This window comes from Dromiciops gliroides, chromosome 1 (assembly GCF_019393635.1).
Source record: "Dromiciops gliroides isolate mDroGli1 chromosome 1, mDroGli1.pri, whole genome shotgun sequence".
NCBI classification, from domain to species: Eukaryota; Metazoa; Chordata; class Mammalia; order Microbiotheria; family Microbiotheriidae; genus Dromiciops; species Dromiciops gliroides.
In genome coordinates, this window is record NC_057861.1 from 614087739 (window position 1) to 614231917 (window position 144179).

The 144179-nt window shown below is 37.4% G+C and overlaps 1 protein-coding gene across 1 annotated transcript; it reads left to right on the top strand.

Annotated features, from left to right (window-relative positions):
- Positions 1-229: 229 nt before the first annotated feature.
- TGFBR1 (transforming growth factor beta receptor 1) lies at positions 230-60411 on the top strand. Its single transcript, XM_043974095.1, has 9 exons — positions 230-488; positions 27691-27933; positions 28840-29079; positions 35419-35649; positions 38400-38567; positions 46668-46824; positions 52768-52892; positions 54983-55113; positions 56058-60411. Exons 1-9 carry the CDS (start codon positions 239-241, stop codon positions 56181-56183), a joined length of 1671 nt encoding a protein of 556 aa, XP_043830030.1. The 5' UTR covers positions 230-238; the 3' UTR covers positions 56184-60411.
- Positions 60412-144179: the final 83768 nt, after the last annotated feature.

The window sequence follows — 144179 nt, forward strand, 5'->3', positions numbered from 1 at the left end:
GGTGTGTGTGGGGGGGGTGGGGCTGAGGAGGGGGCGGTGAGTTCTGGGAGCCAGGGAAGGAGGCGGGGTGGGCGGGGTGAGCCTGTGGAGGGACTAGAAAGGAGGCGGGGGCCAGCCGTTGCTTGCGCCCTACGGCCTCGGATTGGCTGCGGCCCTGCGGGCCGGGCTCTCGCCTCTCTTGTTGTTCTCCAGTCTCAGCAGCTGCCGGGAGGCGGGGCCGGGACGGCCCTCGTAGCCAATGGGAGGGCCACCCCCGAGCAGTTACAAAGGGGCCGAACGAGGCCGCGGCGCGAGGCGAGGCTCTGTGGTTCCTCGGGGCGGGGGCACCGAGACGCGGCCCCGGCCCCTCGAACGGACCGGAGGCGTACAACTACGCGGGACCATGGAGGCGGCCGCGGTGGCGGCCGTCGCGGGGAAGGTGACCGTTCCCTCCCGCTACCAGATGTTTCTCCTCCTGGCGGCCACGGGGCTGGTCCCAGGGGCGGCGGGTGAGCCGGGGGAGGGGGGGAGGGGCCGGGGTGGCGGCGGAGGCGGACGGGGGCGCTGGGGCCGCGGCCCCTTTCTCCAACATGGCGCGGGCCCCGGGGGCGCTGGTGGTGGTCGGGCGGTTTGGGCTAGGCAGGGGAGCGCTCCTCCCGGGGCTCCGCCGCCGCCTCTTCCAGACAGACCGCAGACAGAGATTGCGAGGAGGCGGGGGTGGTGGCGCTGAGGGGAGCGGAGCGGAGGAGAGGGGAGGGGGGTGCCCAAGATCCCCGGGCCGGCCTCTCTGCCCCGGGCCGGGAGGGTACATGGGGGGCAGCGGACGAGAGGAGGGGCTCCGGACTCCCCCTTGCACCGCCTTCCCAGTCTGGCCTGAGCCTCCTGCCCCGCGGGCCGGGCAGGGGGAGGCAGACCATCCCTTCGCTTCTCTTTTTGTTCACTCTCGGAGGCAGGGGGCCAACTAGGTGTGAAGAGGAGCGGCTGCTTTCCTGAGTGCCCCGGGGGGGTGGGGGGGGAGAAGAAGGTGTGTGTGCAAGTGAATTCCATCACCCCATGACTAAGAATTATTTTCTTCTTAGAAACTTGTCTGAATATTTGCTCAGCGTTTTGAAATGTTTGAATGGGAATTACTTTTTTTTTTTTACACATTCATCAAACACGTGTTTGGGGAAGATTTGTTTTTCCTTTTCTTGCTGCTAAATCAGATCTCTAGTGGGGAGAAAGAAGACTATCGCGAACAGTAGCAGGTTGCTGCCTTTCAAGGAGGACTTGTGTAGACTTAAGACCTCTATTTTCTGGTAGCTCAGTGAGATCATTTTAGGAGGTGGAGAGGAGTACAGACTTGGCTGGGCTTCGTGCGCACACACACACACACACACACACACACACACACACACACACACACACACACAACAGCAACAACAACGCACCCCAAAATAAATAAATAAAACCACAAAAAACCCAGCCAACCTAAAACCTCCCATTTCTGGAGCTAGGTAACGAATTAAAACGGGATGGTGGAAAGAGCTCTGGGTTCAGAATCAGTCACTCAGCAAGCATTTGTTATGTACTCCTATGTGCTATAATGCTAAGCCCTGAAGATACAAAGAAAGGCAAAAATATGCCATGTCTTTGAGGAGCTCCCCTTCTAGTGGAGAGATGATGTGAATGACTATTTATCCGGCATAGTCTCTGTAGGAAGTACTAATTGTGGGAGGGACCAGGAAAGGCCTGTTGTAGAAAGTGGGATTTGAGGTGGGTGTTGAGAGTCTAGGGGAAATCAAGAATTAGAGGTGGTGGAGGGAGAGCATTCCCCGTGTTAGAGACTGCCAGTAAAAAGTCTTAGAGAGAAAAAAGGAGTGTCATGTGAGAGGCACCAATAAGTAGGTTAGTGTAGGTAGATAGTGTAGAGTAGGTAGAGGATCTGAAGGTGTAAGAAGACTGCAAAGGTAGAAAGGGAGCAGGTTGTGAAGGGTTTTCAAATGCCAAGCAGAATGTTTTATATCAGATCCTGGACCTGTGCCCTGGCTAAGATACTTCCAAATTGTGTTATCCTGGGTAAGGAGGTGAAGTCTCTCTGTGCCTTAGTTTTCTTATCTCTCTACTGGAGGGATTGGGACAGATTATCTCCAGGGTACCTTTCAACTATCAAGCTCTGATCCTATGAAATTGTATATGTGTGTGTGTGTGTGTGTGTGCGCGCGTGCGTGCACATGATGCACATATATGTGTGTACATATGTATGCATATGTGTATATATACACATATATGGAATTCTCTGTTATTAATTTTCTTTATATCTTTTAGTCACCTTGGAAGCAGTTGACTCAACAGTATTTGATTATTTACTTTGTAAATGTACCCCACAAATTTTAGAGTCTCAGAGCACTTTCTTCTGTTTTCCAGTTTTCATTTTATTGTTATCAGTATATGTTAAGGGATTACCAACTAATTTTAAGATTAACCTGCAAAAATGATACTTTGTTTTTCTTGATGTGGATACCCTTCCTCCCCCCCAACTCATCATTCCTTTTGTCAGATTCTTGTTCAAATGTTTCCACAAACTTTTCTATGGAGCATTTCCCCAGCAGAACCCTTTCTAAAGTATTTTTACCATTGCAACACTTGGGCTGCCCATCTCTTAATCCTTGCTCTTGCCACATGGCCAGTAGTACACCTCTCCTGGTCCTACACATTGTGGATGATATTTTTTATGCCAGAATTCTGCAGCTGACTTATTTTATATTTCCATTGACCAAAGAAAAACACTTAGAAGACAAATCTGATAGGAAAATAATAAATACATTCTAAAGATAAATATAAGTGGCTTATGAATATCATACCATTTAACATGGATAATAATGGAAAGTTGATGTAACTGCTTTTAAAAATTAGCAATCTATCCTGCATTATATTTGGGCAGCAGCTTTTTGGAGTATCTTTTCAAGTGTTGAGAACATTGCACAGACATTCAGAAGTTACAAGTTCTATGTGCTGGACTATATATATATTGAGAGAAACAGCTTGAAGCCATGAAAGGACATTGATTGCAGTCAGATGATACCTACTCTTTCACTTTAGGCCAATTATTTAACTGTTTTATAAAATGGAGATCAGAATTATATTCCCACCCTTACCAGATTGTTGTGAGGAAAGAAGCCTTTTAGCATTTTATGAATAACTGTTATTGTACCTTGGAGGTCATTTGCAGGGAAGGCACAAACCCAGAAATCAGTCATTTACCAAATATTTATTAAGCAGCTGCTATAGGCCAGGCATTATGCTGAGTGCTAGGAATATACCTACAAAGAAGAAACAATCCTTACAAGGATTGTCCAATGGGAAAGACATGTATGTAACTATATGCAGTATAAATACAAGTATATACAAAATAGTTAAATATAAGGCAGTTTAATGGGCTCATTAGAAGTTGGAGAGAATAACAAAAGCTTTGATGCAAAAGATGATCCTTGAGCAGTGTCTTGAAGTAAGAAAGGGGAAGTATGTAGAAGTAAGGAGGAGTGGCATGCCAGGCTGAATGAGGAAGTTACATATCAATGTTTGCAAGGGTGTATGCATAGGATGTTTAGAAATGAATGAATGTTTAAGTACTCACTAATACACTTCAACTCCTTTGTACTAGTAGTGATTCACCATGTTCAGAGCTGCTGAAAAGCAGTCTTGATATAAGCACAAGCATAAGCATATAGTAATATAATACAATATAAACTAATGTAGTTCATAAATAAGTTACGTAGTTCTGTGAAATGTGACTGGATGAAACAATGTTATAGGGTAGTTTGTTTCATAGCAACAGTATTATAAATGGAAAGCAGGTTACAGGGTGGCCATAATTTTGACCCTGTAAGTTTAAATTGCTCTTTACAGAGAACTGAGAGTGAGCTGCTTGGAAATAGTAACATTGGAAATACACCATCAGAACATTTAGCATTTAGAACAATCTAGTATGCATCATATTCAGGTAACAGACTTTTTGAGTACCTTGTCTATGATGAGCATTGCATAGACACTGGAAAGACCAACACATCTGAGGTGTACCCAGGGTCAGCCAAGGGGATGGGGAAATGAAAGGCAGAGGAGAAGGGATCTAGCTTGAGGATAGAAACAAAGAATTTAACAGTTTCCTAGAATAATATTGAGGTTGGGAGCTTTCAGGGAAGACTGGCTAAATGCTTGTACTCTGGAAGTTAATCAGTGGCGTAAGTTTGAATAGCTAGTGTTTTGGGTTTTTTTTGTAAAAATCTTTTCATAGTTAGGAACTTGTCTAGTCATACCTGAGTTGGATATAATCAATCTCCTTAGAACAGTCCGGTGGAAGAATGCTGAACTCAAGAGCAAGAGAAAGGAATCAGGCACTAGAGTCTTAGAAAAGGAGCCTTACCAGGACCCAAATTTCTCTGCCTCCTTTCTTTCAGTAATTGGATAATCAGAGGGACAGTGAATTTGATTTGCAGAACTTGAGTTAAAATTAGTTTTTTTTTAAATCAAGATGCTTTTGTGTTTCAGAAATAGATAGTTGGAGCATTTATCTTACAATCATAGGATTTAGAGTCAGAAAGGATCTTAAACATGAAACTGAGCTCTGAAGAAATGATCACTTGATGCATTTTTATGAATGATGAGCAAATCAAACTAGACATTTATCAAGTACTTTTTATGTACCAGGCACTGTGCTAGGTTGACAAATACCAAAGAAAGATAGCCCCTGCGCTTAAGGTGCTTACATGATCCTGGGGGTGAGTAGGGTGCAGAATACAAAACATGTAATGAAGAAGTCTTGAACTCCCAGTATATGGAAACTGCCTCTGTCAATGCAGATTGACAAACTTGTAATTTGTAGTCTTTAGAGGTTGTCCAATTGCCTCAGTTCCTGGAACACTAAGACGTTAAATGACTTTTGCCCAGGGTCATTTAGCCAGGCCTTATCAGAGGCAGAACTTGAACACAGGCCTTCCAGACTTCTTGGCTGGCTTTTTATCAACTGCCCCATCATGCTGCCGGTTTGTACATACAGTACAGAATAAATAGACAGTAAATGGGGTTGTAAAACACAATGAGGGAAGTCAGGTAGCATTTGAGTTGACTTTAAAGATTCCAAGGGGCAGGGGAGAGGGAGGATAGTATTCTAGGCAGGGGACAGACAGAGAGGCAGGAGATGGGATGTGGATAACAGCAAGTAGAATAGTTTGGCAGGCAATTAGAATGAATCTTGGAAGGGGGTTAATACGTAATCAGTCCAGAAACATAGGCTGGAGCTAGACTGTGAAAAGCTTTAAATGCCAAAGAGTAGTTTTTGGGTTTTTTTTGGTAAGGCAATTGGGGTTAAGTGACTTGCCCAGGGTCACACAGCTGGTAAGTGTTAAGTGTCTGAGGCTGGATTTGAACTCAGGTCCTCCTGACTCTAGGGCCTGTGTTCTATCCACTGTGCCACCTAGCTGCCCCAAAAGAGTAGTTTTTATTTGATCACAAAGGCAGTGCTGAAACAGTGAAATTTCTTGAGCAGAAAAGTAACATGTTTAGATTAACTGTGCTTTAGTGATATCACCTTGATACCTGTGTGGAAAGATAGACTGGAGAAGGGCCAAGCAGAGTACAGGTAGATTAGTTAATTAGGCTGTTGTGGTAGTCTCGGAGAAAAGTGGTAAGGGCCTGGTCTAGTGTGATTGTGGTTTCAATAAAGATGAATGGATAGGAGTAGATAGTTAAGAAGGTGGTATTTATAAGATTTGGCAACTGATTGAATATTGTTAGGGGGAAGGTAAGACTGAAGAGGTGAGTGAGGGTGACAGGTTTTAAACATGAGTGATTAGAAGTATTTCATCAGAAATGGGGAAAGTTAGGAGGAACTGAGTTTAGGGATAAAGATAATGTGTTCCATTTTGCATTTGTTGAGTTGAGATACCTATGGAACTTCCAAGTTGAGATGTCTTGTCATATAATAGATGAAGGGCTAGAGCTTAGTAGAGAAATTGGGACTTGTTATGTAGATTTGGGGGTTGTCTGCATAAATAGATGATGGTTGAATCTTTGGGAATTGATGAAGATTACCAAGAGTATGTAGAGAGGAGAGAAAGGTCCAGGACAGACAGACCCTTGGGATATGCCAGTGCACAGAGGGCAAGACAGAAGAGATTATCCTGCAATGGAGATTGAGAAAGATGGGTCAAAAGAGTAGAAAGACAGAACATGAGTAGTGTCAGAAAAACTCAGGGAGTAGAGTGTTTCCAGAAGGATAGAGTGCTCCATAGAGTCAAGCTTCAGATATTTTAGCAGGATAAGGACTGAGAAAAGGATTATTAGTTTTTAGCAATAATTGGTGACCTGAGACCATAGAATAATGGTGATGGAAGCCAGATTATGAAGAGTTGAGAAGTGAATGGGAGGTAAGGACGTGAAAGCAATCAATCTGGACGGCTTTTTCTGGGGTTCTGGAAGTGGAAAAGGAAGTTGAGAGGCCAAATAAAGGATTTTCAAGATAGAGAAGATCTAGACCTGTTGACAGGGTGGAAAGAGGCAGTGGATAAGGAGAGGTTGAAAATTAGAGAAGAGACAATGGAAGACACTGATTTCTGGGGTGATAGAATGGAATGGGATCAAGGGCATAAATAGAGGAGTTGGTGTTTACAAGGAAAGGGATCATCTCACATGAGGCTGAAGCAAGACTGGAAAGGATAGGGGATTGTCCTGAAGAGATTGAACAATTGAGAGGGAACTTTGCTGGAATGGCTTCAGGTTTTTTGTTTTTATTGTCTTCTCCAGTGAAGGGAAGGTCTTCTGCTGAGAGAGGGTGGGGATGTGGTGATGTAGATAGTTTGAGAAGACAAGGTTTAGGACACTCAGTGTGGGAAGAGATACAGAGAATGGATCAAGGAAAACTAAAACGATTACCTGTGTGGAGCTAATTGAGGGAAGAATATATAAAATGTAGCAAATCTCAAGTTATGAGGTTTGTGTAACTCCAGCCAGTTGTGTTTAGCAGCACTTGATGGAGCAGGTAGATTATGGGAGTATTTCAGAACTGGAGTTTGGAAAGGGATGAGTTTCCACAGGACAGTAGGCAAAGTGGGTTCAAGGGTAGTTGAATTGGTTAACTAAACAATTGAAACTTTGAGACCTAGAGAAACAGGGTTGAATTTCATCTTAGATACTTATTAGTTATATGGTCATGGGAAGATTCACTTAAACCACTCTGGGTACTAGTTTCCTTATCGATAAAGTAAGGGGATTGGATTTGATGATCTCTAAGGTCTTCCTCCAGTATATCCGTTAATGAGGGTTGTGATATAATCCTTCCTGACTTGTTTATATAAAGTTTGAAGAGCAAAATTTGAACATCTCTTCCCCTATACCCCAAAGTTAGTTTGTTTCATCTTAGACACTGAAGAACTTATATTGGGAACCCTACTTTAGAGTAGGGCTTAAACTGTAGTTTAAAGAAAAGAACACTAGACTTAACAGGAGATCCTCAGTTCAAATACTAGCCTTATCACTTGTCATTTAATCTGTTTGGCCATAGTTTTGTCATCTACAAAATTTGCTCATGTAACACGTGAGCACCTATGTACTGGGCTTAGCTGCTGGGATACCAAGACAGAAGCAAATCTTATATTATGTTGGGGGAAAATTAACACAGATCAGAACTGTGGCAAGAACACCGGGTTTGGGGTTGGAAAACCTCAATTTTTTCTGGACCTCAGTTCCCTCGTGTAAAATAACTTAGAGGTTGGATTAGATGGTGTGTAAGGTCCCTGTCAGTTTTAACTTATGATAAGTAAATATAAAGCAACAAGCAGCATGACATAATGGATAGCTAGCATGGGAGTCAGGAAGATGGATTTAGGTGCTTTGTGACCCTGGGAAAATCACTTAAGCTATCAGTGCCTTAGACAACTCTCAAGATTTTATGATTCTGAACAATTGCAACTCTGTTGGAGTTTCCTCATCAGGAATTCTCTTTATTGTTCAGCCATTTTCAGTTGTGTCTGACTCTTTGTGACCCCATTTGGGGTTTTCTTGGCAAGGATTCTAGAGTGGTTTGTCATTTCCTTCTCCAGTTCAGTTTACAGATGAAGAACTGAAGCAGACAGGGTTAATGACTTGCCCAGGGTTACACAGCTAACAATTTTTTGAGGCCAGATTTGAACTCAGGAAGATGAGCCTGATGCTCTATCTACAGTGACACCTGGTTGCCCTACCTGCATCAATGAAGTTTTCTGCATCTGAATTCTTTTCCTCAATGAAATTACAGGTCTACCTCCTCCCCAGCCCAAAACTCCCCAAGAAAGAGCAATTTGAAAGGAATGGGGAAGATAGTAGCAACTTTGGGGAAAAGATCAGGAGATCAGGATAGGCTTTCTTTAGGTGGAATTTGAGCTAAGCCTTGAAGGAAGATAGGGATTTTGTGAAAGACAGTGAGGAGGGAGTACAATCGAGGCCTACGTGACAAGACAGGTTTTTCAAAGTCACGGAGATGGGAGAAGGAATGATAATGGGGTTTGATCTAGGATATCCCTAAAATTCCTTCTTTTAGAGTTGTACATAGGCTGACTGCCAAGTCTGAGTGAATTATTTTCTGGGTTTTTTGGGGGGGAGGGGGGAATAGGGCAATGAGTTAAATGACTTGTCCAGGGTCACACAGCATATTTTCTGGGTTTCTAAAGTTTTTTGGTGTTGTCTAAGGCTTCTAGAGAACTCCCCCCAAATTCCTGTTTAATTTCTTATGCCGACCTGCGTTATAGCAAAACCTCAGTGGGGAGGGGAAAGTCGAGATGTAGAAGGAGTAACCGTAGTCTCTTCATAAATAGAGGTGGGAGTTGAAATTATGAGAGTGAATGTGATACCACAAGAGAGATGATATATAGAGGAGAGAATATTACTGTGTAGCACCCACAACAAGAGGCTTGAGAGAGGACAATGAATGATAACAGAGAAGGTACCATTTAAGAAGCAAGAGAACAAGGAGAATGTAGTGTTTTTGAAGTCATCAGAGGCAAGAGTACCCAGGAGGGGAGAGAATGGTTAGTCATATTAAAGTAGAGGAGAAGTCAAGAATGACTGACTAAAGGAATGTGATTTGATTAATCGGAGCTCGTTAGTAACCCTTGAGAGCAATTACAGTAGAGTGGTGGGGACACAAGCCAAATTGCAAGAAGTTGAGACAGTGGGGAGTGAGAAAGCAGAAGCATTAGGCATAGACAATTTTTAAAAGATATTTTCAGTGAAGGGTACAAGAAGAGAGATGGGCTAGGTAACTGGATGGGCATAGGTGAGAGATAAGAAAGTAAGCTAAGGAAGGAGAGAAAACTCAAGAATGAGATTCTGAAGATAAAGGAACAATTTGAATGGCAAGGAAAAGGAGTTGTTTAAAGTGGAGGTACAAAAAAATTAATCATTGACAGACTGAACAAGTTTGTATATATGTTGTATACTTGTGCATGTTGTTTCAGCTTGTAGAATATAAGCTTCTTGAGGTCAGGGGTTGTTATTTTTGTCTTGGTGTTTCTCTGCCTACTGTGATGCTTGGCACATAGAAGGGATTTAATAAAGTTTTTTTTGATTGAACAGAGACTCATGGAGAGTTAATGGAAAATGAACACCAAAGCATAGCATGGTTCTAAGATGAGTATTGAGTGCTAAAGCTCGGAATTGAGTGAGGAAAACTAAGATTGTTTTTAAAGCTATATTGAGAAGAGGAGAAAGCTGAAAAAAGGCAATAGAACTGCTGTTTGGGGTTGATGTGATGAGACAATGTTTTCTTTACCAAGATAAAAATAGCTAGTAGGGAGATAAGAGAACACATAACTGCCCAGATGAACATCTCATGGTACTGAAATAACAGGCAGAGGTGATTGCTGAGTTCACAGTCAAGAGATCTTTGAAGAATTGTGGAGAAAAAAAGAAAGGTGATGCAGCATTAGAAAGAGGCAAATATTCCTGATTTTTTAAAGGGAAGAGAGTGAAGTCTAAATGAAGGACCATTGAGCTAGAATTAAATTCCTGGCAAAATTCTGGAACATGCTATTAAAGGGTTGCTTAGTGAATGTCAAAAAAGAAGCAGGAACACAAAGACCAGATATAGCTTCCTCAAGCACATGCCAGACAAACCTGAGAGGTTTTTTAGTTATACTTTACCTATATTTTCACATAGCATTTGACCATTTCTCTCCTGCTATTCTTGTGAACAAGATGGAGAGAAATGGACTACACAATAATACATTTAGGTGAATTTGGACCTGGCTGATTGATTGGACAGAACTGAAAGTGGTCTTTACTTGAGTTCCCAGCGATGCACAGTTGGCTCTTTGCTGTTTTAACATTTCAGTGACTTGGAAAAAGGCATAAATGTTTCCCTTGTATTTGCAGGTAATAACAAGCTGGGAGAGATAGTTAACCTGTTGGATAACAGGCTCCAAAAGAATCTTGACAGACTAGAACATTGGACTGAATCTAAGATGAAAGTTATTAGGGATAAATACAAAATGTTACACTTGGGGTCAAATTCATTTCACAAGAAGAAGATGGGGGTACATGGCTAGACAACAGTTGGTTTGAAAAAGATCTGGAGATCTTAGTCGACTTAAAGTCCAATGTAAATCAGTAGTGTAATATGGCAACCAAAACATCTAATTCAGATTGAGTCTTCGTTAAGAGAAAAATAATGTCTAGGGACTAGGGAGGTGATCAACATCCTCAAATCTGCTCTGGTTAGACATATAAGTATAGTGTTTAGTTTCAGCATTATATTTTAAGAGGAATCCAGAGGACTGTGGTCAAATTGTGAAGTATCTTGAGATCATGCCATAAGGGAATCTGTTGAAAGAATTGTGGCTTTTTAGGCTGGGAATACATAGGAATTTGATGGTAGCTGTCTTCAAATATTTCAATGACTGTCATGTGAAAGAGGGAATAGATTTGTCTGACTTGGTTCCAGAGGGCAAACAAAAACTAGGAGCAGGGCCTAGAAATTACAGAGAGGCAGATTTAGGCTTGATTAACTTCATAACAGAACTCTATAAAAAATAAAATAGTCTTTCTGGAAAGGTAGCTGCTTCCCTGCCACTAGACTTCAAGGAAGTGATGGACTACATTTTTGTTAGGTAGGTTGTAGAAGGAATTTATACACTTATGTGTTCAATTTAATGGACTCAGAGGTCCTTTCTAACTTTGAGATTCTGCAAAACACATGGTTAGGATTAGAAACTTGGGTTTCACCTGAGAAATAATTATGGTCTACTTTAGGTACATATGCAGAAGGCTGACATGATCAAAATGACAGTTAAGGAAAGCAGTATTTGCTTCTGTGGGCTGGGAAATAAGAGATTGGAAGCAAGACATTTTTGCTAAAAAGCTTTTGGAATTGTCTTAGTTTATTAATATCCATATTATTTTTTAAATTGCACATCCTGAGCATTTACTAAATTTTTTTACTTTTTTTAAAAATAATTTGAACTGTGTATAGAAAAATTTCATAGCTTCTCTGATATTGAGAACCTTTCAACTTTGTGGCATGTTTTATGAGATTGCTATTGCATCACGTTTTTACTCTGAGGTATTAGCTTTGAAGGGCTATCTTTTCAATTTAATGGGACCATCTAATAATATTCTTAGATTGAATGGCCTGTAAATATTTTGTTGATTGAGCTATGAGTTTAGCTTAGCACAACTCTGTTAAATATTTTTATTTAAAAAAATCAATATTAGCAACAAAATGTTTTGTTTTGTTTTGTTTTTTGGTGGGGCAGTGAGGATTAAATGACTTGCTCAGGGTCACACAGATAGTAAGTGTCAAGTGTCTGAGGCTAAATTAGAACTCAGGCCCTCCTGAATCCATTGCCAGTGCTTTATCCACTGCACCACCTAGTGGGTCCCCAATAAAAAGTATGTTTAAACCACATTACACATAGCTCTAGACATATAGTTTTGATTATGATACATACTAAGTTTTCTGGTTTGTACTTGCAGATGTATCATTTGTAAATTTTGGATTTTTTATTTTCCTTTGATGATGTGTACTTTTTTTTAAAAGGTCAGGTAGTTTAAAGATATTATCTGTTTAAATATTCAATTTACATACATTTTATCAGATAACTTATAAAATCAGCCCCTCATTTTGACCATTACAGAGCAAGAAAAATAGTTGATAGCTACTCAAAATCATAGACTTTGGAGCTAAATGTAAATAAGGCTCAGAGAAGTGACTTTGTTGAAGAACACACAGTGAACCAATGGCAGTGTCTTGAATGCGCATGTAGAGGGAAGAAGGTGGACAGAAATTTATAGCAACTTTTGGGGTGTTTGATTACAAATTTCTTTGTAGATGTGATGGTCTTTGTGCCATTAAAAAAATATCAATAAATACATACTTAGGCACCACAGTTGAAGTTTTAATTTTTTTTCTTACTGTTAGATAAGAATAAATGTTTCCTTCAGCTCATGTTCCTTATTATCTTGTTAATACATTTAGGTTTCCCTGTCACTGAATTTAAGATAATTTGATCTTTAGTGATAATTAAATGATCATAATAACTTCCCATTTCCCAATTTTAAACAACTTTTATTATTCATAATAAATTCTATGGTAAAATCATTATTAAAATTCTTTGTAATTTTAAATAGCTTGCTTAAATTGTCACACTGTACATTTAAAGTTGACAGAATTTAGAGCCCCTCTAAAAGAAACAACTGATAATCATCTTGCATTTATCTTAAACTAATCAATTGAGAGCTACTTATTAAATACCTACTATATGATGTTCAGTGTTCTAAGAACTTTGTGGAATATAGAATAAGTATGAAGCATTAACCTTGCCCTCAGCTTTAACTTTTTTGGGGAAAGCAGAAGCAGCGAAGTGAAGTAAGCCCGCCATGCTTAATTAACATCAACTTTTATTTATTTATTTATTTATTTATTTATTTATTTATTCTTTTGTAGGGCAATGAGGGTTAAGTGACTTTCCCAGGGTCATACAGCTGGTAAGTGTCAAGTGACTGAGGGCAGATTTGAACTCAGGTCCTCCTGAATCCAAGGCCTGTGCTTTATCCATTGCACCACCTAGCTGCCCCCATTACCATCAACTTTTAACAGTTTTCACCAGACCTTTTCCCCATTGTTTTCTTGATCCCCCCCCCAAATCATTTTTCCCTTAATTTGCCCATTTCACCCAAAATATAATAGGGTTTTGCAAGCTTTAATGAAAGCAAAAAAACCAAAATAAATATCAGTGTTAAAAAGAACCCCTCATAGATGCTTTCACCCTTCATATTAGTTAATTGTTCTTCCCTTAATGAACCCTTTCTTAAATCAAAGAAAAAGTTAAGGGGAGGTCAGCTAGGTGGCATAGTGGATAGAGCACCAGCCCTGGATTCAGGAGGACCTGAGTTCAAATACGGCTTCAGACACTTGACACTAGCTGTGTGACCCTGCGCAAGTCACTTAACCCCAATTACCTCACCAAAACAAAACAAAAAAAAAAACAAAAGTTAAGGGGAAAGGACTGATACAGCAAACCATGTCTTACAGTACATATTTTGTTCCCATAGCCTCCCACCTTTTTACTCAAAGGAAGGATATTTGCTTTATCATCATCTTTCTGGAACACCAGGAGGAGAGCAATGTGTAATCAGTCTGGGAAGATGGGGTGGAGCCAGATTGTGAGTGGCTTTAATTTTCAGTTATAATAAAAGAAAGGTTGTTTCATCATAACATTTGCATATGCTTCAGAAAGATTTGTCTTGTGTTGGACTTTGAAGGATATATAGAATTTCTGTAGGAGAGGAGAAAGGAAGGCTTTCAAAGGAAAGGAGAAAAAAACAGTGAATGAAAGAACATTTTATGTATATAAAAAACCATTAGCAGCCAGTACTTAGTCATTGCCACTAGTGCCCATGTAGTTTAGAGGATTATCACTAGATTAGACCTCCTTTATTTTGGATTCTCTTATAGTAATCTTCTCTTATTGTCTACTTGGCAAAGAGAACTATGCTTCCTGTTCAGGAATTGGTGATTATGATCTTAGCCTATCTTAATACTTCCTTATTCTGCTACCTTTTTCTGTCAGCTGTTCAGTGTCATTCCTTCTTTGTTTTTGCCTCCAATCTCTGGGGCTGGTTATGTGAGTCATATACTGTTTGTTTGAGCTCCACTTGTTTTAGGTTAGCAGCTTTATCCATTTTCCTAGGTGCAAACCTTACTGATTTCATAATAGTTTCTATTTATAATGTGAGGACACCTTGTACAGGCATTCTGTTACATTTTTACAATGTAATATCTTTAAAAATTCATGAAACCTGAAATATAAAACTTCCACCAAGGTTAGGACCAGAGATATTGGGAGACGTCAGAATAGAGGTAATTATAAAAGTTGTAATAATAGATGAGTTCTCTGAGGAGAATTGAGAGGAAGAAGATGGCTTAGTCATCTGTGTATATGTCTAAGTTGTTTGGTAGATTTAGTCCCAACCATAATGGGGTGATGAGGAATCTTTTTGCTACACATATACCTGTTGATTTATTTGGCAGTACTTTGTCCTATTGAAAGCCTAATATTATGATTCTATGAGAATCATTACTTTGTTCAGCTAAAGATTTACATTGTAGATAATTTTTAGAGCCTTGAAATAAATAATTTTTATCAAAGTAAGCACTTTTGAATTATTTAATGATTTAGTTCTGATTTGTAATTTTTTATATGTGTACATTCATAGTCAGGCATGTACATATGTGTGATTATATATGTGTGTATGCATATATGCACACATATAATACACACAGAGTATATGCATAACACATTTTTAATAGGGGTATTTACTTGGAATCACCATAGAATGAGTCATACCAAAACTCATTGTATTTCCTTTTTTTGATATGGTCAGTAGTCAGATAGTAGTTTCAGGATTTCAACAAGGCATCTGATAGTCACATGCTATTGTTGTCAAGATGGATAAAAACATAGGTTAGATAAATAATATATTTTGGTATGTATATAGCTATTTGAATGACTAGCTAAAAATATTGATGGATTTGATCAGTTTGGAAGAAAGTCTTTCTCAAGACACTCAGATACTTGCTAAGTGTGACTCTAGTGTCTGAGGCAGGATCTGAACTGACGAAGATACATTTTCTTGACTCCAAGCACAATACTCTAGCCACTGCACTGTCTAGCTGCCCCTTTAGCATTTGGTTAAGTCATTAAATGATTTATTAAAATTGCTTATGTAAGCTTAGATTTATGTGACTACCCTCTTGGAACAGGAAAACCAATCAATTCTTTCAGTTGTGAGAAAATAATGGGATTTGGCAGATACTCAAAGGCCCACCTGGAGGTTAATCTAAACTGATTCAATTAAGTGAGAATGGTTGACTTTGCTGATTAGCCTACTTAAAGTTAATTAGATTGTAACCACACCTGACTGGCCCTTAAGAAGGTATTGTTCTCAGAAGCTAAGGACTTTGAACTCAACATGAGACCACCTTCAAGTCCAGTGAACCAGTGGATTTGGATGACGCTAACCAATCAGCTGGAACCAGTGTGTAAGGACTGCCTCTGCTCCAGACCTCTAAAAAGCTTCCACATTCAGTTTGCTGGAGCAATTGGTGGTTGAAGCAAGCTCCATGTGGAGGACTCAAGGAATAACCAGACCAGGCTGGAACTCTAGGGTAGCTAGGTCTTTTCTTAACTTTTTGAACTCCATGTGTTCTCTTTTTACTAATACCTGTTATGCTTTAATAAATGCTTAATGCCCAAGGACTGGTGCTAAAGCTTCTAATTCAAGGCGACCACACATTTAGATTTTAAACATCACACAATATTTTCAGAGATTTAACCTAATTAAAATAGATTTGTTTGCATCTAAATTTCTTTTTTGTGAACTTGAATATACACTTAAATTCCCCATCTTCATCTCCATAATATCCATTTATCTACCACTTGTGAATCTAGTACCCCCTATTTCCAACCATATTTTTTATTAGTTATACACACGTCAGCCACTAGAGCTGGTTGGGATTGAGGGAGTAAGTAGGAGGGAAGGTTCTTTTACCTCCACCATAAATCTTATCAAAAAAGTGTAAGAGGGGAGAGAACATGGAACTGTTCCAGCCATAGCATGAAGGCGTCTTTACCCTCCAACATGGCAGTTGGTCCTTAAGAGGGTTCTGGACTGGGGGCTCCTCTGATGCCTGGAATCTTCAAAGACTTTTTGCTTCATCTCAGGCATCCCTGGTTCCTGACCTAATTAGGGTCATCATTTGGCCCATTGTGTACTATATCTTTTCTGGGTCTTCTAGTTCTGGGTAAAATAATAGCTTTACTCAGCAGGAATTCTTCTGGTGATAGAAAATGCCTTTATCCTTTCCTGCTCCATTGGCCAGCAAAGCTTTGTTCTAGAGGTAAAGAATATCTTATGTTGTATCTCCCAATCTTTTTTTTTTTTTTGTGGCTGTATGCAGATTAGGTGTCAGCTTCTCTGCAAATGAGGTGTCAGCTGTCCTTTGTGCTTAGTTCCCTGACCATACTGTACTTTCTTTTCTCTCTTTTGTTTGCTTGTCCCTGGAGGAACTTTTTTTTGTACTCAATTTTATTTTCAATTCCAAAAATCTCTCCTCCCCCCTCCACTGAGAAGACAAGAAAAAATAAAATTTGTTATAAATATGTGTAGATAGTTAAAACAAATTAACTATTCTCCTTTCCCCAACACACACACAAAGGAAGAAAAAGAAAGAAATAGAAAAAATAAGCTTCATTCGGTATTTTGATTCCATCAGTTCTCTAGAGAGTGGATAGCAATGTTTCATCATGCATCCTTTGGAATTTTGGTGGCTCATTTTATTGATCAGTTACTAAGTATTTCAAATTTGATTGTTTCTACAAGATGTTGTTATTGTACATATAGTTCTCTTGGTTCTGCTCACTTTACTTTGTATCAGTTATACAAATTTTCCCATGTTTTTCAGAAACCATTCCCTTGATCATTTCTTTCAGCACAATACAGCAGTATTACATCACACTCATATACCATAACTTGTTTAGCCATTTCCCATGTGATGAGTTATTTGCTATCACAAGAAGAGCTGCTATAAATATTTTTTGTATTATGGGTCTTTTTCCTATTTCTTTGATCTCTTTGGAGTAAAATAGACCTAGTAGTGGTATTGAGGGGCAGTTAGGTGGTACAGTGGGTAGGGTTGTTCAGCTTGGAGTCAGGAAGACTGCTTCATAAGTTCAAATCTGGCCTCAGATACTTGCTAGCTGTGTGACCCTGGGCATGTCATTTAACCCTGTTTATCTCAGTTTCCTCATCTGTAAAATGAGCTTCAGAAGGGAATGGCAAACCTCTCCCAGTATTTTTGTCAAGAAAACTGTAAATGGGGTGACAAAGTTGGACACAATTGAAAAATGACTGAACAGCAACAAGTGGTATCACTGGGGGTATGCATAGTTTAATAGCTTTTTGGGCATAATTCCAAATTGCTCTCTAGAATGGTTGAATTAGTTCACAGCTCCACACCTTTTCCAATTTTGTCATTTTCCCTTTTTGTCATCTTAACCAGTCTCATGGGTGTGAAGAGGTACCTCAGATTATTAATGATTTAGAGCATTTTTTCATATGGCTGTTGATGGTTTTGATTTTTTTCTTTTTTTCTTTTTTTTTGTTAGTGAGGCAATTGGGGTTAAGTGACTTGCCTAAGGTCACACAGCTAGTGTGTTAAGTGTTAAGTGTCTGAGGCCAGATTTGAACTCAGGTATTCCTGATTCCAGGGCCGGTGCTCTATCTGCTGCGCCACCTAGCTGCCCTGATTTTTTTTTCTTCTACAAACTCTCTTCCTGTTCTTTGACCATTTATTAATTGGGCAGTGGCTCTCAATTCTTGTAAATTTGGGTAAGTCCTCGATATATTTTAGAAATTAGACCTTTATCAGAGAAACTTGCTGTATTTTTTCTCAGTTTTTTGCGTTTCTCCTAACTTTAGAAGCATTGATTTTCTTTATGCAAGACCTTTTTACTTTAATGTAATCAATCAGTTTACTCTCTGTCACTTGTTTGGTCATAAACTCTTCCCCCAATCATAGATTTGATTAGTAATTTTTTCCATGTTCCTAATTTGTTTATGATTTCATCTTTGATGTCTGAATCACGAGCCCTTTTTAAGTTTATCTTGGTGTATGGTGTGAGATGCTGGTCTATGTCTACTTTCTGTCAGACTATTTTCTTGGAGGAACTTTGTTTTCAGAGCCTGCAACCTTGGTCCTCTCCATTTCTTGCAGGGTTTTGTTGTTCTTCCTCATTTCCTTAACCCTCTCACAGTTCTTTTCAGTCTTTCTTCATGGGACTGAGAAACATAGTCCTCTACTTTACCTTTATTCAAATTGGCAGCTTCTGCACTGTGACTAGATGTTGATACACTGCTCACTTGATCTCCTTTCCATTAGGTAGTCCTGAGAGAAGAGCCTTTTGCATTTTAATGATAAGACAGACTTTTCCTAAAAGACCTAAAGTCCATCATTTTCAGGCGTTTGACCTTCAGATATGTGTATGTATTGCCTTATTAATGAGACTGTAGGGATCATCCCTATTTATTAAGCAGTGATAGAGTGAGGTGGTAGGAAGATAATTTTCCTGAGCACTCTCAGCTAAATCCAGTAAAATTCAGGCTTCCCTTAATCCTTCTGGATAATAGATTCTCTTTTTATGAAGACACAGCTGGGCCCAAACTAAACCCAATTAATTTCATAAAACCATTGCTATAAATGGAAAGTAAGTTCTTGGACAGTTAAAAGTATTACTTCATAAAAAGATGATACTACTAAGCACCCTTTAAGAAGAATACCATTATCACTGTGTTCCTTTCTTTCCAGATATAGTCTTACTATAACTTGACCATTGCTTTAGTGACCTTGGTTCTGCCTATTCCCTGATGGTTAGAAGAAAACTCATACTCATTTGGGCCAGGGATTAGTTTGCCAGGACACCCCCTTTTCCTGCTTCTTCCTCTGAGTAAGAAGTTGCCTAGCAGCCTACCTAACTCTCACTCACCCAGACAGATATGGTCTCTCATTTATCAGACTTCTCCTTGGGAAAGGTATCTTGGAGGAGTGACTAATATTGCTTAAAATTTTTTTAGGCTAGGTACACTTTGAGCCATTGTGAAGCCATGGACATTTAAGGGTATCACGCTCCCGTTATTGCTTAATTTCAGATTAAGCGTCACTTATCCTCCTAAGAAATTGGGACATTGATCATTTGGGGAGGGGAGTAGGTCATGTAACTGTTAGCATGTCAGTTTTGTTCTTTATCAGAATTTACAAGACAAAATAGATCCACCAACTAAGAACAGCCATATATCACTACATAGAACCTAGAAAAAGCCATCAATTTGTATCCAGACTAAGTGGCATTTGGGTATCATGGTTAGAGAAGTGGCCTTAAAGCCAGGAAGACATAGATTTCAAGTCCTCCATCACAGACATACTAACTGAGATAAGAAGGGACTGCTCTTTAAGCATAGGGGCAGAATGTATAAGGAGAGAAATGGAAGATGGAATGTCCTATATTGAAAATAACAAGTAAACCAGTTTGTCTAGAAGGTAGTATATTTGGAAAGGATAGTAGGATGAATTCGGGTAGCTAGGTGGTACAGTGCATAGAGTTTCTGGAATCGGGAAGGTTCATGTTCCTGATTTCAAATCTGGCCTCAGACACATATTAGCTGTGTGACTTTAGGCAAGTCACTTAGCACCCTGTTTGCCTCATTTCCTCATCTGTAAAATGAGGTGGACAAGGAAATGTCAAACCACTCCTGTATCTTTGCCAAGACAATCTTAAATTGGGTCATGAAAAGTCAGATATGATTGAAAACCAACTGAACAAAAAGTATAAAACCAACCTGGAAAGAGGCTGGTTGGAACCAGATTGTGAATGGCCTTACATGTCAAATATAGACAAGAGTTTGCATTTCCTCCTAGAGGCAATAGGAGCCACTTGAGCAGGAGAGGCAAGAGAAGTCACTTCAGACAAGATCAGATTTGGATTTAGGAATATATCAGTTTGGCACCTATGGAGGATAAATTAAAGGAAAAGATTGGAAGTAAGAAGACCAACTAGAAGGCTATTGCAATAGGTCAGAGCAGAGGCGATAAGGGATTGAACCAGGTTGAGGTTCCTGTGAATATGAGAGATGTTATAGAAGTAGAATTTGATTGGATATAATGTAGTGAGTTTGGTAGATTCCTAGGTTGTGAATGTGAATGACTAGAATAATGGTGATGCCTTCAACTAAAATATGCAAACTAGGAAGAGGGATAGGTATTGAGGGGAAGATAATAAATTCTGTTCTGGACATGACCAGTATGAGATTGGGCATCCAGTTGTGTGAATTAGGAGTGGAGCTCAGGAGAGAGAAATGTTTGTGGGGAGGGGGAGATGGTAAATTCAACTTGTATATGTATGTGATGATTGAAAACATGGAAAATATACCTAGAAGAAGCCCTCAGACAGGACCTTGGGAGAATACCCCCATTTAAGAGAGATGACGGGAAAAATAGGCCAGCAAAAGAGGAAGAAAAGGAACCTCATCAGGTGGCAAGAGAATTATTCTTTCTAGTTCTGGATCCAGTAGCCTAGCAACTTTACCTAATCACCCAGGATTAAATCCTATGACTGTTCCCTTTTTGACATAGCTTCTGATTGTAGAAGTGACAAGGTAGGGAATTCTGTGTACAATCCTTTAAAGAAACAAGTCTGTCGAAAGACTTAACTCCAGTAGTAGAAATGTTTCACAACTTGGTAGGGCTTGTGGAACATTAACCTTCCACCATTCCTTTTTGGAAGGGAAACTATTCAGTCTTCTCTCCCTTAATTTTAAATTTTAAACTAGTTAATTCCTTATCAGATTCCCAGCTCCCCTTTTAGCTTATATTATCAGATGCCTCCTTCAGAAAACCCTTTTCTTAGTAAAGATCTCTTTGACTAGGTGGTGAATGGACTCTGAGGTCTGGTGTATGGCATCTTCAGTTATTAGCTGAAATTTATACAGCGTTTTAAGATTTGCAAAGTACTTTATGTATATTATCTCATTTGATGCTTCAGTAGTCTCCTGAAGGGTTAATCTTGGTGATCAAGAGGCTGTGTTTTGGTATTGGTCCTGATATCTATCCTTAGACCATGACAAATTGTTTAAAAGTCTTCTCTCCTGTTTTTCTTGGGGGAGGGTGTGTGGGGAGGGGATCAGAAGAAGATGCTGGTTAGGAATGGAACTGGACTTCATAACCTTTAAAAAAATTTTTTTTCAAATCAACAAAAATCTGTCATCTCTACACACTATTGAAGAAGAAAGAAAAATAAAACTCTTGCTACAAACATGTATGGTCAAGCAAAACAAATTACTCACATAGGTCATATCCAAAAAATCCCTAAGCTAACAAAGTCTCAGTGAATACTCTTTTAAGTCTATTAATGCTATCAGGAGGTGGGTAACGTTTCATTATGAATCTTGGAATTGTGGTTAGTCATTTTGTTTATCAGAGTTCCTAAGTCTTTCAAAGGTGTTTGTTATTATAGTATGTTTAATGTAAATTGTTTTCCTGTTTCTGTGCAATTCACTCTGCATCAATTCATACAAGTCTTCCCAGTTTATCTGAAACCTATATAATTTGTTACAGCCCAGTAGTAGTCATTTCGTAATGGATGGGTAATCCCTGTTTCCATATCTTTGACACTACAAAAAGAGCTTCTCTAAATATTTGTGTACATGAGTCCTTTTTTTCTTTCTTTGATCTGTCTGGGGTATAGACCTAGTAGTGGCATTACTAGGTCAAACAGTCTGTACAATTTAATAGCTTTTTGGGCATAGTTCCAATTTACTTCCCGGAATGACTGTACCAGTTCACAGCTCCATCAACAATGCATTAATGTATGTGGGGTTTTTTTGTTTGTTTTTTGCATTAATGCATGTTACCAGTTTTCCTACAGTCCCTCTATAGCATTTTTTTGGGGGGGCAGGGCAATGGGGGTTAAGTGATTTGCCCTGGGTCACACAGCTAGTAAGTGTCAAGTGTCTGGGACCGGATTTGAACTTAGGTCCTCCTGAATCCAGGGCCGGTGCTTTATCCGTGCCACTTAGCTGCCCCTAGCATTCCTTTTTTCCCCCCAACTTTTTCAGTCAGGTCAGGTTGTGAGCTAGAACCTCAAAGTTGTTCTAATGTGCATTCCTTTCATTGTTAATAATGTTAGAGAACTTTTTTTGGCTTTTTGCTTTTACAAAAGGATATTTATATCAAACATATGGTGAGAATAAGTATACAACTTGACATCTTAGAGCATTCTCTCTCCCCTTCCCCTCTTATACCACCTCTATCTATGAGCAGAGGAATGAGGTTCACAGTTTAGTGCAGTTCCTCTACAGCACAGTTCCAAGTTCCACATCTAGTGCTCCCCTTACTTCCTTGGGCTTAAGTCCTGGGCACCCTGCCTTCTCAGGACTTCCCTGCTGGGTTGGCTGGCTATATATCTGACCTTTAATCTTGGCTCCAAACTCACCGTGGTTTGAGTCCAGGTCTAGTGGGGATTATACCACCTGCATCTAAAATTGAGAAGGACGAATGAAACAGAACAAATAAAAACAAAACCCCAAGCTCATTTCTTAGGGCCACGGGGTAAAAGGGGAGACAGCAGGCCCTCAACAAGAAGAGTATTTTTTACCTATACCTTTTTATAGCTTGGATTTCTTCCTTTGAAAACTTGTTTTGGATAGAGCACCGACCCTGGAGTCAGGAGTACCTGAGTTCAAATCTGGCCTCAGACACTTAACACTTACTAGCTGTGTGACCCTGGGCAAGTCACTTAACCCCAATTGCTTCACTAAAAAAACAAAAACAAAAAACTCCTTTGACCATTTATTGGTTAGGGAGTTCTTATTCTTATAAATTTGAATCAACCCTATATATCTAAGAAATAAGACTTTAATCAGAGGACTTTGCTATAGTATTTTTCCTCATTTATGTGTTTATCTTCTTATTTTAGTCACATTGATTTTGTTTGTGCAAAACCTTCTAGTTTTATATAATGAAAATTGTTCATTTTTACCCTCTGTGAACTCATACTCTGACAGGTAATTTCTTCCTTCTCTAATTTATTTATCTCTTGATTTCTTTCAATTCCTTTTCTCCTAACTTTCGATTCATGAGCCAAGATATTCAAAGTTCTGGGAGGGCAAGTATTGAAAGTAGATTTTGTTTGTAAATGTGTCTTTCAAAGATTGTTAGAAATTTACTCTGAGGCTCAAAATTGGGATTTTTATCTCTTAATTTCCAAGGCAAACATCACCTTAAGTTTTTTTTTTTTTGTGACTATAGATAGCTTTAATTTCTTCATTTGAAAACTGCCTATTCATATCCTTTTGTTTATACATGCTTTACACTTTCAGATTTTTCTCCCTCCCTCCCTCCCCTCCCTCCCCCCTCCCCTAGACAGCAGGTAATCTGATATAGGTTATATCTATATATATCTATACATATACATATAGATATATATATACACACACATATATATACACATAATAACATTAATCCTATTTCTGCATTAATCCTGTTACAAGAGAAAGAATCAGAGCAGTGATGCAAAACCTCAAAATAGAAAAAAAAAACAACAGCACCCAAAACAAAAGAAATAATATGGTTCAATCAGCATCTATACTCCACAGTTCCACCTTAAGTTTTTAACTATTTAACACTAACATTTATTTTTAAAACCTACCTGAGACCTTTTTTCCTTTTGCACTCTTTCCTTCCTTCCATCCATACCTGTTTCTATCCATTCTTTTTTTTTTTTTTATGCCTTCAGCATACAGTGAAATGGAAAAAGACTCCTGTTACCCACTATCTAGGTTTCTTTAGTTCTACTGACTTAAAAATACTTCTTTTCACAGACTCTGTGAAAGGCATTGTGATAGGTCTAAAATAGTTTGGACCTTTTAATATATTTTGTACCTCATAGATGAGATCAGTGGGGAAATGGATTAAACCGAGCCTTTCAACCATAACAATAAGATCAAAATCAGGATTCCCTCTAAGCTTTGCCCCAATATATGTATACTTTGGTGTAGTGGCAAGAACATAGGACTTACTCAAAGTCAGAGGATCTAGGTTTGAGTTGTGGCTGAAACTGTTTATGTGACTGGAGACACACTGCACCTCAGTTTTCATACCTCTAGAATGGATATAATACTATTGTACTATTACTTATAGGGTTGTTGTTAGGTGCTTAAAGATTTTTTTTTGTTCCCTTTCTAGGGTTGTTATCTATATTCTTCCCCTTGGGTGTGTCCTAGGGTTTTCTCTGGGCATTTTCTCTGGAGGTCCCCCATTCCTGGAATTCTCTCCCTCATCTCTGCCTCCTGGCTTCCCTGACTTACCTCAAGTACCAGCTAAAAGATTACTTTCTACAGGAAGCCTTTCCCAATCTCTGTTAATTCTAGTACCTTCCCTCTGTTGCTTATTTCATTTTTGTTTTGTATGTTGCTTGTTTGGATATAATTGTATGTAGGTTATCTCCTTCTGAGCTTCTTGAGGGCAGGAACTGTCTTTTGCCTTTTTTTGTATCCCCAGTTCTTAGCACTGAGTTTGGTATATAGGGGTTTAATAAATTCTTATTGACTGACTGTATATTCTCTCTCTTAATTCATCAGCTCCTATGCAGATGATTCCCAAATCTGCTTATCCAGCCTTCTCTCTCCTAGATGGACATCTCACATTTAAATGTTCCTTTAGTCATCTTAAACTCAACATGTCCACTAACCCACCATTCCTCCTAATTTCCACATTTCAATTGAGGGGACCACTATTCTCCCAGTAACCTATGTTCAAAACCCTTCTAAGAAATATTCATGGTCAAGTAAAACAAAATCCTACAATGCCATGTAAAAAATACATGACACATTCTGCATCTTGAATATCATTACCTCTCTGTCAGGGTAGCATTCCTTCATTATTGGTATTCTGGAGTCATGGTTGGTCATTACATTGATCAAAGTTTTTAATTCTTTCAAAGTTGTTTGTTCTTATGTTATTACTATAGTATAAATTGTTCCTCTGATTCTGTTAACCTCATTCTGCATCAGTTTGTATAAGTCTTCAAGGTTCTCTGACACCATGTTATGTTACACATTCATATAATACTTTGTTCAGCCATTTCTCAATTGATGGGTACTCCTTTAGGGAGTACTCCCCTTTCTAGTTCTTTGCCATTATAAAAAGAGCTGCTATAAATATTTTTGTGAGTCATTTTATTTTCTTTGATCTCTTTGGGTTGTAGGCAATAATGGGATTGCTATGTGAAAGGACATGTGCAGTTTGGTAACTTTTTAAGTATGTTCTAAATTGCTTTCCATAATGGCTAGACTAATTCCCAGTTGTACCAACAATGCATTGATATACCTGTTTTCCCACAACCCGTCCATTATTTGTCAGTTTTGCCAGTCTGAGACAAAATGACTGCCTTGGAACTCCCTTCACCCCTTTAAGGCTTAACTCCAGTGCCACCTCAAGTAATCCTGTTTTGATTTTCCCCAGTTATTAATGTTTATCCTCCTTCCTGTCTCCCCCCCACCCCCATTGTGTATTTATTTTGTATATGGTTTATCTTCAGGGTGAACATGTTGTATACCTTCAATAAGCTTCTTCTATACAAGAATAGTGATCCAGAGCCTAGCATAACCCATGTATGTTCTTCTTTTTTTTTTTTTTTAAGTGAGGCAATTGGGGTTAAGTGACTTGCCGAGGGTCACACAGCTGGTAAGTGTTAAGTGTCTGAGGTCGGATTTGAACTCAGGTACTCCTGACTCCAGGGCTGGTGCTGTATCCACTGCACCACCTAGCTGCCCCCATGTATGTTCTTAATAAATAAAGGTTTGTTGTTTGTTTGAATTGTAAAGTATAAATATAAAGTGTAAACTCAGTGATTTGCCTTAGTGATAAATTCATGCTTCAAAGGAATCAAGAAGGGGAAATTCTATTCTTGTTCTCACTAACAGGGAATTGGTTGGTAGGGTGGATATATTGAGGACCCTATAGGGAAGTGGCGATTTACTTACTTGGTGTTACGGAAAGAGAAAACCTGGGCATGGTCTAATAGGCACACTAGATTTAAGCAAAGCAGATTTCAAATGGTTTGGGGAAAGATAGTTGAGAGCCCACAAAGCACAATTCTAAGGGAAAGTCATCACAGAAAGGATGGGAGATTATGAAAAATTAAATCCTGAAGAGGCAAAGGGAAACAATTCCAATGAGGAAGAAAAATAGAATCCTGTAAAAACAGTGTCAGACAAACAGTCTGAAGATGAAACTGAGGTTAGTGAAGGAAGTGTTGTTTGTCCTTCATTTTTGAAATTAAAGACAACAAAAATTTTTTTGGTAGCTTTGTTGGGAGAAAATGGAAGATCAGAGAAGGGCTAGGACTTAGCTTGGGGTGTATAAGCTGTGACTGAAAACAAATAGAAGGTTGAACTGTTCAGTTCTTCTGCTTGTTATTTTCTGCCAGCTTCCCCCTAGAGCTCCCATTTAAAAAAAACAAAAACCATGAGATTAGGAGTAGGGAGACACCTTCAAAACAAGCATTGTTGAGCAAAAGGGATCCACACAGTGGCCATGTCCAGAACTGTGTCTCTTTCAGCACCTTGAGTCTATTACTTTCCCAGGATGTGGGTAATGTGCTTCGTTAGAGATAGATGCTGGTTATCAGCCTGATCAGCATTCTTTTTTCCTTCAAAGCTGTTTTTCTTTCCAGTGTTGTCTTTGTATAACTTGTTCTCCTGGAGTCTCACTTCACTCTACATTAGCTTATATCACTTTGGATTCTCTGAAGTTGTCTGTTTTGTAATAACCTTATATTGATATACTAGTTTGTTCAGTCATTCTCCAATTAATGAGTACTTCCTTAGATTTTAGTTCTTTGCTTTTGCTTTTTCTTCTTTCCCTTTTTGTTTGCATTTAATCCCCACTTGAGCATCAGGAAGTTTGTTTTGCTTGTCTATATTTGAGGCAGTGAGATGGTATGGTGAGAAAGAGCTCTGGATTTAGAGTCAGAAAGACCTGAATTCTAATCCTGATTCAAACATTTACTTGGGTAAGTTGTTTCATCTTTCTTTGCCTCAGTTTCCTCATCTGTAAAATCAGGATGGATATATAAATATATACACACACACATACATATATATATATCACCTACCTCATAGAGATGTTATGAGGATCAAATGAGATATTTAAAGCACTTAGCACGTAGTAGGTGCTACATAAATGGGGGGCAGGGAGAAGTGGAAGGAGCTCTTCTGTGCTCCTGTTAATTAGGCAGTGACCTGCAAAAAGGGCAGTAGGGAGTGAAGTGACCATTTCAGCTTCTTTCTTTAATGACCTTAATAGTAGTATACCTAGCTCCTTACTCCATACATGATCTCCTTATACATAAAAAAAAAGAATGCTGGTCTTAGATGTAGGCCTATTTCTCTGGTCTGCCAGAAGTAATTACCCAATGTTGTAGATCCCATATATGTCAAATTTCTTGATAAGTTGGGATGCTTGGTTTAATATAGATAGCATAATTGCTAATACAATTTTTTTTAAGTATTATGCAAGGAAGTATAAGACCACTTAAAGTTTTTCTCACTTCAAAGCTTTTATTTCTAATTCTGCATTTTTCTTTCCAGGTTTGCAGTGTTTCTGCCACCTCTGTATTAAAGAAAATTACACGTGTGTGACAGATGGACTTTGCTTTGTTGCTGCAACACAGAGTGCAGACAAAGTTATATACAATAGCATGTGTATACCAGAAGTTGATTTAGTTCCCCGAGATAGGCCATTTGTATGTGCCCCCTCTTTAAGAGATGGATTTTTGATGTCACCTTTCTGTTGTGCCAAAGACCACTGCAATAAAATAGAATTCCCAACAGGTGAGTTTATTTTTTTTTCGTAATTGGTTAGAATCATATAATTTAAAAATAGAAGTCTTCTAAATCAGCAGTTCTCAAGCTTTTTAGTCTCAGAACTCCTTTACCTCTGACTAAGGAGAATTAGGAGTCATTGTTGTGTGTGGTTCCTTGAAGGCATGGAGCCGAGCCTACCAGATAGGAAGGATCTTTAAGATCAAGAATTTTTATTGGGGGGTGGGGTTTTTCTCCTCCTCACAGGTATTATTGACTTATGGAAATAAAATCTGTGACTGATATGTTAAGTTTCTTACCTTCTCTGGACCTTAGTTTCCTCATCTGTAGTATGAACGTGTCAGACTAGATAATGTCTAAGATCTAGTAATACTGTCAGTGAATTGGATAAAAATTGTTATGACACGGTATTGGAGCAGAATAGAAGAATTTTGCCAAGGTCTTTGATCAATGGAATAAGAGTAGATACTTCTGTGTGACTACAGGTAGATAACAACTTCATTAATACCCCAAGGAAGCATAAGTAATGTATTTCTACAACTGCCTAAAATCTGGATCTGTATTGTATGTATACTTGAACAGGATTCTTAGACTTTTTTCCACTTCCTAGGACTCCTTTTCCATTGTTTAGCAATAAAGAAGTTAAGTAGAGCATCAGTCAACATGGTTTTTCTAATGTCTTTTTTTTTTTGTCTGTTTACCAGATCCCAGTGACTTATACATAGGCATACAGATAAATGTGAAGCTAAGCTAACTCTACCCTAAAACATCCATGGTTAGATGCATCATAGATCAATGTAATTTTACCCAGAAGTGTTTGATACAGGAAAAATGTAATAATGGCAGATAAACATACAACATGGAACTTAATTGAAGTTAATTTACTGGCTGCAATTTCTTTACACTCCCCTTTAGGTACTTCCCCAGTGAAACCGTCTAATCTTGGTCCTGTGGAATTGGCAGCTGTTATTGCTGGACCTGTCTGCCTTGTCTGTATTTCATTGATGTTGATGATCTATATTTGCCACAATCGTACTGTCATACATCATCGTGTTCCAAATGAAGAGGATCCCTCCTTAGATCGCCCTTTTATTTCAGAGGGCACAACATTAAAGGACCTAATTTATGACATGACCACGTCAGGATCTGGGTCAGGTAATGCATTTATTTTGGGGTTTTGATTAGGAGATTTAAGTAATTTTTAGTTTAAATTATCCTTAATTATTGTATCTGTCACCCAAACCTTTTAGCACAATTGATTAAAGCATGGAGCTAATGAAGAGCTGCATCAGATTTGATCCTCATGAGTGCATTAACTTGTTACAGTTAAAACCATAGCATTAATTTCTGATTCCCTGTCATTATAAGTTGTATCCCAGGGGATTTTGTGCAAAAAGACGCATCTTATTATAGAATAAAAATATTTTAGATCTGGAAAGTCCATTAGGAGGCCATTAAGTGTAGCTCATCCATTGTGTAGTAGAAGAAACACCACAGCGGGAGGCAGAAGGCTATGTTCTCATACTCTTTCTTCTACTAATACATGTGAACCTGAAGCAAGGCATTTAAGCTCTCTGGGTTTCAGGTTCCTTATCTTTCAAGTTTAGTAAATAATAGTTAGTATCTTTTTAAAAATGTTTCTGAAGGTAAAAAGGTAAAAAAACTACAAGGCACCACTCAAATATAAGATTGATTTCATAGAAAATTTTTTGAAAAGGATGTAAAGTGAATCAAAACAATGAAAAAATTAAGATTTGTGGTGTTTTTTTACTGGGAAAAACATGTGCCTCTAAGATGATAAAATAATTGTTTCTTGATCCATAAAATCTAGAGTGATCAATGTCATTCTGTTAGTCATTTTCTAAAGATCATAATTTTATTGGCATAGGTACTTCTTCCACTGAGATAATATAGCAATCTCTCCTAGGCAGTCTTAAGAATTGTTGTAGCCAAGTGAAATTGATTTTCTGATAAACCAGCATTGTGGAGGCAACTTACTCTGATCTTAGCTAGCCTGGTCCTTAGTACAGAAAGACCACTACACTAAGCCATTTCCTCTTGGTGGGCTTTGCAAGAGCTTATATTCCATTGTCATAGCCTTGTAAGAACCCAGGGTTGCTCTCATAACATAGTTAGGCTCCAGAGAAGATTTTATAGGAGAATTATGAGTTGTACTAGCAGAGATAATGAAGTTTGCCTTTATTTCATTAATGATGTAATATGTTACATAAAGCCTTGCTTTATAAAATCTTTCTTTTATAGAAACTGCTAATAATGTACCCATATTCTGATAGTTCATTTATATACCAATAAGTTTAATTGAGTTAGAACTACCCTCAAAAGTTTGTATGATGAAGTCTAGGTATATATTTATATCTACTAGAACATATAGCTCTTTCATGAAATTGGAGCTTATCCTTTTGATTTCTTGCTTTTTCTTCCTTCTTTCCTCTTCCCCATTTCTTCCCCCTGCCAAAAAAAAAAGCCTTGAATATAGTTTGGGAAAAGATAATGGGCATAATATTGAATAATTTCTCAGTTCTTTTCTGTTTTGCTTAATTTTTAAATTTTTTTTTATGGGGCAGTGGGGGTTAAGTGACTTGCCCAGGGTCACACAGCTAGTAAGTGTCAAGTGTCTGAGGCCGGATTTGAACTCAGGTACTCCTGAATCCAGGGCCTGTGCTTTATCCACTGCACCACCTAGCTGCCCCTTAATTTTTTAAAAAGACAATTTAAGGTCATCTTTCTTTGTCAAAACTCATTATATGCCCAATGCCTATTTAGATCTACCTGTGGAGTGGGAAGAACTGTTTTTTTGAATGATGTGATTCTTCACCTCAGATGGCTTATAAAAGCCTAATAACCATATTGTATGGACCTAAGACAGTCACCAGTTAGGGTGTGTTAGAAATAGACTTTTAAAGGTTTATTTTACTTGTGAAGGGAATACTAAAAAAATGCATTCATAATGTGAATGTGTGTACATTTCTTTATAACTAAGTATTGTAGTTCTGTAGAAGGGGTGGGTTTTAATGTTTTTTATTGTAAAAAACTCTCAAGTTTAGTAGTTCCTTTTACTTATTTACTAAAAATTATCCTTTTAAAAATAACAAGGCATAATTCAAGATAGTATTTTTTGATGGAAAAATTTGATCAAGTTATATTGTCTAGGACTTTATTTCTTCTTCCTGTATTCAAAATTAAGTTTATTCAGCAGCTGTCAGCAAAAATAGCCCCCTTTGTGAGCATGAGTCTTGCCTCTTTCTCTGCTTCCTCCAAATGGGCTAATTTTAAACATGAATATCTGTTGTCACCAGACTAAACATTACTAATCAGAACACTGGCCAATGTTTACAAAGAAGAACAATTAAGTTAGTGAATCATGTGGCTATTTATTACATTTATATTTTCAAAATGTTTCATATTTCATATACAGGGATCCAAGCTTATAAAAATGGTTTCATTTACTCCCTGATAGAGTTCTTCCAATAAAAATTGGATGACTATTTATCAGGATGCTGTACTAAGGGTTTGTTACTCAGCCAGAAGTTAGAGTAGTTGAACTCTGAGGCAAATAGCCTTGAATTAAATAAATAGGCAGTTAGTACTGAGAAGAGACGTAAATAGCAGCATGATTTACTAATTTTCCCTGGGGTGAATAGTAGGGTTTTAACATTTGTTTGAGTTATTGTACTGTGAGTGGAGGTTCTTAGAGGACAGGAAGTAAATAAAATAACTCAAATACAGTGTTACAATCTAATAGATATTTAGAATTTTAAGGTCAAACACATTTTTAACCTGAGACTAGTTTAGTTCAAACTAGCTCCATTAACAAAAGTAAGCAATTGGTTGTCTTTAATGTAGCAGACAGTAGTTAGATGCACACTAATTTCTTTTCAGGTTGTTTATGAGATATTTTTAAAGCTTTAAAAAATTTGGCTAAAATCCATTTTAACTATAGGGTTCTATGAAGTAAAGTGTTTGACACTTTGACTAAATTTTTACATAAACCTCTTTAATGGTCTGCTTTTCAGTGTCTCTACTTTCCATGCCACATAAATTAATTTTTTATCATGCCACAAAATCACAGTTATAACATAATCTCAACTGGGTCTTCACTGCATCAAGGCAGTCCTTTCGTATCTCACTAATCAGTTCATTATTCCATTCACCAGAATGACTTTTCCAAACTTTTTCATCCTCTCATGGTTCCCTCTCCCTTCACCTCTCTCAGTTGAGAATCTTGTCTCATTTCACTGAAAAAAAAAATAACCCAACAACTGAAACCATTTGCTGAGAGCTTTTGACTCCCCTCCCCACCCCCCATGTCCCTTGAAGTAGTGACCCTTCTTCTTGCCAAAATGAACTCCAAAATGCACATCTCTACTCCATCCCTAATTCTTAAGCACATTGTCCCCTCTGTTAGCCCCACTTTTTCACTAATCTTGAATCTTTCTCTGCTTCCCTCATTTTTTTCAGAGGGGCCCATGCTAGCTTTCATTCCCTTCGAGACTATTTTTGGCTTACAGACTTCAAAACCATGCCCCCTAAACTTTTACTTTTCAACTCCCCTTTTGTATGTTGTCTTCCCCTGTTAGAATGTAAGCTCTTTAAAGGCAAGGACTGTTTTTCTTTTGGGTTGTTATTTTGTAGCCCCAGTATTTACAGTGCCTGGCACATAGTAAGTGCTTAATAAAGGCTTCTTTGCTTACTTCTTTGCTCTCTGCTCACAGGCCCATATCTCCCCACCTTTAGAAGAAGCCACACTTGATCTTTCATTTTTTTCTAGCTCTCATCTTCTCTTTTGTGGCTAAACTCCCTGAGGAAGAGCTCAACAACCAATGCTTCTACTTTCTTTCCTTTCACCCTCTTTCTTAACTTTCTTAACTTTTTCTAGTCTGGCTTCTGACAGTGCTCTGTCCATGAGATCAGTAATCTCTTAATTGCCAAATTAATGACCTTTTCTCATTCTTCATCTTTCTTGACCTCTTGGCAGCCTTTGACACTGCATCTCACCCTCTTTTCTTTGATAATCTCTTTTCTGTTTTCACGATACCCCTCTCTCCTTAGTCTTCTTTGCTGGATCTTTATTCAGGCCATCACTGTTAATCATATGTGTCTCTTAAGGCTCTATCCTAGGGTTCTTTCTGTGTTGTTCAATTGTTTCACTCACGTCTGACTCTTTGTGCCATCTAGCTGCTCGCTCTCCTTCCCTTTTCCCTCATACACCTTTATTTTATAGTTTCATCAGTTCCCATAGATTCTATATCTCAGATGTGGTGTTTTTTAACCTAAACCTTTCTTTGGTCTCACATTTTCAACTTCTTATTGTTTGCCTCTACTTCAGCCTCTTAAAGTCAACATGGTCACAACTGAACTGAACTATCTTTCCCTTAAGCTCTCACCTCTTCATAACTTCATAACTTTTTTATTACTCTGAGGAATTCCCCCAGCCTCCTGATGACTGAGGCTCACAGCCTAGCTGTCATCTTCACTCTCCTCCACATAAGGAATCCGTTGGCAAAATCCTGTAGATTCTGTCTTTGCAACATTTCTCATATATCTCCTTTTCTCCTGACGCTGCCACCATACTGTTACAGGCCCATATCACCTTATACCTGATAAAGTGATAAGGGCCTGTAACAGTGTAGTGGCAGTGTTCTGGTTGGACTTCCTGCTTCAAATCTCATCCATCCCTTCCCCAGCTACCAAAGTAATTTTTAAAAAGTGCGGGCCTGACCATGGAATCCCCTCTCTCCCCCCCTCCCCCCAGTTAGTAAACTTCATTGGTTCCCAATTACCTCTAGGATCCAATATAAAATCATTGGATCAATCATAAAATCATATAAAATCATTGTTTTTCATTTTGTTTTCAAAGAGGACCAGTGACATCATGGGTGATTTTTGCCTTTGTGTGAATTGAATGTAAGTGAGACAAAGTTGCAAAGTCTCGCTGTCTCCTTCAGACAGTCCAGTGGAAAAACAGAAGTTAAGATGACCATATGTATTGGATAACCTTGGCATCTTTGATGTCTGACCAAGGTCTAAGTACTCCACAGCACCTGATTCAGCTGCCTTCATAGCCATTGGAACAAATTGTTTTCATCTGCCCATTCTGCCATGGGAAAATCTTTACATGTTTGGAGTATACGTCCCCCTACTTTACCACTTGGGTTTAAGGCTTCTCAGTTACCCTGAATCTGATTTAACCCATTGGCTGAGACGGTTTTACCTGAGTGTGGCTGCTGCACATGCTACAGCATTTTTGGAGCCACAGGTGAGAGCTGGGTGGCAGATGAATGCCAAAGGTGAATGAGCAGCCCTGAAAAGGGCTCAGTAAGTCCTTATTCCAGAGGTGCTAGTGCCCCTGTGGTAGCTAGGTGGTTCAGTGGATGGAGCACTGGGCCTGGAGTCAGGAAGACCTGAGTTCAAATCTAACTTCAGACACTCATGGCTTATGTGACCCTGGGCAAGTCACTTCACCTCTGTTTGCCTTAATCCACTGGAGAAGGAAATGGCAAAGCACTTCTGTATCCTTGCCAATAAAACCCCTAAGGATCATGAAGACTTGGACATGACTGAACAACAACAAAGCATAAAATCATCGTGGAACTTTTAAACCCTTCATAATGAGCCCCTTCCTTCTGACCTCTCCAGTCTAATTACACCTTACTCCTTTCCACTTTAATTTACAGTGATCGTACTTGCTTTTTCACCACCTGGAATGCTCTAACTCCTGGCTTGTCAGCTTCCTTCAGATCTCAGCTAAAACCCTACCTTCTTCAAGAAACCTTTTCCTGAACCCCCTGAATGGTACTGCTTTCCCTTTGAGATTACTTCCAGTTAACCTCGTATATATCTTTATTTGTACATAGTCGTTTGTTTCTTTCTCCTACCCTCCATTAGATTATGAGCTCTTAGAGGGCAGGAATTGTTTTTGCATTTCTTTGTATTCTGTGCTGCCAACAGTGCCTAGCCCTTGGCAGATGCTTCTGACTGACTTGTTCTGCGTTCAGACTCCACATCATGACATTTAAAGTCATTTGATTTGACTTGAGTTTGTCTTGCTAAAGCTAACCCCCTTCTCTGCTGAGGTTAGTTTACTCTTCATTATCCCCTCATTCAGTTATTTTTGTGGCTTTACTTATATTTCCTTCTGTCTGGAATTCCTTCTCTCTTTCTTTATACCTCTCTCCCTATCCTTCAAAGTACCATTCAGATGCTGGCTTCTTTGTGAAGCCTTCTCAACTAGGTGAAGATTTCCTTCATTTGAACTATTATAGTACTCAGAGTATCCTTATTTTGCTAATTAGTTATCTTATGTGTCTAACTTAGCTAACAGTTCAGTTGGGCAGCTCTGTGAGGATCGTGACCATGTTCTTATATAGATTTGTACTAACCTTCATACTCTTTTTGCAATGTTTCATATATATATTATATAATATAAGAAATACTGTTTTGTTATATTTAATAACAATAATACTTTTTTTAAAGGATTACCATTACTTGTTCAAAGAACTATTGCAAGAACTATTGTATTGCAAGAAAGCATAGGGAAAGGTCGATTTGGTGAAGTCTGGAGAGGAAAATGGAGAGGAGAAGAAGTTGCAGTAAAAATATTTTCTTCAAGAGAAGAACGTTCATGGTTCCGTGAGGCAGAAATTTATCAGACTGTAATGTTACGTCATGAAAACATTCTGGGGTTCATAGCAGCTGACAATAAAGGTTGGTAAACTTAAAATCTCTATATGATAATTAGAAGAAAATAAACAATATTAACAAAACCTTTTAAAGATATAAACTAATGCAATTTGGTCAGAAATAGAAAACTACATGTAAATATGGGAAGACAAAGCATCATATAAATGTGAGCAGTTATAATTGAAAACAAGATGAAGTATAACATTGATATTAAATTCCATCTTATTATATTTGTCCCATCTTTTCAGCCTACCAGGGTCTCTAGATCCCAAATCTGTTAGATTAATTTTTAAACCACCCCAAATCATAGTCCCTTCCTAGTTTCCTGTTTCTATTGGAATATCACCAATCTTCTTGTCTCCTAGTTGTCAATACTTAGAGGATTGTCAGGCTCAAATGAGGCAATGGTGAAAAAGTGCTTTTACAGTGGGCCATTAGTCATAATTGTAAAAGTTGGTAGATATCACAGAAGTCTAATTAATATGCTATCCTTGGCACAATTTTATTTTTTGTCTGATTTTTGTGTATTTTTCATATTCAAATGATATTTAGGAAAAATGTTACAATGGGATTGTAGACAAAAAGCAAGAAGAGACCTTCAAAATCTAATCAAAAGCTTTTTCCTTTTAAAAGAGAGGAAATTGATCCCAGGGAAGAAAATGATTTGCTAAATTCACATGAGGTCTAACATTTGGGGTCTTCTTGACTCCAGGTCCAGCACTCTATACATTGTAACACCTAGCTGCCTTTAAAAAAAGGTGGGGGGGAAGTAGCTAGCATTTTAAGGATTACAAAACACTTGATTGATAATGTCATTTTATCCTCATAACAACCCTTCAAGGTAGGTACTGTTATCCCAGTTTTACAGATGAGGAAACTGGGGCAGAGGGAGGCTAAGTTACTTGCTTACTGTCACACAGCTGTTAAGTGTCTGAGGCCAAATTTGAACTCTGGGCTTCCTGACTCCAGGACCACTTAGCTGCCTCTAGCTAGGTATTTTGAAACATGACAGATTAAGATTATTCCTATGACATTTAGATAATTTTTTATATCTCATTATTCATATCAGGATGTTTATTATAAGTTTCAAGGTAATCGAACCTGTTTTGGATTTTTCTGCCAAGCATCCTCAATTTTATTTTTGTTTTGTTTGGGGCAAGGAAAGAAAATGGTGTTTAAAAGACCTAAACTGGATTTCAGTTTTCTACTTCACCCTTCATTGGTTATAAAGGTTCCATCTTTACCACTCTTAAATTCTTATATTTGACACCATTTTTTTAATACCAAGTAGGACTTTTAGACATGTTTCTTGGATATTTTAAGATTATAGGACAACTCTAATTTTGGAACACCCAGTCTTATGAACTATCCATATAATTAATCTGGCTTCAGATATTCAATGTCTAGATTCGTTGACCTATCTCCTTCTTTACCTCTCATTCCCCCAAAGCAGCCCATTATTTTCCATTTAACGTCTAGAGAGCGATTGACTCAGAGAGGTGCTATTTTTTATTTATTTCTCTTTTGCAGATATTCAGGTGTAAAGAATTATTTGGAAATCAGAGACTAAGTAAATATATTGAATCCCTGTGTGGCAAAAACTATGCCTCTTCCCTAATTTCTCATCAATGATTTTCCTGGTGAAAAGTGATTTTGAAACTTAGGATACTTTATAGATACAGTGAAGATATGTATAGGTATAGGACAGCTAGGTTGGCACAGTGGATAGAGTGCTGGGGCTAGAGTCAGGAAGACTCATCTTCCTGAGTTCAAATCTGACCTCAGACATTTACTAGCTTTGTGGTCCTCACTTTCCTCATCTGTAAAATGAACTAGAAAAGGAAATGACAAACCACTCCAGCATCTCTGCCAAGAAAACTCCATAGCAGTTGCCTGCTGTGGTTATCCGGTCAGGGTTTGGTTATTATTGTCCTGAGAGGTCAGGGTGGAAGAATGTTGGGATAATGGGCGAAAGGTAAGTAAATATGGCTTCTTACTCTGCTTGATTGATTAGATAACCTATTCCTTCAGTTTTGTGCCATAGTCCCCTAGAGAATCCTGTTTGGGTGAGAGATCATTGCTACAGATGAGGAAAAAAGTCTAGCGGTGTTAAATGGCATGTATATAGTAAAAATGGTCATGTATATAGTAATAATACAACCGCAATTCAGATTTAGGATTAAACATCAAGGATTTGGTTGGCCCACTGGTAAGGATCACAAATGCCCTTTAAATTGGTAGATAATCTTTTAAAAATTTATCTCCATATAGACAACCTGGTGAAGAGCTTCTCCAAACATAGGCTAGTCATTGAAAAATAGACCTGCTGGCCCACATACACATATATTAAAAAAATAAAATAATGTATTGTTATTACTCAGTGGAGTGGAAAGAAGGCTGAATTAGGAGTCAGGAATATAGGACTCATCCTTGATGAGTCACTGAGTGTTTGTGGGGCTTAGTTTCCTTTTCTTTTTAAATCAGAGTTTTAATCTTTGACCTGAATTACACTAAGAAGTTATTTTAAGAGTCAAATAGATTATATGTGTGTGTGTGTGTGTATGTATGTGTATGTATATATATGTATGTGTGTGTATATATATATATAAGCTATTTGAAAAGTAAAATGCAGATGTAAGAAGACTTCTAAAGCAATATAGGATGGTGTTACACTGATGTATTTTAGTATTAAAGCTTAGATGAGACAATTTTTATCACAATTTTAAATGTTTCATAGAAATCTTAGAAAATTATGCTATTCCTTTATTTTGCAGACAATGGTACATGGACTCAGCTGTGGTTGGTTTCAGACTATCATGAGCATGGGTCCCTTTTTGATTACTTAAACAGGTACACAGTTACTGTGGAAGGAATGATAAAACTAGCTTTATCCACTGCTAGTGGACTTGCACATCTTCACATGGAGATTGTTGGCACTCAAGGTAGGGTTACAGGTGGTACTTCATTATTCATATCAGTACAGGATGGTTAGAACATAATTTGTATGCTACTCTCCTAAGAGATGATTATTAAGAATCCCATATTTCTAATTAATATGAGGTTGAATTTTATTGTGAATTTGGGAATGATTTTTGTTACTAATTCTCCTTAATCAACTTCATCTCATTGGTATATTACTGTGAATTTCAAAGTATTCTGTGTTATCCAGGCTTGGTTCTCATTTTGAAAGGACTTTTAGTACTCTTAAGAATTAGACTAAATTTATGTGTGTATTTATAGTAGAATGTTCTGAGATCTGAGAATGAAGACTTCTTATAAAATAGGATTATATGCATAATCTCTTAGCTGTGCAGCAATAATATAGTAAAATTTATGTTACTAAGAATTTGGAAACATTTTACTTATTTACTCCACATTCCAATCACATATAGCATAATGTCATTCACTCATGTGCTTGTTTTTTCACATTATCTGCTTCCATAGTTTTTATATATATTCAAGTAAGAAACCTTTTCAAGGGCAGATCCTTTTTAAAAATTTATTTTAAATTTTCTTTTAAAAATGATTTAATATTTTAGTTTTTCCCCAATCACAATGTAAAAATAATTTTTAACATTCATTTAAAAAAAATTTTGAGTTCCAAATTATTTCCTTCCCTGTCTCCCCCCCCCCCCCCAGAAGGCAAGCAGTTTGATATAGAGTGTACATGTGTGGTCATGCAAAACATTTTCATATTAGTCATGTTGTGAAAGAAAACGCAGATCAAAAAACCCTGAGAAAAATAAAGTTTAAAAAAGTATGCTTAGATCTGCTTCAGACTCCCATCAGTTCTTTGTCTAGAGATGGATAGCATTTTTCATCATAAGTCCTTTAGAATTGTCTTGGCCGTTGTATTGCTGAGAATAGTTAAGTCATTCACAGTTGATCATCCTACAATATTGCTGTTACTGTGTATAATGTTTCCCTGGTTCTGCTTACTTTACTTTGCTTCAGTTCATGTAATTCTTTCTAAATTGTTCTGAGAGCATCCCGTTCATTATTTCCCTTTTTTTCAGTCCTGAGTATTTTTACCAGTTACATGTAAAGACAGTTTTCAACATTTGTTTTTATAAGATTTTGAGTTTGAAGTTTTTCTCCTTCCTTGCCCCATCCCCAAGACAGAAAGCAATCTGATAGAGGTTATATATGTACAATCACATTAAACATATTTCCACATTAGTCATGTTATAAAAGAAGAATCAGAACAAACAGGCAAAACCTCAAAAAACAAAAACAAGTAAAAATAGTATGGTTCAATCTGCATTCAGATTCCACGGTTCTTTTTCTGGATATGGATAGCATTTTCCATCATGAGTCCTGTGGAATTGTTTTGGATCATTGTATTGCTGAGAAGAACTAAGTCTATCAGAGTTGATCATCAATTTCCCACTCTTTGCCACTACTAAAAGAGCTGCTATAAATATTTTTATACATAAATGTCCTTTTTTAAAAATCTTTTTTAGGATACAGACCTAGTAAGTGGTATCTCTGGGTCCTTAAGAGGGTGTGCACTGTTTTACATTCCTTTTGGGCATACAGAATTGTTGAATTAATCCACAATTCTACCAACATTACGTTGACGTCTCATTCTCCCAACATCCCTTCCAATACTTGTCTTTTTCCTTTTCTGTCATACTAGACAATCTGATAGGTGTGGAGTGGTAGCTCAAAAGTTGTTTTAATTTGTGTTTCTCTAATCACTTGTGATTTAGAACATTTTTTCATATGACTATAGACAGTTTTCAGTGCTTTGTCTGAAAACTAACCGTCACATCCTTTGACCATTTATCAATTGGGGAAGTGGCTCTTTTATATATATATAAAAATTTGAAAAATGAGGTTTTTATCAGAGAAACTTGCTATAACATTTTTGCACAGTTACAAATTAGTAACTTTTCCCTCTATCCTGTTTCCCCTTCTGTTTATCCTACTCCTTTCACCCTGTCCATCCTCAAAAATGTTTTGCTTCTGATTACCATCTCCCCAAATCTGCCCTCTCTTCTATAACTCTACCCCTCCCCCCATCCCCTTCCTATTTTACTGTATGGTAAGATAGATTTCTTTACCCAACTAAGTGTGTATTTTACTTCTTTGGAGCCAGTTTACTTCATGGAACCAATTCCAGTGAGAGTAAAGTTCACAGTCCCCTCCACTGTAAAGCTTTTTTGCACCTCTTTTATATCAGATAATTTATCCCATTCTGCCTCTCCCTGTCCCCTTCTCCCAGTGCATTCCTCTTTTTTTTTATACCTGTGCCTTCTGTTTATATTCCTTCTAACTGCTCTAATAACAAGGAATTTCTTAGGAATTACAAATATCATCTTCTCATGTAGGAATGTAAACTATTTAACCTTTTTGAATCCCTTGTGGGTTCTCTTTCCTGTTTACCTTTTTATGCTTCTCGAGTCTTGTATTTGAAAGTCAGATTTTCTATTCAGTTCTGATTTTTTCATTAAGAATTCTTGAAAATTCTTCATTTCATTGAATATTAATTTTTTCTCCTGAAAAATTATACTCGGTTTTATTGGGTAAATAATTCTTGGAGGTAATCCTAGCTCCTTTGCCCTCCAGAATATCATATTCCAAGCCCTCATCCTTTAATGTAGAAGCTGCTAAATCTTGTGTTTTTCTGACTGTGGCTCCACGATATTTGAATTGCTTCTTTCTGTCTGCTTGCAGTATTTTTTCCTTGACCTGGACCTCTGGAATTTGACTATACTATTCCTGGGAATTTTCATTTTAGGATCTCTTTTAGGAGGTGATTGGTGGATTTTTTCAATTTCTTTTTACCCTCTGGTTCTAGAATATCAGGGTATTTTTTCCTTGATAATTTCTTGAAAGATGATGTCTAAGCTTTTTTTTTTTTTTAACCATGATTTTCAGGTTGTCCAATAATTCTTCTTTTCCTTTTTTCTTTTTTTTTTTTTGGCAGAGCAATTGGGGTTAAATGACTTGCCCAAGATCACACAGCTAGTAAGTGTCAAGTATCTGAGGCCAGATTTAAACTCAGGTCCTCCTGAATCCAGGGCCAGTGCTCTATCCACTGCACCACCTAGCTGCCCCATGTCCAATAATTCTTAAAACTATCTCTCATCAATCAGTTGTTTTTCCAAAGAGATATTTCATATTTTCTTCTATTTTCCCATTCTTTTTATTTTGCTTTATTGCAATTTTGAAAGAATTATTTTCTTTCCTGAGCTTTTGTATCTATTGTATCCATTTGGCTAATTCTATTTATTAAGGAGTTCTTTTCCTCATTGAATTTCATTTGGGCAGCTCTGCTTTTTAAGGCATTCTTTACTTCATTGGATTTTTGTGCCCATTTTACTGTTTGGCCTGTTCTGTGGGTTTTTTTTGTTTGTTTTTGTTTGTTTGTTTTGGTGAGGCAATTGGGGTTAAGTGACTTGCCCAGGGTCACACAGCTAGTAAGTGTCAAATGTCTGAGGCCGGATTTGAACTCAGGTCCTTCTGAATCCAGGGTCGGTGCTCTATCCACTGCGCCACCTAGCTGCCCTGGCCTATTCTGTTTTTTAAAGTGATTTTCTTCCATATTTTTTGTCTCCTTTACCAAGCTATTGACTCTTTTCATGATTTTCTTGCATCACTGACTTTTCTCAATTTTTCCTCTACTTCTCTTATTTGAATTTTCATATCCTGTTTGGATTCTTCCAGGAATTTGGGGGGGGGGGGCTTGAGACCAATTCACATTTTTTCTCTGAGGCTTTGGATATAGCAATTTTGACTTTGTTTTTTCTTCCGAGTTTGTGTCTTGATCTTTACCTGTCACCATAGTAATTTCTTATGGTCAAGATCTTTTTTGTGGTTTGCTCATTTTTCTAGCCTCTTTCTACTGACTTTTAAATTTTATGTTAAAGTTGGGATCTGCTCCCAGTGGTAGACGCCATTGTCCCAAACTTCAGGTTTTTTGTGTAGCTGGTCTCAGAGCTATCCTTCTCTCTTTTTATCCTGTCCTTCCTCCACCCTCCCTTTTTTCAGTTTCCTCATATATCTTAACCTCTTCCCCTCTTATTTCTCTGTTGCGTAAGAGATATTTGTATATGCAACTGGTGTGTGTGTGTGTGTGTGTGTGTGTGTGTATTCCTTTTTTGAACCAATTCCAATGAGAGTGAGGTTCAAGCATTGCTCACTACCTCTTCCTATGTTTTCCCTTCAACTATAAAAGCTCTTCCTTGTGTGCCTCTTTTATATGAGATAATTTCTCCCCTTATTCCTTTCCTTTGTCCCAGTGCATCTCTCTCACTCCTTCATTTTTTGGGGGGGTTTGTGAGGCAATGAGGGTTAAGTGACTTGCCCAGGGTCACACAGCTAGTAAGTGTCAAGTGTCTGAGGCCGGATTTGAACTCAGGTTCTCCTGAATCCAGGGTCAGTGCTTTATCCACTGTGCCACCTAGCTGCCCCACTCCTTCATTTTTTAAAGATCATCTGCATATTATTGACTTATAACTTTATTACCTTCTTTACACTTTTTCCCCCTCAGTGGATGTAGATTCCTTCTAACTGCCCTACTAATGATAAAGTTCTTAGGAGTTACATGTATTATCTTACCATATAGGAATATAAACAGTTTAATCTTAAGTCTCTTATGATTTCTCTTTCATATTTACCTTTTTTATGCTTTTGTTTTAAATCTTGTGTTTGAATGTCAGTTTTTCTATTCAGCACTGGTATTTTCATCAAGAATACTTTAAAGTCCTCCATTTCATTAAATGTCAAATTTTTTCCCCCTGAAGGATTATACTCAGTTTTGTTGGGTAGCTTATTCTTGGTTGTAATCCTGTCTCTTTTGTCTTCTGTAATATATTCCAAGGCTTGTGGGCAGGTAGGTGGCACAGTGGATAAAGCACCAGCCCTGGATTCAGGAGTACCTGCGTTCAAATTGGCTTCAGACACTTGACACTTACTGGTTGTGTGACCTTGGGCAAGCCATTTAACCCTCATTGCCCCACAAAAATATGCTTGATCCACAATATTTGAATGGTTTCATTCTGGCTGGTCACAATACTATTTCTTTGACCTGGGAACTCTGGAATTTGGCTATATTTCCTAGGCGTTTTCATTGTGGGATCTCTTAGAGGGCAATTTCTGTTTTACCCTCTAGATTGAAGTTATCAGGTTAGTTTTTTTTAGATAACTTCTTGAAATATGTCTAGGCTCTTTTTTTTCATCATGGCCTTAGGTAGTCCAATAATAATAATAATAATAATTATTATTATTTTTTGCGGGGCAGTGAGGGTTAAGTGACTTGCCCAGGGTCACACAGCTAGTGTCAAGTGTCTGAGGCTGGATTTGAACTCAGGTACTCCTGAATCCAGGGTCGGTGCTTTATTCACTGCGCCACCTAGCTGCCCCAATTCTTAAATTATCTTTCCTAGATCTATTTTCTAGGTCAGCTATTTTTTTCTGATGAGGTTTTTCATTTTTTTTTTCTATTTTTTATTCTGTTGACTTTGTTTTATTTTTTTCTTGATTTCTGAAATGTCCTTAGCTTCCACTTATCTAATTCTAAATTTTAAGGAATTATTTCCTCTAATAAGTTTTGTACTGCTTTTTCCAATGGGCCAATTTTTTTTTTTTTTTGGTGAGGCAATTGGGGTTAAGTGACTTGCCCAGAGTCACACAGCTAGTAAGTGTCAAGTGTCTGAGGCTGCATTTGAACTCAGGTCCTCCTGAATCCAGGGCCGGTGCTCTATCCACAGTGCCACCTACTGACCTGCCAATTTTGTTTTTAAGGCATTTTCTTTAATGTTTTTGTGCCTTTTTTAAAAAACCCAAACTGTTAATTCTCTTTTCATAATTTCTTTGCATTACTCTCATTTCCTTTTCCAGTGTTTTCTTCTACCACTCTTTTATCTCTTTAGCTTTTTCCAGGAATTATTGTTTGACTTATATCCAATTTGCATTTTTCTTTGAGGCTTTCCTTGAGGTTGTTTCATGGAATCTTCTTCTGAGTTTGTGTCTTGGTCTTCCCTTCCATCTTAGTTGCTTTTTATGTTTAAGTTCTTTTTTTGTTTGCTCATTTTTCCAGCATATTTTTTACTTTGAATTTTATTGCTAAAGTTGGGCTCTGCTCACCTGAAGGTGGGAAGGTAGTGTCTCAAACTTTAGGCTTTTTTGAACTGCTGTATTCAGAGCTAGTTTTAGGAGTCTGCAGGTTTTTAGTGTTTCTAAGATGGTGTTATCCTGAGGCAAGTTTGGTCACTATTCTCCTGTTCTTTACCTAGGAAGGGTCTCTGCTCTCCTGCAGCAACAATTGTCAGCATTCCTCAGTGCCCTAGAACTATAACCCAGAACTGCATATGGGCTGTGGAGTTGCCAGATTAAACTTGATACTGGACCCATTTAAGCTCAGGGTCCCCTATAATACTCTTCCTGACCAGTTGTCCAGTCTTCTTACTGTCTCTGGGCTAAGATCTCCCAAAGTTGGTATTGCTACCATCACAGCCACCTCCGAGGCCCAAGTTTTTAGATAGCTGCCATGTGTATTTTGAGCCAGCTTCTGCTCTGGTGTCACAGACTTTCCTGTGTTGTGACCTTCTAAGCTGTCTTGGACTGGAAAAATGTCTCATTTTGACCTTTTGTTGGCTTTGCAGCTTCAGAATTTGATTTTATGCATTATTTTAAAGTTGTTTGGAGGGAAATGTTGGGAGAGTTCACCCGGGTTGCTGCCTTTACTCTGCCATCTTGGCTCTGCTTAGAATGATATAGTTAAGAGGCTTTGGAACAATGAATACCTGTATACAGAAAATTATGATTCAGAGAGCTAATTGATGTCAACTAGGAGAAAGATTTATACTTAGAAAGGTACAAATTTAAGTATAAGAACCATAGTACAGTAGGGAAAGTGCTGGATTTAGAGTCAGAGAACTTGAGTTCAATTCTTTTTCTGCTTATTTGATTTGGGACAAGTCACTTATCTTCTTGGGACTTCAGTTTCCTCATCTGTAAAATGAAGGGGTTTTACTAGTTGATCTCCATGGTCATTTCCAGTTCTAAAGCTGTCATCCTTGTTGTTGTTGTTTGTCCATCATTCTCAAAGAGGAACAAGACACTGGGGTGATGTCATGACTTTTAGTGATTTGGATTTAAATGAGGGAGGGCTGTGCATGGTCACCAACCTTACTCTCTCCTCCAGAGTCATCTGGGTCTAATGGCAAGATATATATCAGGACAACTGGAGATGGCCCATGATGTTTAAAACAACTGGAATTAAGTAACTTACTCAGGGTCACACAGCTAGTAAGTGTTTGTGGTGAGATTTTAACTCAGGTCCTTGACTCCAGGGCCAGCATCCTATCTACTGTGCCACCTAGCTGTGACAAGCTATCATCCATCAGATTTGTAGATGACTCGAGAATCCAGTTCTATTTAACATAAGCATTTATTAACTGCTTTTTGTGTACTAGGTTCTACCTTCAATGAGGTTACTTTCTATTGAAGAGAAACAAGATAGATACAATTAATCAATATAAATTACTTAAAAAATAAAAACAAAATTTCCTGTGCAGGATTAGGAAAATCTCTAATAAAGAAGATTTTAAATTTTGGGGGAAACATTCTTAAATATTAATGCTTAATATAGACAATTTCACAATTATCTATGAAGCTGTGATTAGTACTTTTGGATATTTCAAAATAGTGAATTATAAAAAGTTTATATTTAAATTATATTTAATTTTAAAAATCAAATATTTTTTACTGTATAAGATAATATTAAACTATTCTGTTTATCATCTTGGGCAGCATAGAGAAGTAGTTTGGTGTTTGATTGGGGGGAAAAAAGCAAACTGGGATCAGAATTTCTGTGACTAATCTCCAGGGTGAATGTTTAGTCCTTGAGTTAATAGAATTCTTTGAACTGGATTAGTAGAGAGTATATTAGACAGTCTCTGAAATATTTTTCTGCCTTCATTTCCAATATAGGCATTTACTTTTATATTTTAGTTTTGTCCTAAAAGGCTGATAACTTGTGGCTACTGACGTGTTATCTTTTTGACAGTCTTGTTTAACTTTTGTTTCTTTAGGCAAACCAGCAATTGCCCATAGAGATCTGAAATCCAAGAATATTTTAGTAAAGAAGAATGGAACATGCTGTATTGCAGACTTAGGACTTGCAGTAAGACATGATTCAGCCACAGATACAATTGATATAGCTCCAAACCACAGAGTGGGAACAAAAAGGTAACAATTATTAAATAGTTTTTAATATACTTAAAATCACTTTTTATTCCTTCCCTTCCTGTTTTGTACTTGATTTTTCTTAATCTCAAACCTATATTTTCTTTCTTTCACACATACCCCCAACAGTTAGAGGGACTTATGTTCCTTGTATGGTAAGTAGAAAACTCTGAGACCAAAGCATCTAAGGAAAAGATGTAAACTTTTTTCATCTTGCAGCTCTAGACTAGTCCTTTATCTTGGGTAGAAGTGGCCTGCTAGAAGTGTGTCTAGACTTTGTTGGGACCTGGAATACCTGGGATACCTCAAAAATCTCAAATGGACCACAGGACTACCTGGTCCTAAGAAGGGGGAAAACTCTTTGGTCTGTGATCTTGATTTTGATTCCTGGAAAAATTCTAGATTGGATCATTAAAGAGGTGATTAATGAAAATCTAGAAAACAAAGTAATGATTACAAAGAAACAGCATGGCTTCAAGAGTAAGTTATATAAGACTGGATTTTGTTATTCAGTATCAAAATCTATACACCACCTTTTTTGGGGGGGGGCAGGGCAACAGGGGTTAAGTGACTTGCCCAGGATCACACAGCTAGTAAGTGTCAAGTGTCTGAGGCTGGATTTGAACTCAGGTTCTCCTGAATCCAGGGCCAGTGCTCTATCCACTGTGCCACCTAGCTGCCCCCCTATACCACCTTTTAAAACTGAAAAAGAAGTCACTATTTGGTTAGAAATACATGAAACTAGGGCAGCTAGGTGGCACAGTGGATAGAGCACTGGCCCTGGATTCAGGAGGACCTGAGTTCAAATCCAGCCTCAGATACTTGACACTTACTAGCTGTGTGACCCTGGGCAAGTCACTTAACCCCAATTGCCTCACCAAAAAAAAAAAAAGAAAAGAAAAAAAGAAATACATGAAATGGGGGGTAGCTAGATGGCACAGTGGATATAACACTGGCCCTGAGTTCAAATTCGGCCTCAGACACTTGACACTTACTAGCTGTGTGACCCTGGCCTTAACTTAACCCTCATTGCCCAGCAAAAAAAAAAAAAAAGAATACATGAAACTCCCCAAATTTTTATATTTATACATCAATATACTTTATATGTGAAATACATAAATGTGTTATTCGTATGTATGGTTGTGATTAGATTCTTTTTTTTCTTTATACCTATTACCTAAGATATCCTTCTTAGGTGAAATATATATCCTTGGCTAATGTTTAAGGACATTTATATTGGCTTTTTTATGATTGTATCTGAAATCATGAAACCTTAGGGCTAAGTATAGAGGGAACCTTAGAGATCTTCTAATTAAGCTACTTTTAATTTGTAGATTAGAAACATAAGGCTTGGGTAGTAAGTAATAGAACTAGAACTATTAACTAAAAATCCAGATCTTTTGACTCCTCATCCTGTTCTCTTCATTTTTTTTTTTTTAGGGCAATGGGGTTTAAGTGACTTGCCCAGGGTCACACAGCTAGTAAGTGTCTGAGGCTGGGTTTGAACTCAGGTCCTCCTGAATCCAAGGCTAGTGCCTTATCCACTGCGCCACTTAGCTGCCCCTCTCTTCATTTTATAAAGAACTTTTCCACAAGCTGCTTTTTTTAGATGTGTTGTCCCAGAGTCATCTGATGAATTCTTTCACTTCTCTGTAAAATGGGTATTTTTCTACGTAATATTAGGTCATTATGGAAAAATACCCCCAAGATATTTTTTCTTGAGTCACTTTAAAACTCTTTGGAAAAGGTTTAAGTTCTGTTTAAGGTGTTTAAAAATATTTGTTCCTGTAGAGATACAAAGTCTTAAACATGAAGTCTAAAAATTCTTGTAGAAGTAGTTCTCATTTTATGTGTGTGAAAGAAATTAGGGTTAGGGGCAATTTCTCAAAAAAGATGCAGTATGCAAGTTTTGTGCAACAGTTGGCAGTCTTTCAAGAGTAACTGGAAAAAAGACAATCATAGGGGGTATTAACATAGTTATGAAGAGGCACTGTTGTGATTATAATCCCTAATGCATAGGGAGAAAGTATCTAGACAAATTTTATATATTTTACAGTATGGAATATTTATTCAACAGGTATTTATTGAGGTACTTCTACATGCAAAGCACTGTGGAAGACACTGAGGTAGACTAAAAAATGGGTTCTGGTTTTTTGTTTGTTTGTTTTGTTTTGTTTTGTTTTGTGGGGCAATGAGGGTTAAGTGACTTGCCCAGGGTCACACAGCTAGTAAGTGTCACGTGTCTGAGGTCTGAGGTCGGATTTGAACTCAGGTCCTCCTTAATCCAGGGCCAGTGCTTTATCCACTGCACCACCTAGCTGCCCCCTGGGTTCTGGTTTTTACAACCTTTCCGTCCATTAGAGGAGAAAAGACAAACATATAGGCAAGAATAATATATCTATATATATATCTATATATATATCTATATCTATATCTATATATATATTTGCATGCATAAATATGTATGTATGTATAAAAAAGAAACAAGAACCAGGAATCTCCTGTAATCCTATGAAGTACCTTCAAATATTAAGATGCTCCAGTTTCTGTTTCTGAAAAGGTAAGATCACTGGGATAATTTTTTAAAATGTCATAGCAAAGTTTTTCTAGAGAACAGTCCTTAGTTCAGATTTTTCCAGGCTCTTCATCCTTCTGAAATTCTGAGAATGATAACAAAATGGCCATTAATTAAACATTTCATTTATTTATAAATATCGTTATTTTTATGTAGGCCATGCTTTTGATACAATAGATTTATGTATATTTTAGGAGACCCCAATTTACTACAAAATAGAAATTATATTTATAACCATTTTATAGAAAAATTTTTTTAAGGGAGACTGCCTTGTTTTCTGGTAAAAGCAATGAATGTCAGGTTGAGAAACCTGTGACCTATCACTAACTAGCTATAAGACCTTGAGCAAATCTCTAGAACTCACTTATATTCCTATAGAAAAGTGGGTTGTGATTAAATTGTGGAGTGCCATGAATATTAATCAGATAAGTTTTTTATTCAGTACTTAGGAATATTGTTATTACAGCTATGCAATAAAAGATTAATATGACCACTGTGTATATAAGGTAAATTTGGGAAGGGATGGGTGGGTGGGCAAAGTAGGAGTCCAAGAAGATGACTTAGATGTGGTACTGATAATATAATATAATATACTGATAATCCCTGCTACTGGGAAGACTAATGCTGGCAGATCTCAAACTCAGGAGTACTCAGCTTTAGTGTGCTAAGTCAATCAGTATCCACTTTAAGTTCAGCATTGGTATGGTTAGACCCCAGGAAGCAGGTAGCTACCAGCTAACCTAATAGGGCGTAAACCAGCCCCACTTGGAGTTTAGAGAGTCAAAGCTCCCATGCCCGTTAGAATGGACCTGGACCTGGACCTGGACCTGGACATGGCCCTTGCACTTCCAGCCAGAGAGAAATATGGAGACCCAACTGTTTTTTAGTTTGTATTCTCTAAGAAGATAGTTCAAACAATAAAGTGGTTAGAAACAGGAAGTCAATTTAAGACTACTCTTTGTTGTCTTGGACAAAAAAGCAGTGAGAGCCTTGGAACAGAGGGGTAACACTGGGAATAGAAACAGGGAGAGATTTTGAAGGTAGAAAATATGGAACCTATCACCTTATTAAATGAAGGGAGTAAGAGATAGGAAAGAACTAAATTGACTCCCAAATTCCAAGCCTGAATTTTCCGAGAGGATATGATGGTTCACAGGTTTTGTCTTTTGGGGCCCTACAAGGTAAATCTAATCCCTCCTCCATATAATAGTCCTTCAGATATCATGTGTTCTTCCTCCCCTCCAGTCTTTTTGGCTACTTACTCAGCATCCCTGAGCTTCCTTCTACAGGCATTTTCTGTCCTAGTTACCTTCTTCTCAATGTTCTCTAGCTTATCACTGCTCTTTTTCAAAGTGAGGTACCCAGAACTGGATGCAGCAGTCAAGATGGGGTAGAACCCAGGGAGAGGATGGCTAAATCATCACCTCCATCATCCTGATTGCACTAATTTTTCTGGGGTGCTATATCATCCTTTTTGGCTCAGCTAATTTTCCATTACAATCCCTAGAGGTTTTTTTGTTTTTGGTTTTTTGGTGTGTTTTTTTTTTAACAAACTGTTAGCCATACCTACTGCAACTTATACTGAAACTTTTTTATTTAAGTATAATTTTAGAATAAAAAACTTATAATTTCTATAATAATTATTATTAAATATTATTAGTTCCTGTCCCATATTCTAGCTTGCCAAAATCTCTTTTGGATCCTGATTCTGGCATTCATTGTGATTGCTCTATCTCCTAGGTTTGTGTCATTTGCACTTTTGATGAGAATGATTTAGTTTGTATAAGAGTGATAGTCAAAGCCCTGAGAATGAATAAGATCATCAGGAGAAATTGGAAATACCAAAAGTTAGGGAGTAAGAGGATCCAATTCTTTGTTACACAAGACACTTTTTTTCCCCATTTAGTTGGTGGGGGAAACTCATGAGGAAATAACAGTGATTTTTTTTTTGCAGGGCAGTGAGGGTTAAGTCACTTGCCCAGGGTCCCACAGCTAGTAAGTGTCAAGTGTCTGAGGCTGGATTTGAACTCAGGTCCTCCTGAATCCAAGGCCAGTGCTTTATCCACTGCACCACCTAGCTACCCCCAAATGACAGTGATTAAAAAAAAATTCAGTAAAATTATTTAAAAAATAAAAAGAACCAGTGAAATAGAAGAAAGGGTTAGGGAAATTCAGTGAAAACCAGAGAGTTCATTCTTATAGAAACTGAGAAAAAAGTTCCAGGAAGGCAGATTATCTCCAGTAACAAATGTAGGAGAAGTATCATCAAGAAACTGAGAAAAGGACTTGAACCTTGAATCTTCTACTGTCTTTCTCCCTTCCACTTTCCACCCAGATCTTTCCTTGTTGCAGCTAGCTAACTCAGCAGTCTCTTTATCAAGAGATCCATGCTGTGTAATGTATGAAGCATTCTGTCACGGATAGAATGATGTAATTAATGGGGGGGGGGTCTGAATTTATTAGTGTTAAAAACTCTCTGTGAAGAAATTTTCTCTGCCAACACAGATGGTTGTACTCTGCAACTTTATACTCTTACAGAGCTACCTGGGTCACTGAGAGATTAAATGCTTACATGGCCAGTATGTGTCAGAGGCAGGACCATATTAAAAATAAATAAAAGCTAAAACTTCAATAATATTCATGACCAAGTAGTTAAGATAATATGGGTTAGCAATGGAGTTAAGGAACAAGAGATTTATGTTTTGTTCAGTCATTTTCAAGTATGTATTTATCTTTATTCCATGAGAAAATAATTCAGCACAGTCTGTGAACATGTCATTTTGCGGCTAGGCATTGAGTGCCTTTATAGTAATAAGAATAAATAATAAGATATTTTATTTAATAATCAGGTACCTTCATAATTTACTTATTGTATATTGACACAGATAACCCTTAATTGGTTTATCCACTTCATATGTTATTCAATGTAGAGATGGAGGAATTCTTAATGTTTTGTTTTATATGTTAGCTACATATTAGAGATAAAAGATTATAAAATAGTTTTTAAGGCAAAAAATTCATTCATGTGTTTTTGAATACTCTTCCCTTTGCTGCTACGACTACAGACTTCCTTGTCTTCCTTTAAGTCCCAACTAGAATCTCACCTTCCATAGGAAGCCTTCCCTAACCCATCTTAATTCTAGTCCCTTTCCTCTGTTAATTATTTCCCATTTTTTTCTGTACATAGCTTGCTTTATATATATGTTTGTTTTCATGTTGTTTCCTACATTTGATTGTAACTTCCATGAGGCCAGGGACTGTCTTTTGTCTCCTTTTTTATCTCCAGCTCTTAGCATGGTACCTGGTACAGAAAAAACTCTTGATGCTTATTGATATATGTGTGTGTGTGTGTGTGTGTGTGTTTTAAATAGGTACATGGCCCCTGAAGTTCTAGATGATTCCATAAATATGAAACACTTTGAATCATTCAAGCGTGCTGACATCTATGCAATGGGATTAGTTTTCTGGGAAATAGCTCGAAGATGTTCAATTGGTGGTAAGTTATAGTTTTATACAATTATGTGAATCTTTATTATTTTACTACCTCAAGGGATTGTGAGGAATGTGATTTCTAAAAACTGCAAATGACTACATAAAAAAAACCTTAAGTTTACATAAATTGCTAAAATAAAGCCTGTTTAGTAAATTTACTATGTAAGCCATTTCGCCAGAGTGATCTATTAATTCCAATTAAAAGTGGAAAGAAAAGGGAAGAAATTTTAATTAAGGGAAAGAAAATAACCTGCATCTCTGTCTTTGTGCCTCTGTGTCTCCATTTACCCTTTCCTACTCTAATGCCTTGAGACCATTCTAGTGGGGATGAGTTAAATTCATATCATACTAGAAATCATCCACAGAATAGTTATTGGCCTAAGAAAGAGGTTGTCACTTAGGAAACTATCTTGACGTATGTGGCTCATGCCTTGAACTGGCAAAAATTTCACCAGGTATTTGTTCCAACAAATAAGTCCATTCCAAAGAAATTTTCTCACTTAAAAAACCATTAATTCCTATAATGCTTTTATTCCATTCCTCTTGTTTCTTTTATGATAAATATATATATATATATATATATATATATATTTAACTTAGAATATGTTGTTATACTCTGTATCTTTTTGTTCTCATTTATAGTTTAACAAGTAGCATAGATTGAGATATGTATGTGTGTGTGTGTGTGTGTATATATATATATATATATATATATATATGACATATCCATTTAAAGTATAATAACACTTCAAAGAAATTATTTTTTAGAAATGTGATAATAGTGCGTTTGCTAATAGAATGGGTACAGAGAGAAGATAGATCAAATCAATTACCTCTATCTTAGAATTCAGTGCCAGGCAGGAGATGACACTGACACCCTCCTCTTTGCTCCCATGTCACTAGTATCATATACATTTATCCATTCTACTTATGCCCCTTACATACCATTGAAATCACTGGAACAGCTCTTAGCACCAAGTCATTGTTCTCATCTTCTGGGTTCTAGCAACCTCATAAACTAATAAAGTTCATCTTCATTAAATGTATTGTGACTTGGGTATTTTGGAACTGTTGGTTCCCAATCCGCCACCTGGATGCACGTACAAAGAGGGCAAATGTCTAAATTTTTAAAGTATCTTGTATTGGATCATTTTAATGTATTGGATGAAGGGGGATAGGGGTGTGGAAGAAGAACTAAGCCCTTTAAAAATATCATGGAATCAGACTGTAATATGTAAAAATAAAATAAACAGGAAGAAAGAGAATCCATAGAGTAGATTTCTCTATGTTGTGAAAGAGCAGATTGTTGAGACAAACAGAACAGAAACCAAAATAAAGAACTTTAAAACTTAGTCTTGTCCTCTGGGCAGAGAAGACAGACACTAATTAATAAAGGTCTGTTTTTGTATAAATATTGTACTGTACATAATTTTATATAGCAGAATGTATGTTAGATGTGCTCTTAAAGCAGTGTATCTGCATCTAATGTATATCTCACTGCCATAGATCCACTTAGAAATTAGGGCTAAATGTGCTGTCAAATTAATCAAGAACCTCATCTATTTGTATTTCTTTTATGTATGTGTCTACTATAGGCAATATTTATTATATTTGTATGTATATATTACATATACATCACACTGTTTTCATATGATAATATGTATGGGAGGCAACATGCCATCAGCAATAGAGGATTGGTCTTAGACTTAGAAGAAGCTGGGTTCAGGTCTTGCTTTTCATACATCCTGGTTCTGTGACCCTGGCAAAACACTTATGCCTCTCTGTTGCCCTAAAATCTTTGTTCTGATTGACAAAGGAAGTTTTCTATGCCAAGGAAAACAAAAACGAATAAATATTACAGTCTTTTTGCTCAGTCACTTGACTTAAGCTATTCTAAACAGATGCCAGAAGTACAGATACTCACCTTCATGGAGCTGACAGTGTCCTTTATTTTGAGAGAGAAAGTATGTTTCCTCGATCTGAAGTAATTGTAATAGTGAACAAAGAACAGTTATTCCTGAATTGAGTGCAACTTACACCACTTAAGTTATAGGGTGCACATCTCAAATTGTATATTTTTTTTTAACAACATAGGAATTCATGAAGACTACCAACTGCCTTATTATGATCTCGTACCTTCTGATCCATCAGTAGAAGAAATGCGGAAAGTTGTTTGTGAACAGAAGTTACGTCCAAATATTCCAAATCGATGGCAGAGTTGTGAAGTAAGTATTACTTATAATTATTGTATAATTTTTAGCTTCTAGTATTTAGGGAAAGTTTCATTTTTTGCATTGAAAACAAGCATTATATTAAAATGACTTGACTTTCATATGAACTAATTTTAAATGTATGGGGATAAATGGCCACTGGCGCTTTGTTTGTGCAGAACAGTATTTAAAATAAGCTTTACTGCTTAAAGACACAAATCTACTTAAGCCTTCCTACAGCCAGTATCTTAATCATTAACTTCCTTTTGCCTTCCTTGCCATTTTTCCTTGCCATTTTACCAAGACTGTTTTGTGGGAGGAAGTAGTAGAACCTAGCATTATAGCCCTTAATTCCAATGCAGTTCTGTAGTAAAGATGAGTTAGATTGAACATTTTGAACAGAATGTTTAGATAAAGACAGTAAGCCTGCATGTGTACTACTACTATCTTAATCTTTCTTTCTTTTCACAAGTACACCTGGAGTGGGATATGGAGCTGGTATGTCAAACAATATATTTCCCATTCCATATAGATGTTTTCATTAGTTCTGTTGGTTATCTAAATACTTTGATCACAGTCAGATAGTTCATGAACTTCTTTGAAGAGGTTATTTAGCATTTTAATGAGCAATGAAGACTGGAGCTTATATAGTAATTAGACCAAAATCTTCAAAATTAACAAAACTACAAGTTTTATAGTATCACTTAGAAGGTTTATTGATTCTATTTTTTAAAGTTTAAGAACTGAAATATTTAAATTGTGTGGGGTATAAAGTATGTGATTTTGGACTAGTCATTTTAGCTCTCAGTACCTCTGTCCTCTTTTATAAAATTGCCTTTATAATATTGTATATTTATACCTCTTACAGCACAATATGTAACTATGAATACCCATAAGCAAAAGTATTAAGGTTATTGTCTGGATCACCTATAAAAGTATTTTGTTTCCTATTCCTGCAGGCTTTGAGAGTGATGGCCAAAATTATGCGAGAATGTTGGTATGCCAATGGAGCAGCTAGGCTTACAGCTTTACGTATTAAGAAAACATTATCACAGCTCAGTCAACAGGAGGGCATAAAAATGTAATTCGACATTTCAGCCGAATAACACTTTAGATTCATATCTACTCCTGGGTTTTCGTTTGGAAGGTCAGTTGTTCTACCTCACTGAGAGGGAACAAAAGGATATTGCCTCCTTTTGAAACATGGAAGTAACAGTGGATTACTAACCCCCAGGATTACTGTGGACCCAAGAAGAAGCTGTGTGGGTTCTTTCTGTGCACTATGAACACCTCTTTCCCGGGACAGTTACAGAAAAAGTTGTGTAGTCTCTTTATTTTTATTAACATGAAAGTTGTTTTTTAAAAGTTGATTGCCAGTCTTAACTTTAGTTAACTCTGCTAAAGATTTATCTTTTTAAAATGGGGAGCTGAATTGTACAGGACATTATTATTAATGTAAGTGATTTAATCCTGGTTAGTACAATCTCAAAGTATTCTGAACCACTAAAATTATCCTTGATTCAGACTTTGAATGTACTGCAGTTTAATTTTCAGGATCTTTTAAAACTAAACTACCCTTATAAAATTCTTACTTTGACTTTAAAATGACCTCATCCAATTCAGAACTTAATTTATGCAGTTATATTTTGTATACTATTATTTTACATATTCAGAATCACAAGCCTTCAAAATGAAATTGTACTATACCAGTAAGTGCCACTTCTGTGTCTTTCTAATTCAAATTAGTAAAATTGTAGAAAGTCTATTTACATAATCAGATCTACAAAGGCTAAATTGAAAAGGTAAATTTAGCTGGTTGAAAGTACATAGTATTTTTGGGATATAGTTATACCATTCTTAAAAATTCTTACCAAAATATGCTTTTAAACCACTATGGGAATTAGGTAGTATTAAAGTTAGCTAATTTAGTTATGGTCACATTTTAACAATATGCTATTGAGTTTTAATTTGTGATATCTATGGAATTTTTAAAAAATCAAGTGGCACTCTTTAGATGCTTATAGTACTTTAGTAATTTAAAATGAGGATAAAGACTAATTTTTTAAAAAGGGAAAGTTTGCTATATTTAGCTGCTTGTAAGAAGTTGTTTGTGTGTGGCTCTATAAGCCTCTTTTCTTTATCTGATCAGAAACAGTGTTATTTTTTTTTAACAATAATTACCACACTGTTCAATAGATTCTTTTTTTCTTTAGGAAAGTGAAAGCAATTTATAGGTTGAAAGATAATGGTTGTACAAGATACAAGTGCATTGGTTAAGTAAAAGTAAACTTGTCCTGTGGCTTCTGTTGATATTTTTTAATTACATTGAAGCTAGAGTGTTTTTTGAGGTATCATTAGATCTTGGAAGGAGATAAAGCTTTTAATGCGACTTTTCCTCTTTGTAAGATGAGCAGAATATTACAACATGCTTGATATGTATTTGAATTTAATTTACCATTTGGTGTTTGAGACAAGAAAATCTGAAAGTATCAGGTGAATTTCATCATTCATGAATGTTTTTTAAATCAAGTACGTGGAATAAATTTGTCTTAGACTTCAAATTAATGAGCTGAATTTATAGCTGTTCTTTCTTCCACTGTTATAAAATCTTTTCAGCGTTTTACCAATTTTCAAAATTTTTATTTAATCACTATGATCCATTCAGTTCTAAAAAAACCTGACTCACGATAGCAGTAAGTTGAGTCTTTGATAAATAATTGGAATAATTTTATAGTATTTTTATTTTAAAAATTATAGCCATGCAACTGAATAGGAGTTGCATTATATCTTGTCTCTTAAAATCTGAAAGAACAAATTTGAGAGACAGTTAGTCCAAAACCAAAGTAATATTAGAATTGTGACATTTTATTTACACATTTAGCATTTATTTAAAAGACATCATGAGTGAAACCATGATTAGTGACTTATACAGCGTAGTATTCTAATTTGCCTAAATTTGAGCTTTTTTTTCAGTAGCTATCTAAAAAAAAGTTTGGGAGATTCATTTTTGTACTTGTTATATTATTAAACAGGAAATAGGTACCTCTAGCTTTGTGAACACTAAAAAAAATTAAGATTTGTCAACTCAAATCATTTGCTTTTATTAAATTCAGGGGACCAATACATTTTATCATTAAAAAGATTTTCTATCATTTTAAGAATATGCCAAAATTTATCTAATTAAAAATTGTAATGTATGATCTCACAATTTGTGAAAGGTAAAATTTCAACAAAGAACATATTTAATATTATTAGAAGGAAGATAGAGTTAACATTAGACTGTTCCTGGCTACCTAGACATAGATACTTTTCTTAAATCAGGGACTTCAATTAGCAAGTTTCTTTATTAGGCTCTAATATAGTTTTATTTATGAATACAACTTTTCCGGTTTGGGCCAATGATGGTTTAAATAGCCCCAAATTATCTAATATTGGAAAAGATGACTTAAAAGTTTAAAAATGAACATTTTATATGTGAGGCAGTAACTAAGTGAAAATAGGCTGACGGTGTTAGTTTGTTAATATGGAAACAGTTGCCTTCTTGCATGCTGTTTACATTTCATATATTTAATCCTAAAAAATAGTCAACACAAGCTAAAATGTCATCTCTCCAAAAACCCCTTCCCCACCCTGGAAAGGGAGCTACTAAACAGAATATATGTTGTGTCCACAAGGAGCACCAGATCTACAATATTATTCTTTGCCAACTTTTTAATTTAGAGTCTACAACTTTTTCCTAATGAATTTCTTTGGATTTCCCCAGAGTCTTATGGTTGCTGACTAAAGGTGTCCACTACTTAACAACATCACTTAATTTTCTGAGAATGAGGAATGACAGTGGCAACCAATATTCAGATTTTCCAGGCACTATTAATCTGCGAACAGATCATAGCCTTCTGAATGGTGCTCTCCCTTTGAAAAGCCTACAGACTTATATAAGATTTGGGGAGATGACAGAGGTGCCAATTATGGCAATGCTGACTGAGCTGGAAAACATGAAAAGCACAGGGGAGCCCTTCTAGATCCAGTAGTAGTGGGGGAGCTATGCCTTTGCCTCAGCTAGGTTCGTAGTACAATAAAAAGTGCCTACACTAAGTAAGAATGGACATTGCTGTCATAAGTACTAAATTTACCTTCCCTTAACTAAATTTAGAAGGGTTAATAATTAGCCTGTAATTTTGCATCATGTAAATCAATGTTTCTTAGTTCCTACTCAAAAAAGGTATGATATACAGATTAAAAATTAAGAAAATTCTTAGTAAAAAGATAAAATAAAATCTGTATTACTTTTTGCTTTGTTTCATCAATATTTCATTCAGGCCCTTGTATCGAACCAGTGATTGAAGGTGAAATGTTAAAAGTATTTCTTTTGTTTGGCAAATGGGAGAGGAGATTCTTGTTCCAGTTGAGCAGATTTCTTTTCTAGTTGAAAAGGGAATGGAAATTATCAGACGGTTTTAGTTCTTTAAGAGTAGTACTAGATTGTACTGATGCCTCGAGGGACCGTTTAGAATGCTGGAATACTTCCTGTATGCTGGATTTCTTGGACATTTCAGAAATGACAGTACAACATTGGCACTTTTCACTCCAATGCTAAAATTTTTGTGTTATACCTTTGAGAATGTGGCTAATAACATTTGACTCTTTGTAGAGCATAAGCTTTCATTAATTTTTCTAAACAAAATTTGTAAAAAGTCATGAATCATTTTTATATCCTTTTTCACATTGTGCCATTGAAAATGATTATAGAGGTATTTGGTGTTAATTTACATGTAAAGAAAATGCTTCAATATATCATTTGCTTTAAACCTAAATTACCTCTTGAAAGACCAAGGTACATTTACCTCATTGTGTATATAATGTTTTAATATTTGTCAGAACATTCTCTTGATTTTCAGTTGTTTCTCTATACTATGGGTATTATATCGCTAAATTTACAACTCCAACGGTACTGTTGTTTATAATTGTGCCCCATATGAAACCATTTGTCCTTTTTATTTTCTGTATTTTATTGTATTTTTTGCAAATTGTTTGTGGCTTTCAATATAGCATATGCCCTTCTAGAGATGTACAAATCATGCCCTGTATAAAATTTACATTTTAGGTGATTAAATTTGCAAAGCTTATACAGATGACAAAAAAATCACAAACCACATTTCCCCATAAAATTTTGGAAATTATATATTGTATTTGTAGTACATACCCAAAAAGGATTGTAAGTAGGAAGTAGAAGAGTAATGCTTATGTTAGCATTTAACACTACAATAGAAAGATTAAAGCAATGCAAATAAACTACTCTTTTCCCAAGCACTATTATATGTTTAAAGTGTGTTGAATGTGCTATATACCGTGATCGCAAACAAAAATGAGGTTTCCCTGTTAAGAAATTTATATTTATAAAACAGGTGGAGGGCAGAGACTTTGGGCAAGATGATTGAGTACTTGTCATGTTTAAGGCCAGCTCTCCATTATCACCTCATAAGAACAAGAAATGCATCATATACATGGGGGAAAAACAATACAAAAGGAAGAGGGAAATAACCATGAAAAATTTCATAAAAACACAGCAGAGAATAGAGAAAGGAATAAGACTGAAATAATAACCAAGCACCACTCCCCCCATGATGAGACTGGAACAACCTCAAGACACTACAGAATAACTTTTAAATCAAGATATTTTGGGGGACAATATGAGAGAAAATTGACCTATTATTAATAATAGGATGAGAATTGATTATTTAGAACAAAGGGATAAATCTTAAAGCAGTGACTGAAATGGAACCACAAATAGTACATATTCAAATTTTTTTTCAAATATTTGAAGTCTCCACAAACCAAGTGCAGTTATAGATACAGCTTATAAAACTAACTTGGCAAGATAATCTGACAAGAAAAGCTTGATCTCCAATCATTCTTCAGAGATGAGCAGTACCTTTGCCACACATACTCAGATAATGGTTCAGTAAAAATTGTAGCCATTAAAGGAAATATGTACAAAAGATACAGATAAACAAGTTACTTAATGTTGAGTAGATTCAAAGAACAACTAGAAATCATTGTCAAAGAAAATGAGACAGTTTATGAAGGGGCTGCAATCTGGGGAGGGGAGTGGTAACTTGGCACTTTTAGTAACAAAATGATTGTGATTTGAGCATACAAATAAAAACAAGACCAATCCCAACCTATAGTAAAACCTCTTAGGTTCTATTTCAGTTGCTCTACTTAAAATTCTGTGTATGAATCAAAATTTTAGGGTTTTCTTATCCATTCTGTTTACAGACCCAACAATTAGTATTTTTTTTCTGTGGGAAAATGAGAGTTAAGTGACTTGCCCAGGGTCACGCAGCTAATAAGTGTCAAGTGCCTGAGGCTGGATTTGAACTCAGGTCCTCCTGAATCCAGGGCTGGTGCTTTATCCACTCTGCCACCTAGCTGTTCCTCAGACCCAACAATTATTAATACTTAATTTTTTTTTGTTTTCAACATTCACATTAGTAAGATTTTGAGATGCAAATTTTTCTTCTTCTTTTCCTCCCCTTCCCCAAGATAGTAAGCAATCTCATATAGGTTATATATGTACAATCATGTTAAACATACTTCTACATTAATCAGATTGTAAAATACCAGAAAAAAAGGGAAAACCACAGGAAAGAAAAAACAACATTAAACCACGAAAATAAAAATAGTATGCTTTGGTCTGCATTCACACTCCATAGTGCTTTTTCTGGGTGTGAAGAGCATTTTCCATCACATGTCTTTTGGAATTGTCTTGGATGATTATATTGCTGAGAAAAGCTAAGTCTATCACAGTTGATCATCGAATAATGTTGCTGTTACTGTATGTTTTCCTGGTTCTGCTTATTTCACTCAGCATCAGTTCACATAAGTCTTTACAGGTTTTTCTGAAATTAGTCTGCTCATCATATAGCACAGTATTTCATTACATTAATAAACCACAACTCATTTAGCCATTCCCCAGTTGATGGGCATCCCTTCAATTTTCAATTCGTTGCCACCACAAAAAGAGCTGCTATAAATATTTTTGCACATGTTTTGGAAAGAGAAAGAATTTAGGACCAAAGAAGATATAGAGAACAAAAAATGTAAACTAGATACTTTTGAATATATAAAATTAAAAAGGTTTTGCATAAACAAAACTAACGTAACCAGAATTTTAAGGGAAGGAGAAAACTGAGAAAGAATTTTTGAAACAAGTATCTCTGATAAAGGTCTCATTTCTCAAATATATAGAGTACAGAGTAAAATTTATAAAAATACAAATCATTCCCCAGCTGATAAATGGTCAAAGGATATGAACAGGCAGTTTTCAGACAAATCAAAGCTATCTATAGTCATATGAAAAAATGCTCTAAATCACTATTGATCAGAGTAATGCAAATTAAAACAGCTCTGAAGTATCATCTATCAAAATGGCAAATATAACAAAAAAGGAAAATATTGGATGTGGGAAAACTGGGATGCTAATCCACTGTTGGTGGACTTGTGAGAAGATCTAACCATTTTGGAGAGCAATTTGGAACTATGCCCAAAGGGCTACAGAACTGTGCATACCCTTTGTTCCAGCAATACCACTGCTAGGTTTATACCCCAAAGACATCCCAAAAAAGAAAGAAAAGACCTATTTGTGGTGGCTAAGAATTGGAAATCAAAGGAATGTCCATCAATTGGGGAATGGCTAAACAAGCTGTGTATATGATTGTGATGGAGTATTATTGTGTTCTATAAAGAAATGCAAGCAGGATGATTTTAGAAAGGCCTGGAAAGACTTATATGAACTGATGTACAGTGAAGTGAGCAGAACCAAGAGAACATTGTGCATAGAGACAGCAATATTGTTTGATGATGAACTGTGAATGACTGCTATTCTCAGCAATACAATGATCCAAGACAATCCCAACGGACTAATGATGAAGCATACCATCCACCTCCAAAGATTGGTTGAATACAGATTGAATGAAGCATACTATTTTTCACTCTTTCAATTTTTCCTTTTATTCAAGTTTTTTTGTACAATGATAGGATAATGTTTTACACAATTGCACATGTATGACCCACATCAGATTGCTTACCGCCATGGGGAGGAGAAGCGGAAGGAGGGAAGAGGGATAGAATTTGGAACTCAAAACTAAATAAAAATGTTTATTTTTTAGAAAAAAAGTTCTCCCTTTAAAAAAAAAAAGTTGAAGGGGCAGGGAGAAAGTCTTTACCAAGCTTCCTGTGAGGTAAATAGGAGGTTTAACCTGGAAGAGAGAAAAAAGGAAAAGTCTATAGGACTATATAAGTAATAGAAATTGATGTCATACAGAGAAGCAGATGATATAGCAATATATCAAAAAAATCATTATTACCATTATTATTACCATGGATTCAAATCAAGAATGCAATAATGATTCTACTTAAGGAAACTAAACCTAATTAATCATCTTAATGACAACCATGTAAAGCACAGGATTACATCAACAAATGCAAGAAAAGACCTTTCTATAGACTATAACACATTCAAAATGTTCAATGGAAGTTCTTTTCCTCAGCACAATCAAAAACATTTATCTAAAACAAAGGCCTAGTGTTATTTGTAATAGAGATGCACAATAACCTTTCCCAATGAGACCAGTGGTGAAGTAGAGATGTCTATTGTATTTACTATTAATAAGTATATTAGTAAAAATGCTAACTACAAGAAGAAAATGGAATTGAAGATATGAAGAGACAAAATTGTCTCAATTCATAGGTAAAGCCCCCAAAGATGACAGCTTGATGAAAGTAACCAGAGAAAATCCACAAAAATCTGAATGTTTAAATATTTCTAACAAAATTCAGGAGGGAAAGAGAGGAGACAACAGTGACTCTATTGAAAAATTGAACTGCATAAAATATCTGTGAATTAACATAGCGACTCCAAGACTCATATAGGAATGATACAAATAGGACTACAAAAATAACTTTTACAGAAATAAAGGAAAAACTAAATAAAACAGGGATTGAGGAGTTCCTGGACTTGGTCACATCATTTAAAGAAGAGACAGTGATTTTCAGTAAATAGGGGGATAAGTGGTCAATGGATATAAACAAGCAGATCTCAAAAGAATTAAAGACTAGTGACAACCATATAAATTTCTCTAATAAGGAAAATCAAGTCAAAACTCATGCTTTCCATATCTAGCAAACTGACAAAAATGACAAAACAGAAATAGTTAATGTTGGATAGGCTATGGAAAGACAAGCAAGGGGCAGGTAGATGGCACAGTGGATAAAGCACTGGCCCTGGATTCAGGAGGACCCGAGTTCAAATATGGACTCAGACACTTGACACTTACTAGCTGTATGACCCTGGGCAAGTCACTTAACCCCAAAAAGAAAGAAAAGCAAATTAATGCATTGTTGATGGAATTGTGAATTGGTTCAATCATTCTGGAAAACAACTGGAATTATTTTCAAGAAGTAGAATTACAATGTTAGATGTATACCCTAAAGTGGTGAATGACAAAAAGAAGTCCCACATAGAGCAAAATATAGCAGGACTTTTTTTAAGGCAGCAAAGAATAGCAAATAATATAAATAACTATCTATTGGGGAATGACTAAACAATTTTTGGCACATGAATGTGGTGAAATGTGTTATAAGAAATGATGAATATGACATGCAAAGAAGCATAAGAAGATATCAATTGTAGCAGACAGAAGCAAAAAATAGGAAAATTCTATACTTCAGCAATGATATACATGGAAAGAATAAGAGCAACAATGACAACAGAAACCTGAATACTGAAATCTTTTTTTTTTTTTTTTGGTGGGGCAATGAGGATTAAGTGACTTACCCAGGGTCACATGCTGTGAAATCTTAATGGCAAAGCTTGGCCTCAAAGAAGATATATGAGAAGACCTCTCCCATTTCCATATAGAGGTGGGGTGTGGTAGTGGCAGACTACATATACTCTTCATATATTATCAGACTTTTTCTATCAATTTGGTTTTTCAATTGGTTTTGATGAACTGGTCTTTTCCTCTTAATTTTTTTTAATCAGAGATTAGTCTCTGGAAAGCATAAGAGAAATTAAAATGTGGGTGATATGAAAAATAAAAGATACCAATACAAATTTATTTTAAAATTTTTATTTATATGCCTTTCATTTCCAGAAATATCATTTTCCCTCCATCATCAACCATCCCTTGTTACGAGGAATAAGAAACAGGGGAAAAGGCATTTCAGTAAAACTTATCAACATATTAACTGAGTCTGAAACCATATATGTAACCTTCCCCGTTTCTGCAAGAATGGGAGGAAGGGGGCAGCTAGGTGGCACAGTGGATAAAGCACCGGCCCTGGATTCAGGAGGACCTGAGGTCAAATCTGGCCTCAGACACTTGACACTTACTAGTTGTGTGACCTTGGGCATGTCACTTAACCCTCATTGCCCTGCCCCCCCCCCAAACAAAACAAAACAAAAAGAATGAGAGGGAGGAAATCTGGAGTCCTTCAGACTTTTTTTTTTTTTGACCAAGCAAATGGAAGCCCTCTTACACTCACTTGACCCAATGAAAGTTGTTAATTCCCCATTATTTTCAAGGGGATTCCTTCCCCTTTCCCCCAACCCAGACCCGGCAAATATGACCTTTGTGGTATCCTTTCTTATGGGTCAGGCTGCCTGATGTCTTATTCCCTCCTTCATTGATATTGGTCCCTTAGTGATCAGTGTGGTGGGGTTCCTCCAGGAAAGTTCCAAGAGCCAATCTGAATAACAAGTAGATCCATCAGGTTCTAACTAGCATAAGAAATGCTGGCTCTTTCTAGACTCGGCCATGACTCAGCATGGAATACCCCTGCTCTGGTAGCTTAGTTTTTAGAGAGTAGAGCCTTGCCCATTCAGTACAAATGAGCCTTGGCAGACATGGTCATTGACCTGTCTACACTTACTTGGCAGCTTGGCTGCATGGAGCGCCACGTTTATTCATGGTCACCCTTGTACCACACTCTAACACATCCCTACTCACCCTCTGGGAGCTGTTAGTTGATGTAGGGTGCTGGGTTGGGTGAGATAGGGGTGGAGGCTCTGCTGATAGAATTTACGACAGGGCTATGTGGTTAAGATTAATATGTGTAGAGTGCTTTGTAAACTCTAAAGAAAAAACAAAGCAAAATGAAACTTTGAAGCACTATTTAGGGGGCAGCTATGTGGTGCAGTGGATAAAGCACTGGCCCTGGATTCAGGAGGACCCGAGTTCAAATTTGACCTCAGACACTTGACACTTTACTAGCTGTGTGACCCTGGGCAAGTCACTTAACCCTCATTGCCCTGCCCCCCCCCCCAAAGTACTGTTAAGGGTTAAAATTCTAGCTAGTCTGTCTAAAATATCTAATGAGTGGTCGCCAATAAATTATAAGCTTTAGCAAGAGTTAGATTTTTAAGCATTTATTAAGGAGAATAAGAATTTGGTAAAGAGAGAGAGAAAGGCCTAGATTCCTATCTATTAAAGGGAGAGCACATTTCTAGCTCCCTTCTCCGCCAGAGTCCAGAGGAAAGAGCGCGAGACTGAGCGCCAGTCTCTTCCTTCCTCCTCCCACTACTCCGCGTCACTTCCTCCTGCCAAAGAAAAGACTCCTGGTCTTGCCCTCAAAGACCTTCGCTTCATGGGCAGAACTCTTCTACAGTAAGTATCCAGCAGGTGGCGTCATTCCAATCGTTACAGTACCAATCATTGCAGGGCATATAAAAATTGCCATGTGGGGCATGTAAGAAATGCTGGCTATTTTCATCACTGTCATCATCACTATGCACAGATCACCTCAAATCACAGAGTTCTACCAAGGCAAGGAGCCACTCAGGGATTATTAACCTGCTTGGCACCACAGGTAAGGGGAAAGTAACTTCTGCTTCCTTTCATTCTTGGGTTAACAAAAGCCTCACTGTCCAGAACTTTATTTGGGGGGGGGGGCAATGAGGGTTAAGTGACTTGCCCAGGCTCACACAGCTAATAAAGTGTCAAGTGTCTGAGGCCGGATTTGAACTCAGGTCCTCCTGAATCCAGGGCCGGTGCTTTATCCACTGTGCCACCTAGCTGCCCCAACTGTACAGAACTTTGAGACAACTACCAGAACCCTAGATATTGTGGGTTCCAGGTATAATGGACTTGGAGACTTCTGAAAACTTTATGCACTTGGTACTGGTTCAAGAAGCTTCATGCTGTCCTGGTGGCAACTGAACAGTGGCCCAAAAGACCAAGTACTTAGTGGTGGTGAGGGGGAGGGCAGGAAACACAGGTCTGAATATAGCTCCCTACTTTTCCTACTAGTAGTGGGGATTTGTGGGGCTGCTGAATGTGGCCCTCACTTGAGACTCAGAGATAGTTGTCTTCTGTTCTTAATACTATCTGATTCATTGCTTTGCCCAGCCTCCAAACACAATTCTCAAATTCTATTCCTGGTTCCCTTCCTAGTGCCAGGAATATTGGTCTGGGCTGAGAAAGCTGGCTCCATGTAAAACAGGTTTCAAAGTACAGACTTGATCATATCCCGCTTTAAAAACTTGAGTGCTTGGGCAGCTAAATGGCACAGTGGATAAAGCACTGGCCCTGGATTCAGGAGTACCTGAGTTCAAATCCGGCCTCAGACACTTAACACTTACTAGCTGTGTGACCCTAGGCAAGCCATTTAACCCCAATCACCTCACAAAAAAAAAAACCCAAAAAACAAAATTGAGTGCTTTCTATTGTCTCTAGTATAAAATAGAAACTCTGTGGTTTGACTTCTAATGCTCTTTGATTCTCTGGCTCCAACCTATCTTTCCAGACTATTTTTGTATTACTTCTCCAGTGCGCTGTATTTTAACATGGCGTTATATTTCTTTTCCCTTATGAATGGAATGCATTCCCTTTTCATCTCTACCTCTTAGACCCCCTACCTCCATTAGGTCTCAGTTAAGATTCTGTCTGCCAAGGGGCAGCTAGGTGGCACAGTGGATAAAGTACCAGCCTTGGATTCAGGAGGACCTGAGTTCAAATTCGCCTTCAGATACTTGATACTTGCTAGCTGTGTGAACCCTAGGCAAGTCACTTAACCCTCATTGCCCTGCCCCCCCCACCAATTCTTTCTACTACACAAAATCTTTCCTCGACAATCTTAATTTTTAGTTTTCTTGACCCCCTCCCCAACACCCCCTAACCCTCCGAAATTACTTTGCATCCATTTTTTTTTTTTGGTGAGGCAACTGGGGTTAAGTAGACTTGCCCAGGGTCACACAGCTAGTAAGTGTTAAGTGTCTGAAGCCAGATTTGAATTCAGGTACTCCTGACTCCAGGGCCGGGGCTCTATCCACTGTGCCACCTAGCTGCCCCCAAGGTGACTTTTTTTTAACCTGCTAGGAGGGAATAGGTCTGATACCTGTTGGTAATTAAGGGAAAGTAAGAAGGTTTGAAAAAAATGAAAAAGAACCCTCCTGGAGATTGAGAACCCAATTCTAGAGGTGATAAAACAAAGTAACTGAGAGATAACCAGGTACGAGGTCAAGCAAGAGTTCATCCAAAGATGGGAAGTGGGAATGGGGTTTGTGACCATGGTCTAAAGCTATGGCATTCAACACAGATGCAGAGAGTACATACTATGATGGGATGATTTCCCTCTCAAGGCAGCATTCTCTACATGTAGTGGAGTCTTTGCCACAATCCATCCTAGTGGTGTTGCCCCAGGTCTGCATATCACAGACTATTGTTTTTCATCTTTCCATTTCTAGCACTCAGCTCAGTGCACTGCACCATTGTAAACCTGTAATAATTGTGTGTTGAGTTTAATTGATTCAAGATTCTTCAAAAGAATTAATTTACTTGAAGTTTGCAGGCCTCACCTCAGAAGGTATTTAGCTCATGACTTTTAAGGTAAAGTTAACAAGTAAACAATTAGGGGCCTACTATTTGCCAGGAACTGTTATTTTCTAGTTCTCAGTCTACAATCATATAATTTTCTTAAACTCAGTCAATTAGAAAAAGTTATCTTTTAACTAGTATTTTTCCAACCAGTTCTCAGTAGATGGCAGTATTGGACTTTTTAAAAATCAGCCTCAGAAAAGAACAGCTCTAGTTTTCCATTCATTGTCTGTCTGGGCCACATGTGATGTGTGTAAATCACCAAGGGTACTGTACTCAAACAAAGCACTTCTTAGGCCTTTTATTCCCATCCCTCCAGAAGCAGTGAGTCAATAAGAAGTCAAGTACAAAACTTAGTTTAAAGATGCTTTTGAACGTGAACCGTTTTTTTAAAAAATTCTAACATTTGGAACAATCAATTGGGGATGGGGAGAAGCACTGGCATTTTAGGATAGCGGAGATCACTCAGAGTCAGCTTTGATTCTCAGTAATATTAAATAAATGATTTATGACAACCAACTGTCATAAACCCCTGTTGGTTTAAGGAAAGAGAAAGTTCAATTTTAATCTAATTTCATCTTCACAGGAATCCTTCCTTATGTGTCAGTAACTTGAGATATTCTTTAAAATTGTGCCTTCAATTTACACATCGTTTTGGGTAGATTTATATATTTATACAAAATGCAAATTTCCACTAAAGTCCATAGCTTGCTAGTGTTCCTTTAGATACCCCTCATCTCTCTTGAGAGAAATTCAGTCCACTTCAATTCTCTATTGGTTAGTAAGAGAAGGGAATAAGCATTTATCAAATGCCTAGTCTGTGCCAGGCACTGTGCTAAATGCCTTACAAATGTTATCTCATTAGGTATGACTTAGATGAGTAAGATTTGATCTTGACGAATGTAGCAATAGCCTAAAAAGATGGCACAAGGATTTGGGATTCTGGAGCACAACTTAATAATAGGCAATGATAAGCACTTTAAAGTTTGCAAAGCACTTTTTATATATATTATTTCATTTGAGGGTCATAAGTTTATGATGAAAACCCTGTAGGCACCCAAACCCTCATTTTATAGGTGAGCAAACTGAGGCTTAGAGATGTTAAATGATTTGCCCATGTGTCACATAGCTAGTAAGCCAGAGGCAGTATTTGAAGTCAGCTTCTTCCTGATTCCAAGTCCAACCAGCCACTATGCTACACTGCCGCTTAAAATATAGAAATGACAGACTCCTGACCATAGATGAAGAGCATGTAACAAAAGGCTGGTAAGAATTTACTTGCCCATTGTCCTGTCAATCTTATTATGAGATCTTTAAACTGGAAATGGAGTAAGAGGTAAAAATTTACACACACACACACACACACACACACACACACACACACACACAGAGGCACACACATCTGCTAAAGCAGATAGCACAGGCAGCAGCAGGTTGGAAGAAAATCCCAGACATCTCAGTCAATTGCAAGAGAAGAAGAAAATAGCTCAAAGAGCACTGATAATTCACAGGAGACAATGTCCAAGAAGAGAATCAGCAATAAAACTCATGGCCTCGGGTATTTATCTATAAATGGACAAAATGTGGGTAATAAAAAAGTGGTGACTCCTTCAGATAAACCGATGAAGTAGAGGTCTTAACACAAAGAGATCAAGATAACCACATAGGAATCACTGAGACTTGGTGGGATGGGACTCATTCCTGGAATATAGTTCTGGAGGATATATTCAATAGGAACTGGATGAGTAAAAAGGGGGTGGGGTGGAACTGTATACTGCATATTGAGGATACTAATGTGAAGAAATCCAGGAATGGGAGGAAGTGGAATGGGTTGGTATTGTACATTCCAATTAGGTGAAGAACAATGGAGACAGATACAGAAACAATTTTGACCTTGGAGTATTTGATTGACTGCCTGGATGGAAAGAGGAAATACGTAAGGAATTTGGGAAATTTATTGCATGCCTGGTATGATAGTATGATATAGTAGGATTAGGGACTTCAATAATTGGAACAGTTATCTGCTGGAATTTGCTCCATCTCTCCTTTTCCCCCAAAAGAGTTAATGTTTTCTTGATTTGCTTTAATAATAATCTTATCCTTTAAAAGGTATGAGGAACTTAAATAATTGTTGTTCAGTTGTGTCTGGCTCTTCATGATCCCATTTGGGGTTTTCACGGCAAAGATACTGGAGTGGTTTGTCATTTCATTCTCCAGCTCATTTTACAAATGAGGAAACTGAAGCAAACAGTGCTTAGTGATTTGTCCAGAGTCATATAGCTATTAAGTGTCTGAGGCCAGATTTGCACTCAGGAATATGAGCTTTTCTGACTCCAGGCCCGGAAATCTATCCACTGTTCCATTTAGTCACCCTTAAACAATAAGGAGAATTTCTATTCTGTACCTGAATCTCACCAACAAAGAAGGACTAGTTATTGTAGGTAGAAATTAGGGGAGTCTTGTGAGAAAGCTATCATTCCATCTTATAATTTGGGACAGAGATGGAGAGGAAAGCCAGTCTGATGGGTATCCTGATTTGGAGTGGGGAGAATAGATTTCAGAGGAAGTACAAGTAGGCTCCAATGGTCTAAAATATTATAACGAAAGTTGGTCCAAGAGGAAAGGGAAATCTTCAAGAGTAAAATTATGAAGGCACAAAAAGAAATAATTACTACAAGGATGAAAAGGGGGAGTTGCTTAAAGAAACCAAAATGGGGTCATTGCCTAATTTAGATTTTGAAAGATATGTACAGAAGACAGAAGCAAGAATATATAATGTAAAATGAATATATTTCAATACAAAGAGTGTCAAGAAAGCTCAAGCTCAGAACAATAAGTTCAAGCTAGGAATGAATGTTAAGATGGTAACATATGAGACACAGATAGCTTATATATGACTTGCCTAGGGTCATACAGCTAGTAAGAATCTGGGGCAGAATTTGAATCTAGGTCTTACTGACTCCAAGTCCAGTGTTCTATTCACAACACCATGCTGTCTTATTCTTTCTTTGATTTTTCTCTTTTCCCAATATACCAATGAAATAAGGTCACTCCTCTTTCTGAAACAAACTAAAATACAGTTATAAAACCAGCCAAGGATGTTGAGCCTTGAAGCAGAGGTGATAGAGACTACAGATGCCAAGTATAAATGGGAGTCATTCATGTTACACAGCTAAGACTCAGACTTGAAGAGGAACTCAGCTCCTGAGGATACAAGGAAGACTCACATAAGGAGCTGAAAAAATCAAGAGGAACAGAGGGAGCCATCACAGGGTGGTGACTGTGTATCTTTTTTTTTCCTCTTGGGCTCCTTCATGGAAGCCTGAAGACTTGCATTTGATCACAGGCAAAGTTCGTTTGGTTTTCTTTGTTTTAAACATTTACTCTAAAAAATAAAATAAAATAATTTTTTTTAAATTAAAAAAATCCACATTGACTCTGTCTTTATGAATAATGTTAACCATAGGCTTTTGCTTGCCTGGGTTGACTCACCAGAAATACAGTTAGGAGGAGGTAATTGAGAGGGGAGCATCCCCAGAGAGGAGAGAAGAGAAATCTAAAGCTGAGGTATTTTGTAGGAATATTCTCTGGCTAGGAGCTTGGACCTAATAAATGGGAAGAGAGAAAGAGAGATCCTTTTCTCGCAAATTCCCAGAATAGAAAGTGAATATTTATAGTGGGAAATTCATCTAGACAATGAGTCTAGTAATAGGGTTGGGGTTTGGGAATAGAAGAGACTAAACAACCCTGTTCAGCTCACTATGGAACTACCTACATCATCCTGAGGGGGTTTGAAGACTAGGTGTACAAATAAATGAGAGCTCTTAAAGAAGTGTGAAGATTTTTACAATATGCTATTTTAACTGTCACTGTGACTGGATCCACATTTACACTCTACTATTATGATCCTTAATGTCCTTATAGAGGAAGTCAAAATTGAAGAAAACAAAAGTGGGAAAAGTATAGTTAGAGTAGAACAAGTATGGAAGGAGGTGATCCATGCTGGAGATGAAACAATTTTGAGGGATCTGTTTTTAAGATATTTGAAAGATGGGAAAGGTATGAAAATCATGGGGGGAAAATCTTTACTCCAAATAGACAATATCAACTGATTCATATTCCTATTTTCTCATCCATATAACATTTTATGACAATAATTTGTACATTCATTAAAGATGTCCTTGATGAGGAAATTAGAGGGGAATGGGGAGGCTTTTGTGTGTGATATTCCATAGTGGACAACCTAATTGCTAGTTAGTATTTGTATAGCACCTATTTACTATGTGCCAGGTATTCTGCTAAATGCTTTTTATAAATATTATCTCATTTGATCCTCACTACAAAACCTTCAAGGTAGGTGCTATAATTAACCCTATTTTACAGTTAAGGAAACTGAGCCAAACACAGTTTAGGTGATTTGGCAAGGGTTACACAGCTAGTAAGTGTCCAAGGCTAGATCTGAACTGAATCCTTCCAGAGTGTAGGCCTAGTGCCATCATCTATTGTGCTATACCACCCAGCTGCTTCATTCAACATCTTCATAACTGATCATTTGACTGAAAGATGGAAAGACTATAAGACCCCACACTTCCTGTGGGCACTATAAGACAGCATTTAAGCTGAACAAAATTCTACCTCAAAGACTTTTCTCTAGCAATATATCCCTTATGCAAGTCAAAATAATACATAATTCCTTGAAAGCTATACTAGAGATAACCTCATCTAATGACCCTCTAATCATTAATATAAAATTACATGGATGTGTCAAACTCATGCTGAGTAAGACCCAAGCCATATTAAAATATAATTAGGAAACGTTTGATAAAATAAATAAAAATGTAATTCAATATAGTGGTTTTCAAATTCACTATGCAACTCATAGGGATTGAAAGATAATAATGATAATGTTTAGAGAGAAGTTAGGAAAGATAGAAAAAGAAAGGAAAGGATTTTTTTCTTGATGGAACTGAACTTGATGAAACTTTTTTTTTTTTGGTGAAAACTGTGAGAAATGGTGATCATTTGATACATGGTGGAATCTTTTCAGAATAACTTGATACATGAGGAGATCTTCTCAAGGAAAACATGCCCATATAGAGAACAACAGACAATATTATCTAGTGAATTACATCAAACCAGGAAAGAGAAAAGTTAGTTTTTCAGGGCTAGGGATAAAATCTAGTTTGAACTGGCTCTTGCTGGTTTTCTAGAGAAAGTAGGTAAAAGGTTAACTCTAGTCTCTACTGCACTTGCTTAATAGACATTAATATTAATTTCTCCTCCCCTGTCTAAAATCTCCACCCCAATATTAATCATGTATAGAAGGGGTAACCTATCGAGGAGGATTTAGCTAGAACTTTTCTGGGAAGACTGTGAACCTCTGCCTAGCAACCTATGGTGGATCAGAGGAGAGACTGATTGCATCAGGGTGCAGGATATTTACAAGGTGCTTGCTTTCAGCATTTGCACTCACTTACTGCTTTTCTTTCCTGAGAATGCAATAAAGGCTTTTTGTTATACCAAAGCTGCCTCTGAAAGAACTTCTTTTGAGGTGATCTATACCTATTTCCTCACAAAAATAATGAAGATAGATTTTAAAAATCCACAGGTCACCTTCTGAAAGAAAATCCAAAAGGAAAATCATAACCATATCATAACTAAAATTAAAAACTTTCATAATCAAAGAAAATAATACTGCAAGTATCCAGAAATAAATACATCAAGTACCCAGGACTGGTGACTGTGTGAGTGGAACATGTTCCACTCACAAAGCCACCAGTCCCAGGTATATGGAACTATCAGGAGTGAGGAACCTCACTTCTGCCTCTTAGAATTCTTAGCTTCTTTCAAAAATCCACCAGGAGCAACCTTCCACCTGAGGCTTTTCCTGATTCTTTCCTCCTTTTCTTTGCTAGTCCTTTTTACTACTTAGTTGCTACTTAAATTACTTTGTATCATGGATATGTTTATGTGTTATTTCCCTCAATAGAATGGAAGCTTCTTCAGGGCAAGAACTGTTTTTTTTGTATGTCAACAGCCTGGTACATGGCCTGACCCATAGTAAATGCTTAGTCATTGCTTATTGAATGATGAAAGGATCCAGACTAAACTTGAAATATACTTTTATATTGTAGAAAACAAAAGGAGAATGGAAAGAGTTGAGAACAGACTGACATATTAAACCTATAAAAAAGGTTAAACTCCAAGTTGACAGAAGTAATGTAGAGACCTAAAGCAGTTCCTTTTTTTTTTATTTTTGGTGAGGCAATTGGGGTTAAGTGACTTGCCCAGGGTCACACAGCTCGTAAGTGTCTGAGGCCGGATTTGAACTCAGGTACTCCTGAATCCAGGGCCGGTGCTTATCCGCTGTGCCATCTAGCTGCCCCTGCAGTTCCTTTTGCATATTTTAAGATTCCAACAGAAGGGGGGGAAATTAAGTTGCAGTTGGTCAAGGAAGCAAACTATGAAGTGACCGATCTTCCTCGTGAAGGGAGGAGGACTTTTTGCTCTTCAGATTTAACTGAATACATGTTAGAATCTTGGTTTGGATTTGGAGAAAAGAGAGCTGGAATCAGTCATTCAGCCAATAAATAGTCATTAATCCTTTGGGGATAAAAAAAGGCAAAAGAATCTCTAACCTCAAGGAGTTGGAGTACCAGATATTGGGAACATTTATCTGAGGGACTTGTTAACACCCTCTGGCAAGTGAATAATTGATACTATATTTAGAATTCTAGGTCTAAGCAATTTACATTCTTTGCAGGTAATATGAAATTGATGGACTTCAAAATTAGAATTAGATGGAAATTGGGTTTGAAATCAGTCTAATTGGAAACATTCATTTATTGTTTGGGGTAACATCAAGTTGTTGATATTAGTTGAGGACAATTTTTATCCATGGCACATTTGATTATTATTGTGTATAGAAATTGAGGGACAATCATGGCACAGCTTTGTAGCTATGATGAATTGGTATTGATGGTTGTTTTCTCTGGTGGGTTTTTATAATGCCCAAATTGCGAAACATTCAAATGAAGCAGTTAATCCATATGGACATGCACTCAACTGAATTTCAATGGTCCATTGTTATAGAATTAATGATAAGATAGTGATAAGATTTCAATTATGTTCACAAAGTTTTTATGCCTCTTTATAGATTTTTATCCTTGGGATCATGTTTAAGTTCAGAAAATCATATGAAACCATGTTAGGAAGAAGGGGTTTTAACAGTCCTGATGGTGCCTAGAGTATAATACCTATGTAATGATAGATACAGAATCATCTCTGAGGAACTGAGGGGGCCAATTTTTACTTTATGAATGGGAGCAATAGTTTAGGTTTTGTTAACTGGCTTTAATTGTCCCAAAATAGAGAGAAGCTGCTGGGGTTTTCCTTCTTTTCTGATTTCTTTTGTCTGCCCTATTTTGAACCTGGATGATATGTTTTGGGTGGTATCCTTGTGGTAAATTTATGGGGAGAAATGGAGAAGCATCAAAAAGGATCGGCAGGTATGACTGGTTTTCAATCTGCCTCAGTGAGTACTCAGCCTATATCTGTGAGATCACAGTTATGCCTTTTTTATGAGTCTCACTTATTCTTGGGAGTTGATTTCTTTGGATATAGAAAACCTATACCTTATCCCTTTTCTTGACAATTTTTTTCCCCATTAAGTCAAGCTTAATTTTCAATAATGGTAAAAAAAACCACCCCAATGTGTTTAGGATATTTTTTCAGCAATTGGCTTACTATTGTTTTCTTCTTTGGAATTAGTTTTTTTGTTAAAATATACTGCTTCCCTTGACCCTAACCCCCATCAGTCTCTGTTGCCTTATGGACAAATATGGCATACCTAGGTGGGGACCTCAATAAAAGGGCTTTAGATAGATACCCCTTGGATTGGAAATGCCAAGAATTCATTTTGTACTTAATATTTTTCCAAGAAAAGTTTCATATTTTCAACATATCCTCATGCCCTCTTACAGGAGATTCCATCTTTTCAGTCTAGAAACTAAATGTTTGACTTGATTTTTGGACAAGATCACAATGCTATTTAGATTTGTTTGCATTATGAAGTGAAGATAAAGCAAATCAATCAGCATTTTGTAAGTACCAACAATGTGCTGGGAACTGGGCTAAGCTTCAAACTGGGAATGTACCACCTTGCTTATTTTCTACTTTCTCATGCTGAGATTTTGGTTAAAGTTTCTAGTGGCTTTAATAGAGGTAGTTAGTTCTTCACTATGTATACCAGGTCTTATAGCTAATAGTAGGTTTCGACGTCATCCAGTGGGGGTTCTTAACCTTGAGTGTATGAACTTACAAAATATTTTTTGATAACTGCATTTCAATATAATTGGTTTGCTTTTAAATACTCTGTATTTTATCTTGGGTATTTAAAAACCTATTTATATGTAAAACATATGATAGGTATTATTCTGAGATGGGTTTGCCAAATTGCCAAAGGTGTCTATGACACACACACACAAAAGATTAAAAACCTCTGTCAGACAGCAGAGACTCAGAGGTAATTCCTGATGTATTTTTACAGCAAAACCAGAAATCTGTTGAGTAGTCATTTCGTTCTTTCCAAATCACAGTAACTGCACATGGCATGGGATGAGATATTTATCCAGACAGTTAAGAGTTTAATATAAGTGATATAATATAAGCAAGGGACCCAAGCCTGCCTTTAATTACCTCTTTCATAAACAAAATCAGGCTTATATGTTCTCAAATAGAGAAGTACAATTTTGCCTCTGGGATTTAAAATTTAGCTCACTCTAACAAAAGTAGGATTGATGCCCTTATGATACATGGTGAGAATTTAAGTAATGCACATCAATGGCTACAAAGTACAAATCACTTGAGGTAACAGAACTAGAAACCATAATGTTTTTAATTATGCAATATGGTAGCATGGAAAGAACACTGCTTCTGAAGTCAGAAAACATAGGTTCAAATCCCACCTTTGTCATTTACCACCTGGATGACCCTGGGCAATTCACAACCTTTCCTCATCTGTAAAATGGTGGAGGTGGGGGTGGGGTGGGGGTTGGACTAGATGTCTGCCAGTGTCCCTTCATGCCCTAATTCCATGATCCCATGGTTCTATGATTGTCTGCTATACTATTAACTACATAATATTAGAAAACTACTATGTCATTTCCAGAGAGGTGATATGAAACCCATGGGAACAGATGAGGTCACCAAATGAGACAGTCTATAGAGAAAATAGAAGAGGACTTAAGATAGAGTCTTTGGGATATGCCTACCATTCATTGGTGGAGGTGCATGATTGAAATTGAGTTTGAAGGAACTTTTAAAGTGACTTGGTTTTGTTGAGATTGTGTTGAGTTGGATGAGATGTGGGATTGAGAAGGGTATGAAACTTTGGGGAAAACATAAGTATCCAGCTCCTACAGACTCCCTACATCTTTTACCTATATCTAACAATGGAGTTGTGGGAAACTGGCTGGCATATTGATGGTTTTCCAGATGGGTTCATTAATTTGGCTTATTCCCATTGAAATAAAGCTAAACACTATACATTAGATGAATTGCGTTTAATAGCATTTTTAAGAAAAACTTTTTAGGACTCAAACTCCAGTGGCTGCCTATTACTTCCAGATTAAATATATCGTAGGTAACCAGCCAACGAACACTCAACATATAAAGTCCTCATTTGACATTTAAATTCCTTCAAAACCTGGCTTCTTCCAACTTACTTTTCAACTCTTCTTATACTTAATCCCCTCTCTGAACCAGCTATAATGACCTACTTGCTGTACCTTGCACATGCCATTCCATCTCCCACCCAAAACACTGACAATAGCTTTTTCTCCTCCCCTCTGCTTACCTTTATGACTCAGTTCAAATTTCCCTTTATGCAAGAGGCCTTTTCTCCAGCAATCCCCCATGCCTAGTATCTTTCCTCTGATATTATCTTCCATCTACTTAGTATTATATATAACTTGTGTGTACCTCATTATTTACATGTTGTTTCTCCCATTAGAATGTGAGCTCCTTGAGGGCAAGGGACTGTTTTTGCCTTTCTTGGTATCCCCAATGCTTAGCAGAATGCATAATAAATACTTGTCAACTTGACTTGGTAAGTAAACATCATTCTGAAGGTTTTATTAAAATATATTTTGTGTTTACATATTTATGTAATAGATCAGACCTTCAGGTGAAGAACGGGGTTATTAAGTCTTGATAATGTCCCTTGGCACATATATAAAACCTAGGATAGAAATAACAGAAATAATTTGTTCCCAGATTATAATCTCTCTTTGAATTTCAAAGGGTTAGTGCATTTATTCAGTTTCTTTTGCAGAAAGAACTTCCTTTTATAAGTAGGGTTTTGTTAAGGGTAATTGATGGTCAAACAACCTTTTGTTTATGGTGAATCACTTGGCAAAGAGCAAAACTCCTTGTTTAGAACAGTGGAGAAATAGTCTCTGCCAATCTAGGATAGGTATGTACTTGGCTGCAAAGAAAGAATGATTTTTAAAGCACTTATCTACAGACTATCTCCATAAAATAACACAAACTAGGATGTGGAATAGAACTCTGTTACAACATAGTTCATTTTTATACAGATTTGAATATTTTTCAGGTTGAATCACATTATCTGATTTTGTCTAGAAATGTAATGGGAACCTGAGGAGAAGGCTATATCAAGATACTCCAGCAAGGGATGAAAACAACTTTATCACTGATCTAACAACCAAAATTAGTAGAAAGTATAGAGGGGAGAAATACATAGGACTTACTGTCTCTTTTCTGAAGGGGGCCTGTTGGCAAATCTGTTCATTTTATATATCTCCAGATGTGTCCAGAAGGCCACTTACCATCTGTCTGATATTCATGTGAAGTCAAATTAAGGAGATATATGGATTTATAAGCTAATTTTACCTTCTAGAAATGAATGTTTATATGTATTGAAGGAAAAATGGGGAAGTTCAGAAGAGTCGGTTTTATGGGGAAAAACACTGAGTTTTGTTTTGCATATGTTGGGTTTGAGATGTCTATGGGATATCCAGTTTGAAATGTCCAATAGCCACTTTGTAATGCATTACTGAAGGTCATGAGAGAGACTAGGGGTGCATCTATAGGTCTGAGAGGTATCTGTGTAGAGATGATAGCTGATCCCTGAAGCTGATGAAGTCACCAGGACAAAGAAAGTTACCAAGAAAGAGAAGATGGTCTAGGACAGAACCTTGTGGTATACTCATTTCATGAGCATGACATGGATAATGATCCAGCAAAAAAAAGACTGAGGAGTGATGGGATAGATAAAAGGAAATCATCAACAAAACAAAGGGAAGTAGGTGAGTGAATTAAACAGCAGAATTCAACAATATGTTTTTTATAAGAAATAAACATAAAGACACACACAGACTTAAGAAAAGGGCTAAAATAGAATCTGGTATGCCTCCAGTGAAGAAAAAAGGGGGGTTGGCAATCATGATCTCAGACAAAGTTATGATAAAAATAGACACAATAAAAAGAGAAAAGCAAGGAAACAACATTATGTTTAAAAGTATCATATATAACAAAATATAATATTATTAAACATATAGTCACTCAATGATAGCTTAAGGACTTAAAGGAAAATCCAATTAAACTACAGGAAGAAATAGCAAAACGATAGCTGTTGGGGAACTTAATGTGACCCTTTTAGACTTGGGCAAATCTAATCAAAATATAAGAAATACTTATATAGAAGATATAAAAACTGAATAGAATTTTAGAAAGGGTAGATATGATAGATTTTTGATAATGATTAAATAGGAATGGACAGGTATATATATATATATGTATATATGTACACGCATATACATGCAAATGTATATATGTGTGTATATATAATATATATAATCAACTGTGCATTCCACCTAAAATAAAAATTAAATCAAATGCAGCAAGATAGAAATATTAAACATCTTTTATTGACCATAAGTAACAATAAAGCAAAAATGATAATTAACGGATAATTTGAAGAAAAGATTCAGATCCAAACGGAGACTAAATAATATCATCAGTCAACAAACATTTTATTAAGCCTTTACTATGCATCAGGCACCATGCTAAGAACTGGGGTACAAAGAAAGACAACTAAGAGGCCCTGTTCTCAAGGAGCCTACAGCTTAATAGAGGCAATATAACAATCTTGTTGTATAACAAGGATAAATGATGATAATCTCAGAGGGAAAGCACTAAGATTAAGGTATAATTTTAGTTAGGACTTGAAGTAACTCAGGAAAATTAGGGGGTAGAGATGAGGAGACAGTTCCACAAATGGGAGACTAGTGAAAATTGTTAAAAAAAAAAGTGGGTCAAATAAATTATAGAAACAATAAAAATTTTATCAAAGAAAATCAAAACAATATGTCAAAATTTGTGGAATGAAGCCAAAGTCACGCATAGGAGGAAATTTAAATTTCTAAACATGCTCAATTAAAAAAAAGATGAACTAAAAAAAAACCTAACTAAAAGTAAAACTAAGAAAAAAATGTCAAAAAGCCTTACATATATATAAAAATAGATACCTTGAAGATAAAGGGGATAAACAAAAGAAAGCCTCCCCCAAAGCCACTTAATTAATTAAGCTAGATTAGCTCATTTGATTCTAAAAGCAAAGGCAAATAACCATTATCAAAAATGAAAAAAGGTTACGTTACAATAGATGAAATAGCTACCATTTACAAAAATAAAACAATCATTAACAGAATGAGTAGAGAAATTAAGTAGCACAATTTCAGAATAAGAAACAGAACTATTAATGAACTTGTGATGGGGGCATGGACAGAAGGATTTACAGTGAATTTTACAAAATATTCAAAGAAAAATGAATTCCAATTATATACAAACTACTTAAAAAAATAGAGAGGCAGTGTATCTGGTCAAATTCTTTTTGGGAAACAAATATGGTCTCTGTACCTAAACCAGGGTGAGATAAAGCAGATTAAGAAAAACAACAACTTTAGACCAAGATATCTAATGAATATTGATGCAAAAATATTGAATAACATATTAGCAAAGAGATTACAGCAACATATTCAAAGGTTATTGACTGTAATTGGTTATATTTATAACAAGAATGTCAACAGCATTAGCATAATTTTAATAAGCCATATTAATTCAAAAAACAAATTTAAAATCATATAGCTATATTAATAGATGTATTTTTAAAACTTAAAAAATATAATACTCATTTACAATGAAAAACACTAAAAAGTGTAAGAATAAAAATGGACCTTTTCTCAAAATGGTAAACAAAACTCAAAGAACTAGACTTTATTATTAAAGATGGAAATATTAGAGACCTTTACAATAAGATGTCCATTTGGCACCAATATTATTTAATATACTTTTAGAGATCCTAATTATAGTAATGAAACAAAAAAGTAAAAGAAATTGGAAGGATAATAGAAAAATACAAATGAAATTATTGTAATTTGCAGATGATATAGTTTACCTAAAAACAATCTAAAGATTCAGTTAACTTTTAATTGAAACAATAAGTTTAGCAGGGTAGTAGGATATACAACAAATCCATAAAGATCAACAAATTTTATATTACTAACAAAGCCCAATAGGAAGATATAGAAAAAGAAATCACATTCAGAATAACTAAATCATGTATAAAGTATGTAGAAGTACATAACCACAGCATCAGGATTTACGTGACATGATCACAAAACACTTTCCCCGCCCCCACAGAAATAAAGACAAATAATTGGGACCATATTAAACTCTCATCATTGGGTTATGCTGATATAACAAAATTGATGATGTTAAATTAATTTTCAGATTTGGCATTATCACAATCAAACTAACAAGGAGCTATGCCATAGATCTTGACAAAATGGTAACAAAATTTATCTGGAGGAAGTAAAGGTCAAAAACCTCAAAGGAAAAAAATGACAATAGTAGGAACAAAGGAAGGCTAATATTACCAGATATCAAATTATACTATATATTCTGGATATTTTTCTTCAAAAATACAAATATTTTTTTAAAATTTTAACTTGAAACTTTTTTTAAAGTTTGCAAAACAAACAAATAGAAACAAAGCATAGGGTTATGTCAATAGGCTTTGTTTAGCTTTTCCTATTTTTCTTCAAAAATCATAAAATGTCAGAGTTAAAAAAGACTTAATAAGCTAGACCAACTGCCTCCCTCACTTACATTGTGAAGAAACCAAGGCCCAGAAACATGAAGTGATTTGCCAGTTCTTAGAATTGCTGCCAGCTCATTTCCTCATACCTCCTATACCATATCAAAGTAGAAAACCACCTTATATTTTACTGAGAAATAGGCCATTTACTTTGATCTTTGTTCCTTGTCTCAAAACGCCATCACATCACCCTCCATTCTCTCCCTCCTTTATTTCAGTCTTTGAGGTGGCCAAGGCCAACTCCTTTATGTGTTAATTTGACCCAACCCTTCCTGTATTTTCCAGTAGAATGTCTCCATAAGGATTTCCTCTGTAATCTTTAATCTTTCTCTCTCTACTTCTTCCTTTTCTGTTGCCTACAAACATGTTCATGAACTCATCATAAAAAAAAGTTCAATGGTTCCCACCATCCCCTCAAGGTATCACCCATCTCTTTTCTCTATTTCATAGCTCAACTCCTAAAAAAAAAAAGCTATGTATTCATTACTTCTATTTACTCTTCTCTCCTTTTTTCGATGCTTTACATTCAAGTTTATTTAATCACTCACTCTGAAACTCCTCTCCAAAACTACTAGGGATGTCTTAATTGCTAAATCTGATGGCCCTTTATCGATTCTCATCCTTCTTGACCTTTCTATAGTATTTTACTCTGTTGATCAACCTCTGTTTCATCTCTTCTTTCTGGGTTTTTATGATACCGCTTTCTCTTGATTATCCTTTTATTTATATGACTATTTATTCTTACACCTCAATTGCTCCCAGTGACAGCTTCCTTGCCATTCCTTCCATGTGACATGCCCTTCATGTCTGGAGTTCTCTCTCTCTCTCTCCTCATTTACCACCTCCTGCTAAAATTCTACCTTTCTCAATAAACCTTTCCCAATCCCCCTTAGTTCTGGCACCTTCCTCCTATTCATTATTTATAATTTATCCTGTCTTTATCTTGTTTGTACTGTTAATATGAATATATGGATCACCTGGATTTGATGGAGGTGCCTTATTATCCAAATGGATTTTATGAGACCCTGGATCAATAGGAGCAAAATGCCCTTTGCTCAAAGACTTCAAACTGAAACCAGATAGTCCCTATTTACTTTCCCCAAGAGAACAAAAACATTTATAAATGTCCCTTTGAAATTCTTATTTACTATCTTCTTTCCCAAGAAAGTGCCTCTGAGCCCTCTTGGAACAAAATTAAATTGGTATTATGGGTTGTTTTTTTCTGTCTGTCTCTGATCTGGTTTATCTTGTAGGAGACATTAAGTTCTCTGATCTGGTTTTAGGCAAGTTCTCTGATCTGTTTATTATTTTTGTAGGAGGACAGGTATAGAAACAAATTGTAGGAGATATTATAATTTCTCTGATCTGTTTATTAATTCTGTTTGTAGGAGACAGGCAGATTAAACTATATATTTAAAATTCAACAGTACATAGTCGTTTACATGTTGTTTTCCCCATTAGAGTGTGAGCTCCTTGAGAACAAGCTAGTAACTTTTGCCTTTCTATCTTCAGTGCTTTTCACAATGCATGCACATAGCAGGGGCTTAATAAATTATTATTTACTAACTGACTTCAAGGTTTGCAAGAATGCTTCAAGCATATTATCTCATTTCATCCTCACAATAGCCTTTTAAAGTTGGTGCTATTATCATTTCCACTTTTATAGGTAAAGAAATTGAGGCTGACAAGGGTTAAATGACTTGTTCAGGGTCACACAACTAGTAAATATCTTAGGCAAGATTCAAACTCCTATCCAACTTTACAATTCTACCCATTGCACTATCAATTGTAGAGACTTTAAACAGCAATGTGGGGGCAGCTAGGTGGCATAGTGGATAAAGCACCAGCCCTGGATTCAGGAGTACCTGAGTTCAAATCCGGCCTCAGACACTTGACACTTACTAGCTGTGTGACCCTGGGCAAGTCACTCAACCCCCATTGCCCCGCAAAAAAACAAAACAAACAAACAAACAAAAAAACCCCAGCTAAACAGCAATCTGGTCTTCAGATTCCCAGCTAAGGGAGAAGAACCCAGGGAAAAATTGTTAAATACTTTTAATATGAATTTATGGGTCACCTGGATTTGACGGAGGTGCCTTATAATCCAAAAGTGTTTTTTATGAAAGCCTGAGTTAATAGGAGCAAAATGTCCTTCAATTGAACTCCCAACTGAACCCAGATAGCTAGCTGATAAAAGTTCCTACCTGGTAACTTCTCTTCCATAAGGATAGCAAGTCCCTATCTTATGGGGAAATCTGGGCAACCTCATACCTGCCAACCCTTTTTTGGAATCCTGTAATCTTATCATGATGCTTCGGCATTTCCTCCATACTTGTTATAACTGAAATTGTTAAACTGACTTTGCTTCTGTATCGTACTATTGAAACTGATAACACTCTGTAACCCATGGACAAAAAAATCCCCTTATATACCCTCAGAAAGTAGGAGTTCTGGAGCTCCCTTCTTAGGAGGGGAGTCTGTATGTGATCATGGTTTCTTCTTGGGACAAAATAAATTGTTATTGTGTTTTTCCTATTCATTCTCTGATCTGGTTTCTGTGAGGTACATACTTCTGGTAGGAGAGGCAGAAATAGCCTTCTCTGATCTGGGTGAACACATTGTAGATGATATTATTGATGTCTCTGACCTGTTTGTTATCTTGTAGGAGTATGGGTAGGAAAACTATATTAATTTTTCAACAGTACCAAGATAAGTTTTGTTCGTCCACACATCAGTAGAAGGAAAGTCAAAGATAACTAGAGAGTATATTTAAATCCAATGGACAATTATATTTCTTTTTAGCAGTTGTGGTATTATACTGTATTTGTATTTTAAAATACATTAGGATAAAAAAATACATTAGGATGAACCCTACCAAATCAAGCTACCTGAATTTATAATTTCCCACTGCTTAACCCAGGGCACTGAGCGGCTTTACTGCTAAGAGTTAAAATGGCTAATAATCCTTCCACAGACCTTATACCTTTTCTACTGTCTTCTAAGGCCATTCATCAACTATAACCAAGGCCGTGGGAGCAACAGTTACTAGCAATTAACCTACAGTTATGGGAACAATTTTTTTTCCTCTGGAACATAGTATTTTAATTTGTACACCCAATTACTTTAAACCTACATTTTGCCAAACAAAGGTCTGTTAATTGAGAAGGCTAGAAAGTGAAAGCCCTCAGACCTACACAGCCTAACTCAATAACCTCAAAAGAAGCCATTAATTAAGGGGAAAATGCTTCAAAGTTAAACCCCTTTTCAGGCTGTTAAATGTTAATTGGCTATTTGCTTCCAACATCTCCTTTTAGGTTTGGTTTCACCTTCCTTCAGGAATTCAGGTTATAGAAACGCATATACAAATCTGATTTTGTTTTCATTCACTTAATATGAAATTCCACAGTGCAAGCCCTGTGTTTTAGCTTCACCATGGTGAACATCCAGCTCTGGGGAAGCACTGCTTTTCATTTGGATGGTAATAATAACACACATTTATATAATGCTTTTGGGTTTCCAAGTGCTTTTCTCCCTCTTTCTCTATTCCCATCTCTTCTCTTTTCTCTCAGCACTCTCTCCTTTAGTGATTTCATCTCTTCCCATGGCTTCAATGGTCATTTCTAAATGGATAACTACTAAATCTATATATTTAGCCTTTAATCCCTTTGCTGGGCTCTAGTCCCATATTGCTAACTGCCTTTTAGACATCACCTGAATGTTTCATTGGCATCCCAAATTCAGCATTCACAAGGTAGAAGCGATTATAACCCTTTAAAGCTATTCTTCCAACCTTTTCTTTCTTTTGAGGGTACCACCATCTTCCCAATCTCCCAGATTTATGATTTCCAAGTAATCCTTGACTTTTCTCATTCTACAAATATCAACAATTTTATAATTGAGAAAACTGAGGCAAACAGAGGTTAAGTGATTTGTCCAGGGTCATACAGCTAGTAATTGAGGATGGATTTGAATTTAGGTCTTCCTAAGTGCTGATTCTAGGACCAGCACTTATCCACTGCACTACCTAGCTGCCTCTAAGAGTTTGGGGCAGGGTTTACAAAGGCAAAAGACATTCTCTTCTCTCAAGGCTCTCACCTTGAGACAACATGCAGACAACATATACAGGACAAATTGGAGATAATCATCAGAGTAAAGGCACTAGCATGGGGGTTGGGGGGAAGGGAAGGTCAGGAAAGGCTTCCTTTAAAAGGTAAGATTTTCACTGGGACTTGAAGGAAGCCAGGGAAGTCCAGAGATGGAAATGAATATGGAGAACATTCTAAGCATGGAGAACAGCTAATAAAAATGCCTAGTGTCAGGAGATGGAGTGATGTGTTTGAGGAGTCCACAAGGAGTCCAGCATCACAGAACTGCAGATGGAGTGGGGGACTTGTAGATAGTATAAGAAGACTAGAAAGGGTGGGAGTGGGGAGGGAGGTCATTAAGGTCTTTGAATGCCAAACATAGAATTTATGTTGTGTTTTTTGTGGGTTTGGTTTTTTTTTTGGTTTGGTTTTGGTTTTTGCAGGGCAATGAGGGTTAAGTGACTTGCCCAGGGTCACACAGCTAGTAAGTGTCAAGTGTCTGAGGCCAAATTTGAACTCAGGTCTTCCTGACTCCAAGGCTGGTGCTTTATCCACTATGCCACCTAACTGCCCCCCATAGGATTTATTTTTGATGCTAGAAGTGATAGGGAGCCACTAGAGTTAATTGAATAGGTGGGGTGTGACATGATCAAGCCTGTGCTTTAGGAAGATTATTTTGGCAACTGAGTGGACCATGGACTAGAGTGGGGAGAGATTTGTAGGGGACCAAGCAGTAGCTATTATAATGGGTGAGACATGAGGAGATGAGGGCCTCCACCAGTGTAGTGGTGATGTCAGAGAAGAGAAGATGACATATGAAAGAGATGTTACAAAGGTGAAATTGACAGTCCTAGGCAACAGATTTGGGGGTGGGGGGGGTGAAGACATGTAGAACTGACCTTTCAACACTATAATTAGATAACAATAAATCTAATCACATTTCTTTGATTATACATAATTTTTCTGACAACAGCCTTGAGAAATAAAGGGTACAAGTTTATTATTCCCATTTTGGAGATGAGAAACCTGAGAAGTGATTATCATCTACCTTGAAACTATTCCTCCAAAGTTTTCTTTTTCTTTTGAGGGAACCACTATCTTCCCAATCTCCCAGGTTCATGATCTTCAAGCAGTTCTTACTTCTAAGAAAACTTAGAGGACAACAGACTTAAGTGATTCACCCAGTGTTATATGGTTGTAAGCAGTGAAGCGATGAGTCCAGCCTAGGTCTGCTGATTTCACTTTTAGTGCCCTGTCTACCACCTGGAGCCTCCTATTGCTTTCATGGACTACATCTGCATAGGAGACAGTGACCCTGAGGCTTGTTAATTTTGTCAATTTTGGCTAACCTAATCAAGTCATTAATTCTTTTTGTTCCTCGGTTTCCTGAGATAGAACAGTACAGTGGTAAATATGGAGTCCAGGGACCAATATTCTATATTTGGCTCTATTGTTTGCTGCTTTCGTAACTTTCAGACAAGTCACATTACTTCTGAGCCTCAATCAAGTGAGGAGTCAGTCAACAAGCATTTATTAAGTGCTTTCTATATGCCAGGCATTGTGCACTGAGAGTTAGCATAGATTGGCCAGTCACTCAGTCATTTGAAATTTATTAAACTCCTGCCGGATGCCAAACACCATGCTAAGCACTAGAGGTCAGATTAGATGACCTCTAAAGACTTCCAGCTCTAAATCTATTATTATCTCCATTTGGATTCCCATTTACCTTATCAGGTTGTGTGATTCAATTCACTAATTTAGTAAGTGGGAGAAACATGTCGTCCTGAAGCTAGCACTGTGCTTTTGTTGTTCGGTCATTTTCAGTCATGTACAACTCTTCATGACCACATTTGGGGTTTTCTTGGCACTGGTTTGCCATTTCTTTCTTTAGCTCATTTTACAGATGAGGAAACTGAAGCAAACAGAGTTAAGTGACTTGCACAGGGTCACACATCTAGTAAGTGTCTGAGGCCAGCTTTGAATTCAGGAAGATTAGTCTTCCTGCTTCCAGGCCTGGCACTCTATCCACTGTGCCACCTAGCTGCCCAAGTATTGTTAGGCACTGGGAAAAGATAAAACTTGGATAATCCCAGATCACTACTTTTATGGAACCAGTAGGAAGATGTGATGTACACAAAATACATTAGGAAAGAAAATATAAATAGAATGGTCTTATGGTGGGGAAGAAGGTCAGAGAGTTATGGTAATTACTAGCTGGAGCTAGGAGGTGGGGAGTCAGGGAAGGCTTAGTGGAAGAGGTGGACCATGAGTTTTTTTGTTTTGTTTTGTTTTGTTTTGCAGGGCAATGGGGGTTAAGTGACTTGCCCAGGGTCACACAGCTAGTAAGTGTCAAGTGTCTGAGACCGGATTTGAACTCAGGTACTCCTGAATCCAGGGCAGGTGCTTTATCCACTGCGCCACCTAGCCGTCCCCCAGGACCATGAGTTTTAATGGATGGATAGAAATTTCACAGGTAAATAGCAAGAACAAAGAAGATGAAACTGAATGCTGCATAATTACAAATTTGCCAGACTTTCTCTTAAGAGAGAAGGAAAAAAGCATGTTCTCCCTTCATTGCTAAGGTGTGGAACAACTCCAAAATAGTTTATTTATTTTTCTCTTTCTTTTAAAATCTTTGTTACAAGGGATGCTTTTCTAATTAGGGAGAGTGGGGAGGAATATATTCCAAAACAAAGATGATTTTAAAAGAGATTAATAAAAATTAGGGGAATGGAAGATGTCAAAAAACTTTTTTTTTTTAAAAAAAAGATTATCTCAGGGGGGAAAAACAGGCTAGATGGTGGCAGAGGGGGTGGTAAACATTCCAAGAATAGATATATAAGCACAGAAGTAGAAAACAGAAAAAGTATGTTGGGGAGGGCAAAGAATAATCCTGTTTGGTTTGGTTATACAGTCCTATCTCCACTGTGACACTGAATCCAGCTGGGGAGTGTGTATTAGTCTAAATAAATTGTCTTTTTTCTAGTACCTTGCCAAGGCAGAAAGCACCTTGAGAGAATGGGAGATTTGAAGTGAAGGCGAGAGAGGAAAGAGGCCATTGGGAAACAAAGGGCACTTCAGAGAAAGGCTGACCTGCCTGGAACACCTCAGTGAGAGGCAACAGGAAGACTAGACACCTGAAAAAAGCCTCATGATAAGAAAGACACTGAATGTTCCCCCCACCTCCGTGCCTCCCCAACCCTTGCCTCCAAGTATTTTTCTATCTTAAAAGAGGATTTTTTTTTAAATGTGGAATTTAAGATAGTGGGACAAAGTGAAGGATTTTTCATGCTGGGACAGAGCTATTTTTGAGCAGTGGGGATTCCCAGCAATCCTTAAATCCCATTAAGAAACTGCTTATTTTAACTTATGTGCAGAGCTCATCCTCCCATTCCTTCAACCCTTCTCAGGATAGTGCCCCCTGCCAATATCCCTTTCCCTTCAACCTTCCCATCTAACAAAATCTAGTCTATCCTGTTTAAGCCTGGCTGTCACTGTGAAGAGTAATCTGGAAATAAGTTGGTAATAATAATCATAATGATTATTATTATTATTATTTACACGCATTTTATAGAGATTTAAGGTTTACAAATTGCTTTACAACTGTTCTCTTATTTAATCCTCATAACCCTATGAGAAAGGTGCTACTATTGTCAGTATTTTGGAGAAAAATGATAAGGATTAGCATATTACTCCTTAAAAGATATTTTCAATTTAACAGAAAACTCCAGGAGTCTTCTGTTGGGATGAGATGTATTCAAAGGGATGGCTCTCCAATGCTGGGATTTCAGGCATGATGGCAGTAAATCATAGAAGATAATTGTGACTTCCTAAAATCATATCACCTAAAATGCCATTGTCAGCCACAGGGTGACAGAGCTATGTGAGTGACAAGGCAGCAGCTAAGGTCAATAGCCTTGAGGAAGATGGCAGACTCTCTCATACACTGAGGATGCTTGCAGAGAGCACATAAAAGCCAGGATAAATAGGGATTTTACTGCCAGTGTTTGAAGCTAGCCCTCATGTTATTGCTTGTGCAAAACCATGAAGTTTCCAGATGGAGAGAAGAGCCAGGTATAGCCTTGTAAGAAATCAACATGTCTACAGGTGTAGCCCTAAGTATCTCTCATATTTGTCTCTAGTTTTGTTTCTGTCCTTGGGCTTAGTCTTCTGCATTAGGCTGAGTAGTGAGCTGTCTCATGATTGAGGCACAGAAAGCACCAAGGAAATGAGTCTGTGTTGCTAGTGTGGTTCCTGCAGAACTATTTGCCATTTCCCAGGTTTTGTCAGTATCAGAGGGGATAGGACCCAGATAGTAACAGATTATGGTATGATAATAGGTCTCTACTCTGTCTACATGTGAAGACTAGTCCAAGTATCTCATAGTATAAATATGATATGAGACTACACTTAGATTTTGCTACTGAGATCTCAATACTTCCTTATTTAATAAATCACTTGGTATGATTACCGCATCACCATATAATCTATGCTCCACACTTTTTCCTTTAAAGTAATATAGTTGGACTGGGGAAGAGGAGAGCACTGACTATAAAAGTAGTTTCTAAGGATATTAAAAGAGGGCAAATTTAAAATAAAATCTATTTTTCCATGGAAAAGTTTGTGTGAACTGACATAGAATGAAGTAAAACAAGAACACTAATACAAATGAGTACTATAATGTAAATAAAAACACCAAAAAAAAATTGACCTCAAATTAATTGCAATGACCATCTTGGTTCTAGAAAAAAATACGATGAGACACTTTTCTTGGTAGAGGGGTGGAAAACTATGAGTGTGAAATGCTGTGTAAGGTGGAACACTCCAGTTGGTTTTGCTTAATGGTTTTTCTTTGTTACCAGGGAGGGGTCTGTGAGGAGTAGGAATTCATATGAGGAAATCTCTGTGGTCTAAAAAATGAAAAAGGTATTTATGAAAAGTTTGAAGATTTTAAAATTAATATTTTATATGAATGAATAAAGTTTCTAAAAATTTAATTGGATTTAATTTCTCCTTTGAACTAATTAATTCTAATTCAAGAAGTAATTAGGAATAGAAAAAGAAAGAAAGTTAGCTTTTTAGTTTCTTAATAAACAGGCAGAGGACAGTAAAGAGGTGCCTTAGAAGTATAAACTGATATTTAAGTATCTTGCAGTCTGCTTTTAAAATGTTTTGAAAACACATTTCAAATTTATAGCTAAGATAGTACAAAACATTGACTACAAATGTATTTCTTATGCATTCTGTACATTTTCTAAAAAATGTAACCTCTGTTTCTGAGATGTGAAAACTCCAATGTAAGGTCATATCAAACAAGAATGTGTACCTGGAAGGAAAAAAAATAAATAGAGTATGCCTTGCCAGTGATTTTTATATCAAATCTACCTTGATTTAAAGCAAACAGCTTGGAAATCTGTATTCAAAAGAAGCCAAGCCAAACCTTTCTCAACCTGATTCTGACTAAAAACTTGTTTTGTGTTCCAGCTGTCAGGTCTGGCTGATGTCTCGGGAAAGGTGGTGGCAGTTCTGTTGTAGGAACATCTGGACTGCAGCCATTTCTCTAATAAATTTAAATCTGTGTTTCAGTGTAGGCACTCAGCTGCCTTTGTCAGAGTCATGAATATTCTGCTCACCACAATGAATATTAGATCCCCATTCAAGCTGATGTTATTAGAGTTTCCTATTGGGACCAGATGCTATCCTGAACCATTAAAATCACATTTTCAAAGCTAAGAGAGACCCTGAGTATCACCAAGTACAAAACCTTCATTTTACAAAGGAGGAAACCGAGGCTGAGGAGAGTTAAAGCAACTTAGGTGAAGTCTTATAACAAACTAGTAGCACAGGTGAAACTAGCACCTGGGGTTCCCGATTCCCAATCCAGTATCTTTTTTTCCTTTTTCCCAGTAGAATCAGGTTACTTTCTAAGCAATGTAGATTTCCTTTTTCCTCCCTAAGAAATGATGCTATAAGCACATCTTGTTATGGGTTAAAATAAATTTTTGTGGGCCTCTCTGTGAATCCAGTCACCATTTTAAAACATTCTTTTGGTTTTTTTAAGAGGATCATTTTAACTGCATTCTAAATTCCATTAATTCTTAGACTCCAACTTATTCCAAATGCAGTTGGATGGGAAAGTGTTATATTGGGTCTCATGGTAACTTGGATGTATGACTGGTCTTCCTGGGCTTGTCCTAGATTAGAGTCTGGTCATTAGAGTTTTAATGCTTTTAATGTCAGAGATGACAAGATTATGTAGGGTACATGAGACAGGACCAGTAAATAGCCACCAATATTTAATTTGGGTCATGAATTTGAATAGTGTAAAGTTTGAAAGAACAAAGTCTAAAGGTGGCAATGGAATAATGAATATTCGGTACCAAGGATGCAAGTCTGTGAGTTCTAAAAGATGGAAGAAACCTCTGCTAGCAGTCTAGAATGAGGGAAAGTTTTAATTATGGTATAGTAATTCCAGAGGGTAGAAAAGAAAGGGTGAACACAACTAAACTGGGACATAGGGAAGGTGCTGGTGAGGTAGAAACATTCAAAGAGCTGGAGGTGATTTATTCTTAGAATTCTTGACCGTGTCATTGGAATTAGGAGAATAAGGGGATAATGGAGTTAACCAGAGGGGGCAAATTAAAGAAAAGTAGCAGTGAATGACAGTAGCTCTTCTGGGAGAGTAGGATGTCTCACTCTAAGTGCAGATGGAATGTTCTTCCTCCACTTCCTTGTGCCAAAAACCTAATATCAACCTAAAAGGACCCCTAAGGATTTCTAGAGTAGGGAATATTTAAGAGGAGATATCTAAATTCATCAATACTCTGCTAGGAAAATGGATGGTTTTGATAACATTCAATGAAAAAAATTTTGTACAAACAGAAGCAATGCAGCCAAAATTAGAAGGGAAGCAAAAGGCTGGGAAACAATTTTTACAGCTGGAGTTTCTCATAAAGGCCTCATTTATAAAATATATAGAGAACTAAATCAGATTTATAAGAATGCAAGTCATTCTCCAATTGAGAAATGGTCTAAGGATATGAACAGGCAATTTTCTGATGAAGAAATCAAACTATTGTCATAAGAAAAAATGCTCTAAATCACTAGATTAGAGAAATGCAAATTAAAACAACTATGAGGTACCACCTCACACCTATTAGATTGGCTAATGTGATAAAAAAGGAAAATAATAAATGTTGGAGAAGCTGTGGAAAAATTGGAACACTAATGCTTTGTTGGTGGAGTTGTGAACTGATCCAACCATTCTGGAGAGCAATTTGGAGTTATGCCCAAAGGGCTACGGGGCTGTGCATATCCTTTGACTCAGTGATGCCACTGCTAGGTCTTGTCTGTAGCTTAAAGAGATCACAAAAAAGGGGAAAGGACCCACATGTACAAAAAATATTTATAGCAGCTCTCTTTATGGTGGCAAAGAATTGGAAATCGATGAGATGCCCATCAATTGGGGAATGGCTGAACAAGTTGTGGTATATGAATGTAATGGAATACTGTTATGCTATAAGAAATGATGAGCAGGAAGATTTCAGAAAATCCTGGACAGACGTAAGTGGACTGATGCTAAACAAAGTGAGCAGAACCGGGAGAACACTGTACACAGTAACACCAACATTTTGTGATGATCAACTGTGACAGACTTGGCTCTTTTTAGCAATACAATAATCCAAGACAATTCCAGAAGACTCACAATGGAAAATGTTCACCACATCCAGAAAAAAAGAAGTGTGGAATCTGAATGCAGATTGAATCATACTGTTTCTACTTTTTTTTTTCTTTTGAGGTTTTTCCCTTTTGTTCTGATTCTTCTTTCATAACATGACTAATGCAGAAATATGTTTAATGTGATTGTACATATGTAACCTATATCAGATTGCTTTCTGTCTTGGGGAAGGAAGGGAGGGAGACAGAAAAATTTGGAGCTCAAAACCTTATAAAAACAAATGTTGAAAACTAACTCTACATGTAACTGGAAAATAATAAAAATACTTTTATGATTAAAAAAAAAGACTCTGCTAAGAGGATTGTCTCCCTGCTTGCCCTTCACTTCCCCCCATACTTCCAGCTTCCTCCACAGTGATTCAGCAAGAACCCTTTAGTTTGTGGTCTGCTCTGTCCTGACCAGAATCCCACATTGATACCAGCCTTGGTGGCGTCACGTGAACACAGTGTCTATGGTTTTCATGTCTAATTCTCAACCCTTTTAGGTAATAGAGTAGAGAAGAGTCAAGAGCCATGACAGAGTCCAGGTTCTGAAGCCTAATAGCCATGAATGGGCTTTTTATCATGGCATTCTATAGGACTTTCCAATGTAGACCAGATGACCTATAAGCTGTTAGAGTTGTTGGCTGGAAGTTGGAGGAATGAGGACCTTAGGCCATACTCATCAGCAGTTTTATTTCCCTGGTAGTAGGGTTCACTCCAAAGTGTCCTTTGGTATAGGCAAAAGGCACCTGTCTCTTTCTATGAAAAGTATAGCCTGATTCTTCCACGGATAATGTGATGAGGCCATCTGGTTAATAGCTGTTCCTCAGGGTTTTTTATGATCATACAGAGCACCTCACTCAATGTGGAGATACTGCCCAAATTCTTTCTACTATACTATTGTCTTTGAGTACTCAAGATATATTTTGGTGTGAATATGGGAAATAGACCATACTTCCTTATGTTAGACAAGAGGTAGTTTTGGACTTTGTCATCAGAAAATTGATTTATTATGAAACTGTCCAGCCTGAACTGAAGAGAAGGAAGGAAAGCATTGATTTAAAAATGCTTCATTTTCTGTTGTTTAACCAAATGGTGCATTATTTACATTTCCACATTGTGTATGAATAGGTTAAAGAGGTACTAGATCTTTCTTGTTATTTTGTTTCTTCATGTGAGTAGGCATAACAAAGTACTTGGAAGAAGATAGCTTTGTTCACTTATGTGATTTTGTGCATTTTTATACTGTGGTGATTTTATTACAGGACATTGCTTGAATGAGCATGCCTATACTAGAACATATAGCTTTCTATACCATTACTTGAATGAATGTGCCTATTCATAGGTACATCAATGGAAAGCGCTGGGAATCTAATAATTATTCAACCTATTGCATTGTTTTCTTCTTGCTCCCCCTCCTCACCTGTCTCTTAGAATCTGACTTCCTTCAAGACTTGGGTCTTATCATCTGCTGGTGCCTTCCCCTTTAAGATTATCTATGTGTTTTCTACTTATGTGTTGTATCCTCCACACGTCAGCCCCTTGAAGACAGGGACAATTTTAGCTTTTTCTCTGTATCTCCAGTGCTTAGCACAGAGCCTGGCATATGATAAGCACTTATAAATGTTTGTCGATTGATGGATCTTCAACACTTACATGCTTTCGTTATCTGTAGCTTGCTTGTATAACTTTAGTTATTGTTCACATTTCTATAGCCACCATGTTACATTGTCCAACTTTTCAAGGGCTTTCTGTACTCATTGTAATGTCTTACAGAGCACATATTAGGTGCTCCTTAAGCACCTACTGAAGGATGGAAGAGCTGGACTAACTTAATTTCATTCTTTGGCAAGATGGAAGATCCTGATCTTGGACCTGTTCTGTTCAACACATCTATCAGTACTTGAATGGAAATTCAGATGTGGCACACTTAGAAAACTGGTGGATAGGGGACAGCTAGTGATCTTAGAAAACATGGAAAGACTTGCATGAAATAATGATGAGCAAAATAAGCAGAACCAAGAGAATATTGTATACAGTAAAAGCAATATTGTTTTAAGAACTACTTTGAGGGGGAGGCTAGGTGGTGCAGTGGATAAAGCACTGGCCCTGGATTCAGGAGGAACTGAGTTCAAATCTGACCTCAGACACTTGACACTAGCTGTGTGACCCATGGCAAGTCACTTAACCCTCATTGCCCTGCAAAAAGAAAAAGGAAAAAGAAAACTGGTTGATTGCTAATACATTGGATAACAGATCTAGGTACCTGACTAAAAGAATGGGTTGAAATCTAATAAAATGAATTTTTGTGAGAATAAATGTAAAATCATACACTTGAGTTTTTAAAAAATCAACTGCAAAATGGGCTAGAAAATATTCTATTTGAAGACTTAAAGGTTGAAATAGAAGGCAAGCTCAATATAGTCAACAATGTGACATGGCAGCCCCAAACAAAATCAACCCAGCCCTTGCTTTCAAGGAACTCAAACTACAATCTATAATCCCTTCCACATCACTACTTTCTGAATCACAGTTTTCAATATATCCTGGGCTGGCATAAGAAATTGAATGGGAATTTTTGGGGAGTTTTGCAGAAGCTGCAGATAACACATGAAAGCCAACAGATGACACAGTAAAAGTTTGGAAACTCAGAAATGCATTATATATATATAATATCAACATATTTTTATCTTTTAATACCATATACATATACCCAAATTGCATAATAAGGTACTGTAAATACCCCATAAAAGAAAAAGAAAATAATCAGACTTCTCTGGTACAAAGGTAAAAAGTTAACCTGGATTTCCAGATTGTGAGGATACCATGCTCCAAAGCCCCATAATGTGGAAGGGACAACTGTAATGGGAGAGACAATATACAAAAGATACAACTGGGATAGATTGGAGATAATGATTACAGGGAAGGCATTATTATTAAGGAGGACCAGGAAAAAGGTAGAAGGTAGAAGTTTGTGTCTTAAAGGAGGTTAAGAGCCAGAGATGAGAAAAGAAAGCATTTCAGGTTTGGGGGACAGCCACTGAAAATAGAGAGAGTTGAGAGATAGAGTGTGTAGTGTGAGAATAACAAGGATTACAGACTATGTGGATGGTGGGTAAAGTGTAAGAAGTCTGGAAAGGTAGTAAGGACACAGGCTTTGAAGGGCTTTAAAACCAGAAAATTTTATATTTGATCCTGGAAGTAGTATGTAGTCCATCAGTTTATTGAATGGAGTTGGGGAGGAGATTGGGTCAGAGGAAGGTCATGTGGTCAAGCCTGTGTTTTCAGAAGATCAATTTGACAGCTGGAAGATGGACTGGAGTGGGAGTGACTTGCAGCAAGGAGACCAACCAGCAGGCTATTCCTATAGTACAGGCATATGAAGATGCGAGCCTATCCTGGAGGGATGGTGATGTGACAGTAATAAAGGAGAAAAGTGGGCATGTAGGAGAGGTGTTACAAAGGTGGAATCCATAGGACTTGGCAAGAGATTGAATATGGAAGGTGAGAGAGAGAAGAGGGGCGGGGAGTTGAGGCTGGCACCTAGGTTGCTAGCCTGCAAGATTAAGTGTTTGATAGTAATAGAAAAGTTAGGAAGATGGGAGGGTTTGGGGTAGGGGGAGAAAATGATTTTGACTTTAGACATGTTCAGTTTAAAATGTCTATAGGACATCTAGTTTGATATGTCCAATAGACAGTTAGAGATAAAAGACTAAGGGTTCGGAGAGGGGTTAGGGCTGGACAATAATTATAGCTACCATCTGCATTGAGATGATAATTGAAATCACAGGAGTTGAGATTAAGTAAAATAATATGGAGGGAGAAGAGAAGACCATCCATACAGAACATTATGAGATACCCAAGGTTAGCAGATGCCACCAGGGAAGATCTTGATAATGAAGATTAATTCTCAGAAGACACAGTGATCAAATAGGTAGGAAGAGAACCAGAAGAGATCAGTGTCATGAAATTTTAAGGGAGAAATAATAATTGTTTTCGAAGTATTTGAAGGGGTGTCTCGAGGATGAGAGATTAGGATATGCTTGGCTCCATAGGATACAATTAGGTGTTACAAGTAAAACTTTAATTTTTAAAAAATATTTTATTTTTAATTTATGGAAGAAAAGATGCATTTCCAGAACATAGCATAATTTTTTAAATGATTGCACAAACTATAAATCCATTATGTATAATTTTCTATTCCTTCTAAATATACAACCAAATTACCATGTAATTTCTTTTTTTTCCTTCCCTCTTCCTCCCCTGCCTTAGAGATGGCTACCATTAAACATAAATAGGTATATGTATGTAAAATTATTCTATACATACTTCTATTTATCAGTTCTTTCTCTGGATGCAGATAGCATCTTTCTTCACGAATCCTTTAGAGTTAATCTGGGTATTTATAATAGTCACAATGACCTATTCACTCAAAGTAGTTCTTTTGTTTTTGTTTTTGTTTTTTTTTTGCAGGGCAATGGGGGTTAAGTGACTTGCCCAGGGCCACACAGCTAGTAAGTGTCCAGTGTCTGAGGCCAGATTTGAACTCAGGTACTCCTGAATCCAGGGCCGGTTCTTTATCCACTGCGCCACCTAGCTGCCCCCTCAAAGTAGTTCTTAAAACAATATTGCTTTTACTGTATACAACATTCTCTTGGTTCTGCTTATTTTGCTCATCATTATTTCATGCAAGTCTTTCCATGTTTTCTAAGATCACTGAGATCATCATAGTAGCAATCCATCAGAATCATATACTACATTTTGTTCAGCCATTTTTAAAAACAAAAGCTTTCATTTTCCAAAAATAATTAAAAAAACTTTTGGATGAAGACCCAGCAAATAATATCAATGAAAAGAAGGTGACTCCAGAGAAGGCAAAAAGGATGAGGACTGAGAAAGGGCTATTAGATTTGGTGATTAAGAGATTACTGGGGCCCCCCAGTAAAGGGTGGGGTGGCAGCTAGGTGGCGAAGTGGATAAAGCACTGGCCTTGGATTCAGGAGCACCTGAGTTCAAATCTGGCCTCAGACACTTGACACTTACTAGCTGTGTGACCCTGTGCAAATCACTTAACCCTCATTGCCCCGCAAAAAAGAGAGAGTGAGAGAGATTTAGAGATTCCAGTCTCAATTAAATGATGAAGACAGAAGCCAGACTGAAGAGGGTTAAGAAAAGGATGAAAGAAAAGAAGTGGTGGCACCATTGTACATAGCATTCGCAAGGAGTTTAGTCATGAAAGAGAGAAGAGAGATATAGAATGATAGCTAATGGAGATTGGCTGATCAAGAAAGAACAATTTTAATCAAGAAAGGAACAATTTCCCAACAATTGAACCTGTTTATACCTGGAATGAGTTGCTCTCAGAAGAATTGAGTTTCTTGTTACTGAAGATGTTAAAGAAGAGGCTAGAAACCCACTGGTTGTGGATATTTTAAACATCAGGTTCATGCCTCAAATAAGGGTCAGGCTAGATTACCTCCAAGATTCTTTCCAAAATTAGGACTCTATGGTTTAGTTTGTTATATTAACCACCTGACAATTCTTATTTAGCACAAACGTTGGCATATATGGAATGGAATTACGTTTTCCTTCCTCAGTACAAAGCTTCTTTCTAATCAAAGTACATGCTGTGAACACAGTATACTCTGTACACAGTTGGTGCTTAATAAATATGGAATAAGTGTGTGAATTAGTTAAGTCATAACTTTATGTCACATTTTTTGTATAAAAGGAATTCTAATTTCTGGGAGATGGTACCACTTTGCCAAACTGAACTTTGATATCTAGACAACTTAATTTTGAGAATTGGCTTCCAAATAGTATAAGTAACAAAAGTGAATGAAGTCCTTTAAGTGGAAATGGGCCACAGCAATTGGAACACAGTTAGTTGAAAATCAAACTGTTTAAAATATATTTGGCTTCTCCCAGTAGCTAAGCAAAGTCCAATTACTAGAAGAAAAAACAACCCACCTCTGCTTGGGTGATCTATCCCATTTGTATTGTTGTCTTTTCATTTATTAGTGGTCTAAACCTTATAAAGCCCAGCTTTCTCCCATCCCCATGTGGCAAGTATGTATACAAATGGCAGGTACTGATGAAATGTTTACTGAAAAGATTAGCTTGTCAATGAGAGGAAGAATGGATATTGATCCTCCTCTGTGTTTGTCAGCCTCTAACCTGTTTAAGACAAGGCCTGTGGCAATGCAATCCAATCAAGAACTGTGTACAGCTGCACTTTTCCAGGAATACAGGGTCAGGGATTCAATCATAATCAAGGAAACCCACCACTTATCATACAAATGAATATAGAGCAATTAACAGGTTGCAAATTTGAATGGGTGGCAGGCATGGTTACTGAAACCACAGAATCTTCTGTAGCCTAGAGCTCTGGGATTCAGCACCAAGGAGAGATCTGATGGCAGGGTGGTGGTGGTGGTTTCTTTTAAAGTGGCTTATCAGAATGAATAGACTGTAATGGGTTTCATACATAATAATTCAGATTTATATTAGCAATTTTCTCCACCAAAGTCCCAGGCAAGGGACATAATGTAGAGACGAGACATCTTTGGACAAGTCAATTCATTTTCTTTAGTCCAAATCCCTAATTTTACAGGTGAAGAAACTGAGGTCCAGAGAGAACCTTATTGGGGTCTTCTACCTTATGTAGCACTGGGCTAAGCACTTTACAAATATTTCATTTGGTCCTCACAACAATACTGGGAGGTAGTGCAATTATTATCATTTAATAGATGAGGAAACAGATTAGATGATTTTTCTAGGGCCACAGAGCTAGGAAGTATTTGAAACCCGATGTGAATTCAGGTCTTCCTGACTCCAAGCCCAGCTTTTTATCCAGAAGGCCCACTGGTTCTGGAGTCAGAGCATCTGGGTTCAACTCTCATCTCTGCCTCTTACTATGCATGTAACTTGGAAAGTTACTTAACCTCTTTAGACATCCTTCATCTAAACTGAGGGGGTTGGATTAGATGACATAAGATTCCTTCAGATTTGACCCTCAGTTTCTTAACCCCAAATCTAGTTTGTGTTTATGGTGTACTGCCTCCCATAAGTGATGATCATGAGTTAGAATAAATGTTCTTTTTAAAACTGTTTCTGATATCAGTTTCCATAACAATTCTTCTTTTGAAAATAAATTTGTATTGATACATTTTTCCTCCTATCACTTACATATTCCCCAATATATGCATCTCACTTCCCCCATCCAAAGAGGCATCCCTTATAACAAAGAGTTTTCAAAGAGAGGAAAAAGCTCTAGTTCAGCACAATTAACAATCGAACAATTAACAATTAATTAAATTATCAAAGGAGTCTAACATTATAGCATTCCCATCACTACCTGTCTATAAAAAGAATCAGGAGTGGAGTGTGTCTTCCCATATCACTTCTTTGGAGGCAAGATTGGTCATCATACATCCATAGTGTTCAGCTTTGATTATTTTGTTGTTGTTGTTTTGTTTTAGGGTTTTGTGTGGGGCAACGAGGGTTAAGTGACTTGCCCAGGGTCACACAGCTAGTGTCAAGTGTCAGAGGCCAGATTTGAACTCAGGTCCTCCTGAATCCAGGGCTGGTGTTATTTTTTTGTTGTTTCCAATCCACATTATTGTAGTCATTGTGTGTATCTTTTCCCTGGATCTGCAAATTTCATTTTCCATGAGTAGCTGTATTCATCATATTCACTATTTCTTGAAGCACCAGTAACCTTCCATTACATTCATGTACTATAACTGTGGAGCTATTCCTTTATCTGTGAGCATGTGCTCTGTTTCCATTTTGTCATAGCAATTCTTAAGAGGGCTTGTTAGTACAGCTATGGGGTTTTGTCTGCATTCAATCTGAACTGAAAAGCAGAAGGGCACTGTTTCCCCCCATAAAATACTACAGGGAACCAAATCAAACTAAAAAATATTTACTGAAGCTCAACAATGAGTAAGTCCCTGTATACCATGGGGTTGGGTGTGTGTGTGGGGGGGAGGGTCATAGGGGAGGGTAGGATTAAAAATAAATATAATAATTGTACTTATCCATCCTGGATTTTCTTTTTGTTTGGTTGGTTTTTTTTGTGGGTCAATGAGGGTTAAGTGACTTGCCCAGGGTCAAACAGCTAGTAAATGTCAAGTGTCTGAGGCTGTATTTGAACTCAAGTTCTCCTGAATCTAGGTCTGGTGCTTTATCTATTGTACCACCTAGCTGCTCCCCCTACTGGCGTACTCTTTTACAAAGATTATCAAGAAGCTCATAGCCCATTCCAGTGTAAAAGGCTTTTCTAGGAATGTATATCACAGAGAAAATTATAAACACACACACACACACACACACACACACACACACACACACACACACACAAGTTACTCAAGAACACCAAACCTCTAACTCCTCAATGGTTTGTCACAAAGATGTCTCACCTGGTTCTCTTGGTATCATTCATGAATATACACATATCAGTCACTACAGTATAATGGGCCAGCCTAGATACCACCCCAGATATTTCAGGCTATCAGCTACTTACAGACAGCTCCAGTGTGGGTGAGGAGCTGGTATTCAATTAATCAACAAGCACTTATTATATTATCTACAATGTGCAAGGCACTGTGCTAGTTATGCAGAGTTGAAAAAACAAGCAGCCCCTGTAAAGTTAATCCTATCTGCAAAATATTGTGTACATATGTGAAAAATATAATCTATATCCCAAATAAATACAAAGTGCTATTTTTAAATAGCAGAGGGATGAGAAAGGGATAAATGGCATAGCCCCCACCTTTTGGCCCCAAAGATCAACTGCCCTGATTGTGGTAACACTGTTCCTGCAATCCTGCTCATGCCAGTATACTAATATATCAAAACCAACTCACACTATTGCTATTGCTCTCATCCACATACCCTGTTACTAGAGGTTCACCTATTAGACAGTTCCATCTTATCTGAAGAGTATAGGAAGTCAATAATTGCCATTAAAATAAATACATAATCTGATCAGGCACCTTCATCATTGCTCCTCAATTTTTTCTTTCCTCATTTCCCCACACAGTCCTTCTTAATTCAGGATTCAATACAAAGCTGGAGTACACCACTTTCCTCACTTGCCAGGGTCAACTCATTGTCTTCCTTTTCCAGAATTACAACTGTGACTTCAAACTCCCGGGCACTGGGACTTCAGCTCCCCACACACTTTGTCCTCTCCTGTACCTCTATTTACAGACTTTACTGTACTGATTCAGACATGATCAGAGCTTCTAGTCTCCTGCACCTCCCCTTACACATGCGACTCCCTTTCCTTCCCCAAATCCCAACAATGTTACCTCCCCTTTTTGTGGATGAGTGTCCCGATGCATTTTTTCCTCTTGTATTATTGTTCTTTCTACTGACAATCTTTCTGATGCATTTCTTTTTCTCAGAAATACACTCAAGGACTGATATAACCACAGGCTCATGCCTACAACACCTTCTCCAATGTTGCCATCAAATATATGTCCTTAAGCCTCCTGGTGAACCTGGGGAATAATTATCAATTGCAGGCAGCAGTGTCTCCTTATAACCTATGGGGCACAGCTGAATCCCTTTCAAAATCTATCATAAGGAGAGGGAGGCAGCCTTCACTCTTGTGAACCTCTTAAAGCTAAACTGGCTCACAGAAGCTTTATGCATACCCCCACAGGCCAAACAACCCCCCTTCCCTGCTCCACCCCTCCAGGTTGCATGAATTAATCATGCCCAGTTCTGATTAGTTCAAATATATGAGTTTGTACATTAGGGGTTAAGTGACTTGCCCAGGGTCACACAGCTAGTAAGTGTCAAGTGTCTGAGGCTGGATTTGAACTTAGGTACTCTTGAATCCAGGGCTGATGCTTTAACCACTGCGCCATCTAGCTGCCCCCCCCAACTCTTTTCAATGACAAAACAACAGTTGTGTTTGTAACAGAAAGCACAAAATCATTGAATCTTAGAGTTGGGAGGACCCTCTGAGGACATCTAGTTCAACCCTTACCCATCTGCACAGGGATACACACTATGGTATTTCCAACAACTAGTCATCCAGCTTCCATTTGAAGGTCTGTGGTGAGGCCAGTCAATGTTACCCACCTGAAAACTCCAATTGCTAGGAAGTTCCTTCCTATGCTAGGCTGAAATCTGCATATTTGAAATGAATATTGGGAAAATAGAGCTCTCATTTCCCTTTTCTGAGGTGAAGTAAAAAAAAAATCCCTGTTCCACATGACATCTTTTCTAATAACTTAAAATTTTAAATCATATTATCCTTATGTCCTCTTCTCTTGGGGCTAAACACCTCCAGTTCTTTAAAAAAAACCCAAATGTAATGACTTCTCATCTTCTCACTGTTCTGGTTAGCTTTAAAACCAGACAATTTTTTTTCCTTTGATTCTGGAAATAGTAGTAGGTCATGTGGTCAAATCTGTGTTTAGGGAGCAGCTAGATGGCACAGTGGATAAAGCACTGGCCTTGGATTCAGGAGGACCTGAGTTCAAATCCAGCCTCAGACACTTGACACTAGCTGTGTGACCCTGGGCAAGTCACTTAACCCTCACTGCCCTGCAAAAAAAAATATAATAAATAAAATAAAATCTGTGTTTAGCTTCCTTTGGTCATAGTCTAACTTGAAAGACTTGTCTTTTTCATGAAATCTTCCATTCTACAATGGCCATTCCATTTCTCTAATTTAATTCTGCATATGTAGAATATGTACTGCTCATGTATGTATATACTTATATGTATTTCTATAGGCATAGAATTCAATTAAATTCAGCAACATTTATTAGGCACCTACTGTGTGCAGAGAACTGCACTAGGCACAGAGTTGGGGAGGATTGAGGAGGGAGAGGGGGAAATATAAAATTGAGAAAATACATAGTTCCTGCCCTAAGAGAACTTATAGTCTCTTAGCATTTGCTGATAAATGTCCTTATCTTGTTCTTTAGGTTTTTTTGTATGTTATTTTTCCAACTAGAGTACAAGCAGGTACTGATGAATCTCCACAGTATCTAACATAAAAGGTCATCAATACATCCATGTCAATTTGAATTGAGTTTATCACAACCTAGGAACAATATTGATAATTTCAAGGGGCTAAGATTTCATTCAGGTGGGTACTCAATTCACTGTAGATCCAACTCCTCCACATGTTAGTAAATGCTCATCATGAACAGCATTTACTGTAGCCAAAATAAATTATTAACTAGTAATTAACCAATTCTGGTGTTGAAATTGTCTGGTTTGGGGGCGGCTAGGTGGTGCAGTGGATAGAGCACTGGCCCTGGATTCAGGAGGACCTGAGTTCAAATCTGGCCTCAGGCACTTGACACTTACTAGCTGTGTGACCCTGTGCAAGTCACTTAACCCTCATTGCCCCGCAAAAACAAACAAACAAACAAAAACTGAACTATATATGTATAAGATAAATAGAAAATAATTAAGAGAGAGGGCATTGGAATTAAGAAGAGTTGGGGGAGGCTTCCTGTAGAAAGTGGGATTTTTAGTTAGGATGTAAAGGAAGCCAGGGAGGTCAGTAGTCAAAGTGGAAGAGGGGGAGCATTCCAGGCATGGGGGACAGCCAGAGAAAATTCCCAGCACAAAAAGATAGGGTTTGTTCCTGAAATAGCCAGGAGACCAGTCTCACTGTATTAAAGAGTACCTGTCAGGGAAGGAGGTGCAAGAAGACCAGAAAGGTAGGAGGGGACCAGGTGATAAAGGGCTTTGAATGCCAACCAGAGCATTTGGTCCTGTAGGCAACAGGAAAACATTGGAGTTTACTGAGTGGTGTGTGTGTGTGTGTGTGTGTGTGTGTGTGTGTGTGTGTGTGTGTGTGAAATGACAACCTATGCTTTAGGAAAATCACTTTAGTGTCTGAAGGGAGGATGGTTTGGAGTGGGGAGAGATCCCACCCAAATAGGCAGACCCACCAGCAGGCTATCGCAATAGTACAGGCATAAGGTGATGAGAGTCTGCAGTAGAGTGGTAGCAGTGTCAGAGGAGAGAAGGGAGCAGAAGTGGGAGATGTTGCACAGCTGAGATAGACAGGCCTTAGCAACAGCTTGGATATAGGGGGTGAGAGATAGTGAGGAGTCCAGGACAACTTCTAGGTTATGAATCTGAGGGACTGGGAGGATGTTGTTATTTAGGGGGAAAGATGTTGAGTTCTGTTTTCTACATACTGGGTTTCAGATGTCTAGCGGATATCTAGTTCAAGATGTCTGAAAGGAAGTTGGAGATATAAGATTGGAGATAGCAGAGTTTGGGGCAAGAGAGATAGATTTGCAAATCATCATCAACATCAAGATGGTAATTAAATCCATGGGAGCTGATGGGAAAAAGAGAAGAGGGCCCAGGACAGAACCCTAAGGGACCCCTCTGCTTAGAGACCCCTCTAGCTGAGGGACAATCCAGCAAAGGAGACAGAGAAGGACTGGTCAGATAATTAAGAGAAAAATCGGGAACAAGTGATGTCCTAAAAAGCTAGAGAGAAGAGAATATCAAGGAGAGGGTGATCAAAAATGTCAAAGGCCAATGAGATGAGGACTGAGAAAATAAAAGCCAAATTATTGTCAGTATAAGGACTCATGTATTTAAACTAGTGGTGTGCTGGTAAATGTTTAAAAACCAGTTCTCCAGTTTAAAAAAAATCCTCACAATACCTTTTCACTTTAATCTGCAACATTAACATTTTCTCCATTACTTTCTTAAGGTTAGACAATCAATAAAATAAATTAAGACCTGATTTATAGTGGTTTGCTGATTTCTAAAGTAAAGATGCTAATACAGAAAATGTATTTAATAATCAGCTCTTTCAAGCCAGTTTGAACTAGTTTCAGCACAAACTAAACATGTGTCATTAATTTTAGTTAGAGAGTAGATACAAATTCCAAATTGGCTCCACAAAGGCATCATATTTCTTTCTATAGTAAAGGGATATTCATTAGGTCACAAACGATGAGTAATTTTCTGCACAAAGACAGTTTGAATAGTATTTTATAGCTAAACTTCTAGAGTAGCAACCAAGACAGACCTACTTCCTGCTGAATTCTGCTCTATCATGACATGATGCTAACTTGGTCAGGATCTTCAGATGGTATCTATTATCTCAACATTAAAATGTCTGCCTCTTTCCTGATGTTGTAGAACTGCCAGGATGCCCTTCTCCTATATCTTAGATCATTTATATACTAAACAGTAAGATGGTTCTTAGACTCATTTCAAATGTAGTTTTAAATCAGTCTCATAATGGGGTTGAACTATGTCGAGTGAGCAATGCAATTGAAATGATAGACACTTCTGGGTTTCTTCTACTGTAGTGTTAGGTTGTGTTGATTAGTCAACCGAAAGTTTTGGACAAGCAACTCTTGACAACCCTGTTATTAACTGGTTCCATTAAAACAAAATATCAAGCGAAACAATGTTCCAGGGGGTTCTATCTAAGGAGTCTTGCTTCTTAGCTAAAAGGGTCTCTTGGTTATGGATGTGCTGAATCAGGAGGTTGAATAACAAGGTTAAGGGCAAATATTATGATCGAACAATATTAATAACAGAAGAAAAAGGAGGGAAAGAAGGAATGGAAGAACAAAGTGGGAAAAAAAAACATTTGTTAAGCTCATACTACGAATTAACCCCTGCTAGGCATTAGGGATACAAGTAGAAAAAGCTAGATAGTCTGCACTCAAAAAGCTACCTTTAATTGGGAGGGAGAGACCACACATTAAAAAAAAATTCAGTTGCAAGCCAGATAGAAAGGCTTAGATGTTCTAAGGGTGTGGCCATGGTACAAATGACAAGGTCCTGGGTCCTTAGGTAACATAAGTAGGTCAGATGACAGTGCTGGGGAACAGCAGGCAATGGAAGCCAGGTGGATGGTAAGGTCTGGACTCCTTTAGGAGGCTATGATGGAGCTGATGGTAAGGCCTGCTGGTTTTTCATCTCATTGGAAGGAATGGAGCTATTGACTACCATCTTCCCTTAGCCATGTGAGCAGTCATTCAGTTTAGGAAAAAGGGGGAAAGGTAAGAGAGAAGGATGTCCCCAAAAGTATCAAGTCTTCCTGCTTCCTGGATGGGATGTTGGGACTTCCTGGGTCTAGAGAAAGGGAAAGAGAGTGAAGACAAAGGGGAAGGAAAGCTAGAATGTGCTTATTCTGATTTGATTTTATTTTTCAGGTTGTACATGGATCTAGACTGAGTCTGTCTGTGACTGCAAACACTGTTATTGCTCTGCACTATCAAATAACCATTGGTACAATTAGGTTAGAATACTCAGAAGCAAGGCCTTAGGCATCTTAAAGCCAGGTTCTTTATAATGAAACTGAAATTCAGAGTTATATAATGGTTCAATAAATTTTGGACATTAAACCTAGGGTTAAGTTGTTACTGTTGTTAACTATACACACACAGAGATGCACATGTAAATACACTATTCCTGTGATTTTTGCAAAATATTTTAATAGTATTTTCTTTTATTTTTTTCCAATGACATGTAAAGGTAGTTTTCAAAATTCATTTTTGTAAGGTTTTGAGTTCCAAATTTTTCTCCCTTCCTCCCTTTCCTCCCCCTTCCCAAAGGCAGCAAGCAATCTGATATAGGTTATACATTACAATCATGTTAAACATATTTCCACATTAGTCATGTTGTGAGAGAAGAATCAGAACAAAAGGAAAAAAAAACACAAGAAAGAAGAAACAAAGGAAAGAACCCAACAAAAGTGAAAATAGTATTTGCAAAATATTTTTGCAATATTTTCCCACTCTCTACTTGAAAGAAGGAAGTGGTGGCTAAACTTGGAGTCATGAAGGACCCTGGTTCAAATCCCAGCTCTGACCTTTGACAGATCATTTCTCTGAGACTCAGTTTCCTCACAAACAATAATTATAACAAACGACCATCAACACAATATACTTGCAATGATCTACCTCTCAGGGTTATTATGAAGAAAAGGCTTTGAAATCCTTAGGGCAACTAGTAGAAAGTAAGCTTCATGTGGGCAGGGAATATCTCACTTTTGCATTTGCCTTTCTAGTGCCTAGGAGTGTGCCAGGCACATAGTAGCCTGCTAACAGAGGCCTATTAATTGATTGATAGCTAAATATTAAAATGTTGGTCATTTTTCTTTTTTGGATCATATTTATGCATTTTAGTTAAAAGGAAATAAAATTAAGTTTTAAAAAATGTTTTGAGAATGTCACAACATCCCTTGGGGAAAAACTAAAGATACCATGTTTATGTCAAGAAACCAGGGCTGACAATCATTGCCTCTAGGCAGCTGAGCTAGACAATTCAGCCTAAAGTGAAATTCTGCGGGTCTATCCAAAATTCACTGGATAGCTTTGACAGGGCAGACTTCAGATTAGGTGGCATTTAGCTTAAAATGTTTTAATTACAAAATTCATTAGTGACATGGTCATGAATAACAGTTTGCCCTGAGGAATGAGGAAAAGAAATGTTTTCTCCCCCCCAAAAAAGGGGGGGAATTTCACTTGGTTTTTTAAATGTGCTCACTACACAAAAACGTTCAGCATTATTCAGTTATTCTGTCTTACTGCTGCTGAATTCTTTTTGGGTTCTGTCTCTCTCACACACACACATACCATTTTGCAGAGCTACACAGGGACAGAATGATAAGTAACTGGAATTGGGGTCATGAAGACCTTGATTCAAAGTCTATCTCTGCTACTAGCTCTGTGAACCTCAGTCAGTCATTCTCTATGAGAATCAGTTTCCTCATCTGTAGAATGGGCATAATAATAGTATCTACTTAAAAAAACCCCCAATGGCTGTAAAGAGCTTTGCAAAGCTTTAAATGCCATAGAAATACGAACAACTGCTATTATTTGAGGGTGTGTAAATATGGTGCCTTATGAACTTTTAACAGTATTCTGTCTCATCAGTGGAAAAATTTGGTTTTAATGTCATATATCTATACATATAATGTACAGATATATACATATCTGTATAACACATGTGCATATAATGTGAATATATAAAATATCATATAGATATAATATTAAATATATCTATCCTGTTTTATATCCACACAACTATATATATATGTATGTGGTGATATATACATATACACACACACACACACACACACATATATATATATATATACACATATATAAGTAGACACACTTAGCTAGGTGGTACAGTGGTTAGAGCAATGAGCCTCAAGTCAGGAGGATCTGAGTTCAAATCTGGTCTCAGACACTAACTAGCTGGTATGACCCTCGGGCAAGTCACTTAGCTTCTGCTGGCCTCAGTGTCTTCATCTGTAAATTGGGGATAGCAAGAGTATTTACCTCCCAGGGTTATTATGAAGATCAAATGAGACAATATTTGTAAAAGTTCCTTGTAGACCTTAAAGTGCTAGCTAGAAACTATTGTTATTATATAAATATTATGTAAAAAAACCTAGAATTCTTCATTTTTACAAAAATTGATGAAAAATGGGATTCCAAATGGTGCCATCCCCAGAAATAGTTATCAAATTCCCAATACAATCATATATATATAAATATATATATGTATGTATGTGTGTGTATATATGCATATTACTGTAGAATACAGTGTATGTATGTATATACTTATGTATATATTTATATTCTACTTATTGGATTGTATATAAATGTATTATATATATGTTTATATATATTACACACACACACACACACATATATATATATATATACACACACACACACACACACACACACACATAAATACACACATATTTCAGTGTTTCTTTTGTGTTTAACAAAAAGTTCTTTCCTTGAAAACCCAATAGACCAGTAAAGCCATCAGGAACCTTTATCCAGGAAGTCTGACCCATTGCTTGACAATAATTAGTTCAGGTTAATTACAGCAAATCTGTAGATCTGCAGCCTGAAATCATCTCCACCCCTAAGCTGAGGCCTCCAGAGGTTTCTTTTATGAGCTCTGAATCCTAAGGGTGGACTTAAAGTAATGAATTTGTCTGTAATAAGATTCATGGGTTGGTTCCCTAAGCAATTGTGTCAATTATAGAATCTCATGCTGATGGCTTATTTTGCTCAAGAAGGCTCGAGACTAGAGGTTTTAATGAGGCAATCAGGTTTGTAAACCATTGTATTGAACTCTTTAAAAAAAAATGACAAGGAGGTTTTAGATAATGATGGAGTATAATATTATTTTCTAGAAACTGAGCTTATTGCTTCTGTTTTGCAGGGGGGAAGTCTAATGAGGATAAGAATTCTATTGTGTTATCCAGGAAAGAGTGCTTGAAGCATTTGTTTTGATTTGCAGGAAATAATAAACCTGTTTACCCACTGGTGTTAGCATTGCTAATCTTAGATTCTATTTTCCCTCAATACTTTAATAATATATTTTTTTACATATTTTTAGATATTGTCATTTTTTACAAAGCAGATATTTACCCTTATGTCAGAAAGCAATGAAGGATATGAATCATTCAATATTATTACCTCTACTATTAAACAAAACCAAATGGATAGTTGCTGCTTCTGAAATCATGTGGTATGAGAGGACTGAGATAGGGATGGTAGCATGTGTTTGTGTGGGGATTTGGTCAGTTCTACTTTAGGGTAACCTGGAGAGACAGTGTAGTATAGAGGTGAGGGCACAGGGCCTGAGGCCAAGAAAACTGGGTTTCAAATCCCTTCTCTGACACTCAACTGTGTGACCACAAGCAAGGCATTTCAGAATGTCAGTTTCCATAACTGTAAAATGGAGATAACAATATTTTGTGCCCAAGCCTTGGGCTCAGACACAAGAAGACCTGGATTTAAATCCAAACTTTACTATTTATTACTTGTGTGAGCTTGGACAAATCATTGATCCCCTTGGTCCTCAATTTCTTTGCTAGGAAGGCCCTCTCTGGGCCTTAACAATTGAGAACCAAATGAATCAAACAATGAAAAAAACAAGATAATGTAAGAAAAAAAATTTTTAAACACTTTTTTTTTGGGAACAAGAAGTACCTGAAGGGGGCAGCATGGCTTCAAGAGTAGGTTATATAAGACTGGATTTTGGTATTCAGTATCAAAACCTACACACTACCTTTTAAAACTGAAAAATAAACCACTATTTAGTTAGAAATACATGAAACTGGGGGACAGCTATGTGGTGCAGTGGATAAAGCACTGGCCCTGGATTCAGGAGAACCTGGGTTCTAATGAGGCCTCAGACACTTGACACTTACTAGCTGTGTGACCCTGGGCAAGTCACTTAACCCTCATCCCCCACCGCCCCCAAATAAAATAAATTTAAAAAAAGAAGTATACTAAAGGTGAGAATTGCTTTATTTCCTATGGATGAAGTAATGGCACCAGGTGAAAAGGAGAAAGTAAAACTACTCCATTCCCATTTTGCTTTTGCCTTTTTGTATATGAAAAATGATCATTAGATTTAAAAAAAAAAAGAACAAAAAGGATTTTTAAAAGAATTAAAACTCAAGATAAGTGAAAAGTCAATAAGGAAGCATCTCTCTATCCTCAATGAATTATACTCAGCTTATTTGGAGCAATTACATTCCAGGGTCATAAGAGAACTTGAAGATATAGTTGTTGAACAATAGTTTGAAAAATCATGAAGATCAAGAGTAGAATCAAAGGAATGGAGATAGACAAATGTTTGGATTTATAGAATTTGGAAGAAATATTGGGCTGGGGATTTGAGTCTGTGGATTAATAATTTTTACATAAATTGCTAGCACAACACGAGATCAGATGATTAAAGTATAATATGGGTCCCTAGAAACTCTAGAACCCTTCTTACCCCAAGTTCACTGTGGGGTATTTAGAATAATCACTTCTATACAAACCTCAAGCCCCGACCAAGGGTATTTTGTCCTCACAGACTAGAAACCATAAATTCAATAGCAAAGCTTTTAATTAGGACAGCATAGCCAAGTAAATGATGAGGGGAAATTACCATAAACACAAGATGGAATCTCCCACTGATTCCCATGATGCCAGGGAGAGAGAATATTTCTTTATTATTCATACTTTTATGATTATATACTGGCAAGAACACTGGAACAATATTTACGGCTCTGCCTCCCACAACCTCATTACTACCATAATTTGCTTTTGTGGTTTGCTGCTTCTCTGCTGGGCTACTGCTGCCACCTGCTGGAACTGTTACCTGCCAGAGGGGCTTCTTCCTCAAAGTTAGTGGGATTTTAACTGCCCAGACAACACATTTTTGATATTGGCTCTTTTGTTAGTCAGGCCCACTACTACACCAGGCCAGCACAGAAGAGGAGCCCTCAGGATGATGTCAAAACCTTTTTTTTTTTTTTTTTGGTAATCCGACTTATCTTCCCCATAATCAGAAGTCCGCTTTAATTGTTATTCATTTGTTTAAGTCATATCTGGCTCTTCATGACCCCATTTGGGGTTTTCTTGGCAAAGATACTGGAGTGGTTTGCCATTTTCACTGAGGCAAATAGGGTGGGTGACTTGCCCAGGGTCACACAGCTAGTAAATGTTTGAGGCCAAATTTGAACTGATAAAGATGAGTCTTCCTGATTCCAAGCCCAGTGCTCTATCCACCATTATAACTGCTTGATATTTATGTTGGAGTACATTCCTTTCAACTTCCGACATGCCCTGAGCATCTAGGACCAGGGCCATGGAAATTACTTGAAGCTTGAATAAGTGTCAACTAAAGAATGATGATTAATTAGTAGCCCTCAATACAAAAGGAGATCTGTTGGCAGCACTAGGACCAATGAGCTAAAGTTATAGGAAGGCCTCAACATAAGAAAGAACTTTCTAACAATTAAAGCATTTAAGAGGGAGGGCAAGAGTGAGGGAGGAGCTTTCTCTGGAGGTGGAGAGATCCCTGTTCCTGAAGGTCTTCAAGTAGACACTAGATGACCTCTTGTCAGGAATATTGTAGAGATGAATTATATTTCTGGTAGGAATTGGACAAGAAACATCTAAAGTCCTTCCCCAAAATGAATAAATGAATGAATGAACGAATGCATGAATGCATGAATGAATGGATAGATAGATGTGTGAGTAAATGAATGAATGAATAGATAAATGAAGTCTTTTCCTACTCTTAATTAAAATAGAGGCGTGAGAAAAACTTGTAAAAGTCTTCCTAAAAAAAAACAAATAAAAAAAAGTCTTCCTTGGATCTATGCCCCCAAAGTCATTAAACAGTGCATACTCTAGGAAGATAGATGGTACAATAGATGTGGTGTTAGGACTAGAGTCAGAAAGATCTAAGTTCAAATCTTGCCTCAGACACTTATTAGCTCTGTGACAATAGAGCAAGCCAGTTAATTTTTTTCAACCTCGATTTTCTTATCTGTAAATTATGTACAATAGCACCTATATCACCAAGGATCAAATGAGATAATATATGCACAGTGCTATATAAATACTAGTGTGGTAAAAAGTTTTAACAGTCGGTTAGCGATAATGGAGAGATGCCAGTTTTTTTTTTAAGGACCACTATTTCGACGAGGAGACCAACAGCATGAGCTACAAACGCCAGTCCGCCTGCTACGCACGCCAGATTGCCTGCTGAGCACTCAACTTCCAGGGTGCGAGCTTAAAAGGCAAGGAGAGAACAGAAGTGGGATCTTTTTCCTGCTCTGCTGGTCTCCTGACTGCGCTGCACAGACAGATGCTGACTGGAATTCGACTCGGCCCGACTCGCAGTTAGCAGCACGTGCTTGACTCGGTCTCTCTCTCTCCCCAAAGGTGGCCTTGGGCTTTTGGTGAGTTTTATACAGAATATAGACTAAGCTTAGACTTAAGACGATTTGTATTGTATTTCTACTTTCCTATCCCTCTAATCAACATCACCTGGTAACTACCACACAATAAAGCTCTAACTAGAAAACCAGAAGCTTCTTCCATTTACTAGTCTGGGAGATAAATTAAGGGAAAGGTTCAAGAGGGGAGATTTATGATCTAATATCCAATTTTAAATCTCACACTAGTTATTATTATAAATGTTAGCTATTACCCTTTGAGCCAGCAGTACTACTACTAGTCAAGTACTCCAAAAAGATCAAGGAAAGAAGAAAAGCATCAATATGTGCACAAATATTTATAGCAGTTATTTTCATAGTAGAAAAAACTGGAATCTAAGAGGCTACCCACTTACTGAAGAAATATTAACCCAATTATTGTATATGAATGTATTGAGATATTATTGTAAATAAAGAAATAATAAAGTGGACAGTTTCAGAGAAAACTTGGAACCGATGCAGAGGGAAATCAGTGGAACCAGAGAACAATTCATACCATAATAAAGTTATGAAGAAAAGAAACTTTGAAAGACTTTAGAACTCCAACCAATGTAATGACAAACTGGTTCTAGAGAAGATGAAGCCCATTATATACTTCCTGCTGGACACATTGATAGATTCAAAATACATAATGAGACATACACTTTTGGATATGTCCAATGAAAGAATTTATTTCACTTGACTATATTTATTACGTTTTTTTTTCTTTATTTTTCTTTTCGTTCAGTTGTGGGTGGAAGGGGTGGAGAGAAAATGAATGCTTAATTAAATGAAAAAAAAATAAAATTTTCAAAAGAAATCTTGTTAATATATTTTGTATGACTCACATGTATAATTGATATCATATTGCTTGCCTTCTCAATAGATAGGGGAGGGGCTGGAAGGAGGGAGAGAATTTGGAATTCAAAATTTCAAAAAAAAAATTAAATAATAAAGGAAGTCTTACTTGGCTCACATTTATTTTTCCATTGCTTCTTTTACTCAAAATTTTTGTCATCTAAGAAAATTTTATATTTCATTGAATGATTTTTGAGAGTTGAGAGGCAAAGTTAATGGATGTAGTTGTTAAAAATTACTGTATGTGGAGTCAGGAGAATTCAGGTTTATGTACACTACTAATTGTGGGATTTTGAATAGTATAACTTCTCTGAATCTCAATTTCTTCATCTGTAAAATGGGAATAATGGCACTTTAACTGCATCTTTCACATGGTTGTTATGAGGAAAGGGCTTAGCTAACCTTAATGTATTATATAAATACTCATGCTCTGTTATTTTAGCCTTTGTTTACATTGAAAGAAGATTCTTAATGGATGCTTTCCTGCTGAGCTGACCTCAATTCTTCTTGAATCTTTTTTTATTGGTGTTTCTTGGAGTAGGCTGAGTGCAGAGATCAGCTTCACTTTTAGAATTGATTCTTTTATACTAAATAAAATGTTAAACAATAAGCTATTTCTTCCCTTACATCATCTGTACATAGCATAGGTAGGCATCCCCTGCCTAATGGAATTAATGTCATTTTAATGTCACTAATCAGTTCCATAAAAAAGTACAATCTTAGGTGTAAACATGATATTAGCTAATTGTGCTATTATAGGGAGCAGTTAGTTTCACAGGAACAAAGTTAGCAATGACTGAAAGATATTACAGCAGGGATTTGGGGTTTTGGGGGTGGGATTCAGTTATATATTACAACCATATGAACAAAGTATTCCTATATAGAGAGAGTAAAGTGCTATCTATAAAACACAAGATCTGTATGAATGAATTTGGAAAAATCAGTGCAATTTACTGACCTTTTCTATCATTATCCATTATATTTGGCATTCTGTAAACAAAGGCTATGTTCTCATAGTTCCCTTTTTCTTGGAGTTATAACTATAATAAAAGATATTATGTATTATGCAACTCAAACTAAAAAGTGGTACATTATTGCTCTAACAATCATTAAGATTTACTTTTTTAATAATCCCTGTCAAGAAGGGTTAGGGTTAATTTATAACTAGGTATAACTAGGGAAAAAAATTACAATGTTGGCTAGGACTAAATTTCCGATTTTTTTTGTTTTGTTTTGTTTTTGCAGGGCAATGAGGGTTAAGTGACTTGCCCAGGGTCATACAGCTAGTAAGTGTCAAGTGTCTGGGGTTGGATTTGAACTCAGGTCCTCCTGAATCCAGGGCCAGTGCTTTATCCACTGTGCCACCTAGCTGCCCCCAAATTTCCTCTTTTTTAAAAAAATTCAATTATTCCGGTGTTTGACCAACAAAACAGTACTATGTTTATATATAGCACTTAAACATAGTTTCCAAGTAATTAGAAGAAGAGCAGAGAAATCTAACATCCTTTTTAGTTCAATAGAGACAATTAATAAATTTTAACACATATGAGATCTTGCCAGGTTCATTTATTTGCAGGCTTCATTTGGCTCAGGAGGGAATCCCTGCAGCTACAGTTGACACAGGAAATATAAAGTCTTTGTCTCATGCTACAAATGATCCTAATAATATGTAGACCATGTAAAAAAGCATCCAAGATAATTGTCAAGTGAATAAGAGTATAGTAAAAAAAAAAAAAGAGGGAAGACTGCAATTACATTTTTAAGGATATATGCATTCTTACATAACTATACCACAATTTTGTATTCATCCTCTATTACTTGCCATTGCTCCCATCTTCTGAAAATGTCTTTTTTTGTTTGTTTGTTTAAATTGATTGATCTCTCCCTGTGAATCCACATTGATCCTGTTAGACAACTCTCCCTTTTTCTTCCTCATCAGAATGTTTTGGTTTTGTATCTTCAGAATTTCATTCTTGAGGGCTTTCCCTTAGAATGACTTAGGATGACTTTCCTTATAGATTTTCAGTTCATGAGATTCAAGTTATTTATAAATGTTATAAAGTTGAAAGTTATGAAAAGTTATAAAGTTGAAACCTTTGGATTCTCTTTTCCCAAATATAGTGCACATCAGATCATGCACAGATTTCTTTTCCTCCTCCATCCCAAATTCTAAGACTGGTCACTTTCTGCCTAATTTCCCATCATTTCCACTCCAGCAACCAAGTCCTGTTTTTCGGGTGAAAATCTTTTCCAGGAAAGGATCTATTTATGTTGGCTCCTCTACTGTTTGAAGTATGAAATTGAAGAATTCCATCACTGTATTATACTTCTGTTCCAGGCTTTTGATCTTTTTCCTGAATTCCTTAATCTACATCCTCTTTGTGATCAATGGTCTGAGGTCTGTTCTCATAACAATATCTCATCTGTTTCTACCTTTGACGGTATCCCCTCAATACACAATGCTAGTCTAACCATACCCCCAATTTTTGCTTATCCTTTCCTCTTGAAAACGATGTCATTTGAAAATGATTCTTTTCTATCCTGATTCTATCTATATTCTATCTTGATTCTTTTGAATTAGCTATAGCCTTCCAGTGATATATTACATTTATGGATTTAATCTAACCAATCTCAGTGCCAAGCACTGTGCCAAGTGCTGAGTATACAAAGAAAGTCAGAGGCATACTTTGAAGATATTACAGATTCAGTTCTAGACCACTACAATAAAGGAAATATTGCAATAAAGTGAGTCACATTAATTTTTGTTTCCCAGTACATATAAAAGTTATGTTTACACTATACTGTAGTCTATTAAGTATGCAATAGTATTACATCTTTTAAAATGTACATATCTCACAGTAACAGCAATATTTTGTGATGATCATCTGTGATAGACTTAGCTCTTTTCAGCAATACAATGATCCAAGACAATTTCAAAGGACTCATGATGGACAATGCTCTCCACATCTAGAAAAAAAAAAAAGAACTGTGGAATATGAATATAGATTGAACCATAGTTTCTACTTTTTTGTTTGTTTTTTTGTTTTTTGAGGGTTTTTCCCTTTTGTTCTGATAAATCTTTCACAACTTGACGAATGTGGAAATATGTTTAATGTGAAGGTATATATACAACTTATATCAGATTGATTGCTGTCTTGGGGGGGGGAGGGAGGAAGGGAGAAAAATTTGGAGCTCAAAATCTTATAAAAATGAGTATTGAAAACTATCTTTGCATGTAACTGGAAAAATAAAGTACTATTAAGATGGAAAAAATGAAAAAGAAAAGATGTATATATCTTAATTTAAAAATACTTTGTCACAAAAAAATGCTCACCATTGTAATGGAATCTTTTCTCTTCCATCCCCACATCCCCCTCGGTTTTCAGCACTTTTGCCATTCTCTATTATCTTGGATTTACCTACTTGTGTACATGTCTCCCCTCAGTACAATGTAATCTGGAGGAGAGAAACCATTTTTCATTTTTGTCTCTAGATCTTCAGTGCCTTGCACATAGTTGTTATTTAATTTTTTAAAAATTTGAAATGCCGTGTATTGAAGTCTAAGCATTGTGGACAGAGACGGACACTCTAGACAGACTGGTACTCATGACATTTTCCAGAGATAACAGGGATCAGTGGTGGTAGGCTGGTTTCTCTATGGAGTAGGCAGAGTTATTGCCAGAGACAGTAAAAGGAGCAGACCATGATATACTTCTACCATCAGACATTAGGGATCAGGTAAGATCAGCCTGGAAATACTAAGAGCTATTAAGGAGAAAGGTGAGCTGGTGACATGGAAGGTGAGGATTTCATAATGATCATGATTTGGACTACCATATTGATTTCATGCAAGACTGGGTCCATCTAAAGAGGTTTGGTATCATTTCTACATTTTTATTTTTTTATGTTTAGAATTTTATTTTCCAAATTACATGTAAAAACAAATTTTGACATCAATTTTTAAAAATTTTGTCTTCCAACTGCTCTTCCTCCCTCCCTTCCCATCCCCCCCATCCCAAGACCTCAAGCCATTTCTACATTTTTAAAAGCATGAAGCTATCTGGGGACTTTAATGAGATAGGTTCTAGTCTTTAAAGTTTTGAGAGGTTCTAGAGTCCACTAGAGCCCAGACATGGAGGTTGTGTGGTGTTTGGGGAACTGTAAAAGCAAAGGTGAATATAACTGGTTGGCTGGATGGTCAAACTGTGGGGATGATCTCACAATCAGCACCCTCATTTCTCACTTCCTTGAACCTGAAGGCTCCTTGCTGAGATAGCCTTCTGTGAAGTGCCTAGTTAGGCTACAGTACAGGCAGAGGCCTTCAGATATGAATCAGGAAGGTGCCTTGGGAGTAAGTCAAACACAATTGCTTAGGCTTTTTGTCATTTAAAGGTAGAATGCTGACTTCCTAATCACAGACCAAGTGTGTTGGGGGCCTATTTCTAGTTATGGATTGAAAATATCCCTCTGTTCTTATATATTGCCTTTTGTGGGTAGATTGAGTAGCAGTATTCTCCATTTTGGCTAGTACATTCATTTATAAAAATAAATTTTATTTCATGTGTTTTGTTTTTATATCAGCTAAATTTCCTCCTTTATCTCCTCTCCTACTCCCAGGAAGCCATCTTTAGAACAATTTTTTTAAAAGGAAAAAAAATCAGTTTAAATGAATCAACACATTGAAAAAAATCTAACATAGGGAACGTTCCACATCCATGAAACCTCCTTACCCCAACCTCTACAAAGGAGTTAGGGGCAGAGGCATTTCTACTCATATTTCTTCTTTGTGGCCAAGCTATTCTTTGTATTTTGCAATAGGAATTTTGATTGTTTTGGAGTAATGATTCTTTCCGTTTGCATTGTCATAATAGCTGTATATATATATATTTTTCCTCTGCCTTTGATTACTTCACTCTACACGTTATATAAGTCTTTCAGCACTTTTCTGCATTCATCATATTTATCATTTCCTAAAGTGTAATAATATTCCATTATATTAACTTTCCAACAAATTATATAGCTGTTCCTTAATCTCTTGTCTTTGATTCCAGTTCTTTGCTACCATAAAAAGTGCTGCTAGAAATATATTTCAATATAAATACTAGACAGCTAGATGGTGCAGTGGATAGATTTTTGGACTTCAGGTCAGGAAGATTTGATTTTGTAATCCTGCCTCAGACACTTATTGGCTGTATGACCCTGGGAAGTCACTTAATATGTCTCAGTCTCAGTTTCTCCATCTATAGAATGGGAACAATAATAGAACCTACTTCACAAATTACTGTGAGGACCAAATGAAATAAATGAACCTTAAAGCACTATATAAATGCCAGCTATAGAATTATTGTTGGTGGTGGTGGTATTGTTTTGACATGTGTGGAGTTTTTTCTTTTTACCGATGACAAAACTCAACTTAGTGTTGATGTACCAGGACACCAGGGTCTAGCCAAGAAAGCTGGTCCCCGGTAAGGGGTGGTAGATTGGGAGTAAATCATTAATCCATATATCTGCTCTCTCAACAAGGATTGTTTCTTCTTTATGAGTTGCCACCAGGCCCCAAAGAATTGTTTTCCATTTGAAGACGGACCACTTGGTATCTGGTAACTAAATAATGTGTTTGCTCATTCTTGGGAGCAAAATAAAGATCGTTCGTGGAAGTTGCACAGAGGCAGATTTTAGCTCAATGTAAGGAAAATCTTCCTAATAATTACAGCTGTCCAAAAGTAGAATGAGTTGCCTTTAAAGGAAGTATGTTCTCCATCACTGAAGAATAAAGTCTATGTGGCCACTTATCAGAGATTGTAAAGGTGAATCCTATGTAGGTATAGGTTTTACAGGATAATCTGTGAGAACTCTTCCAGTTATATAGATTCTGTGATTCTAGGGTCCTTAATTTCTCTCAGTCTCATTTTCCTTTTCTGTAGAATGGGTAGAATAATTGCATCTACCTCCCAGTGTTGTCACGAGGATCATTTGAACTGACATATGTAAAGTACTTTGCAAACCCTAAAGTCCTACATAAATGCTAGCCATTATTATTATAATTATAAAACTTTCCAGGGTATTTCAACATGATGGGAACCTGACATCTTCCAAATCTAAGATTCCCTTATTATACATCAGGGTCCTCACTTAGGTCAGGTGTTTTTTCAGCCAGCAACTAACACTTCATCTTTGATGATCTTCATTCTTTGCTGGAATTTGGGAAATTGGGTTCTACTTCTGGAAGTGTTCCCTCAAATCAATCAGGTGGGCAACAGCACCAACTTCCCTGACTATCCTCTCTAATATTACCTACACCTTGCTTCTCACTTAGGACTTTTTTTGGTACCTTTTTAACATATGTACTGTATATCATATATACATATATGTGTGTGTGTGTATGTATCATAATTAATTTATGTTTAATAACAATCTTCCCATTAGACTGTAAGCACCATGAGGATAGGGACTATTATCTTGTCTAAATATTATATCCCTTCCAGGTCTAGCACAATGTTTTGTAGACAACAGGTGTTTAATAAAATTTGAATTTAATTGAATAGAATATTTCACAGTGAAAGCCCCATGCTCATTATACCCCTATTTCCACCCATAGACTTCCTAAATTTATTCCCTGTTATTGGCACTTTTTTATTCTTTCTGACTCCTTTAAAGCTTGCATTTCTTCAGTCTACATTTAGTCCTTGGATAATTCTTGCAGCTTTATTTGAAACACCTTACATTTATCTTTATTGAATCCCCCTTTATTGATTTACACCCAATTCTACAATTTGTCAAGCATGTATTGTGTTTTAATCTTGTCCCTTCAAAGTGTCCCCCATCCCTTCTAGCTTTATATCATCAGGAAATTTGATTAGCACACTCTCTACTCCATCCTTCAAGTCATTAATGAAAATATTGAACATAATTGGACCCAGTACAATCCCTGTAGGCATGTGAATAGATGTATGATTCCCATATCAGACACTAAGCACTCTCTTGGTATACATGCAACCAGGGGAAGGCCAGAGCCCCAAATCTTCTCTTTATGCATCTACTTTCACAAAATAACACACATCTACATGAACATGTGTGTGTTTATACCAAACAATTTTGTAGGGTATTTATGTATGTCAATCTATTTTATAAGATTGTTTTAAAATGATTTCCTCTTTTAGTTTGATACATCACTATGATTAGTTTGCTTAAACTATTTTGATGCCACTCTATTCTTACAGGTTCTCTTTCCCCAACCTGCACCCCCTATTCTAGTTAGCAACCTTGTCCTTATTTTGGGGGATGATATTCAAATTACTGATTTCTTTTTCTTTTTTATATTTATCTAACTGCTTTACTTCTTATCTCTTTTTGCCTTCTTATTTATGTGGTTAGATCACAATTCACTCCCCCTTGCCCAACTTCTCCTAGTAGTTCTGCTTTTTCTAAGAAAAAAAAAATATTCTCTTTGTTTTCTTAATTAACTCTCTTCCCTTGCTGTCTATTCTAATTTTTCTTTCACTGATTCATGTCTCTATCCTTATTTATTCCTTTATTTTTTCATCTGCCATACAGAGTTAAAGCCTCTAAAATATCAAGTTTGAGTTCCCTCTCCCTAACCTATTTTTGTTATTGACTTTATAGATCTTGTCTCATCATCCCATAAGCTTTTCCTTACTCTTATAAGTATCAATTCATGAGAGAAGTAATGTGACTATAAGTAGTAGCTCATGGTAGAAATTATTACTTGTCTTATATTATATAGTCTGATTCTACCCCATGCTCCCTCCTTATAGTTCTCCTGATATTGGCTGTGCCATATAATTTCTGTGTCCATGTTGCCTTCTCCTATCTTTCTCTGAGCTAGGTGTATGTAGGACTTTAGATATCCCTTCCCCTAGGTCAAGATATTTTCAATATAAGCCCAATGCTCTCTCAGAGAATGTGGTTTCCCAATGTACCAGCTGCTCCCTGGATTAAATCCATCATAAAGTCTCTATCACCTATCTCTAGGATACTTTTTCCTCCTAGAGGGCTTTTCAGTGGTACCCTCTTCTCCACTGGGTTGAGAACCCTTCTTGAATTCCCTGAGTTTTGGCCCATCTCTTCTGCCACTTTCCCATTGTATTGTAGCTCTATTCTTACTGAGAGTCTATAGGAGTCTTTATATCTTTCTGGTTCACCCATGGAGTTGATAAGTATACACAAGACATTGCCCTCTGTCCTCCATCTGTGTGCTACACACTTATACATCTGCCCACTCTATAATTCCCCCCTCTCCCGACAAAATGCAATGATCCATCTCTAGAGAGGTCTTGGGGTTTAGTCTATAGTGCCTCATTTCTGTTCCTCCCCTTCAATTCTCTTTAATTGGAAGAAATCTCAATTTATTTCAATTCTGCTTATATCTTTAGATCCATTTGTGCATTACTTTTTCTTTGTGTTTCCTATTCGCTTTTGTCTTTATTTTGCCTTATAGGTCAGAGTTTCTCTTTCTAAAAACCTTCTAAATATATGGTAATTTAGTTCAATACATATTCATTCCATTATAATTGTACTTATTTACCTTTCTTGTGTTCCCATTGTTTGAGGTATGTGCAAATTGAACATTCCCACTCAATTGGGTGGAGTAATCTATCTAACCCTGCAGGAAAATAGGAGGGGAAGGGGATAAGGAGGGAGGGGCAAAAGAAGGAAGGGCAGATTGGGGGAGGGGGCAGTCAGAAGCAAATCCCTTTTGAGGAGGGATAGGGTGAAAGAAGATAGATAATAAACTAAATATCATGGGGAAGGGAATAGGATGGAAGGAAACAGTTAACAATAGTAATTGTGGAAAAGAGAAAAGGGGAAAAATTGTACAAAAATATTTATTGCAACTCTTTGTGGTGGCTAAGAATTGGAAATCAAAGGAATGTCCATCAATTGGGGAATGACTGAACAAGAGGTAGTATATGATTGTGCTATAAGAAATGACAAGCAGGATGATTTCAGAAAAACTTGGAAAGACTCATATGAATTGATGTATAATAAAGTGAGCAGAACCGGGAGGACATCGTGCATAGTGACAGCAGTATTGTTCTATGAGCAATTGTGAATGACTTGACCACTCTCAGTAATGCAATGATCCAAGACAATCCCAAAGGGCTAATGATGAAGCATACTATCCACTTCCAGAGAAAGAACTGATATTGATTGAACACAGACTGGAAAAAAAAGAGTACTTGTGGATTGTACATATATAACCTACATCAGATTGGTTGCTGTCTTGTGGAGGGGGAGGCAGAAAAATTTGGAACTCTAAATCTTATGAAAATTAATGTTGAAAACTACCTTTACATATAACTGGAAAAAATAAAATAAATGCTATTAAAAAAAATTGTTGTGGAGCTGTTTGACAGAATGGAAACAATACTAGACTTGGCATTAGCAGATTCACATCCCAAATAGAATCAGATCCCAATTTTGCTATTTGCCAGCCATGAATTAATCTTGATAAGCCTCAGTTTCCCCAAGTGTAAAAGGGGATAATAGTATTTGTCCTATCTATTCCTGGAGGCCTATTATGAAAATCAAATAATATGTGTGTAAAGTTAGTGGGAAAGTGAAAGGTTAAACCCAGAATTACTCAGTCAAAATATGACAAAAGTAGGACTTTATCCCAAGTCTTTTTGACTCCAAAGCCAGCTCTTTGTCTACTATACCACACCATCTCATCTATGTATATACACAAATACATGCACAATTATTTTCCTTATGAAATAATATGCAAAAATATATATTGTTATGTAATATCATGCTGTTAAAAAAAATGTGGTTGTGGATGTAAAATGTTGAGATCCTTTTATCTTAGGCATCTTGTTGTTGTTTGTCCTTTGTTTTCAAAGAGGACCAATGACTTCATGGGATGATGTCTTGACTTCCACGTGAATAAGACTTCAGTGAGGCAGAGTTGCACAGTCATCAGCCTTACTCTCTTTTCCAGAGTCATTGAAGTCCAGCGGCAGAACAAAAGTCAGGATGACTGGCGACGGCCTGCCTGGGATGCAATAAATGATCTTGATGTCTTTGATATCTCTAAGTGCTCCACAGTGCCTGCTTCAGCTGCCTTCATGGTTATTGGAACAAATTGTTCTCATCCATTCATTTCCCTAGGAGAAGTTTTCATATACTTGGCCTAAATATCCCCCTACCTCACCAACAGGTTTGAGGCCTGTTGATTATCCTCAATCTGGTTTAGCCCATATGCCCAGATAGTTTCATCAGGGTATGCACAAGCTACACCTTCTTGGAGCTGTAGGTGAGAGTTGGGTGAGAGGTAGACACCAAAGGTGGATGAGCAGCCTTGAAGAGGACTCAGGAAGCTATTATACCAGAGGTACTAGTCCTCCCTGAACACCCCATATACCCCTATGAATCTACAGACTGGTCATTTTGACAATACTATGCTGAGATTCTTTCTGTGATGGCAAAGAATTACAAGTTGAGAGGATGCCCATCAGTTGGGGAATGGCTGAATAAGTTGTGGTATATAATTGTGATGGAATACTATTGTGCTATTAGAAATAATAAGTAGGGGGCAGCTAGGTGGCGCAGTGGATAGAGCACCGGCCCTAGGGTCAGGAGTACCTGAGTTCAAATCCAGACTCAGACACTTAACACTTACTGGCTGTGTGACCCTTGGCAAATCACTTAACCCCAATTGCCTCACTAAAAAAAAAGAAAGAAAGAAAAGAAATAATAAGTAGGATGGTTTCAGAAAAACCTAGGAAGTCTGGTATGAATTGACGTAAAGTGAAGTGAGCAGAAGAATTACGCCACATTATACACAGTAACAGCAATATTGTAAGGATGATCAACTGTGAAAGACTCTGATCATGATGAAAAATGTTATCCATCTCCAGAGAGAGAACTGATGAGCTCTGAGTGCAGATTGAAGCATACTTTTTAAACTTTCTTTATTTTTTGGGGGTGTTGTGTGTGTGTGCATGTTGTATGTGTGTATGTAGTTTCTTTTGCAACATAGCTATTATGGGAATATGTTTTGCATAACTTCACATACAATCAATATCATATTGCTTGCCTTCTAAAAGGGTTGGGCAGAGGAGGGTGGGAGAAAATTTAGAACTCAAAATTTTAAAAGAAGATTGGTAAAACTTTTTTTACATGTAACTGGGAAATAAAAAAAATATTTTTAAAAGTAATGTGCTGGGGGGCAGCCAGGTGGCACAGTGGATAAAGCACTGGCCTTGGATTCAGGAGGACCTGAGTTCAAATCCAGCCTCAGACACTTGACACTTACTAGCTGTCTGACCTTGGGCAAGTCACTTAACCCTCAGTGCCCCACAAAAATTAAAAAAAAAAAAAGGAATGTGCTGAGAGGGGCAGCTAGGTGGCACAATGGATAGAGTACTGGCCCTTGATTCAGGAGGACCTGAGTTCAAATCCTGCCTCAGACACTTGACACTTACTAGCCGTGTGACCCTGGACAAGTCACTTAACCCTCATTGCCTTGCCCCTCCCCCCAAATAATAATAATAATGTGCTGAGAAACCAAGCTCACAGATTTAAAGTTGGAAGGGACCTTAGAGTTCATCTTGTCCTGTACTGAAAACAATATAGGAGGCAGATTATTGTTAAGATTTTCACATGTGGTCATGGTCATGGCTAGTGACCACAAGATGGTGGACTAGAGATACTTTAGCCCATCCCCACAAACTCTCAGAACCTTCTTTAAAAAGGAATTATATGACAGATGGGCAGCAATTATTGCTGAATCTACAGAGAGAAAAAAGGAGAACCCCAACCAGGTAAAATTATGAATTATCAGCCGGGAACACTCATAATTACATCACTCACTCAGCATCCCTCCCCCACCACATTCTACTCTCCCAGCAGGGACCAACAAACTGATCTGCAGGCTTGTGCCAGGGGGGCATACTGGGATGTCCTTTTACATCAGAGACTTTGCCAGCACACTTCAGTTTTGCCTACCTACCACCACCTAGCAAATGACAGATGTCGATTCCATCCAGCCTTGTGAGGAAAAGCAGTGAGGAAACAGATGTCTTTTTGCCTATGACCACTTCTATGACCCCCAAGCCATAAGAGATTTTGAGCAGGATATGCTCCCCATTATTGTCCCACTCTGCAAAATGCAGCAAATGCTGATTCGGCCCAGTGAGAGAAAAGGAGAGCCAGCAGAAGTGACTGTGTGACAAGACTGGAGAGGGGAACAGAAGGAACAAAGGGCCAATCCAGTCCCAGCAGAGGCTACTAAAGGCAGAGATCAGTACAGAGAAATTCAAATCCCCCAACATGGGAGGAGGCTGTGGCAGCTTCATACCCCAGCCTTGGGGGTATACCCATCAACAAAGAGAAGAGAAATAAAAAAGTGAGTGATGGGAGGAGATAAAGGAAAACAATCTGAAATATTAAAGATTTAAAACTGATTTTTAAAAAACCTAGAGGATGAGCAGATAAATGAAAAGTGGGGATCCTAAAACACAAAAATATTTTTACAAAGCTCTTCTAACAAATACTACAAGACAGGAAAGTTAGTCAATGCCTGATGAAACGTGGAATTTTGTGGAATACCAAGAGAATACAGATTCAAAAGAGAAATGAAATCCATAAGAAAATAAATTAGGAATTATTATATATTGGATATATTGTTATAAATCTCTCCTTGAATAAATTTTTTAAAAAGCAACAATTGATCAATTAGAAAAAATCAGATTCATGGTGAAAATTCCTCTAAAGAAGTGTAGAGACAAATATATTTGGAATACAAAAAAAATATTGAAGAGGAGGAAAACCTAGCAGAAGAGAAACAAAAGGTAACTGTGTGTGTGTATACACACACATATATATACATACATATATGTGTATGTATATATAAACACACACATACATGCATACATAAATATCCATATAAACTAAAGCTATTGACCTCAAAGACAGAATGTACATAGAGACAATTTTTAGGATAATATCTCTCCTAAAAATAGGACAAAATTTTAAAATCCCAGATACTAAAATACAGGAAATACTATAAGAAAACTGCCAGGGACATCTGAATATTGAAAACAAAACATCAGTTTTTAAAAATCCACAAATTATCTTCAGAAAGAAAAGATTCCCCCACTCCAAACTCCAAGACTTAAAATGGGTTAAGCAATTCCATTGACAACTAATCCTGAAAGTGGCCAAGAGGAATAAACTTTAAAAATAAAGGAAAGAAAATTCAAATAATACAAGATTATTCTTCAGTCACTAGATAACAGAGAAAGTCATATTAGCAACATCTGAGTACAACCTTGAAGTCAGGATTACCTGGGTTATAGTCTTGCCTCTGATAACCTACTAGCTATGTGATACAGAACAAGCCACTTAAACTCTCAGTGTCCCCGGGCACCTCTCTATGATTCAAGTTTCAGACAAGTTGTCGATGTAAGGGCTGAAATTTAATATAAGGAGTGTTAATTGGGTGACTCACCGAAATATTGGGATCCCAGAAATATGAGGGACCTTTAGGTTCAAAGCTCCCTCCCCTCTTAACTGCCCTTTTAGATATTTCTCCCAGGCCAATAAGAAAGGAGCCTCACAGTTTCTTTTCCACCAAAGGATCAGATTTTATTACTTGGGAATTAATTAAACAACAAAGGTGAAATTAATAAAAAATCAAAGATAAGGAAATAGGGAAAAAGAAATCAGATAAATCCTCTTAACTCTAACCTAAAATCTATACAATCCCCAGATCGTTTCCAATTGAGCTAATTCAAAGGCATGCAGGGTTTTCTGTGTTCACTCACCAAAACCTGGAATGTCTACAGTTGCTCACACCACTGGAAAAAGCAGAAGCCAGAGAGAGAGAGAGAAAGAGAGAGCTAGTGTTCAGGAAGTGCCTCCACCTTCCCTCAGGGAGCATTCAATCTTCCTCCCCCAAAAGGGGAGGTCCTTCAAAAACTGCCTTTGGAGAGTTCTCCTTCTGACCTCAGTAGCATATGTAACTTCAGGGTAGGCCAGGTGTGGCCCCTCCCAAATGAGTCAGCTAAAACTCCAATAATTTTTTACTACAAATAATTTTTATCACATTTACCTGCATTGATAACAGGAGTCTCTTCACCATATACTGATGAAATCACCATTCTTCCTTAATAGAAGGACCAGGTGCATTACTTGTGTCTATTGATGCAAAATTTTTTTTGGTACTTATTTTTCTTCTCTGTGCAAATTACTTTAAATACAAATAATTAAAAGCAAATATTATAATTTTACTTTTAAATAACCATTTTCATCCTACTAGCTATAATCTATGTAAACACACTATGCCAATTACTGCAGCTGGGTATTCCAAAGTATTCTTAAATTTTGATCCTTCTAGTTAATACCCATAGCTCTTACCTCACAGGGCTATTGATATTGAAATAAGATAATATATAAAGTACCTTGAAAATTTTAAAGTGCTACATAAATGTTTGTTGTTGTTGTTGTCCTTGTCGTTGTCACTATAGGCACATAGCTCAATAGGACCCACCACAACTTATGTTCTGTAAGCCTAGGCTTTGAGAACCCATCCACATCTTGATGACGAATCAGAGTAGGACTTTACTAAAGACCTTGCACTTATTAGGGGTTTAACAAATATTTGTTGCTGAATTCCCACCTAGGAGAATTGGATATTTATCAGTTGTGATCTGGTAGAAAGAGCACTGGACTTGGAGTTGGAAGACCTGGGTTCATAGTCAATCTATGACATTTACTGAGTTGTATGGCCTTAGGGAAGCTCATTGACTGTTCATGGCTTCCATTTTGTTTGTCATCTCTAACATGAGGTTCTTGGATTTGACAATCTCTAAGGCCCCTTCCACCTCTGAAATTCTGAGGAAGATGTTACATGAACTAGAACTTGAAGGATGCACCTATCTTCCCCCCCCCCCCCAAACACAAAAAAGTGGTAGAACAGTGAGTATTCCAGGATAAGGGAACAGCAAAGAAAGGGAGGTAGGGAAAAGTGAGTTTGGTCCAAGGCCAGGATATATGGAAATGAGAGAAGGACAGGTCGAGTAGGCCCTTAAATTCTAGAATATGGTGTTTGCTAAAGTGCTAAGGTGTTAATTTTCTTGGGCAGTGGGAAACTAATGCAAGTGATTGCTACAGGGGGACAAGGGAGGGTGACAAACCCAGGGTATACTATGAGCCTAAAGAATGATATAATTACTTAGTGAATGTGGAAGTCCATTGATAAGGAATAGGAGGGATCTTGCTTACCTATGGGCTTTGTGTTTTCTTGTTAGGTTAAACAAAGCTTGTCCTCTATTTGTTGTTTTGTTGGCTTGGATACTTAATGGGAACTGAAGGCCTTTTTAATTTTTTCATGGAGGCCTATGGGAGAGGGACTGGACTTGTGCTTTCACTGGCATAGGGAACACTAGAAACTCCTTCCAAAGCATATGGCTTGTTGTTGTTGTTGTTGTCCTTTGTTCCTCAAGAAGACCCAAATGACATCACTTTGTTAGAATCAAGTTACAAGGTATTTGAAGGTGACAGATCAGACCAATTCGACCTCAGAATGTTCTATCACAGGTCAAGCACAAATAATCCATGTGAACATCTAGGATAGATTCTCCAAATTTGTACATCTCACATTTCTTTTGAGCTATTTCAATTTTGCTTTGCTTATAGAGAGTACAAAACCCTCCCTGATGAGGGCAGTCCTGTGCCAGTGTCTCCCATGTCATTCAATCAATTCCAAAGTTCTTAAGAGAGACCTTGAGAGTGTCCTTATATATCTTTTTCTGACCACCATGTGAGTGCTTGCCTTCTGTGAATTCTCAATAAAATAGTCTTTTAGGTAAATATGTTTGGCATGCAAACAATGTGGCCAGCCCATTGGAGTTTCACTCTGCAGTAGAGTTTGAATGCTTGGGACATGATCCTGGCAAAATGGTATCCTCAACAGATCATCATCAATCAATGCTCAAGCCATTGACCATTTGTCTCAGGTTGAAGTGAACCCCTCTCTAGACAAATTTCCAACTGAAGAAGAGGTTTTGAATGCTCCTCTTCTGTGGCAAAGTGCCTGGTGCTGATTGAATTCTAGTTGACATTTACAAGGTGGGGGTTGGGGGGTCCATTGATCACACCAATGTATGTGGCACCTTATCTGCTATATATGGTCTGAGTTACCTACAGCACCAAGAGGTTAAATAACTTGCTCACGATAACACAGCCAGGAAGTCAGAAGCAGGGCTTGATTTACATGAAGTAAATGCTTCTATTCCTGGAAAACCTTGATTTGGGGACAAAAAAAAAAAAAAGAGAAATTCTTATGTTCCCAAGGGACACCCCAGGGTGGAGGGATGAAATAAAAAAAAAAATAAAAGAATATGATTATAGAAAAGCCACTAAGACTGAACCCAGTCCATTTACAGTCAGGGAAATATTTTCCTGCAGTTCTAGGCCACAGGTTCCATTTTTAAGTTAGTTAATTGTTCAAAATGTTGTCTCTGGTATCAAAAAAGCCAAGAATACACAATTTACTGAATAACCTGAGTATATTTACAAGGTACTTGGACTCTGTTCTTCAGAGTTTTCCTGTTTAGTGTTGTAGCCAGGCTCTTGGGAGTCTAATGTGTGTCCTTCCCTCCATGTACCCCTGAGAATTTTTGGACAAAAAGCGTGGAAAGAGACTCAGTGTCCTAACAGTATCATGAACAATTGCAATATCTCACAAAATGGCTAGGCTTTGGAGAGTAAATTCAGTAGAATGTAAATTCTTTGAGGCCAGGATTGTTTCATTCCTCCCTCCTGGCAGAGTGCCTGGATTTTAGAGCATCTGAACTTGCTAACTGCGTGACCTTGGGCATGTCACATAACCTCCAGGAGAGTCAGTTTCCTCAGCTGTAGAATGAGGAGGTCAGACTAGGTGGCCTGTCTCTTCCAGTCTGGGGTCTGCCATCCTATGGTATCAGTTTCCTGAATAGAAGAAGTACTTCTGGATGTCATTAGACTGAAGAAGATATGGAGAAACCCAGAGTATTTGACTACAACAGACACCATGAGTCTTAAAGATGTAACAGAAACAGATAAAAGTGTTTGATGTAGGGAGTAGAGCACTGATCTTGAAGTTGGGAGACCTGGGTTGAAATTCCATCTTGAACACTTAGTAATTATGTGACCCTAGGCAAGTTATGGGCAGTTAGGTGGTACCATAGTGCATTGAGCTTTGGGCATGGCATCAGGAAGACTCATCTTCCTGAATTCAAATCTGGCCTCAGGCATTTACTATCTGTGTGACCCTGAGCAAGTCACTTAACCCTGTTTGCCCAAATCCTTCATCTCTAAAATGAGCTGGAGAAGGAAATGGCAAACTACTCCAGTATCTCTGCCAAGAAAACCCCAAAAAGGGGTCACAGGACATGATTGAGCAACAACAATGGGCAAGTTTAAAACTTCTCTGGAGCTTAGTTTTGGGGGGTTTTTTCATCTGCAAAATGAGGGTTTTGGCTCAATGACTTCTAAGTTTTCTTCCAGCTCTAAATCTATGAACCTATGATCTCCTAGTAACAGGAGGAGGAAAGGTGTTTCCGTATCTAGGTAGATAATATACTAAATTATCTTTAGGGAAGTATGAATTGTCCACTCAGACGCAATGACCCATTGATAAGCCATTGCTCCCTCTAGAAATAGAAATGATCTATTTCTACTTCCAGAAAAACAAAACAAAAAGAACCTCCTCTCTCATCGTGTTGTATTTGATTTTCATATACTTATACTAACTTGTTGCTTTCTCTTATTAGGCTGCAAATTCCTTGAGGGTGCAGGCTTTTAAAAAAAGTTTTGGTTTCAGAGTATAATGTTCCTGGCACACAGTAGCCAGTTCATAAATGTTGTTGAATTTAACTGACCAATGAGACTTACAGGAAGTAGGTTCCATTCCTTCTTCTGGAGGGGAGGGCACCAAGAGAGGGAATGGAAAGGGGAAAACATTCAAGGTCTTAAAAAAAGTGTTTGGGGTTGGGATTCCCAAGTCAGGCTTCAGCTTAACAGGAAGCACTGGGGCTAGGCTATAGCAATGCAGAAAGCCTGAATAAGGAGTTGAGGATTATATCAAGGCTGTAACCTAGGTGACTGGAAGGATGATTGCCCTTGACAATAATCAGGAAATTTAGAAGAGGGAAGAAGTTTTGGAGAAAAATAATGTAATGAGAATTGCGATCACAAACCATTCAGACCTGTTCATCTTGTGAGACTCACTCTATCCCATCCAAAAAGACAAGGGAGGAGCAGGGTTCTTTCTTCTTTTAATTAAATTTTTTTTCAATTTTTAATATTAAATCATAAAAGTATTTTATTATTTTCCAGTTACATGTGTAGAGATAGTTTTCAACATTTGTTTTTATAATATTTCTAGTTCCAAATTTTTTTCCCTCCCTCGCTTCCCCCCAAGACAGAAAGCAATCTGATATAGGTTATATATGTACAATCACATTAAACACATTTCTGCATTAATCATGTTGTGAAAGAATTAGAGCAAAAGAGAAAAACCTCTAAAAAGAAAAAAAAAAAAAGAACAAAAACCAAAAAAAAGGGTAGAAACAGTATGGTTCAATCTGCATTCAGAATCCACAGTTCTTTTTTCTGGATGTAGAAAGCATTTCTCATCATAAGTGCTTTGGAATTAATTGTCTTGGATCATTGTATTGCTGAGAAAAGCTAAGTCCATCACAGTTGATCATCACACAATGTTGCTGTTACTGTGGCAGGGTTTTTTCTTACCTGTTATTCCGCTGAAGCACAGAGCATACTCTCTGAAGGATGCCTGCCAAACATATCAGACACAAGGTGTTCTGATAGGACTGGGGGACTCAGCAGGGAAAGGAATTAATCAATGACACCTGCAAGTTGCTACTTGTGGATGCCTAAGTAGTGTATGGGGTTATAATTGCACTGAGGAACCAATATTTAGTTCAGGAGAGGTTAGGAGTTTGCACAGCAGAGGTAATAAGCAGATTGGGTGAGGTTCAGGGAGATAAGATTGGCTGTTTCAGGGAAGGGTGGGATATGATTCATCTTCCAACCTCTGATTGGTCAGTCACATATCCCTTGTGTCTCAGCTCACACTTTGAAGACCATTAATTTCCATGAAACCCTAGAAGGTATACTTATCAACTTTGCTGATGAGAGGAAGGTAGGAAGACTACATAATATATTAAAATCCAATCCATATCCAGAAAAATCTTGGCGGGCTAGAAAATTAGACTGAATTTAATAATGATGAAATTTAATAGGGATCAAGGTAAAGTTCTACACTGGGTTAAAAAATCAACTCCACTAAGCAAGTTTCTGTGAATGGGAATCATGGATCCCAAACTCAATATGATGGTTGAATATAATATTACTCCCCCCCCCCTCAAAAAAAAATCAGAAAGGAACAATGAAAACAGATTCTGGAACCATCCTACCATAAAGGAAGCTCCCTGAAATTGTGCTAATTTCCTCTGTGACCAATGACATAAAAATTCACTTCAATAAACATTTATTAAGCACCTACTATGTGCTAGGCACTGTGCTAAGAGGGATTGGCTGTAATTTATAGCTTACCTTTTGAAATTTTTGGGTAGAGCCAAGATTCTACCAGAATGGCAGAAGGGGGACTCCTTGGGATTACTTTCTACAAGGAAAGAAGATTCCATGGCATGATCACCCAAATCAAAGTGGATGAGCCAGAAAAGGGCTTGCTACCCCACCAACCTTTTTGTGAAGATTACTATAATAGCCCTTTCTATTATTCATTAACCAGCAAGCAGGGAAGGATACGGGAAATTCCCTAGTATGGAAGAGGAGATGGGAGAAGAAGAAAGACTGTAGGTGACTGGATATACTTTTTTAAACTTTTTATACTTTTTTAATAGGTTTTTATACTTTTACATGATTTTACATCTATTAAAACTGCAGTGATCTATATGTTGGGCTGAATTGCTTTTGGTACAGAGAGAAGGTGAGAGAATCAGATACAATGTAATTGTAGTAATTACTATATTTAATATACATACTTTTATCCTCTAGATTAGAATTTAGGAAGTAGTAGAGTGTCTAAGGGGTAAAAACTGCCATAAGAACAGCTCAGAGATTGGATACCCTCTAGTGGCCAGAAGGGATATTGCAGAGAGGGAGCCATTTAAGTAGAATGTCACCTGGTGACTCAGACGTTACTCCAAATCACTTGGCTAGATGTTTAACTATGTGACATCTGCGTCCCATTAAGTTTGAAGGAGGTAGCACAAATCAAGCCAAACAAACGTTGCACGCAAAAAAAAAAAAAAAGTCTACATTCATCAAATGAGATATTTGTAAACAAACACTCAGCAGAGTGCCTGGTAGGCTATATAAATGCCTTCTCTTCCCTAAAACAATGCAAATAAAGGGAAACTGGACTCCACTACAGGAAACTGGACTCGAGTAATGCAATAGTCAATGCCAGTCCTAGACAACAGATGATAAAAGGCATTTTTTTTGGTAGAGGAGTGGGGGCTGTGAGTATATAAGGTTGTATATTCAGTCAGTTGTGGTTCCTGAGCCAGTTGATTTTACTCGACTGTTTTTCTTTCTTATATAGGAGGGTTCATTCAGCGTGAGGGAATATATATCCAGAATGACTGTGATGTAAAAACAAATAAAAGGATAAAAAGAAAATAAGGCTACCTAAAGACTGCATAGTATAGTAAAGAGTACAGTGTTTATCAGGGTCCCACAACCTCTGACTACAGTACAATAACTTCTAAAAGGATAGGGAAAGCTCAGACAGTATTATTAAGGATACTGTTGTCTGACCTGATGATATAGAAGCCGCCCACGGTCTCTGTGCCTAAGAACCCAGGTAGCTGCAAACACAACCCAGTATACAAGACTTTCTTGAGGATAAATAAAACAGAGGAGATCGAAACATCAGACCCTGAGAGCTGCACAGCTCTACCATGAAGAAATCTCAACTGTCTTTTTTACTTTTCTTCCTTTCAAGATAATCAGCTCTGCAAATGCAGTATAATGGGTCCACTTATACCTAGCACCAACTAAAGTTTCTAGCTCTTCCTGATTTTATCTTCTGCCTGCAGATAGTCTCAGAGAGAGCAGTGTCCTCATTATTGCTATTGAAAGTTATAGCTTCCTTCCTGTCCCCACAGCTCAAATGCCTACCTCCTGTTGTGGTAATTGTATCTACCATACAAATACAGTTTTGTAATTGAATGGCGTGTGAGTTAGATATGAAATACACAGAGATCCAGGTTACTATTTACCTTTAATTGGCAATTGAATGGGAGTACTGCTTGATGGAGGGATCTTCAATTATGTTGAATAGTGAAACTTAATTGAAGGTTACAGGAATTGACCCATTATGTGTTGTAGAGTCTATAATCTTTTAAAATGGATCCCTTAGATGAGATCTTGCCTTGTATTTACCGTGCAGTGTCATTTAAAATCCATTTGACCACTCTGAGAAATACCAGTAACTCAGGAACTGAAGAAACATAGAATTATTGGATCTCAAAGTTGGAAGGACCTCAAAAACCATCTAGTCCAACCCACACCTGGGGCAATTAGCCCCTCTAAAACATCCTTTGATTAATGCTCATCCAAGCTATTCATGAAGCATCCCAGTTGCAGGGAAGTCACCACCTCTGGCCCTTATTTTGAAGGAATCATCCATATCTTAAAAAAAAAATTGGATGGTATTTATCATTTCCTGTCCAGTGGCACCTCTTCTGTTGCCTACAATTATTCCAAGATACTAGAAGATAACAGTTCAATAAGTAAATCCATAAATTCTTTCAGTAATGTAAAGACCTTGTAAGTTGAACTCATTGAGAAATCCCTAGGTGTCCTATCTCTCTTTTTATTTAGCTTGTGTTTTATTTAAAACTGCATTTTTTTCTTTAAAAAATTGATACATTTTGCTTCCCTATCACTTTTATTTCCATGTCTATTTTTACCCATTCCCTACCCATCAAATCTTCTTCTGTAATACATAGGTATATATTAGGATGTGTATGCATGAATATTTACACATATATGTATTGTGTAACATATAGATATGCAAAAATAAAGCTACACTAAGACTTTAACACAAAGTAATATATGATGAATGCATAAATGAGGCACAAACGAAGCCTCCTCATGATACAAAATTTTCAGAAAACTGTGTAGAGGAAAAATCTGATTTCTATGCAGACCTAAACACAGAACACTTTATGGGAGAGATGTCAGATAATTTTTTAGATTGATGACATGAAGGAGACTAAAATGAGTGTCAAAAGATCTAGGTTTGAGTCTTTGATCTGCACTTTAAATAGCTATGTGTGCTCTTCGGCAGGTCATTTAATTCAAACTTTAATTAAGCGTTGCTGTGTAAGGCACAGTGCTTTAGTTTACAAAGAGCTGGTCTTATACCCAGGAAGTCCAGATTTCAAGTGTTCCCCCTAATAATACAGCCTGCCTGTGTGACCCTGGGCAAGTCACTTCAGAGCCCCAGGTTGTAGAATGAAAGCTGGTCTTCACTGGTACAGGGAATTTCATCAGTGGGAGTTCTCTTTTTTGTTGTTGTTGAGTTGTTTTCAGTCATGTCCAACTCTTTGAGATCACATTTGGAGTTTTCTTGGCAGAGATAGTAGAGGGGTTTGCCATTTCCTTCTCCAGTTCATTTTACAGATGAAGATACTGAGGCAAACTGGATTAAGTGACTTACCAAGGGTCACTCAGCTAGTAAGTATCTGAGGCTGGATTTGAACTCAGAAAGATGAGTCTTCCTGACTCCAGGCCCAGTGCTCTATCCACTGTGCCACCTAGTAGCTCATGTAGGAATTCTCTTACCCAGATGAAATCACAGACTTAGCTTTTTTTTTTTTAAAGTGTGCAAGAGACAGTGCTAGACTATGGGCATATGAAGATGAAGAAGAGTCCATTCTAGTTCCTCCAAGCACTTCCTCTCTAATAGAAAGGACTAGCTACATGCCAAAAGAAATATGATACAAGATAGACTGTGAAAGGGCAAAGGAGAAGTCCAAACAAGGCACTCATAAGAAAATAGAAAAGTTAATAGGATCATAGATTTGGGAATGGAGGGAGCAGGTTGTGGAGGGGAGTCAATCTGATGGCCAGCTGTCACAGGAGCTTTCCTCTACAGACTGGGTCCAATCACATGCTCCTTTGCCCTTCTGTTTATTTTGAATGGTTCATCTTCATATGGGTCTATTGGAAAGATCACTGGATTTGGAATCAGAAGACATCAGTTAGAACCCTACTTCTGACACCCACTAATTTGCCTCAAATCGACCCCCTTACCCTCTCAACTTTAATGGTGGCAACCACTAATGCTCTTCTCACCAAGTGCTTGTTGGGGAAGGGGATGTATTGGGGCAGGAGCAATTGCGACAAATGGAGTCTAAGAGCCTTCACTCTGGGGTAAACAGCAGTAACACTTCACTGTACTTTGGTATTCATTAATATTCTCTGTCTACTTTGACACCTGGTGGAGTCAATCAATATTTCATACCTTTCACAGCCCGGTTTGGAGTTCTACCTGTTCTACAAATTGATGGTCCTAGGGAGGTGTCTCATTTCCAAGTCTCTGTTACAAGTGTGATGATTTCATGAATGTTTTACATGTATAGTGATAATAATCATATAGTTTCTGGCAATAAGATAAGAGTGATTTCATCACATCTTCAGCAACAATCTCTCCCTGCTGGTGAACATTGTACTTCTCTGAAGCTGATTGCTTACTAGGTTCTCCATCTATGCTGGCTTTGTTCCTCACACCCTGACTATCAGTCCAGATTTCAACCAGTTCGTACTTCTGCCTTCCAAGATTTTTTGCCTTCCCTAAGTAGGTCTGCCAAATGTCTGATTCCTGAGCTGGCCCAAGCTGCTATTTAAGGAGTCCCAACACATACTGGCTCAAAAATGCTTTAGACAAGGTATTCTTAATCTTCTCTGATGAAACCTATGGGCCCCTTCTCAGAAGAATGTTTTTAAATGTATAAGAAAAAATTAATAGGATTATAAAGGAAACTGATTATCTTGAAATAGTTATCCAAATATTTTTTAAAAGGAAGCTTATAGGAGCAGCTAGGTGGCATATAGTAGATAGAACACCGGCCCTAGAGTCAGGAGTACCTGAGTTCAAATCGGGCCTCAGTCACTTGACACTAGCTGTGTGACCCTAAGCAAGTCACTTGAAGAAGAAGGAGAAGAAGAAGCTGCTGCTGCTGCTGCTGCTTACAGATCCCATGCTCAGAACTCCTGCTTTAAGTCTTAACCAGTATACCTACAAATCCTATTCATATTCACTAGGAATTGATGGCTACTGGAATAGGTTGGCCTGGATGGCTGCCTTGTAAAGGAAGATTATCACCAATCTGCAAGAGGAAGGAAAGGATGAAGGAAACATTTATTAAATGGCTACTGAACAAAATTAAAATAAAATAAAAAATAAAAATGTCTACTGTATGCCAGGGCACTGGGCTAAGCACTTTCCAAAAATTATCTCATTTCATCTTTATAACTTTGTGACAGTTGCTCTTAGTATCTCAGTTTTATAGTTGAGGAAACAGAGGACGCTAGCTGCCTCTAGAAAGAAAAGTCTTTTTTTCTATCTTGTTCCCTGACCTGTGATCTAAATCTCACTCTGGTGATTTCTGGTTGTAATTACAGAACACAATATCACTTGAAAGAAAGAGTGCAGAACTTAGAATTGAGAGAGACCTGGGTTCAAAACTGACCTCTGGTAAATTGTATGACCATGGGCAAGTCATTTACCTTTTCTGTTTCATCATCTGTAAAATGGAGGTAATATTGTCTGTGCGATTCCTGTGTCAGAGTTTTTATGGCAGTTAAGTGGGAGAATATCTGTGTTTTATAAACTATAAAAAACTATGTATAAGCTATCATTTATTATTATTATAATTATATCATTTATCTAACACCTATTATGTGTCAGATACTTTGTAGATATAGATATAAAATGCCAAGCATTTTGGAAGCTATTATTATCCCCATTTTACAGATGAGGAAACTGAGGCAAATAGCTGTCAAGTGACTTGACTAGTGTCACGTAATTAGTAAGTGTCTGAGGCTGGATTTGAACTCAGGTCTAGTGGCCCATTATCATTATTATGATGGTTAAGTCTCTTGTCCCTTATGGCCTCCCCCTGCAACAGGCAAGAATATCCACATTGCCACAGAGGACTACAGGCATTCACTGCTCCAGGTTCACAAAGATACTGCCTCTCTTAGTCCACTTCAGAGGTTTCAAACATAGCTGGCAACACTCTAAAACAGACTAAAATATTTAATATGAAGCATTAAATATTGAAGAGATATTAAATATTGAACAAAATAAATATTTTACAAAATAAATAAAATACAATAGAACATAGGTAATGTTAATATGTGGGTTTCTAAGTCAATATGTGCCCACAGACATCTATTTGTACAGTTTAGTTGGTTCCAAAGGTTTGTCATGCCGGGGTGGGAGTGGGGATAAGCTCCCACTCTCTATAAAATGCTCCAGTAGCGTGTGTCTCAAATAGCGTCTGACAACCGAAGCCCAACTCCTGACCTTCTAGTGGCGGAACTGTTTCTACTAACAGGAGAAGGGGCGAAGGTGAGTGTCACTGGTATCTTAAAACCAGTTGTTTCGGGCAGGTGGGGCTCATTAGCCTTGGCAGGCAACCCACCAAGGGAAAGGAAACCCTAATTTTAAACCTCTGCTGCCTTGGGAAAGGCTTCAGGAGTTAACCCTGAGGAAAAATCAGGAGCCAGAGTCCCTTAGGCAGTTGAATGTTGGATATCACATCCCTCTGGCAACTCCTGCAGCGGCACTGGTGCCAAACTGTATTGGCTCTGCCTCTCCTTTGGATCCACCAATGTCGCGGAGAGGGAAAACCTACTGCATGGGCAAGAGCTTGTTTTCCATATTGATTCGCCCAGGCCAGCGCCCTGGAGAGGACACTCCAGCTACTCCTCATGCACGGGATGCAGCAGTTACCGGTTATAAGTCACTCAGGAGCTGTGGCTCCCGTATAGGACTGCATAGCCACATTGTGGCCTGTGGCTCTTCAAGGTGCTGATCCATGGTCGTCTGCGACTGGTGGAGGCCTACTGGTAGTGGCCCTCATTTCAAATGAGTTTGACACTGCTGATTTACCACACCTATGTAACTTTACCAGCCAGATCCTGTCATCCCCACCTGTCCTCCACAAAAGCAAAATACAGTGCATGGTCTAGTATCTGCTGAGGTGTTCAGATAGTATCACTATAAACATCAAACAGGTGTATACTGTGGTCTTTTGGGATACAGTCCCCTGGGCCATAATGGGTACCAACTATGACCACTCCATCTGTGATTGTAGGCCCAAGTCTTGCACCCCCTCCAGGGAATGGGTTCTAGTTAGCTTGTTGGAAGAATTCCAAGGGAATTAATTTCTCTCCCAAACTCAGGCTAACAGCTGAGTGCTAGAGGCTTCTGTTGTTACTATAATCAGGGAGGTGGAATAATTGATCCATAGGGTAGTAAGGAAGAAGCTGTTCTCAGTGGCCCTAGTGAGGGCCCCATTCTTAGAGAATCTACAGGCAGTATATAAAAGGAAGGAGAACTGAAACCTTTGGGGGGGGGGGTTGGTGTTAGACCCCTGGCCTGTTACACTGGGCTGGTTGAGCTAGATGTCTTGAAAGGAGACACCACTAAATGAGACTTCTCTGTAAGAAATCAGCACAGTTCTTATTGCCTGAGTCCCTTTCTCTGTGTTGGTGTCTTTATTCCTCTGTGTTATTTGCCTATTAGAAAAAAACATCTTGGATATTGATTGTGTTGTGCTTGAAGCTGCTTAAAGTTTTAAGCAAAGGGTATGCCAGAGGGTTTGGGGGGGAGTGATGATTCTGAGCCACAAGACCAATGATGGCTGTGACCTTTCCAACTCTTTTCTATTTCCATAGGTGTGCCTAGGTCAGAAGGCAGAAGGCCCTTTCAGTGAGTGGTTTTGGTACCCTTAGTGGATCTAAGCAAGTGTCCTTCATGTTCAGACTGCTACAGAGCATGCTAGGCAGTGGGTCATGTATCACTTACTTGCTGACCAGAGCTCTCTATTAAATCATAAAGTGAGAATTGAAAGGGCCCTTCGAGGTGCTACCTGAGTAGGAATCCCCTCAATGTTGTTGTTGTTCAGTCATTTTCAGTTGTGTCCAAACTCTTCATGACTCCATTTGGGGTTTTCTGGGCAAAGATAATGGAGTTGTTTGCCATTTCCTTCTCTAGTTCATTTTGCAGGTGAGGAAGCTGAGGAAAGCAGGGTTAAGTGACTTGCTCAGGGTCACATAGCCTTTGTCTGACCCTGGATTTTAACTCAGGTTTTTCTGAGTCTAGGCCCAGCAGCACTCTTGCCACTGAGCCACCTAGCTGCCCCTAATCTCCTTGATAGCATCTTGGATTATAGGTTACAGCATCTTCTTGACCACTTCCAAAATGGGAAATATATTTCCCCCAATAAAGCTTTGAGTCAGCATCAAGAGAAAGAAGTCACACCAATGAAAACTTTACATGCTAGCCCTGATCATGCTTCCTG

Bases quoted from the DNA above. Each gene is read 5' to 3' on its own strand.
- TGFBR1 (XM_043974095.1), top strand. From the start codon at position 239: ATGGGAGGGCCACCCCCGAGCAGTTACAAAGGGGCCGAACGAGGCCGC. The intron at 27,934-28,839 runs GTGAGTTTATTT...ACTCCCCTTTAG, and splicing joins TAAAATAGAATTCCCAACAG to GTACTTCCCCAGTGAAACCG. The intron at 38,568-46,667 runs GTAGGGTTACAG...TTGTTTCTTTAG, and splicing joins GGAGATTGTTGGCACTCAAG to GCAAACCAGCAATTGCCCAT.